At 47.3% G+C, this 142,881-nt stretch overlaps 2 protein-coding genes across 10 annotated transcripts; both read left to right on the top strand.

Moving 5' to 3' along the window:
- Positions 1–5,996: 5,996 nt before the first annotated feature.
- Positions 5,997–28,468, top strand: UTP14A (UTP14A small subunit processome component). Its single transcript, XM_079765991.1, has 15 exons — positions 5,997–6,098; positions 6,963–7,038; positions 8,157–8,227; positions 8,945–9,009; positions 12,676–12,818; positions 13,101–13,256; positions 18,341–18,460; positions 18,559–18,653; positions 19,559–19,682; positions 19,763–19,840; positions 20,379–20,772; positions 23,622–24,016; positions 24,963–25,156; positions 25,280–25,379; positions 28,053–28,468. The coding sequence occupies exons 1-15, from the start codon at positions 6,073–6,075 to the stop codon at positions 28,314–28,316; spliced, it is 2,301 nt and encodes a 766-aa protein (XP_079622117.1). The 5' UTR covers positions 5,997–6,072; the 3' UTR covers positions 28,317–28,468.
- A 42,646-nt stretch (positions 28,469–71,114) lies between these two features.
- BCORL1 (BCL6 corepressor like 1) lies at positions 71,115–138,245 on the top strand. 9 transcript variants are annotated; one of them, XM_079765298.1, is made up of 16 exons: positions 71,841–71,921; positions 72,487–72,565; positions 84,698–84,814; positions 92,375–92,504; positions 97,655–97,745; positions 98,019–101,297; positions 106,328–106,493; positions 107,565–107,645; positions 109,442–109,831; positions 114,139–114,362; positions 119,091–119,312; positions 121,572–121,738; positions 122,954–123,099; positions 130,981–131,058; positions 132,657–132,810; positions 136,106–138,245. In XM_079765298.1, exons 4-16 carry the CDS (start codon positions 92,419–92,421, stop codon positions 136,383–136,385), a joined length of 5,364 nt encoding a protein of 1,787 aa, XP_079621424.1. In that variant the 5' UTR covers positions 71,841–71,921; positions 72,487–72,565; positions 84,698–84,814; positions 92,375–92,418; the 3' UTR covers positions 136,386–138,245. The 9 variants fall into 9 exon arrangements, with proteins under 9 accessions (XP_079621423.1, XP_079621426.1, XP_079621424.1 ...); XM_079765297.1 differs by lacking the exons at positions 71,841–71,921; positions 84,698–84,814 and adding an exon at positions 71,115–71,199; XM_079765300.1 differs by lacking the exons at positions 71,841–71,921; positions 84,698–84,814 and adding an exon at positions 71,115–71,199 and having other exon boundaries at positions 72,487–72,597.
- Positions 138,246–142,881: the final 4,636 nt, after the last annotated feature.

Genomic DNA, 142,881 nt, shown 5'->3' with positions numbered 1-142,881 from the left:
ATATCCATTAATTTTTAGAATGACACAGATGGTAGTAACCAGACTTCCATTTAGGCATGGGAGTGTAGAAGTGTACATTTTAGCAGAGATCAAGAAGTATACCAGGATCATGGGCTAAGCAGATAGTAAGCTCAGGAAATGTAATAGGATCCCTAATATCAAAGGAAGTAAAGCAAAAATGTCCTCTGTCCAATTTGTGCTTTAGGAGAGGCAGTCTCTGGGCATTGTTTGGGTGGAGGTCAGTCACAGGGAGTGAAGTCCTTTCCAATGGTGAGGTCTTAGGTTGGGGTGATATCCTCTGAGACAATGTCATCTCCAGCAGCAAGTTCCTGGGCCATGACAATGTCACCTAGGATGTGGGACTTGGGGTATCCTTTTAATATATATATTTATCCTTTTAATATATATATATATATATATATATATATATATATATATTTAATATAATATAATATATATTTAATATAATATATATATATATAATATATATATATATAATATATATATTATATATATATATAATCATTGATTTTGGCTTTCTGAGAGCTTAAGCAGAGGACGTGCCTTAGTTTTGTGACCTATAGAACTGTGAGCTAGTAAGTGGGTATTGTTTTTATTATATATAAATTTATTGATTTCAGAGAGGAAGGGATACATATATATCAATGATGAGAGAGAATCATTGATCAGCTGCCTCCTGCATGCCCCCCACCGGGGATTGAGCCTACAACCAGGGCATGTGCCCTTGACCAGGGTTGTGGAATCAAACCTGAGACCCTTCGGTCCACAGGCCGACGCTCTATCCACTGAGCCAAACCAGCTAGGGCTCAGGGTATCTTTTTTTAAGGAGATAACTGCTCAAGTTGGTGTGGGTCTTAGCATTTATCATGTTTGGCTGAAACAATGGGTTACTTGGAGGGTTGAGCCTCTGGATTATAAACCAATGAAATAATCCAGACCAGTGGTAGTAAGACCAGTCACCAGAATGGTGTGGAGCTGCACTGGACAAGAGTTTTGGTGGAAATTTAGATTCAAATGGGTCATATATCAGATGAGCAACTGCCTGCCCTATGTAACAATCTATGGTTAATGGGTTCTAAGAAAATATGCACCCTCGATCTGGCCTCCAGCTCCTATGGGGCAAGGTCAAAAATTTATAAAGAAAAGTTAAGGCACAATTGAATACTATGCAGCTATAAAAATGAAGGATCTCTTACCCTTTGAGACAACATGGAGGGACATGGAGAGTATTATGCCAGTCAGAGAAAGCCAAATATGACATGATCTTACTTATATGTGGAATCTAATAAACAAAATAAACTGACAAACAAAATAGAGCCAGAGACATGGAAGCATGCAACAGACTGAGGATTCTCAGGGGGTTGAGGGTGGAATTAGCCAAAGAATTTATATGCATATATGCATAACCCATAGACACAGATAATAGTGTGGCGAAGGCCTGTGGAGGGGGCATGAGTGGGGAGGAGGGGCCAGTGGGGGTAACCAAGTGGGACATCTGTAATACTTTCAACAATAAATCTATATATATAAAAGCCTAAGTGACTGGCCAACTGGCAGACTGGCCAACTGGTAGCTATGACATGCACTGACCACCAGGGGGCAGATGTTCACTGCAGGAGTGAAAACCACAGGCATGGAAACATGGAACAGACTGATGATTCTCAGAGGGGAGGTGGGGAGGACAAGAAGAGATTAACCAAAGATCTTATATGCATACTAGAGGCCCATGCACCGGTAGGATCCCTTGGCCTGGCCTACGCTCTCTTGCAATCCGGGACACCTCGGGGGATGTCAGAGAGCTGGTTTTGGCCCAATCTCCGCAGGCCAGGCTGAGCGACCTCACCGGTGCATAAATCCGTACACTGGGCCTCTAGTTTTAAATAAATAAATAAGAATTCATAAAAATATATTTAGGGGGGAAAAAAGATAAGTAAAGGAGTGGTACAAAATAGAGACTCATTTAGGAGTTTATTTAGACTGAAATTTGAAAAAGAATTGAGGAGACCATTATGTCTCTTAGTTAAATGGACTATTTGGGACCTATTGAGTGTTTTGGGTTTTTTTCCCCCAAGAGCCCAGCATTGTGTATTTTGAGAAGTGAAATGTGCACCTTGATTACTACTAATAATATTTATAACTCCAAAGGTCCTGGCAAGACCTTATATTGTGACTTTAATATATAGAAAACATGTGTGATTTTATATTTTGAGTATCTGTGAGGCAAGAGATTTACATAGTTCTTTAATCTAAAAGAGACCATTTTTAGGCCAGGGATCAAGCCTACAACTGAGGCAAATGCCCTTGACTGGAATTGAATCCAGGACCCTTCAGTCTGCAGGCCAAAGCTCTATCCATTGAGCCAAACCAGCTAAGGCCAAAAGAGGATTTTAAAAAATTTTTATCTTGAAGGTGATGGGGATCTATTTGCATCATTTCAGTAGGGGAAGGACATGGTCAGACTACGTGACTAGATGAAGAGAGAAAAGACTGAAAATATAGTAAAAAAATAATTATAATAGCTAACATTTATTGAGCATTTAATGTGTAACAGGTATTATTCTAAGAGCTTTGTATTTATTCTAGTGCTTTATGTATATTAATTCATTTAGTTCTCACAATTAGCCAATGTATTATCACAGCCATTTTAAAGATGAGGGGGAAAGACACAGAGAGGTTACGTGACTTACTCAAGAATTACTAAGCTAATAAGTAGCATAGATAAGATTCAAACCCAGAGTCCAGTTCAAAACTCATGTTCTTCATCAATATGCTTTAATGCTCCCCTTTTCTATAATAGATTAGGCTGTGGTTGGCAAACTGCGGCTCTCGAGCCATATGCGGCTTTTTGGCCCCTTGAGTGTGGCTCTTCCACAAAATTCCATGGCCTGGACGAGTCTGTTTTGAAGAAGTGGCGTTAGAAGAAGTTTAAGTTTAAAAAATTTGGCTCTCAAAAGAAATTTCAACCGTTGTACTGTTGATATTTGGCTCTGCTGACGAATGAGTTTGCCGACCACTGGATTAGGGCAATAACACAGGCTTGAAATCACAAGGTTCTGATACATGGCAAAAATGATGAGAGGATGGAGAGATTATGTGAAAGCGATTTGGGGAACAAAAACTGACATTGTGAGGGAACAACTATGAAGTATAAGGGAGAGAGGAATCCCAGATGACTGACTTTTGCCTGGCTGGGGGTGGCTCAGTGGTTGAGCATCGACCTATGAACCAGGAGGTCACGGTTTGATTCCCAGTCAGGGCATATGCCCCAGTTTCTGGCTCAATCCCCAGTGTGGGGCGTGTAAGAGGCAGCCTATCAATGGTTCTATCTCCCTCCCATTTCCTCTCTGAAATCAATAAAAATATATATATTAAGATGACTCTGACTTTTGACTTAACAAACTGGGTAGCTTATGGTGCTGGTCATGGAGATGCAAATATACATAACTCTGGCAGGCAAATAGAAATTATTGGACACTTAATATTGATGTGCCTGTGTGACCAAAAAAATGACTGCAAGGAAGCAATCGGAGATACTAATGTGGAGCTCAAGAAAAAGATCTGAACCACAGATGGAGATTTAGAGTTCTCCAGCAAGTGTTAAAGGCTTAGGAAGAGCACATGGAATAAGCAAACAGGGTTGAGAACACAACCTGGGGAACATTATCATTTCGAAAGTAAGAACAGAAAAAGTAGCCAGCAGAGAAGACTAAGGAAGATGGTCATACCAGGAGAGAGTGGAGTCATGAAAGCCCAGAGTGGAGTTTCAACAAAGACAAAATTGTGTTTAATCCCATTAGAAAGTAGACTATGTAGCCATGGAATATGTCTGCTTTGTTCACCAAAGTACCCCCAGTGCCTAGATGCATGAAACATCGTAAATGGTCAAAAACTTTTCCTGAATATGAGTAAAAAAAGAAACCAATAGTATCAAATACCACACAAAGTTCTGGGAAGGCAAAGACTGAGAAGTATCCATGTTATTTAACAACCTCAGGTGTTACTGATCTTGTCCAGAGCAATTTCAGTGGAATGGTGGAGGGAAAGCCAAATGGGAGGAGCTTAAAAGAATCAATGCCGCCGGGCCAGCGTGGCTCAGGGGTTGAGCGATGACCTGTGAACCAGAAGGTCACGGTTCAATTCCCCGTCAGGGCACATGCCCGGGTTTCGGGCTGGGTCCTCAGTGGGCGGGGGGGGGGGGGGGGCATGCAGGAGGCAGCCAATCCATGATTCTCTGTCATCATTGATGTTCTCTCTCTCTCTCTCTCTCTCTCTCTCTCTCTCTCTCTCTCTCTCTCTCCCTTCCTCACTGAAATCAATAAAAATATTTTAAAAACAAACAAACAAAAAAAGAATCAATGCCAAGAATGTTTCAAACATTACTTTGCTACTTTTCTTTCATTTAAAAACCTTTCTTTTTGTGTGTGTTATAGATTATTAGAACTCTGGCTTTAAAAATTCTGTGTGTGATTTTGCAGTACTTTGAGCAGAGGAATAATATCATCTGACTGACATTTTAACAGGATTCTGCTGGGGGGGGGGTACTTGCTGCATTGAGGATAGATTGTGGGATGTGAGAGGCATGGGCAGAAGTTGGCAGATCCACTTGTGAGGTTATTGCAATAATTCAGGCAAATGGATGATGGTATATGGGACCAATATGGTGGTAGTGCGAATGATGAGAACTGTTAAAACTCTGGATGTATTTTGAGGGTGTCAGTGAAGAGGAATCAAATAGGTATTAGAATGATAGGAAAAGGAGTCGATTTTAAAGTATATTTTAAAATAATAGCACAAACACATACACACAGACAACCATATGGTAATAGCCAGAGGCAAAGGGGAGTGAGGGGAGATGGAAGAGAGCAGAAGGGGGATAAATGGGGATGGAAATAAACCCTGCTTCAGGTGATGGGCACATGATGCAGTATGCAGGCAATGTCCTATTGAGTTGTACAGCTGAAACATGCATGGTCCTGCCAAAAAATGTCACCCCAATAAACCCAACAAAAAATAAATAAAATAAATAAAAACAATAGTACAGTTGATATGATGTTGCAAAAATTGTGAAACATAGTAAGTGAAAGGAGTCAGTGACCCCAATGTTTTTAGTCTGAACAAGTGTAAGGGTAAAGCCATATTGTTGTCTGTACTTGTCTATGTTTGAAATATTTTATCGCCCTTGCCGGTTTGGTTCAGTGGATAGAGCATTGGTCTGCAGACCAAAGGATCCCAGGTTCAATTCTGGTCAAGGGCATGTACCCTGGTTGCAGGCTACTCCCTGCAGGGCCATGGTCAGGGCTCCTGCAGGAGGCAACCAATGGATGTGTTTGTCTCACATCGATGTTTCTCTCTCTTTCCCTCTCCCTAAAAATCAATGGAAAAATATCCTTGGGTGAGGATTAACAAAAAACAAACAAAATTTATGGGAGATGAGGGAGTTGCAACCACCCAGAGCCCAATCTTGGATGAAACTTTGTTACATAGGGAAGGGGGGGGGGGACCTAGAGAGCTGCGATGACAAGAGGGCACAGGAGGAGAGGGGATTTTTCTTGAGGAGAAAATTTGCTTTGTTCACTGATAAATCACAAGGGCATAGCACGCTGCTGGCCACCACGCAAGTGCTCAGAAAGCCTGCAGCTGCCCCGAGGCGGCTAGCAGAACGCTGTCCAACACTGACGGGAGCTGGAGCCTGTGCTTTCGGATCCAGCAGGGACAGCGAATTCTCGACCCGTCCCTGGCCAGGCAGCACCCCGCCCTAAGGATAGCCCACTTTGGGCCGCTGGGAAACCAGGGGCTTGAAGGAGGGACACCCATGCTGGGGTGGGCGGGTCCAGCAAAGCTCCGCCCAGTGGCAGGCTTTATCATCCAGGCTCCGGTGTCTCCGCAGGCCCCTCCCGAAGCAGCTCCGGTTCCTTGCAAGCCCGGGGCGGGCCGGAAATGACGCGCTCGTCACACGTGATTGGAGGAAGCAGAAATTGCTTTGCGGCCGGTACGGAAATTGCCTTCCTTTTAGCTTCCGCTCCTGGCCCATGTGAGGGGCAGACGGCTGAGATGAGCGGGATTCGGGCTGCTAAGAGGTGAGGGGTGAAGAAGGGTCGGGAGGCTGGGTTTCATTGGGGGTCGGATTTTGAGACGTGGATGTCGCTTAACAGATTACACTTGTTTCCCTCTCAAAACTTCGCTATTCGTTACTGTTTCCGCGATCCATCCTTTAAAACCCTTTTAATTTAACTTAATTCTCTCCCTAGCTGTATTCTTATCCTTGCAGTCTTGATGCGGTCGCTCCTCTCCGGCTAAGTTAATATGTTGCATTGCTCTCATCACGTGACTCTTTTCTGCCTCTTCTTCCGCGCGTTTCAGTCCTCTGTGCCGGCAGTGCCTGTACTGTAAACTCCCTTGTCTTGTAAACCTTTGCTGATGGGAGCCATCTGCGACGTTTTTCCTGTGATGTTTCATCCCACCCAATAGGGGAACTAAATATAATCAGTTCAGCACAGTTTACCTTGCGAAGACTGATGCAGATTCCATAACTCATTTCTGGGTACCGGTATTCCTTAGTTAAGCGTCTACTTTGCTGAGAAAGCCCCAGGAAAAATGGCTTACTCATCTGCTTTCATCCAGTTCTGTTTCCTCATTCCTGGGAACAAGTGATCAAGATGTCACTTCTGAGTAAGCTGCACCTAGAAAGGTTTCTTCCATATGGAGGATGTTTAGAAGTATTAAATGGTGAAACTGCCTTGCCTCGGGCCAGCAACAGCATCTTCTGACACCTTGCCTAGGGTCTGATATTTTTACAGCCTCCCAAAGGTCAGTGGGAAATGCAGTGCCAATCACTGGAGGGTGTTATATCTTCTTCATGCAGTTCTGTGTGGGTATCACCAACCACTGTTCACCTCTTGTTATTTCAACTGATAATATTTTTCTTTTATCTCCTTTAATAGCCTTCTGGCTCTAAGGGAACAGGAAGAACTAGAAGATTTGCCAAATGACTACCCCTCGAGCACCAGTGAAGATGAGGTGGGCAACAATTGCTAAACTGTCTTCTCCAGTTCCCTTCTGCCTCAAAGTTAGGCAGCACATTCCTGGAAAGGAAATAGATGGTGAAATTGTTTATATTTGTTCAGGTCTTGCAAGTAAATTACAACCACTTGTTTAGTGTTTCATGTAGAAGATACTATATTAAGTGCTATGAGAGTCTGAAGACTGTATAAGATACAGTCACTGTCTTCAAGTTAAGTATAGTTGAGTATATAAAAACAAAACATACAGTACACATTATAGAATTTTCCTATTTCCCAGATTTGGATTTCTGTAGAGAGTTATTTTAAGTGTATGACTGCAATATACATAATTAAGCTGGATTTCCAACAGATGCTATAGGACCGTGGTCAGCAAACTGCGGCTCATGAGCCATATGCGGCTCTTTGGCCCCTTGAGTGTGGCTCTTCCACAAAATACCATGGCCTGGGCGAGTCTATTTTGAAGAAGTGGCATTAGAAGAAGTTTAACCTTTTGCACTCGGATGTCGAGTGTGACGGTTATTGAATGTATCAATAATTTGAAATATAAAAAATCCAAATAAGTTTGTATGAAAAGAAACTCCAGTTTTTTATTCTACTGCCGCGCTTTGTAAAATCTGGGGTATTTAAAAAATTAAATCCCGAGTAGAATAAAGGAATCGAGAAAAAAGCAAGCGAGTGCAAAGGGTTAAGTTTAAAAAATTTGGCTCTCAAAAGAAATTTCAATCGTTGTACTGTTGATATTTGGCTTTGTTGACTAATGAGTTTGCCAACCACTGCTATAGGAATTCCAACTCTTTATTCTCTTGAAAAAGCTACTTAGATTGGTTTTTTAATTTGAGAGTTTCTGAGTCAAATCACATTATGTTACATACAGAAACATTATTCCCATAGTACTTTTCTTCCCCAAACAAGTTAAGACAGAAGTATAACTTTACTATGGTTCTATAATGAGGCAGTTTGGTTTTTAAAGCAGTTCTTTCAGACCTGCACACCAATCCTCATCTGATTCACCATTGACCAGAAGATGGAGAGATTTTACATGGGCTTCAATTTCCACACTGCCTTTTCCCTCCCCTCATCATTCTAATGTTTTTTTTCCTTTTCTGTGTCTAGGGGGATGGTGGTGGAGAGCGAAAGCATCAAAAGCTTCTGGAAGCAATCAGTTCCCTTGATGGAAAGAATAGGTAACATTCCCATCATTTGGACAGGTTGTAATCTGATTCCATGAGATTTATCTGCAACTAATATTCATTAAGTACCTACGATAATGAAGACACAAGTGCCAACATCATTAAGAGCACATACTTTGGAGACAGACTGCATAGGCAAAGTTTGTGTCCTCTCTGCACCTCAATTTCTTCAATTCGAAAATAAGATTAATAATGGTACCTACCTTATAGGGTTGTGACATTTAAATGAGTTAATAAATGTAAAGGTCTTACACTAATGCCCAGCATTTAGTAAACATTATGTAATTGTTAGCTATTATTGTGTTAGACCTCTGTGCATATGAATTCTTATTGAATACCTAGTACACATATTTTTGAAGCATTGAGTAGACATTACTTATCCCCATTAGAGAAGTTAATTGACTTACCCTACAATCACTGCTCATAAGTGACATCCAGGATTCAAATCCAGATATGTTTGTTTTTTGTTTTTAAATCCAGGTATGTTTAAATCCAAGTCTAATACCTTTTCCACTATGCCTACCTTGTATTGCCTTGTGTTTTTGAGGGTCTGAGTCTACATTAAGAGATGGTTAGAGTACCAAATCCAGGTTAGGAACAGATTTCCTGGTTGCTTTGTGACAAAACTCTGGAAGAGAAATACAAAGAAATATTTGTTCCCCCAGCAATATGTATCCATTCTTTCTATATTTTGTTTTGCCTAAATTTCAGGCGGAAATTGGCTGAGAGATCTGAGGCTAGTCTGAAGGTGTCAGAGTTCACGGTCAGTTCTGAAGGTAAGTTAACAAAGGAAGCTATCTGTGCATGGAGCTTGTGGAGTTCCAAAAGTATAATATTCACTTCACCACCCAAGAACTGTTTTTGATGTGATTAATGGGTCATACTTTAAATATTTACCTGTTTGCGGGCACGTCCCCAGTGGGGGGTGTGCAGGAGGCAGCTGATCGATGTTTCTCTCTCATCGATGTTTCTAACTCTCTATCCCTCTCTCTTCCTCTCTGTAAAAAATCAATAAAATATATAAAAAAAAAAATATTTACCTGTAAGTGGGTGAAGAGGGTGGTCAGATGCCCTTGAGTTTCTTCCATTTCTAGAAGAAAGCATAGAAGGCCACAGTCAAGGTCTCCCACTGAGCTTGATGAGCTACTTCAAGGAGAGAGGGACATGAATGAAGACAGCTGCCTCTCATTAGCTTAGTGTCCATGGTTTCATTTTTATTTCAGTTCTCACAGTGCTTTGAGTTTTGACAGGCAGATAATTTCTCCCACTAGAGCTCCAATAAGTCAAGTTACTTACTTGAGAGCCTTCACCTAGTACAATGTTTCTTAACCTTTTTTCTCTTTTTGGCTTCCTCGGAAGCCTTTTTATATACTTTGTTTCTTCACTACCTCCCCCACCCCTCCCAGCCGGGAAATCCAATACTAAGGAATGTAATTTTGTTGGATAGGGTTGAGCTTCAGAGCAACACAAAACTTTGTAATATCCAAGATTCTTTTTCACACACTCCCCCAAGAAACAATTTTTACCCCCTGGGTGGGGGAGTGACCTCACCCCTGTGAGAATTCATGACCTAGTAAATGGCAGAGTTGGGATTTCAACCTGATACCAAGTCTAGATGCCAAATCTTTGTTACCATATTCACAACTTAAGAAGCTTAAATAAGTTATATTCTTTTAGTAACCACTAAACTTATAACTATAACTTATAACTATAACTAACTATAACTTCCCAAAACAACTAACAATGTATTCTCCCAAGCTTGTTCATTCAGCAGATACTTACAGTTTCAGAACAGTTTAGATCAGTGCTTTTCAACTAGTGTGCTGCAAGAATTTTAAAAACATGCAATACCTATGTAGTCAGTGACACTGACCTTTTTCCCCTTAGATTGTCAAATTAAAAAAATGACAGTGACAACAGCCAACAAAATAACCATCCAGTGTGAATGAATCAAAATTATACCTTTTCTTTGTCAGATCAACTATATATCCTATCTAATAAAGAGGGAATATGCAAATTGATCATCACTCTGTCACAAAGATGGATGCACCCACAGCTGAGGCCAAGTTCCCATAAGGAGCCTTAAAGAGCAATCAGCAGGGACCTGAGGCTACACCCTCCCCTGCCCCTGTGGGGCTTGACAGGGGACCTGAGGCCATGCCCCCCACCTGGCAGGGCTTGACGGGGGACCTCAAGGAGCGCTTCCCGTCCTGGTGCTGGGCTAGGGGACCTCAGGCTGCTCCCCCCACCCCAGCACCAGGCCAGGGGACCTCAGGCTGCACCCCCCACCCGGCAGGGCTTGACAGGGGACCTCAGGCCATGCCCCCCACCCGGCGGGGCTTGACGGGGGACCTCAAGGAGCGCTTCCCGTCCTGGTGCTGGGCTAGGGGACCTCAGGCTGCTCCCCCCGCCCCAGCACCAGGCCAGGGGACCTCAGGCTGCACCCCCCACCCGGCAGGGCTTGACAGGGGACCTCAGGCCATGCCCCCCACCCGGCGGGGCTTGACGGGGGACCTCAAGGAGCGCTTCCCGTCCTGGTGCTGGGCTAGGGGACCTCAGGCTGCTCCCCCTGCCCCAGCACCAGGCCAGGGGACCTCAGGCTGCACCCCCCACCCGGCAGGGCTTGACAGGGGACCTCAGGCCATGCCCCCCACCCGGCGGGGCTTGACGGGGGACCTCAAGGAGCGCTTCCCGTCCTGGTGCTGGGCTAGGGGACCTCAGGCTGCTCCCCCCGTCCCAGCACCAGGCCAGGGGACCTCAGGCTGCACCCCCCACCTGGCAGGGCTTGACAGGGGACCTCAGGCCATGCCCCCCACCCGGCGGGGCTTGACGGGGGACCTCAAGGTGCGCTTCCCATCCTGGTGCTGGGCTAGGGGACCTCAGGCTGCTCTCCCGGCCCCAGCGCCAGGCCGGGGGACCTCAGACCGCACCCCCCTGCCTGGCTGGGCTTGACAGGGGACCTCAGGCCGTGCCCCCCACCTGGCGGGGCTTGATGGGAGACCTCAAGGTTCACCCTCAGTGCTGGGTTGGGGGAACTCAGGCCGCGCCCCTGCCCAGCAGGGCTTGACGGGGGACCTGAGGCTGCACCCCCCTCTCGGTGCTGGGCCAGGGGACCTGAGGCTGCGCCCCCTACCTGGCAGGACTTGACAAGGGTGGGACTGGCTGGGTCTGGATCTAGCCCAATGGGGGGGGCCTGGCCGGGTCTGGTGTGGGTGGGCAGGGACTTGACTCTGGGTCCCATGGTGAGCCCCAGACTCTGACAGGAGGAAGGTTTTCATATACATTTTACTAATTTTCTTTCATCTCTGACACTTCTATTATAGAGAAAGGGCAAATAGCAATATTAAATTATTTCCTCTAATTAATCCCCTTTTAATGTGCACGAATTTTGTGCACCGGGTCACATATTTACTAATTAGTTTATGTGTGCCTTGAGATGATAAAGGTTGAAAATCACTGGTTTAGATATTGGGCTATATAAAGAATAATACACTGATCTCATGAGGCTTACATTCTAGTGGGATGTGGAGACAACTGAAAATTAAAACAGGATGATGCAATAAAGAGATATGAATGACAAGAAAAGTCAATCATGCAAACAGGGGAAAGCATTCCAGGCCAGGGGGCAGCTGGTACAAGGGCTGTAAGGAAGAAACAGGCTCAGCATGTTTGAAGAAGTGGAAGTGTGGAACATAGTGGAGGTGGGGGTGACACAATGTTGGAATGACAGACCAAGATCCCATATAGGGACCAGATCCCACAGCCCTGTCCTTTAGATCCATGTAGTTGGCCTTTCATATCCTTGGTTTTCACATCATTGCCTTCAACCAACCATGGATTGCAAATATTTGAATTAAGAAACACCAGAAAATTCCCAAAGGCAAAGCTTGAATTTGCCACACACCGAACACTAGGCTGAACCCTTGTGAATAAAGTGATGTGTAGGCATGCCCTGCTACAGTCTATATGCAAAATATAGGTTACAGCAAATATGACACCATTTGATATAAGGGACTTGAGCATCCTTAGATTTTGGTATCCACAAAGTCTTGTAACCAAACTGCCATGGATACCAAGGGATGACTATAATTCCAAGTATAATGGGAGCCATTGGAGGATTTTCAGCAGGATCATGATCTGCTGTGATTTGCATTTTCAAAATAACACTTTGGATAGCTGTGTGAAGAGTGACAGCAGAAAGACCTAGAGGAAAGCAAATGACTTTTTAAAATAATTTTTTACCCTCCAACACGTGCGAGAATGAAGGAAAGTGATCATGCCACTATACTATACTATAGCTAACGACTGAAGTAAGAGAATTATTCCTGCTTCCCTGCATATTTGCCTGTCTGCCAGCATTTTCTGCCTAGGCATCTGCCTGTGTGATATTGAGATCTGGCCTCACTTAATCAGTCTGACCAGAAAGTTTGGCCTTTCTACAGGATCAGGAGAAAGGCTAGTCCTTTCAGATCTGCTTGAGCCCATTAAAACTTCATCTTCATTGGCTACTGTGAAAAAGCAACTGAATAGAGTCAAATCAAAGAAGACTGTGGAGCTACCCCTTAACAAAGAAGAGGTTGAGCGGGTGAGTTAAAAAGTATCCATTAAGAGGAAGAAATTGAACTAATGAGGAAAAACAGGGTAAGAAGGGAAGGAGGGGGAAAGCCTCACAAATGGGAGGGGAAGTTGTGATTGCCTCACCATGGAAAAGATTAAAACATCCCAGGGAAAGTGCAGTCCTGAGAAGTAAACAAGAGCTTATCTCTAGCATCCTGATCCTTCCTTGGGCTAAGAAACATTTCCTCCAAATTTCCCCTTTGAGTTTGTTGCCTAATTTTGTGGCTCTTGTGTATCTTGCCTGTTTCAGATCCACAGAGAAGTGGCATTCAATAAAACCTCACAGACGCTCTCCAAATGGGATCCTATCGTTCAGAAGAACCGACAAGCAGAACAGCTGGTTTTCCCCCTGATGAAGGAGCAGTCAGCCTTTGCTCCCATTGAGCATGTGCTCAACGGCTGGAAGGTAAGTGCTAGGAAACCGCACCTTGGAAAGTGAAGTTGCGCAATGTGGAGATGGCAGGGTCTGCCATTGATTTGGTTGGGCATGTTAAACTGAAATTCCAGCTTCGGTCATTGTAGTCTATCAGTCAGAAAGGGAGAGAAGGGGGTAGCAAGATCCATTGTCAGCCATGCAATAGCCAATCACAGTGGCTCTATAGTTGCTCTTCATCAGTTTGTAGCATACAATACACATGGTTATTTCCGTGTTTTTGTGTTAAAACATCCAATTGCCATTAGAGAAGAAACATGATGCATTCTTTTTCACATCCCAGTTTTTATAGTAAAAAGCTTTCAAAGCCACATTCTGATCTGGAGGAAATCAGGAACTCAGCAGACCCAAAGTTTGCTTATAAAGGAATATAACCTTAAAATATAACATTGTGCCCAGCCAGCATTGTTCAGTGGTTGAGTGTGGACCTATGAACCAGGAGGTTACGATTCCATTCCCGGTCAGGGCACATGCCCGGGTTGCGGGCTCAATCCTCGGTGTGGGACGAGCAGGAGGCAGCCGATCAATGATTCTCTCTCATCATTGATGTTTCTATCTTTCTTTTTTTTTTTTTTAAATATATTTTATTGATTCTTTACAGAGAGGAAGAGAGAGGGATAGAGAGTTAGAAACATCGATGAGAGAGAAACATCGATCAGCTGCCTCTTGCACACCCCCTACTGGGGATGTGCCCGCAACCAAGGTACATGCCCTTGACCGGAATCGAACCTGGGACCCTTGAGTCCGCAGGCCGACGCTCCACTGAGCCAAACCGGTTTTGGCTGTTTCTATCTTTCTATCCCTCTTCTTTCCTCTCTGAAATCAATAAAAATATATTTAAATTAAAAAAATAAATTGTGACTGTAGGATGGAAGGGAGACTTCAGAAAAAAATTAAGAGATAATATAATTTGCAGGATTCAAAAATATAAGTATAGATGATAGCCCTAACCGGTTTGGCTCAGTGAATAGAGCATTGGCCTGCGGACTGAAGGCTCCCAGGTTCAATTCTGGTCAAGGGCATGTACCTTGGTTGCGGGCACATCCCCAGTAGGGAGTGTGCACAAGGCAGCTGATCGATGTTTCTAACTCTCTTATCACTCTCCCTTCCTCTAGGTAAAAAATCAATAAATATATATATTTTAAAAAGTATAGATGATATATTGTGAAAAGTCTGACCTCATCTGATCATTTTTACCCCATACTCAACCGGATGTAACCACTTCTATAAGTTTTTTGTTACTGCTAACTTAAGAGTTTTACTGATATATTTGTGTTTATCTTATTTTTGTCAAAAAGGAAGTAGTGCGCTACTACACACTTTGCACCTGACTTTTTCAAATGACAGTGTAATCTTGGAGATTGCAGGAAAATGCTGAGTTGAGTATTAAGGATGAGATGGGGGCGAAGATTGCACTAATAATGGTACCTCTACTCTCCAGGAACTCCCTGTGCAAGACAGAGTGGCCCAGAGACTGTCCATTGAATCTGTTGGACCATTCATGCCAAGATTCATTTTTTGAGAAATGACGCCAGTGTGGCACAGAGAAATAAGGAAATGCTTAGGTCGGGGTGCTTTCTAGCTAGCAACTCTCAGTTCTCTTCTTACAACTTAGAATGCAAAGTACCAAGGACTAGTAATATACTAGTATTTCTGAAGATCAAGAATCCAAAAAGTCACCAGGCCAGTGTGGCTCAGTTGGTTGAGCATCATCCCATGCACTGAAAGGTCGCTGTTTTGATTCCAGGTTGTGGGCTTGATACCCAGGCGGGGTGCATGCAGGAGGCAGCTGATGGATTTTCTCTCTCACATCAATATTTTTCTCTCTCTTTCCCTTCCTCTCTCTCTCAAATTAATAAAAACACAATTTTTAAAAAAGAAGCAGCAGCCCAGCCTGAGTGGCTCAGTTAGTTGAGCAATTCAGTTGGTTGAATGTTGTCCTGTACACAGAAAAGTTGCCAGCTTGATTGCCGATCAGGGCACATACCTGGGTTGCAGGTTCGATCCCCAGTTGGGGCACATGTGGAGGGCAACCAGTCAATGTTTCTTTCTCACATTGATGTTTCTCTCTCCCTCCCTCTAAGTATGTCCTTGGGTGAGGATTTAAGAAAAACAATCCAGAAAGTTGATTCAGCTTCCTAAAATTCCATTAGACTCTAGCTAAGAAGAATTAAATGGGATAATGCGTGTGAAAGCATTTGTAAACTGCAAAGTGCTAGAAATGATGTAAGATAACTCTTCTCAGCCCCTCTCTCCTTCCCTCCACTAGAAGCCTCCACTAGCACTTGGCAGAGTTTTCACCTCAAAACCCTTGTTTCTCAATATGCCCTCTAAAGGGGAGGGGAAATCCCATTGCTAGAAAATGCTGCCTGCCCCTACTGGAGATTGGCAATTCACAATATACATTAGCCTTTTAAAGGCTATGAAAAGATAGTAAAGAAACCCCTTTGACTTACTCTAACCCAGAGTGTACAAACTGATGTTATTAAAAACCAAATAAATTAATTTTTAAACTTCTTTAAAAAATGAAGTAAATCTTGTTAACTGATAAGAAAGAACCATACTTTGGGAAGAGCTGGTCTCCACTGCTTCTGTGTTCTGTCTCCTTCTTCCCCTACTGCCCTACTGCAACTTCTTTCTTATTTAGTTAGTTAGTTAGTTAGTTAGTTAATCCTTACCCGAGGATATTTTTCCATTGATGTTTTTTTTTAAAGAGAGAGTGAAAGGGAGGAGGAGAGACAGAGAGAGAGAAACATCAATGAGAGACACATCGATTGGTTGCCTCCCTTGGGCTGACACTCTATCCACTGAGCCAAACTGGTTGGGGCCTAAAACTTCTTTCAAAGGCCATTGATGAGAGACCTCTTAGTCACCACATCCCATGCCTTCTTCAGTCTTCAGACAATTTGACACTATTGACACATTGTTAAAAACGCCTGCCTTGGCTTCTGTGACATTCTCCTGATTTTTATCTATCTGACTTTCTTAGTCCTTTTTATTCTTGCTCTGTAAATTCTGTGACTTTTGACTATCACCTGTATATGCTACAGATCACTCTCAACTCCTTCCTTCTTCTGAGCTTCAGTTCCAGATTCCATATGACTAGCAGGCCTCACCTGGGTCTCTCCTATGCATTTTAAATTGCGCACACAGCAAAGTAAACTTGGCATTTTCTTTCCCCAGACTCCCAAACCTGTACCACCACCTTCATTCTGTAACTCAGTCAACAGCATAACTCCATACCTCAGTCACTTTGGTTGGAAATCTCAGACATCTCATTTCTCCTTCTGTTGACTCCTCCCCAGACCAGGCAGTGAGCTAGTGTGTGAATTCTGTCTCTGTAACAGCTCTCAGATCCCTGGTTCCTCTTCTCATTTTCATTTTCAGCTTTCATTCGCAACTTTATATACAGAGTAGGGCAAAAGTAGGAAAATAATAACAATAATTAATAAATAATAATACAAGAATAAACTCTGTGTTTCGTGTACTCATAATTATAAACCTACTTTTGCTCCACCCTGTATATCCTCTTACACAATCACCAGGATTTGCTTTCTGAAACGTAGAACTAATTGTCACTCTCCTGCTTAAAATCCTTCAGAAGCTCTCCACTTGTAGAATGAGACAAGCACTGAGTATTTTAGCTGCACTGGACAACACATTGTCTGCTTACATACTTCTCCTTTTCATATAGTATCTGTTTTTGCTTATACTCATCTCTCCACTTGGCCCTCTCCTTTACAGAATTGTACTTACACCTCAAACAAAGCCTAATTCAAAAAGTCTCTTCCTTCCTCAAGCCTAACTCACCCCCTGATCAGAATTAATTGTTTCTCTGTGATTACTCCTTTGGACTAACATTTAACCTATTATGTTGTTAGTGATGGATTTGTCTCTTTCCTCTGAAAGGCTGTGAGCTCTATGAGGACAGGAATGAGCTTAATCAATTGTGTATTCTAGCACCCTTTACAAGTACCTACAATATAGCTGCAATCAATAAATGTTTGTAAATTGAATTGAATTGGAGGGAGATTACAACATTGTAATATAAATCACTTTGTAGCCTGTGATTGATCACTACTACATATACTAAAAATGGAAGAATGTGTACCTTTACTATTCAATAGAATAGGTTTATGGTTAAATCAATAGCAGTGTGTAATGTATGATGATGTGTGTTTATGCATTTGTCTAGATATTTGTAAGTTTGAGACTGACCGTAATATATATGAAAACCACATATAAAGTGTGTATGAGGTTTAAAACTGGCTCTGTTGCCTAGGGCTATCTTAGTACCTTGCCAAAATGGACTGTGTCATGATTGGCCTGATTATTTTAGCCATCCTTACATTATCGGTCAAGCAGTAAATGAGGTGTTTGGCTGACATGTGAAGTAACTTGTTCACAGTCCATTCGTTTCATGCATATAGACACTACCTAGCATGCAAAGTTTACTGGAAACTGAGGAACTGGAGCCCAAGTTAGAAGATGACTAGAATTAAATTTGAACTGTCAGGAAGCCAGTTATGTGAAGGTCATATTTTTAAAGGCAGTGTCTTTTTGTGCTCATCTGAGACCTAATCTCCCCTTCCCTCTAGAAATATTTTTAAAAGGAGCCTTATATGAAATCTGAGATTCCTATCTATGCCATATGCGTAACAACACAGGGGCCAATTTGTTTTGCAACTATCAAAACCGATATGTGGTATTGCTCTTCCTCTTTCCTGCCAGCATTTACTTTAAGGGCATCCTGCTTCTATTCTTAAGAGAATGGCATTCTGTTTTAAATATATTAATAATCCAAACACAGAGTGATACTCAGTTATATAGAGACTAGCCTCAGAGTCTCCTTGCTGAAGTTGTCTTAAATCAGAATAAAATAAGGTTTATCTGCACATCTGGGCAGCAAAACTGGAACCCCTTCTCTTGCTGTAATAGCCAATCCTATCCAGTTAGTGATTCCAATTATGGCGTCAAAGTAGATGGTCATAGGACTGGAAAGAGGGAGACAGTGGGAGCATGGCTTAAGACTCAGGATGTTTTGTTATGTCTTTAAGGCAAGAACACCCCTGGAACAGGAGATTTTTAACCTCCTTTGTAAGAACAAGCAGCCAGTAACAGACCCTTTACTGACTCCTGTGGAAAAGGCCTCTCTCAAAGCCATGAGCCTGGAAGAGGTAAGTGTGATAGGCCTTTTATACACCCAGGCAGGGCCTGTTTCTCCCAGCAATTTGTTCACAAGCCCAGGAGTCACTGTAAATCTCATTCATTGTAGGCTAAGATGCGCCGAGCAGAGCTTCAGAGGGCCCGGGCCCTGCAGTCTTACTATGAGGCCAGGGCTCGAAGAGAGAAGAAAATCAAAAGCAAAAAGTAAGGAGCTATACCTGAAACCCATATAATTTTATTAACCAATGTCATCCCAATAAATTCAACAAAAAAGTTAAAAAAAAAAAAAAAAAAGAGCCCAGCCAATGCGTCTCAGTGGTTGAGTGTTGACCTATGAATAGGAGGTCATGGTTCAGTTCCCGGTCAGGGCTCGATCCCCAGTGTGGGGCATGCAGGAGGCAGCCAATTAATGATTCTCTCTCGTCATTTATATGTCTATCTTTCCTCTCCCTTCCTCTCTGAAATCCATAAAAATATATTTTAAAAAATAAAAAATTGGTACAATTACCATTTAAAATAATAATTTAAAAAAGGATATGAAGACCCATGCTAACTAGCCTTGAGTTTCATGAAAGAAAGTGAAGTGGAAAGAACCTTTGACATGGCAGTTGAGATCATATAGAAGAGGTCACAAATAGGAGTGACCTTTCTTTTCCCTAAGACCAACCTCATATAAGTGTTGCCTGCTTCACTGGTGCCCTCTCCACTGGCTTTGGCTTTCTGTCTTGGTTGTTGCTAAAAAAGAGGCCTGCGCAATTACTTTCTCTCCTTTCCAGGCCGTGACAGAGTGATTTCTGTAGAATGAACTCTGAATTCTACAGCTGTTGAGGCCAGCAGGGCTTCCTTCCTATCTTTTTGCCTCTTTAGAACATGTCTTATTCTTCCTTGCACTATAGGTTTGCTCTGCAGAGGTCTGCCCTGTGGGCTGCAGGGACTGAGAAGTCTGCCAGTGCTCTCAGGTCCCCAAGTGGCTCCCTCCAGTCACCTAGCTCTGTGATGTCCATACTGGCCTCTGCACAGGGAAACCTCTTGGTAGCAGGGACACTTTTGTTTGTGGCATCAGTGTTTCCACTGATCTCTTTCCTTGTACCCCTCTCATTACCCTGTAGGTATCACAGAGTTCTGAAGAAAGGGAAGGCCAAGAAAGCCCTAAAAGAGTTTGAGAAGCTGCGGAAGACCAATCCTGCTGCTGCACTGGAAGAACTGGAAAAACTTGAAAAGGCCAGAATGATGGTGAGGCTGCCTCTGGCCCTACCCCTGAACCACCTTTCCCCAGAAAGCAATATGGATCTCACTCTCTCCTTTCTTTCCAGGAGCGAATGAGCCTTAAGCACCAGAACAGTGGAAAATGGGCAAAGTCAAAGGCAATTATGGCCAAATATGACCTGGAGGTAAGAGACCCCCATCAGGATGAGAGAATGGGTGGAATTGGAGGAAAGAAACAGAGTTGGGTAAGATCCATGAGAAGGGATGGAAAACCAGGAATCTAAAAAGGTATCAGAAAAAAAAATAATAAAATAAAAAGGCATCAGAAAAATCTCTAAGGCAAAGAGGAAAATGACCAGGAACGAGGTGGAAAGGGGAAAGAACATTGAAGGCAAGTCCAGTTAAAGAGGAGAGGAACTTTTATATATATATATATATATATATATATATATATATATATATATATATATATATATACACACACACACACACACACACACACACACACCATGTTTCACATATTGGTTCCTTGAGGACAAAGAATTTGACTTCCATTTTATTCCACAGCTAGTAACACAGTGGTATATGTACAGTTTAAACAGTAGGCACCAGTAAGAAATACTTAAGTCAGATTGAGAGGAGGCAGCTTTAAGAAATGGACTAGGAAAGGTGTTATTGCGATCACTAATGACAAGGCACCCGTGCTGTGACTCCTTCCTCCAGGCTCGCCAGGCTATGCAGGATCAGTTGGCCAGGAACAAAGAACTGACACAGAAAGTCCAGGTGGCCTCCGAGAGTGAGGAAGAGGAGGGAGGTGAGGAAGAAGAGGGTGATCTCCTTGTCCCTGATGCGGTGAATGAGGCACACATGACTTCAGATGGACTGAACCCCTGGATGGTCAGGAATCACTCTGGTGACACAAAAGAGGCTGAAATCCAGAAGGACCCTGAACAACTTCCAGAGCCCATGGCCAACGAGGCTTCTGAAAGTGAGGAAGAAGAAAGACCAGTGGCAGAGGAAGAAATTTTGTTGAAAGAATTTGAGGAAAGGCGATCGCTTAGGAAAAAGTCGGGGCTCAACCAGGATGCCAAGCCAGTGGGCAGACAAGAAACAAAAGGTGAGTTGTAGTGGACCGGAAGGAAGAGCTTGGTACAAGTGCTATGGACCAACTGTGAGCGGAAGACTGTGCCCACCCCCACACACTGCAGAATGATGAGGCTCTAGGGATTTTCAAGAAAGTGCTGTGGGTGCTGAAGAGAAAACAGATGATTATCATTACCATTTTTCTTCAAAGGCATTTAATAAGTGGTCATCTGCATGGCTGTATAATGTGTGTTCCAACACGCTTTCTGCTCTTGAGGGCTTGCAGTCTTCAGAAAGGCAGGACTACTACAGCATCCTTGAAGTCAGGGCAGGAGTCAACATTGCTGGTAACCACAAGCCAGAGAGAAGTGCACACGGGGGGGATGGCAAATCTGAAAATCATGCACACCCACAGACACAGGTGATTTTGTTTTTGTTAATCCTCACCCAAGGATATTTTTTTCCATTGATCATTTTTTAGAGAAAGTAGAAGGGACGGGGAGAGACGAGAGAGAGAAACATTGAAGTGAGAGAGACACATCGATTGGTTGCCTCCTTGCACATGCTGGAGTTCGAGCTTGCAACTGAGGTACGTGCCCTTGACCGGAATCAAACCCACAACCCTTCAGTCCGTGGGCCGTCGCTCTATCCACTGAGCCAAACTGGCTAGATTATGAGGCATTGTGAAGCATCTTCAAATTATGGCCGTAGTGTTCTGTTTGTGAAGTAGGAGTGGCATTTTTAGCACTTAAATGTTGTCTGATACATGATACGGGGTAAGACTTTCTGGACAGGAATTAATGACTTCACAAGGTATGTGGTAAATTAGAATTTTTACCCCAGTGCTCAGACTTCATTTGCATATTTTCTACCAGTTATCTTGAAGAGATTTTACATTAACAGTGTTAGGTTAGCACCCTTAGACAGGTCAGAGAGCTTCCATTCTGGGGACAAAGCAGGTCACTAAAGCCTGCTTGGGAAACTACCTACATTCAGAATCACCTGGCTATCTGGACAGAATCACTGGTCTGATTGTATTTCCTATAGGAATAATGCATTTGGGTGACAGCAGGAATCTGTTTTTATTTTTTAAAATATATTTTTATTGATTTCAGAGAGGAAGGGAGAGATAGAGATAGAAACATCAATGATGAGAATCACTGACTGGTTGCCTCCCGCACGCCCTGCACTGGGGATCCAGCCCGCAACCCAGGCATGTGCCCTGACCGGGAATCGAACCATGACCTCCTGGTTCATAGGCTGACGCTCAACCACTGAGCCACGCTAGCTGGGCAGGAATCTGTTTTTCCATGGCCAAAAATGATAAGAGCTGTCACTTAAAGTGTATGATAGGGCCTTTACTTGGGATTTTCAGCTAGAGAGTTCTGGGGGTTAATAGTTACAATCAGTCACTTCCGAAGAGGATTTTGGAGAGCAGTGCTGTAGGCCAAGGTCATGGGGCAGTGTCTCTACAACGACAGGAAAGCAGCCACATCCTCCTGAGCCCCCTCAGAAACTGGCCATCTAGCTAAATGTGTAGAGCAATTGCTTGTGGTATGGAAGGTGGATTTGGATTTCCTTGGATGATAAAAATAGAATATTCCCAACCCTTTGGGGAAATAGTGGGAAGTCGTGGATCCCAAACAAAATGGACAAGGAAACTTGGTCCTTGAAGAATAAACATAGATGTATCCAGAGTCCAGATCTCAAGTAGCTTCTTCCAGTGGCGTCAAGCCAGAGCTAGAGAGCAGGTTGAACTTGGGAATGGAGGCAACTTGAGTCAATTCAGAGGACAGTTAAGAAGTGTGTCACTGCCATGTTTTCCTGGGGGCTCTCAGAGACCAGTGGTATTTACTCATATGTTGCTGGTGACTGGAAAGTGCAAGCTACTTGACTCAGCCACAACAGGTCATGAAATACTGCTTTAAGATAAAACAATGCTGGATAAGGTGTTTACAAATAGGGCATTACAATGTAAGTTATAAATAGTAAATCACACTTTTTAGGAATTACAAATATTACATTACAATGAAGTTGCATTCAGAGGCCACCTGTTCATTAAAAAGGCCCTTTTAAAATATATATATTTTATTGATTTTTTACAGAGAGGAAGGGAGAGGGATAGAGAGCTAGAAACATCGATGAGAGAGAAACATCGATCAGCTGCCTCCTGCACACCTCCTACTGGGGATGTGCCCGCAACCAAGGTACATGCCGTTGACCGGAATCGAACCTGGGACCCTTCAGTCCGCAGGCCGACGCTCTATCCACTGAGCCAAACCGGTTAGGGCTAAAAAGGCCTTTTTAAAATTTGGGACTTGGGCCTTGGTCAGTGTGGCTCAGTTGGTTGAGCATCATCACATGCACTGAAAGGTCGCAGCTTCAGTTCCAGGTCAGGGCACATGCCCAGGTTGCTGGTTTGATCCCAGGTGGGGATTTGTGCGGGAGGCAGCGGATCAATGTTTCTCTCTCACACTGATATTTATTTCTCTCTCCCTCTCCCTTTCTCTCTTAAAAAAATCAATAAAAGCATTTTTTTTAAAGTTAAAATTTGGGATTTGGGGCCATTTCCCCAACCAGGGTTTATTTACAGTATGAGGCAAGTAAGCCACAGTTCTTGTTATAGAGTAAGTCATTGGCAAAGTTGGGAATAGGGCCCAGGACCCAGGATATCTGCTTCCTAACATGCTGCTTTTAACTACTCAACTCCATTACCTACTACTTGATAGGTAATTATTAGTGAGCTCTCCTCTTCATTGGGATGCCTCAGTGCCCAACCCCCAGTGGGTGCTCTACAAATGCTCACTGAGAGTGTTCAGTAAGTGCTCATTGACTAGGCAACATCCAACCTCCTTTTCTGACAGCTTTCATTTCTTCCTCCAGATTCTAGCACCCAGGAGGTGCTATCCGAACTGAGGGCACTGTCTCAGAAACTCAACAAGGACAACCATCAGTGCAGGAAGCAAAACGTGGGTTCAGCTAGGACTGTTTTGTCCATCCAGAGAGAGGGACCTGCTGGGGAAGAAGAGGAGCCCCTGTTGCTGCAAAGGCCGGAGAGAGCACAGACTCTGGAGGAGCTAGAGGAACTGAGCAAAGAAGGATGCTTTCAAAATGAGGAGTTTCCCAGGCCTGCGTTAGAAGGGCAGCAGCTGGAGAGGAATAATCAGCCTAGTGCTCCCAAGAAGAAAACGAAGGAACAAATGATTGACCTACAGAACATCCTAACCACAAAATCTCCTTCCGTGAAGTCTTTGGCTGTCCCCACAATAGAGGAGTTGGTGAGCAGAGCCAGGGTCCAGGGTGTCTTGGGCCATTTTGGGGGATCAGAGCTGGTGAAGAAAGTGCTCTTCTTGCACAAAGAATAGAATCAGTGAAGTTTGTTGTGCTGGGATCACATGTCGGTAGTTGAGAGGCCCAGAATAGTATGGGGCCACGCTGGCTCCGGTGACAATTTGATAGATGCAAATCTGTGAGTGCCACTGAGACTCCAACATCCTAAATTCTGAACCACCAAACCCTTTCTGGAGTTACTCTAAAACTGCCCTCAGAAGAAAGGGAGGCACTCAAAGCTCTGATGAGATCCCAGGCAGGACATTCAAAGGTGAGTCAAGGAGTTCTTGCCAAGGTTTTGTGTTACTCAGTGGGATCTCAAACGGTCCAGGACTCCCTGAATAAGTAATAGAAATTGCTCACGTCAGGAGCCCTGACGTTCCTTTTGAGGGCTATAAGCTGAGGATGCCTGCATACTGGCTAGGCCACTTGGAGCTCCTCCTCCTAACACAGTCCATTCATTCCTCCACCCTGCAGCTTCCTTACTGAAAGTTTAAAATTGTGTCATATGATATTGAGCTGGGGATATTGACCCTAGAGAGAAGAAAATTGGAGCATGATTAGCTACCAATCTGTATTGCAAGACCATCATTGTTCAGCACTTTCCCCCTAGAGGGCGCTAAAATGTCACCACCCAAAATTCAAGCACTCTTGCCCAAACCACTACTCTAATGCAAGCAGTAGCTACAGAACCTCTTAACCACAGTATCTCCCTCCCTGAAGTCTTTGGAAGTCCCCATGACAATAGAGGAGTTAATAAACAGAGCCAGGATCTCAGACCATCGTGGAGGATCAAAGCTGATACAGAAAGTGCCAGAAAGGAGATTTTGTGGTTAGGAGGTTCCTACTTTACCCCAAACTCCCCGCTCTGTTCTCACTCTTGTTTCTTCCCAGGAAGATGAACAGGAGAGAGAGCAAAAGCAAATGATAAAGGAAGCTTTTGCTGGTGATGATGTCATCAGAGATTTCTTGAAAGAGAAGAGAGAAACTGTGGAGGCGAATAAGCCAAAGGACGTGGACCTGACTCTGCCTGGCTGGGGCGAGTGGGGCGGTGTGGGCCTGAAGCCCAGTGCCAAGAAGAGACGCCGGTAAGAACAGGGAAGAAAGCCTGTCAAGAAGGGCACCAGGTTCGCCCACCTCACCGTCAGTGCCCTCCCTGCCCTTTTGATTAAGTCCTAAGGCTCTTAGACATCCTGCTGTTTTCTTTCCAGGTTTCTCATTAAAGCACCTGAAGGTCCTCCAAGAAAAGACAAGAATTTACCAAATGTGATTATCAATGAGAAGCGAAACATCCATGCAGCAGCTCACCAGGTGAGGGATGGAGAGCTCTTTAGCTGCCTCCTCTTTGCTGCCCTCTTGCTTGGGAGGGATATTCTAGTGCTCTGTGGTCTAGAGGGACGTGTGATCTTGACCACGGAATCAAATCTATTTTTGTTTTTACTGACCGGCTCTGAGATGAATAATTCCAGATCGACTCTGCTGTTTTAATTACTGACTGGGAAGAAAGGTTGAGACTTACAGGGATAATCTCTGCAGCGATGGTGAGGCTTTCAGATCTGTGTTTTCAACTAGTAGCCCAGCTAACACTGGTTCAAATGGGTCTCACCAAAGGAAGAATAACTGTTCTTCAGGCTGGTATTTATGTCAAGGTAATGTCCAAAGACTATAAAATTTGAGCTATATCTTAAGAAAAATGAAGACGAACAGGTACTTGTTTAGTATGGTGCAAGAATTTTAAATTGTGTCATATGATAATGAGCTAGGGTTGTTTACCCAAGAGAGAAGCAAATTTGAGCAGTATATTGAAGGCTGTCATGTGGAGTGGAGTCATATAAAGTAGAAGTTAAAGGAAAAGGCAGTGTTCAATTCAAGGAAAAACTTTCTGCTAGTCCAGAGGGAATGTGTTGCTCTGGGGTATGAACATGTGTAGAGAGGACTCAGGAATGAAATTAGACTTAACGACTTTTATGTTCCCTTCAATTCTGAAAGTCTATGACCCTAAGATCTGCCCCTAGCCAGTATAAAATGACTTGTATGTTTCTTTCTGAACAAAAAGAGGGGAGGGACTGTTTAATAGGTACAAAAAGAGGTGAGGAAATAACATTTCAATAACACTTTATTGATTTCATTTTGTAAACCAGTCACTGCAGAAATTGAATTGTAAACACTGTATTCCCAGTTGAGGGTACATAACCAGAAAACGCAATGAACAGGCATGTATAGGATAAGAGCGAGCGAAAGGGGTTGCTTCACCAGGCCAGGATTATAGGTGAAGGGCAGAGTGTGGAACTCAATAAAGATCACTCTTCCCTTCCAGGGGTCTTAGCCATTTGTTTTTTAATGCAGTCACAGCAAATTGACAAATAGTTTTCCAGAATCTCCCTTGTTTGTTTGTTTTTTGTTGTTGTTGTTTTTTGTGGTTTTTTTTTTTACTGGTTTCAGAGAGGAAGGAAGAGGGAGAGATAGAAACATCAATGATGAGAGAGAATCATTAATCAGCTGCCTCCTGCGAGCCCCCCACTGGGGATCGAGCCTGCAACCCAGGCATGTGCCCTTGACCGGAAATGAACCTGGGACCCTTTAGTCCGAAGGCTGATGCTCTATCCACTGAGCCAAACCAGCTAGAGCTTCCTCATCTTTTTAATAAGCTATAGACTGCAAGTCCCAGCATGCAATAGAATAAAATGTGCTTTAAACTAAAGGGGAGACCTTCCAAAACGGAACACTCTGTCCAGGTGTGTTTTTTCCTCTTGCCCTGGGTGACATGTACAGATCTAGCTATCAACCCCAATAAAACTTTACCTTAACCTAAAGGAAATCTGTCCTTCACTACCAAGAGGACCATCTGGCAGTACTCAGCTTCTTTTGAGTGTTCCACTGAATATCTCCAAAGACTACTGATTGTAACTTCCCCATTTTTTTTGCTTACACCTTTTTCCTCCTCTTTGGCAATTGGGGAAGTGTTTAAAGATTATTTAAATGTCTGAAGATGGTGCTGTGGTGAGTGGAGAAGAGTGCTGGGCAAGGCAAGGAGCCTGGGTTCTGCTCTCCCTTGAGGCTCTTTTCTTGGGTAAATCACTTCCTGTCTCTAAGCCAAACTGTGGGTTTGAGGCAGGTGACCTTTGTCATTACCTTGGGCTTTCTAGCTTGGACAGTTTGTGATGCCAATGGAGGATGAAGCTAACTAAGTGTAGTAGCCTAGTAGAGTTTAGGGTTCAGGAGTGAACCTTTGGGTTCCTTAAAACAATCAGTCCTGGCCCTGGCCGATGTGCTCAGTGGTTAGAGTGTCAGGCCTAGCACCAAAGGGTTGCAGGTTCAATTCCCAGTCAAGGGCATATACCTGAGTTTCGGGGCTTGTGTGGGAGGCAACCAATCAATGTGTCTGTCTCACATCAATGCTTCTCTCACCTTCCTCTCTCCTTCCCTCCCTCCCTTCCACTCTCTAAAAATTAATGGAAAAAATATCCTCAGGTGAGGATTAATAAAACGGACAAAAACAAAACATCAGTCCCGTTTATCAAGGACAGGAAAGGAAAGGATGGAGAGGGTAAGAGGGTCATAAAATCTACAGGGATACACAAATGCCCGGGTGTTTCTTGAAGTTGCAAGGCACAAGAATAGGAAAGTTGTGTAGAAGACCCACTTGAGGACAGTAGCCATGGAGGTACTATAGTGTTCCTACAGCTATGGCGGGGGCGGGGGCAGTGTCAGGGTGGATTTTCAATCCCTTAGATTGTTGGATAAGCTTGGGGAGAGGGGGGTCCTAAATCCAAATTAGGCCCCTCTACTCCCCAGTGTCCTCAAGCAGATTAGGACTCCTAAGGCTAGATGGAGGCATTGAGATGCCTTGACCTCTCAGTAGCTTCACCCACTGCCTCCATCATGTAGAACTGTGGCCCATGTGCCAACACTACCTGACCGATTGCCATTATACACCTGCACCCCAGGCCTGCTCATGCCTAGTCACTCTGCCTTCTTTTCCAGGTGCGGGTGCTTCCATATCCATTTACCCACCATCAACAATTTGAGAGGACCATCCAGACCCCTATAGGATCTACATGGAACACCCAGAGAGCCTTCCAAAAGCTGACTACACCCAAGGTTGTCACCAAGCCAGGACATATCATTAAGCCCATAAAAGCAGAGGATGTGGGTTACCGGTCTTCCTCAAGGTCGGACCTCTCTGTCATACAGAGGAATCCAAAACAACTCTCCATACGTCACAAAAAACAGCTGAAGAAAAACTAAAGATTGAGTTGCTGGAGGAGTGACATCTTGGTGCCCAGAACCAGGACCCCACCCAGAGTGCTCCTCCATTGGCTGGGTTTTACTACAAGCTACAGAATCAATTTCAAAATTTGTTAACACACATTTTAGGAATAAAGGCATTTTTTTATCTATTTCACTGGAGTATATTCTGTGTCATCTCCCAGTTGAATCATTTTCAAGTCAGACAAAACGCCTTTGGATGTTCCCCATTGCACTTCTCCAGGTATACTTGTCAGGGGAACTTCATTTTCTCACCAAGGATTATATAGTTAGTGCTAAGTTGGAGTGAAGTAAACCTAAACTATGATCTTAAATATATCACATCAGGCACGATCTACTGTAAATAACCAATTTTTTTACACTCGTAAATAGTGACTAATTATTGTATATTAACCTCTGAACCTATAAATATGTACAATCCAAGCTATTGGATTTGGGGCTGGTCATAGGATGGTGCTGAAGCTGGGTTCAGCTTTAAGCCTAGCCACTGTCATTTTCTTGGCTAGTGAGCCTCCCAGCTTGCACAGGTCTTAGAGAAGCTAGCACTTTTCTCGTTCTTAAGATAATGAGGTTTTACCCCTACTTTACAGATGAGGTACAAGAGTTTTCATAAGTAAAGCTCTATTCCCTTCCTAACTCAGGGCCAACTCCTCCCCCATTGATTTGATTCAAGCATTAGTCTGCTCTATGATAGTTCACCTGGGCTTCTCAGCTCTGAGGAACCTGCCTTTCTTTGGGGACAAGAAATAGATTTATGGACAGGGTCCCTGCAGCCACGATTCCCAACAAGGAATTGGAGAACCCCTCTCCCCTGATTTCAAAGGAGGTAGCACTATTGTACTTCACCTCCTGCCTTGGAGGTTCGTGCCTCCAGCCTTTTTAGACCAAGGCTGGGGGTTATTTTTGTGTATTACAGACCCCTCTGAGAATTTAATTAAATAATGAACCCTCCCCCAGAAAAATGTACATATACACCATCTTGCATACAGTTTGAGGAGCTTTACAGACTTTCAGAATCCCTGGGCCAAAAGCTCTCTGCCATTGAGTTTTCTTTTGCAATTTCTCCCATCAACAAGCTCCTCTTCTTCCAAGCATACCACTCTCCAAATAGGTTCCAAAATGTTTAGATCTCCAATGTAACTAGTCCTGATACCTTTATTTTATAGACAAGATTTCAGAGTAGAGGTCTCCAGTGTTAAACATTAAATTAGTGGCTGAGTAGGCACTAGGACCTTAGACTAACTTTGAAGCCCAAAAGCCACGCCATAAATGTCTGTGGAATTCCCGTGGTAACTGTGGGCCCCTATTACTATTGCTTATCCTCTCAAAAACCAGCCCGGAGCTGGGAATTAAAATAAATACGTTCGTGTTTAGAGCCCAAGGGGCATTTTAAAGTTATCCACTGGGTTGATATTATCAGCGATCTACTTGCTGGGTAGACACCTAAAGTCAGTGGCCAGTGGGGTAAGGGGAGATGGGGAACTCCTGCCTCCGTTTAAAACACCATAAACTTCTCTTTAGAGTACAAAGCTGCCACCTCCGTCCCACCCACCCCCCAAATTGAAGCGTCCAATCAAGTGCCCCCAGTAAATGGCCAATCCCCGTGTACTTTCCCGGGACCCTCCTCAGCTCCCCGTACTCCCCGAAGCCAGGAGTGATGCTAGTGACCCCATCCTTCAAAGGGGAAGGCAGGCGCCAGAACATTTATAAACGACGCCCACTTCCAGCCTTCTAAGCCCCCAAACGGATTCCACTGTTGTTCAGTGGGGCATTTTTTTTTTCTTTTCTTCCTCCGAACCTCCGAAGTGTTCTCTCTTCCCATTGGACAAAGCTGCCCCTTGACGCCACCCTGGCTTTGCTCGTTGATTGGTCCATTCTGGATGTGCCCAAGCCTTTTTCCCAGGGTGTGGCGCCCCCCCCCGCCCCCAACGGGGCTCTGACCCCTGGCTCCTCCCTCCCCCCCCAAGCCCCCCTCTCTGGTCCGAATGGTATTGCCCTGGCTTCGCTCCCCCACGGCCCAAGCCGCTGCCCTTAGGGCCCCCGGACGGGGCGGGGCACGCTGGGGACGGGCAGAGGGCGGTGGTGGCGCCTTCCTGCCGAGCCCAAGGCCGCCCCCGCTACCCTTCTCCAGCCCTCGTAGGTCCCACTTTCTCTGAGGCAGTTTTCGTCCTGCCTTGGTAGCCCCGTGCCGTCTGCACGGCCCCCACCGTGGTCTTTGGGTCATCCCGATCAGCAGCGTTAAATCCCTGCCCTCAGCGCTCCCCACACGCCCATCTGCCTCCGCCCTCAGGTCGTCGCTGCACTCCCTTTCGCAGTGTCTGCTCACCCATACCCTCCCGAGCCTGCTGAAGCCCCGGGCTCCCCTTCCTCGCGGACTGACCATCAGCAGGGTACCCCTCCCTGTGTGTGGCCATTCCTCCCAGCGGCCTCCCCTTCGCGGCCTCCCCTCCTCTCTGTAGCCAACGTGGTGGAGCACTCCTGGCCACCCCTCCACCCCCGTCGTCCCGTACCCCCGCGCTCCCTTCGTGTGTAGTCCCTTCACGTCCCTAAGCCCCTCCCACATCATGCCCCCCCAACACACATACCCTCCCTCCTAGGCGTCCCTCTGTGCCCCTCCCCTACCCCTGCTAGTCTAAGCCCCTCCCACCCACCCCGTCCTTTTGTCTCCTCTTTGGTCTCTAAGTCCCCCGCCCCTCCCTCCCGCCCTCGCTCCCCGCGAGCAAGCTCTTATCACTCCCAGGTCCCGCAGCCCCGCCCCCGGGCCGCGCCCCGAAGGCCCCCTCCCTCCCGCGGCCCCTTCTCCGCCCCCCTGGGCTCCGCCTCCCTCCCCCAACCCCCAGCGCGGCTCGCCCGCCAGCCCTGCGGACCGCCCAGGTTCCCCGCTCGCTCCTCCCGCTGCCGCCCGCTGCCGCTCCCTGACCCGCCCTTCCCGGGCCAGCTTTTCGCGCGCCCGCGCTCCCCCCTCCCGCACACGCGCTCCCTCGGCCCCTATCGCCAGGCCCTCCAGCGGCCCCGCGCAGCGTGCAGCCTGCCTTCGGGACAGCCTCGGCACCCCACGGGCACCGAAGGGGCCAGCGCACAGCCAGGAATGCGAACCCGGCCCGGGTCCCTCCCGCCCAGCCCGGCCCTTGCAAGCGGCCCGGGACGCAGGCGCCCGTCGGAAGTGTTTGGGGGACGGGCCTCCTGCGCCCAGGCCAGGCAGGCGCGCCCTGCGGAGAGAAGCCGTGACCCGACCTCCGGGGATGACTTTACCCTGAGCCTCCTTCGTTGCTCCCGCCCCAAACCGGTGCCAGAAGCGCAAGGCGCGCAGCTGGGATTCACAGCTAGCGGAACAGGGTTGGAGGACTGTCCTGAAAATGCCGCGAGCAACCTTTGCTACGGACCCTGAGGCCCAATGAGGCGAGGGCCGGTGACACGCCCCGGCCACCCACGGAGAAAGGGCGAGCCCACGCCGGGCGCCTGAGCCCCCAGCCTCCTCGCCCTGGTCTCCCCACCAGCGGCGCAGAGCGAAGTTGCCTCTGGTCCTTTGTATGGACCCCTCGCGATCAGAGGGCTGGAATTACACCCTCAATCGAGGGTGGGGCGCGGCTCAAGTGGACAGAAAACCCAGACTTGTCAATAGGCACTTTTTTTTAAAGCTATTAGAGAATGCCCAAGTTCACCATGTTTCCTCCCCTGAACCTCTTCTCCCAAGCCCTCACTCAGTCTTACCTATTTACCCACCAGACTGGAAGCTGTTTGAAGGGGGCCCAGTTTGTTGCTGTGGCTCGCTCAATGGATCCCTTGTGATTGGCAGACAAGTGGATGCATTCGTTAACTGCCCACCTTTGGGATCTGTGTCATTATTGTGTGACTTAAGGTTGTAAACTCGGGAGGGCCACAACTGGGTCAGGATTACTAGCTCGTGCCAGGCACAGCATGATGCCCAAAAGGACCAGCGATCAAATTTAAAAAAAAAAAAACTGATGTAGCTAATTGTGCAGGAGACAGATGCCTACCTCCTCTTGGTTCCCAGAACTGGCAGTTCCGGATCTGGAGGTCCTGAGTGAGGAAGAAACTAAGAAGCTGCCTTAGCTCTTTCCCAATTCGAGGCCAACTTTCTGGGGCCAGATCCAGCTGCACTCACCATCTGAACACACAGAGTGACGTGACTTTCTAGTACTTGGAATGGGTTTGCAGGGAGCCCTAAACTCCCCACTTTAACTCCCAAGAGTTGGCAACTGGAGCTGAGAGCCAGTTTTTGCTCAGTGTGAAACAAACTGTCCCATATAAGGATCAAACCTGTAGCTCTTCAACAATTTACCCCAAGGTTGAGCTGAATCCCATGTATCAGAGGAATGAGGCTGCGAGCAAAGGGGACTCGTCAACAGCAGTTAACTCCAGTGCTCCTTCCTCCCATTCCACTACTCCTCTGTAACCTGGCCACTTTAGAGTCAGTCCAAGCTCCCTGCCTACCTCACACATCAGCCCCCAACCAGACAGGTTCTCTCTGTCCTTCCTGAGCCCTCCACTGTCTTCACCCAAGCCAGCCTGCTCTAAATGGACACGGTCAGTGATCCAAGCAGAAACTGAAACAGTAACAATCGGACAGTGTCAAGAGACTTGGGCAGAGATGCCTCGGAGCGCCCGGCCTCCTCCTCTGCCTTGGCACAGATGTTCTTATTGTCCTGGAAAGAAATACGAAATTCCCTCCCCAGGCATGGAGTGGGGACACTCCAGGACTTAGCCCCCAAGGACAGAGTTGCCGACCCAGCACAGCCTCCCTGCGCCCTAATTATTCAGAATGGGACTGTCACCCTGCCTCTTCCCCATCCTAGCTAAGGCGGGCCCTCTGGACCATTTGTTCTCCTTACCAAGGAGTTTAAGGGTAGTGGTGCTGGAGCTGCATGAGACGGTTACTAAACTGTTCCTCAGTCCTCTTTAGGTACCGTTAGCACATCAAAATACATATGTGGAAAAAGCTCGCAGTTAACACTGGAAGAAAAACAGTAAACACAGTGTCACTTTGCCAGGTTCAACAGTTTTGTTTTGTTTTGTTTAAATGCTAATGGCCTCAAATGGGGAGCAGCATCCATCAGTTAAATAAACAAGCCATTAGACAGAGACTAGAAGTGTCAACACATGACTAATCTACTAATTGGGAGACGGTATCACTAGTGAGGAGCGAGGCAGCAAAGCATGCTGGAGACTGTGGAGCAGACTGATGAAGCACATGGTATGTGGGTGTTGGAGCCAACATGACCTGAATTTGAATCCTGCCTCTCTACCAGTTGTTAGCTGTGTGGCCTTCGGTGAGTTATTACAGTTTTTACTTCCCTGAGCCTCTGTTTTCAATTCTGTAAAATGGGGACAATAACAGTATCTTACAGCACAGGGCTGTTATGGGGAGGAATAGATAATATAAGTTCTTAGTACTGAACCTGCCATATCATGTGTTCGATATCTGTTAACTGATCTTACTAAAGTACCTAGCACATGGTAGACACTCAGAAATGTTAGCAATGAAAATGAAGAAGATGGATGCCAGATATTAGCCATAAAAAGTGAAGATGAACCCAGACACGCCCGCCCCTCCCCCACCCCACCCCCGCCGGAACACAACTGACAAAGGGATGCTTTGGGTTAGTTAATTCCAACTTCTTAAGACATCCCTTTAACCTGAGATTAGGTCCAGCCCTTAAGGATCACTATCCTGTCCCAGGGTTGCTGTACTGTGGGGCCTTCTCTCCTATCACCTGCCTAAGAAACTTGAGTTAAGCTGGCCTTCGCAGGCCAAGACCAACCTGGCAGCAGCCTGGGCATCCTTCCCCAGCCATCCAGATCCATCCTGTAGAGAGTATTCTGGGCTGTTCTTGATTGCATCCTTCCTGTTGTGTGTGGAGACAGGTGGGGATGTTAGAATTGAGAGGGGCCAGAGTGAGGAGGAAGGGGGCACAGAGGGGCACACAGGGTCCCCAGGATAAATAACTGACCTAGACAAAGTTTCCTTGCCCCTTCCCTTCACTTTCCTTTTGAAGCCCACTGCACTTCCTCCCTGTCACCTGCCAAGAAGGATTCTTCCTCTTGATTTGCCAGCCCTGTACTGCACTGACACGCTCCTCTACCCTCCTCCCTTACTGTTTGTTCCAAGAGAGTATTGCTCTTATCTGAAAGGTTGGTTAAGTACTGGTTTAGAGAATTCCCTCTGCATAGGTAAGGAGTTAAGCTAATAGTGGCTTAACGTGCCACCCCCTCTTCAGGTCTTGTAATTGCATAGGAGCCTCTTTAACTTGAAAAAAAAATCCTCAAGGTACCTGGAAAAGAATGAAAACAGATGGCCGGGGATTTCTGGGCCTTCCAGGCTGAGGTGGCATGCGCAGGAGAAATCTTTTACCCTTCGTTGTCCATCATGTTGTTGTGCCTCCTTGTAAGTTCTGCCTTGAGCTCTGGGAGTTGAGCAGACCCACCGGACCCCACCAGGCACTCTCCTCTCCAGTTCTACACCTGGAGTACCACCCCCTCACACACACACACACACACCCCTACCCACCACCCCCCAACCCCCACACACTTATATCCCAGCAACTAGTTTAGTTAGCAAGCTCCATTCTCCTTCATCCACATCTCCCAGCTAAGCCCTGACATAGAAACCCTCCTGGCTCTGCACTTAACTAGCAAAAAGCAGGCTAACCTGATAAATTAAGCCCTCTGCACAACTTTTTATTTAATGCTAAGGGGTTAATGCATGCTCCCTCCTGCCACACCCAATTGGACTGCAGTACTCAAAGCCCACCAGTCACGTTCTGTTCCAGAGCCTGTGCTGTTACAGCTACTCTCCGAGCCTGGACCACTGTAACCAGGTCCCCCACCCCGTTCTCTGCAAATCAAACTCTCTTTCTCAAAGGAGCTGCTCCTGCCTCCAAGAATCTGCCCTCCCCTTCCCCCCACCTCCACCCCTACCCCCACCCCACCCCCACCCCCATGGGTTTACAGCACTTCAAAGTCCCTCTTGGAGGGCCTCCTTGCACATTCGGCCTGGCATAAAAATTAGTTGCAGGCTTGTTTCTCTCCTAAGAAATATACATAACCTTCTTGTGGACAAGAAGTCCTTCTGCTTCTTTTTTATAGTGTGTTTGGGTTCAGATCTACACAAACAAGTAGACCCCATCACTTGAGTTCCACAACTTTGCTACATTTGTTTCAGCTTCATGTTTTTATCTCCCAAACACACAAACCGTGCCTAGCACTGCCTTGAACAGCATTTTCAACAACGGAACTGGGACGTGGGGCGGGGGATGGGGGGTGGGGGTGGGAATGGTGAGCATTCAGGCTTGCAAGACAGGCTTCTGGGGGTGACATAGGCTGGGGGAGTGGGGAACTAGTATCAACAGTTATCCATGCTGAGTAGCTATGATGAGCCAGGTGCTTTTCAATGTATCTCATTTCATCCTCATCACCTTATGGGATAGGTACTGTTATCCTCATTTCACAGAAGTGGGAATGAGACTCATAGAGGTGAAGGGTCCCCCAGATGGGTAATGGCTGAGCAGAGATTTGAATCCAAGCCCTGAGCTCTTCTCACTGTGCTATGCAGCCTGCCTCAAAGGGGACCAAACAGGCTGCCACCTGCTCTGCTTCAGTTGTAAACAGTACAAGACATGTTTTGTGTGTGCCCCTGCAGAATAGGATACACACACACAAGCATGCACACCCACAGGTTCACAGTAAGACTGTAAAATTATTGCACCAATTTTTGTTTGTGGGGTCAGTCTCTTCATCCTATAAGTACCCCTTAGTCTTATAAGCCTGGAATGGAGGGGAGAGGTGGAAGGGGGCTGAGGGCTGAGCCTGTGGGAAGGGGCAGGAGTTGAGGGAATTGGTGAAGGCTCCACCAAGGTCTCCTGGGACCACGTGGTTTTCAAAGGGGAAACAAAGTCTCTTTTCCTCCTACAGCACAGTACATTCTCTTCAGATCTCTACAATGACCTTGCAGCCCGCATCCTCCTCTTCAGCCATGCTACCTCCCTCAACAAACATTGCTCTTTGCAGCCTTTGTTCTGTCACAACACCCCACACCCCACACGGATTCATGTTGTTCCTCTAGCCTGGGGTATCCTCTCCACCACTCTCCATACCTAAATTCTCCAACTCAAGGTTCAAGACTCACTTCCTCCCAGAAGTCTTCCCTGATTCTGACCACCTCTTAACTTTCCCATCTGGTATAATTTTTTAAAATATATTTTTATTGATTTTAGAGAGGGGGGGGAAGAAACATCCGTGAGAGATTGATGCTCTGCTCTCTGGTCTTGTTCTCTAGTTGTTTCTTTCTTTCTTTTTTATTTCAGAGAGGAAGGGAGAGGGAGAAAGAGACAGAAACATAAATGATGAGAGAGAATCATTGATCAGCTGCCTTCTGCACGCCCCCTACCAGGGATTGAGCCCACGACCTGAGCATGTGCCCCTGACTGGAATTGAACCTGGGACCCTTCATTCCACAGGCCAACGCTTTATCCACTGAGCCAAACCAGCGAGGGCTCTCTAGTTGTTTCTTTAAAGCTATTTCCTGGCCTCTTGAGCTCACAGTTTCTGCTACAGAGAAATAAAGTCTTTCTTGAAAAAAAAATTTTTTATTGATTGCTTTTTTAGACAGAGAGAGGAAAGGGGTGGAGAGGGAGAGACATAGTTGGTTGTTCCACTTATTCATGCATTCATTAGTTGCTTCTTTTATGTGCTAAGCGTATGGGTAGACACTCGAACCAATTGAACTACCTGGCTAGAGCAGGGAAGTCTTTCAAGAAAGACATGTGCCAGGCCAGCATGGCTCGGTGGTTGAGCTTCGACCTGACCTATGAGCCAGGAGGTCACGATTCAATTCCCAGTCAGGGCACAAGACCCCCTTGTGGGCTGGATCCCCATTGTGGGGCATGCAGGAGGCAGCCGATCAATGACTCTCTTCATTGATGTTTCTCTCTCTCTCTCCGTCTTCCTTACTCTCTGAAATCAATAAAAATATATTTAATTTTTTTTTAAGAAAGCCATGTGATTAGCTTCCCTTTTCCTCCCATGTTCCTCTTGCTTCCTCCATGTTGTCGCCTGGGTTTCTAGCTTTGCTGCCACTGGCGTCTTTTCTACAAAGATCTGAGATTTAAAAAAAAAAGGAGATTTACATGTTTACCTTGATCTCTTAAACCACAGAAAATTCATCCTGAAGCTACTCTCTGGGCTTTGCTACTCTTTTTGTCCAAGCATTTATAGAAGGGGAAACAATCTAGTGGGCATGTGAATATATACAACCCTACCTCCCACTTCCCTCCCCTTTATCTACCTCAGCCCCTCCCCTTTCCTCCTCACCAGTCTCACAATAAACAACACCCCCCATACATAGTTACAGCTAGAAGGGACAGCCCATTTTCCAGATTTGGGGAACAAACAGGGAGGTGTTGGGCAACAATGTTCCACAGACTCAAGATGAGGCCATCTCATGCCACCAAAGGAATTCTTTCCAGTTGGCAAAATGCTGGGCATTGAGGGGTCACCTTAATCTTTGAGCAGTGACAGTTGGGATAGGTCTCCCCTACTAGGCTAGGGAAGATAGAGAGACAAGACTTGAGCCTCCTGCCCTGGCTGGCTTGGCTCAGTGGATAGAGCGTCAGCCTGCGGACTGAGGGGTCCCGGGTTCGATTCCGGCCAAGGGTACATGCCTGGGTTGCGGGCTCGATCCCCAGTGGGTGGTGTGCAGGAGGCAGCCGGTTAATGATTCTCTCTCATCATTGATGTTTCTATCTCTCTCTCCTTCTCCCTTCCTCTCTGAAATCAATAAAGAAATATATTTTTTTAAAAAAAAGAAACAAAAAGATGTTTAAAAAAAGACCTGAGCCCCCTTCCCACTCCCCACTTCTGAAATTTAAGGGGGGAAGCATGTGCTAGCCCTTAAAATGCTTAAGCCAAATGCCCAGCCTTCCAGTGCCTGTCAGGAAAGGCACCAAAATTGATTGTAACTCTCTTAGTGTTCTGTGTATCTCCCTCTCAGCTGATCCTGAAACTAGAGATGCCTCAAGAATGTTGTACCTGATTCTGTCTTATGCATGCTCACATATCCCCCCCGCCCTCCACACACACACACACCAGGAAGGCTGTTGCTGCCGCATTGCGCAGATGTGGGTAACTGAGGCACTGAGGGAGACAAGACTGGCCCAATTATCTTGAAGGAAGGGAAATGCCTTTCTACCTTTGGGGACCTCCTTATTCCTGGGGCATTGCCAGTCACCTCCGGTGGGGTTCCCAGCACTGGGGAGTTCTGACAGAGCTTCCGGGAATAGAGGTGAAGAGGGAATGGATGGTCCACTGTTTTCTGTCTCCCCAGTTCTTTAAGCAGGCGTCAGGGGTCGAATCTTCTTCTCCCCCCTCCCCCCCGCCCCCTGCGATCTTTTCTGGTGCTCCTACAGCAGCAGCTCTCAAGACTCCCTGCCCCTGTTTCCTAAAGGCCTTTCAAGAACCACCCTATGCCTGGCCACTCTCTCCCCTCAGCTAATTCAGGGACCTAGGATGATGGAGCAAACTGAGAGCCCCAAATGGGCACATGGACTAGTGAGAGAGATGTTCTCAAAAAAGCCAGGCTCAAAAAAATAAAAAAATAAATAAATGTTAGCTATGATTATAAAAAAAAAAAAAGGCAGGCTCTCTCCACTTAGAACATTGGTTCTGAGCATCCTCTATAGGAGCTGTGGACTTGCTCTTCTAGTGAAAAGGTGCCTGCCTGATTGCCTAAAAGAAAGTGCTGCCCTTGACCCTTGAGGGGAGGAGGTTGTACTGATTCACCCATATACTACTCCTTCCCCTTTCTTTTCTCTTTCTCTATATATTTCAGAGAGGAAGGGAGAGAGAGATAGAAACATCAATGATGAGATCTGAATCATTGATCGGCTGCCTCCTGCACGCCCCATATTGGGGATCAAGCCCACAACCCAGGCATGTGCCCTGATGGGGACAATTGAATCATGGCCTCCTGGTTCACAGGTCGATGCTCAACCACTGAGCCACGCCAGCCCATCCTATCCCCCTTTCAACCATACAGATTTGTATGATGGGAGAGGGGGAAAGGAGGGAGAGAAAAGGCTCATTGTGCAACACAGATCAGAATTCAGACTCGCCTGGATTGGGGAGATTGTTCTGTGTGAAGTTGAGGGGTCCATTGCCCCCAGCCTAGATTAAGAGAGGGGAGAGGGGTCAGTCTGTGGCCAGGGTTAGAACTAAGAGTAGAAGTCAGGGCAGTTGTCCCATCTTTGAGGCATCCTATTCGAGAATGTGTAGTCACAGTCCCTGTCAGGAACTGGGTTTAACTGGGATCCTTCATTCTAAAAGGCAGTGAAAGGTTCCTAGAGTTGGCCACAGAGCCTTGACTTCCAGTCCTGGCTCTAGCACTCATTTTCTTAAAATATATTTTAATTGATTTCAAAGAGGAAGGGAGAGGGAGTGAGAGATAGAAACATCAATGATGAGAGAGAATTATCTATCTGCTGCCTCCTGCATTCCCAGCACTGGGGATTGAGCCTGCAACCTGGGCATGTGCTCTGACCAGGAATCTAATCGTGACCTCCTGGTTCATAGGTCGAAGCTCAACCACTGAGCCACGCTGGCTGGGCTCTAGCACTCATTTTCTGTGTGTGTGATGGCATTAAGCAGGTTACTTCCTGTTTCTGATCCTCAGTTTCTTCATCTAAACAATGGGTAATCTGTCTTAATATCTAAGGTTCCATCCAGTTCTGAGAATGTAATACTTTGGGTCTGTGAGAATAAAAAAAAAAAAAAAAAAAAAAAAAAAAAAAGCTCTTCTATTGACCTTGTAGGGTTAAAAATAAGACAATGTAAGGGAAAGAATCTGAAAAAAAGTGCAAAGTATGAAAAAAGTGAATTACTATTTTTTCTCCATTAAAATATTATAAAAGTATCACATTCTCACTGTAGAAATTTCATTTGTAATCCTACCCCATAATTTACCATCATTAACATTCCAGTCTTTTATTTATATTTAGTACATATTTTAAACAAAAATGGAATCATACTGTCTTTAATTGCTTTGTAACCTGCATTTTAAAAATACATCTTTATTGATTTCAGAGAGGAAGGGAGAGGAAGAGAGAGATAGAAACATCAATGATGAGAGAGAATCATTGATTGGTTGCCTCTTGCATACCCCCCCTGGAGATCAAGCCTGCAACCCAGGCATGTGCCCTGACCAGGAATTGAACTGTGACCTCCTGGTTCATAGGTCAATGCTCAACCACTGAGCCACTCCGGCCAGTAACCTACATTTTTAATATGAAACGGGTATTGCATTTTTCTTTTTAAAAAATACATTTTCATTGATTCTAGAGAGAAAGAAAGTGAGAGGGAGAGAGAGAGAAACATCAATCAGTTGCCTTCCTTATGCACACCGACCAGGGACCAGACCAAAACCTGGGCATGTGCCCTGACCGGGACAACGCTCAACCAACTGAACCACACAAGCCAGGGCTGTATATTGCATTTTTCAATGTCATTAAGTATTCTTACTTTGTAAACATGATTTTTGAAGACTCCATAGTATTCCATTTAATGAATGTGCCATAATTTATTTATTCAATCTTGTGTTGGGTAGTTAGATTGTTTATTCTTTTACTGTTATAAATATAATACCTTATAAACATCCTTTGTGCATATATGATTTTAGGAACAACTGGATCAAGAAATATGTGTATTGAAGTTTTATGATGGAAACTTTCAAACATATGCAAAAGTAAAATAGTATAACAAACTCCCATCTCCTAGTTTCAATACTTATTGACTGATGGCCAATCTTGTTTCACCTACACCCTCACCCATTTCTTCCATGGATTCTCTTTGAAGCAAATCCTGTACTTAAGGTGATTTTGGTATGCATATTTTTAATATTTTGACACATGGTACCAAATTGACGTATTTCAGTAGTTTACACTCCCACCAGAATGTTCATACTAGCTTTATTTATAACAGCCCTGTTGTCACAAACTAGAAATAACCCAATGACTATCACCAGGTGCATGAATTAAACATGACATATTTATTACATTGGAAATACCACTCAGCAATGCAAAGGAACAAACTACTAATACATGCAACCACATGGATGAATCTCAAAAATATTATGCTGATTGAGAGAAACCAGACCAAAATACTATATACTGTATAATCCTATGACATACAATTCTAAAAAATACAAATGAAACTGTAGTGACAGAAAGCAGATTGATGGTTACCTCCTGGGGACAGAGGTGGAGGAAGTGATGGACTACTAGTATAAAGGGGCATGAGCAAGGTTTGGGGGATGGTGCATATGTTATGTATCTTGATTGTGGCAGTGCTTTCTTGGGTGAATATATATGTCAAAACTCATTAAATTGCATAATTTAAATGGATGTGGTTAATTGTAACTAAATTATCCTTCAATAAAGCTGAATTTTAAAACGTGCTTCCCTGAACTCTTACTGACAGAGTATTATATGTATAAATAAATAAACAAATATTAAAATAAGATTACATATGTATTTGCTAACTTGATGGGTAAAAATTTGTATATTGATATCTCAATATTTGAATTTGTGCTTCTCTAGTAATATTGAATATTTTTCCTAGTTTATTGGCCACTAGTATTTCTTGTTTTGTGAATTGCCAATTCAGGTCCTTTGTCTAGTTTTCTAATGAAATGTTTGTTTTCTCTTATGGATTTGTATGTCTTCTTTATATATCAGAGATACGAACACTTGGTGATATATTGCAAATACTCCTTGCTAGTAGGCCTTCTAATTTTGCTAGTGGTATTATCATTTTTAAAATATAGAAGTTGATTTTTTTGTCAAAGACAAATACCATATGATTTCTTTTTATGTGGAATCTTTTTAAAAAGCTCATAGATTAAGAGAACAGATTGGGAAGGTAGGGGAGGGTGGGGGTAAGGAGGAGAGATCAACCAAAAGACTTATATGCATGCATATAAGCATAACCAATGGGCAGAGACAGCAAAGGGGTGAGGACACATATATAATACCTTAATCAATAATAAAAAAAGAGAGCAGATTGGGGGTTGCCAATGTTTGGGGAGGTGAGAGAAATGGGTGGAGGTTAAAATGCAGACGTTTGACATTTTTACATAGCCATGTCTATATTTTTTGTGTCCTTTATCATTAACTCATTTACTTTTATGTCTAGAAAGACTTTCCCTACTCTCAAGACCAGAGGAATAGTCATCTATTTTCTTCTAGGTTGCTTATGGCCTTATTGTTTGCCATTCTTCACCACTCTGGAGCCGAGTGGATAAGCAAAAGTTTCCACTCTGGAGTCAGACGGACCTAGGACCAAATTTCAGCTCCATCCCCCCTCCCCCTTACTTACCAGCTGTGTGACCAAAGGCATCTTCAGCTTTCTCCTGTATAAAGTGAGGATAATAATAGTTTCCAACTTACAGGGTTGTTTTCAGGATTAAATGAAACAATATATGTAAAGCAGTTGGCCCAGCACCTAGTACATAGCCAGTAACATCAGTGATTGTAATTGGGACACTTTGGGTTTTGGTTGTTCAGTATCCAAATACCCTGATAATCTGAAGAGAATCCTGAGAGGCATGGAGGCAGATATTCTCTCTCCCTATCCACTGACAACTGGGCATAGGGATGTGGCCCAGGGTCTGCCTGTCCTTTGCTAGCTCTCCCTCTGGACTTTGGAACTTGAGCATTACAGCACTGTAGGGGGACAAGCAATTATTCCTGGAGGTCTCAGAAGCCAGGCGTCCAGAAGTGCAGGGGCAAGTCTCTGAAGGGGATTGTGTGATAAAGGCATCCTGAGTAAGCCGGTCCTGACTGCCTGCTTCCCTTGGTTCCTATCCTTTTCCTGAAGCAGGTTCTTCAAATTTCCAGTCACAGTGAGATCCCCACCATCCTTCCAACAAAGTCCTTTTCTGCTGGTTAGTTAGAATCAGATTCTGTGGTTTGCAACCAAGAACCTGACTGATCAGGCTACTATGATTTAACTCTGGAATTTACTTTGGCAGATGGCATGACGTGCTAACTCTTTTCCCCCAAATAATCAGATATCCCCAGAACATTTGTTAAATAACCCATTCTTTTCCCACTGATTTGAAGTGGGTGGCATTTTCCAGCACTAACTCTTGGGACTGTCCCATTTACTAGAATCTCATACATCTCCTAGAATCCCAGAGAGTTTTTTACTCTCTTCTCCCCAAAGAAAGTGTCATGTTCTAGAACCCCTGGATGCCTGCTTGATACTGACCCCTCTGGGTATCTAAGGATTTCCCTGTCTTGAAGCTTGAAGACTGCATTCAGAAATATGTCTCTGCCTTTAGGTCTCCCCATAGCAAGCCATCTAGTTGACAATTCCAGCCCCAATTTGGAAAATCTCAGAGGGGTTAAAAGAAATGGTCCGAGACAAGTACCCATTCCCACTCCACATCCCTCACTGGCTCCCTGTAATTCTCATTCTCACCTGTGGCAAGGTGAGAATCAAACTGATTGACCTTCTTCCAGACACCGGAGCTTGATCTGACCCTCCCAAGACCTGTCAGTGTCTACAGTGCTCGCCTCCTGGCCTACTTTCTGGGTGACATAAAAAAACAAGTTTGTGCCCAGCCGGCATGGATTAGTGGTTGAGCATGGACCTATGAACCAGGAAGCCATGGTTTGATTCCCGGTCAAGGCACATGCCTGGGTTGCAGGCTCAATCCCCGGTGGGGGGGTGTGCAGGAGGCAGCTGATCATGATTCTCTCTCATCATTGATGTTTCTATCTCTTCTCCCTCTCCATTCCTCTCTGAAATCAATAATACATTTTAAATATGTTTAAAATAAACCGAATGTATAAAGCAGTGGAGGTGCCATCTCTGGCTGGAAGGGTGGAAATGGGATGATATCCAGAGAATCCTTGAAGAACCATTAGCCCAGGCTTAGGGGGGAGGGAGAGGCAAAGATGCCCAGAGGAAGGAAGAGAGGGTCCTCTGAAGCGGGGGTTGTGTTGAGTTACAACACAGTACCACAGATCTGAAAATGTCTTAGTTGCCAATGAGTGTATGGAAGGACAGACACTTGTGGAAATGGCTAAGTAAAAGGACCCATCCTAACCAACGTCTCAGGAAATAACTGGCATTGAATGTGGTGTTGAGGAACAGGTTGTTCCATCATTGTCTTCCCCAAGGACCTGGTATGACAGGGGTGGTCCTGGATAAAGGATAAAGGAAACAAAAAATTAAAAATAAATTGACAAGTTAATAAAAAAAGAATAAAGGAAACAGTAGTCCTAGGAGCTTTTATTCTTTATTTTCCAGCTTTATTGAGATATAATTGACATATAACTTGGGAGCTTTAAAAAGCAACAGAAATCTACACAATGGACTACTATTTGGCCACTAAAATGGTATTTACAAGGACCTTTTAATAACATGAAAAATTCTTGCTATAATTTTAAGTAAAAATTTTAAAAGGCAAGCTATACAACATTATATTGAATTGAATCACAAACTGTATGGGAAAATGTGGGTTTTAAAAAAGACTGGAAGGAAATGCACCAAAATGTTAACAACAGTTGATTTTTTTTTGGAAGGTAGTTATGTAACAGTACTAAGTACATGCAAAATATTAAGGGTCTATTAAATTCCAGATTCTATGCATGGCATTTAAAAAAATGTATTTGTTGATTTGAGAGAAACATCAATGTGTTCCACCTATTTATGCATTTCATTGGTTAATTTTTGTATGTGCCCTGACTGGGGATCAAACCCACAATATTGGCATATAGGGACGACACTCTAACCAACTGAGCTACCTGGCCAGGGCTATGCATGGCATTTCACTTACATAAATTATCACGTGTTTACACAATAACTCTGTAAGACAATTACTCCTACTTTACAGGTTAGAATACTGAAGCTCCCAGAGGCTAACTAAAATCCATACAGCTCAGAAGTGGTATAATTGGAAATTATTGGTTAAAATTTTTGTTTCTGCTTTTATCTATTTTCCAAAATTTTGTTTATTAATCCTCACCTGAGGGAAAGACAGAAACATCGATGTGAGAGAAACATATCGATTGGTTGCCTCCCTCATGAGCCCCACCAGGCATGTGTGCAACCAAGCCATGTGTCCTTGACCAGAATCGAACCCGGGACCCTTTGGTTCGCAGGCCAATGCTCTAACCACTGAGCACCCGGCTGGGACTATTTTCCAAATTTTTTACAATGAACCTGGGCCTTTCTGTCTTTATCCATTATCTCTTTCTTTATATAATTAATCCTTTTTGGATTAGGAACTAAGTGAAGCATTCTCTCCTGCTCCTTAGAGTTTGTGATTGCTTTCTCAGTAGAGCAGGAGCTCCTGGTGTGGAGGCACCCAGTCCCCAGTCGTGAGCAGAGTGGTATACAGTGATGCTGAATAGATGTTTGTGGAATACAGGACTGAATGAAGGAATAAATGAGGAACAGTCATGAAAAAGTTAATTGAAATAATGTTGATGCCCTGAATACACAAGGTGTTGGGGGAAGGGACAGTCTTTTTAAAAATATATATTTTTTAAATTGATTTCAGAGAGGAAGGGAGAGGGAGAGAGAGAGATAGCTACATCGGCTGCCTCTTGTAGGCCCCACACTGGGATCCAGCTCGCAACCTGGGCATGTGGCCTGACCAGAATAGAACTGTGACCTCCTGGTTCATAGGTCAATGCTCAACCTCTGAGCCACACTGGGCTGGGCGAAGTGATAGCCTTTTTTTTAAAAAGCCATTTTTTTCTTTTCTTTTTCTATATTTTTATTTATTTCAGAGAGGAAGGGAGAAGGAGAGAGAGATAGGAATATTAATGATGAGAGAGAATCATTGAGTGGCTGCCTCCTGCACGCTCCCTACTGGGGATAGAGCCAGCAACCCGGGCATGTGCCCTTTGACCGGAATCGAACCCAAGACCCTTCAGTCTGCAGGCTGATGCTTTATCCACTGAGCCAAACCAGCTAGGGAGGGGCAGCCTTTTTACCAGGATGTTGAGAAGGGTGCCTCTAGGATTGTAACTTTCCTATGAGACTTGGGTCCCCTTGTCCTGAGAAACCCAGCCAGCCATACCTCAAGTGATATTCCTGGCCTTAGAGGCCCTTCCATGTAATGGTCCTGCCTTCCCAGGTTTGTAGCTACCATGCCCCTTCCCCTAATGAAATATCCCTGTGCTTGTCAGGCCCCAAGAAGCACAGTGGCTGGAGGAGGGAGGGGCTAAGGTGAGAGAGATGCTGGAATCTCAGAGCACCATGGTAGCCTTTGTAGATAACAGGGCGTTGATTATAATTTGCCAGCTAAAAAGGATAACAGATAAAGGAATTCACGCTTAAAATGCAATAAGTAAGGACCAGCCCATGCGCCTGGCCCACATGGCTCAATGGTTCAGCATGGACCTATGAACCACGAGGTCACCGTTAGATTCCAGGTTGGGGCACACGCCTGGGTTTCAGGCTCAATCCCTAGTGTGTGGTGTGCAGGAGACAGACGATCAGTGATTCTCATCATTGATGTTTCTATCTCTCTCTCCCTCTCCCTTCCTCTCTGAAACCAGGGCGGCCAAGGAACACCTAACCTGCTCACAGGGACCTGGAATCTGGATTTAGAATCCCTTCCCAGTGATGCCAATGGTGAGGCCATGCTTGTGATGAGAGGGAAGGGCAAAGCCAAGAAAAACTTGGTGCCCCTGGTCCACGCTTACTGAGTGGCTGACCACCTCCTATCTCTGTGGGGCAAGGGAAAAGGGTACAGGATACTGACTTTGTTTCCTCCTGCCCCCTGCTTCCCCAAAGCAAAAAATGGGCTAAGGAAGATTTTCATTGACCTGGCAGCACTTTGGAAAATTATAGCAAATTCCCAGTAATCAGCACCAACAAGGGGCCAGCAATAGGGCCTGCCATTAGATAAAGAAAAATAGCAATGTTCACCATCTACTTTGTTTTAAAATGACAGATTTACCTTTATAATTGTGAACCAGTGCAGGTTCCTGCTAGAAGAAGCTGGCCAGGGCTTCAGGCCTTGTGCTCAGAATAATCTCTCCACCTGCACCTGAAACCAGGGACTCCAGAGCTGTCCTTGGGTCTCAAGGCCTTGCTCAAATCCTACTTCCTCCAAGAAGCCTTGTGGTTCCTCAGTCATTACTCCTTCCTCCATGTGCCCTCTAGCACTCATTAGAGCCCTTTTCAAGGTCAGCTCTGTCTGTGTCTGTCTGTGACCTCCTCTTCCTCTAGAGCAGTGGTTCTCAACCTTTCTAATGCCGCAACCCTATAATACAGTTCCTCATGTTGTGGTGACCCCCAACCATAAAATTATTTTCGTTGCTACTTCATAACTGTAATTTTGCTACTGTTATGAATCGTAATGTAAATATCTGTGTTTTCCGATGGTCTTTAGGCTCTACAGCAGCGGTTCTCAACCTATGGGTCGTGACCCACAGGTTGAGAACCGCTAGCAGGGTCGCCTAAGACCATCGGAAAACACAGATATTTACATTACGATTCATAACAGTAGCAAAATTACAGTTATGAAGTAGCAACGAAAATAATTTTATGGTTGGGGGTCACCACAACATGAGGAACTGTATTAAAGGGTCGCGGCATTAGAAAGGTTGAGAACCACTGCTCTAGAGTATAAGTCCCAGAAGGGAGGTCATAGCCTTTCATCTATGCCGTCCATCTCAGCAGCTGCCTGTACCTAAGCACAGTGCCTGGCACAGTGAACACCGCACCTGAGCCTCATTTGTTGTTGCCCGATGGACTGGACTCACCTTGTCAGGGTCCCAACGCCCAGTGGACTTGGGGAGGGGGCAGCTCTAAGGTCTGGGAGATTCCAGATTTCCAGGCAGGGGGTGGGAGGAGCCCCTGCGGATAACGGGGAGTTGCCCTTACTTTGCTAGCTACAGAGGAGTATTTACCAGGATCAATTACAGCTGACTTTGTCGGTCAGGGAGTGGAGGAGCGGCCAGCTGAGCTGCAGGGGCAAAGTGAGCCAGCGGGGAATAAAGGGCTCCTACGTTGGGAGGACAGGGGTCCCCGGGCCCCCGTTCACGTCCTTCCCCCTCTCCCCCCCTCCCTCCCCCCACGCCAATGTGACACCAGAGAGTTGAGGTAGGAGAGCGTCAGGAAATGGGGGGCCGTGCTGCCCTCCTCCCTCTCGCTCTTCCTTTCTCTTGCTGTCCCTGCTGGCCTCCCTACTGGGCTCTTTGTCGGTCTGTCTGTTGGCTTTCTCTCAGCTGGCTGTATGGACGCTCACTCGCGCCTCTCTCTCTCTCTCTCTCTCTCTCTCTCTCTCCTCAGCTCACGTGACCATCTGCTCTCAACGGCTCCGATCACCTCTTCCTGAGGCTGCACCTTCGGTTGGTAACAGGAGACACTCGGGTGTTGGGGGCAGGATGGGTTTCCTTCCTCCGCGTTTTCCTCCTCGCCTTGCCTTCTCCGGCAGCTCTGGCCGCACCTCGGGCTCAGCCTCGGCCCGCCACCCCTCCCGCCTCTCCCAGCCCCTACTGAGCTGATACCTTCCTTCCCCTCCCCCCTGCCACGGCCTCCCTCCTTCCCTGCCGCCTCTTTAGGGAGGGGGCTTCGGCGCGGGGGACAGACAAAAGGACCTGGACGAACTCGGGGGCACCCTGCGAGGCGCCCCACCACGTGGCCCCTCCCTCTGCGGGCGGCGAGCTGCTCCCTCCTCCCCAGCGGGAGGTCTGGGGAGCTCGGGCCCCTAGGCGTCGTTCTTTCCGGGCCCAGATCGCGCCACTTGCTCTGCCTTGGTGCTGAGCCTCCCGGCACCTCGAACACCCGGTGCCAGTGAGGGAGCCGCTCAGAGGGCTGAGGCCGTTCTCTTGTTTTCCAGGCTGGGGACCAGCCAGGCTAAAGGGGGGGAGACTCGGGCCCCGCCGTCGGAAGGCTCCTGGTCCTGTGGGGGTGACAAGGTCTCCAACCTCAGGGAGCCTGGGTCTGATGGGAGAGACTCAGTCACCTTACCCTTTGCAGTACAAACTCAGTTAAAAAAAAAAGGGGGGGGGGGATCCAAAAGTGTGATGAAAGTGCCCTGCCAAAGCACAGCTGGACACTGCATGTTCGTGAACTTCTGACAGAACCAGATTGCTTTCCTGCCCATCTTGCCCAGCACTAAGTGAGCTGCTGCTTCCCAGCCTACCAGCCCCCAAAGCCGAATTTTGAAATTAAAAGTGAACTCTCCTCTCCTTCCATACCAGGGTAAGGTTCTCAACAAGAGCCATTTAAGATAGGAGTTCTCAAGTAAATTGGACAAACCATTTTCAAAAAGGTCACTGTAAATGCACACTTAGCTGGTGGCTATAGCCAGGGGACTAGCCTGGTTCCAGACACATTGGTGTGCATTTTAGAGCCTATGGAGGGACAACTTCCCTGAGCCCCGCAGCTGAGCCCTTAAAACCATTTCAGGCAATAAAGCTAAATTCCCTCAGGTTATATTGCCTGTGGCCAGAGCCACACTTGCTGCACCTTTGGCATACCCCAAGCCAATCCTGATAACAAATTATCCAAATTCTGGGAGTGGAGGGGTGCCAGAAGAAATTCCATCTCCCTGTGATCTTAGGGAGGGACTTGGGCTGAGAAATGTTCCAGGCTTGACAGTACCAGGCAGAACAGTACTTGCTTTCAACAAAATCTAAAAAAGAATGGTCACCACAGCTACAATTTATTGAGCACTTACAAAGTGCCATGCACATAGTGCACATCATATTTAATCCCAATAAGTCTCATGTGGTAGGTAGTATTATTATCCCTTTTTAACAGATAAGGAAACTACGGCTCAGAGAAGGTAACTGAAAGAGGACGCAGAGCTGGCTAGTGGCAGAACTGGGTTTGGAATCCAGGTCTGGCCGTTGCCCAAGTCTAGGTCCTCAACTACTATATTATCCTACCTCTTTCCCACAGGCAGTGATTCTAAAATTCTCCCAGAAGGAAGGGGGACAATCATGGTCTAAGTCATACTCTTGCTGGAAATGAGCTATTTACCAAAATGTGGAAGGGTCAACAGGGGCCCAAAGTCATCCTCCTGGCTTTGTAAAGGCCACACACTCCCAAATAAAAGTCCAGACTGTTAGATACCTAACCTAGAATCCAAAGGACATGTCCTATCTGCCCATCCCCACAGAAGTCATCCCATTTCCGGTTTCTGTTGTTTGTGGGTAGTGTTGAGATTTGCAGGCTGCCTGGCCATGAGTGAGCTTCTTGGAGACAGTGTTACTGGGGTGGGGGTGGGCTTGATAATGGACCCCCACTGCCCTACCCCCAGTCCTCCCTGGAGGGAGGACAAATAGGCGCATTGATTTGAAACTTTCCCAGAGGGCATTAGAGTAATGACTCTGGACTGTGTGATGCCTACACCCCCTTTGACCTCCTGACTGACCCCTGCCCTGGGAGGTTCCAAAGGCCACAAATCTCTGTTGCTTGTGGGCCATGTGGTTTGTGGCTGTTTGTAGTTTTGGAAGGGAGGGGGAAATGACAGGGGTAGGGGACACTTCTTCTCACTGTGCTGGGCTTCCCCAGAGAACTAGTAAGGGGCTGGCAGGGCCCCTTCCAAACCCTGCCAAGACACACTGCAACTACTGATATGGCTCCATCATTTATTTTTGAAAGCAGCGGGGCTCTTGGCTCATTTGCATAAATGTTTGCACTGCCTGCTATATTTTGGTTCCAGAGAAGGGCACCAGGGCACAGACCATACAGATTTGTAACTGGGCAGCTCAAGCCTGCCTCTGACTAGGTGAGTTAACCAGCCAGCCACTGATGGCCCTTCACCTTCTGTGTTCTACTTCTGAAATCCCCTCTGAGTGTAGAGTCCAGCATGAGGATATGTGGCAATAGTAAGATCTTGCCCCCCTAAAGGGGTGCTTCTAAGCCAGGTGTGTAGGTGAATAGGTAGATAAGAGCATTTTGACTTGAAAACATCTGGCAGTCTGGACTCTTGATTTCTACTGTTCAACAAAGAAACATTTATTGAGTGTCATCTATGTGCCCAACACTTAAGTAGGTGGGCACTGAGATAACAAACATCATGATCCTGTCTCCATTATTGAGGCATTCATAGTCTAGCATGGGTGACAGAAACATAATCAAATAACCTTAGTGCAGTGTGGCATCAGAGAGAAGAGGAGAGGATTGCTAAAGCAGCACTCACCTAGTCAGAGTCTGAAGAGACTTGGTGGGAGAACGCAATTGCTAAATCTGAGTCTTAACCATCCCCTCCCCACCCCCATCTCCAAGCTGTTTTAACTTCTATAACTGACTCCCTGTGTGAGCTCAGCAAATGTTTAAGCTCTCTGGGCTGCCTTCGTTTCTTCATCTTCAAAATGGGAGCAATAATCTGGAAAGTGGGCCCCCGTATGTCCTACCTCCCGTCTTGCCTGGTCCTATATCCAACAGCGGCCCCAGAGTGAGAACATAACTTTCAGATTCCTCAGGATCTGAAAGTTACACGCAGGGGCGTGGGCCAAAGGGAGGTGCGGGTACAGATGGGGGGTAACCTTCTATTCTGACAAAACCATCTTTATGTACCTTAGTACCAGCATCGGGGAGAAGAGTGGGGCTGCTGGGGCGGAGGCACCCCCCACCCCCGCCATGCAGTCCATTTTGAAGACGGGGGCACTGGGGGGGGGGGGGGGACGGGCTGTCGTTCCTGACCTCCATCCCTCAATGATTGCGATTGCCTTAGTTTCTCTGTGGAGTTAGCATTAGCCCGCACTTTTAAAAAAATCCTAAATCTGTTCCATCTTTGGGTAGGGGTTCACCAGTTCCGTTACGTACTCCCCACGCAGAGTAAAGGACTTCCTTTTACTTGTCCTACGCGACCCCCTTAGGGCTTCGGGGTGGTACGGGAGCTTGAGCCTGCGACGCTGCCCCTCCAGGATTTCCTGCACTCGGCGCGCCCAAGTCTGATCGAACTTCGGCCTCCACCGAAGGCAACTTGGCTTCCCTTTAAAAAGGCACCAACTCCAGGCCCCCGTCCCGGGGGCCGCCTCCGCCCCTCCCCCTCCGCCCCCACCCCGCGAGGCTCCGCCCCGCGCCCTCGGCGTGGGGGCCTCCCTGCCACCTGCCCGCTGCCCATCCCACATACAAAGCGTGACCGCGGGGCCGCGCGCGCTGACACCGGTCCCGCGCCGCGGCGACCGCCGGCAGCTCGCCCGCCCGGGCCGTCGCGCTTACCCAGCATGCACTTCCAGGCCCCAGCTATCTCGGAGCTGCAGCCCCGGGGTCAGAGCGGCCGGAAGAAACAGGAAGTTTGGGACTGTCCTAGTCGTGGGCCGGGAGTCCCAAACAGCAGGCCCTGCACCCGGCGCTACCTCGCCCTTCCCCGCCCCCAACCGCTGGCAGACTTCCCTGGGGTCCGTTTCGGGGCTGGCCTGAGCTCCAAAAATCCAGATGTGTTTGTGGGTCATTCAGGCACATTCCCAGGGTTCCCTTCGCTGTAGCATCTCCTGGATTTCTGGATGAAAGGGTGGCAGGGGAGGTGTGCTGCCGCCCTGCTGGGGTGGTAGGCCCCTCTTGTGTCCGTGGAGAGGGAGAAAGATGCTAGATTGAGTGGAGGAAGAGAGCTGGAAATTAGCCTCTCACAGACGTCTCTTGCGCAGGTAGGACAGAGGTTGGAACTTGGTGCTGAGGCCAGGGTTACCGTCTCCCCTCCCCTCTGCCAGTTAACTTGGCTCTAATCTGCCCTCCACACTGACTAAGGCTGCCCCATTATCCTCAGTAACAATCTCACTAACCAGCACTGCTGTTAATCAAGGACACGGGACAAGTAGAGAGGATGCCTATTGCCACCCCACTCCTTGGGCAGAAAACCCTGTTGAAAGGGTTCTCTATCTGCACACCCTTTTGTCCAGGCAGGTAGGGCTCGAGTCTCAGTTCCCTTGGCCTCCGTATCTGTCTCTATCGCTACCCCAAGGTGAGCTAAACCAGTGCCACGGGCAACCACAACTGTCCACACTTGAGCCTCCTGCTGGTCTATATCTGAGAGGTTAGGGGTCATGATGGATTCCAGTGGGATGTGTTGATCCTCACATGCCACTTAGCTAATCCTTTCTAGTTGTTCAGACAGACCCCTTGTGTGGACATGCTCATTTTCTTCCATAGCCTTATACTCCCAGTTTACTAAGGATTTCTAAGGTCTCCTGGTGACCTTGACTCAGTTTGCATCTTCCTAGATTTCTGGAGACGAAGGGGGGCAAGCAGAACAAGAATGAATATTTTGGAAGTGGGAAAGTGAAGGTAAAAACTCATTGGCTGTAGAATGATTGTGTGACTGTCACAGACATAGTTTCTGTCTAAGACACCCCCCAGGCAGAATTAATTGGTCTTTCCTCTGTGCTCCCATAGCATAGGATTTATACCTCTATTATCGCATTGTATTGTAATTATTTGTTTCCATGTTTCTCCCCCCCTGCTAGACAGTGAGCTCCTGGAGGGCAGAAACTATGCCTTATTTATCTCTGCAGCTCCCTGCACAGATCCTGGCTTACAAAAGGGCTGTTGGATAAATGAACTAGAAATGGGAGGGATTCAATTAAATGACCTCCAGGATCTCCTTCAGCTCCAATATTCTGTGATGCAATTTAAACATGCACCCTTAGGTGCACTCACATACATGTAAAGACACAAACAGCAAAAAGACAAGCACCATCATGTCATAGTCCCCGTGTCAGTGTAAGACCGCTCCTTGGAAAGTGAACAGATGTTATATGATGCCAAGTAACTGGCCTTTTGAAAGTTAAATCTCCAAACCTAAACATCTGAAGTGTTGACAGCCAACGTCACAACTGGTTTGGCTGATTTCCCTCCCCACTGCCTTGACTTTTAAAGCAGCTACAGCCATACATGTAGGAATAGTGAACATTCCAGCTAAAAGTGCCTTCTGAGATGCTCTGGTACAAGTCTCTCTATTTCACAGATGAGACAGTCCAAAGACAGACAGGAGCAGAAATGTCAGTCCCGCATTCTCACCACTTGGAGCATGCACATGTATGACACATGTTTGTATGCAGACACCTGCCTGGACCTGCACACATGACTGATGACATGCATAACTATGATTGTATCCCTAAAACATGTGCCACCATGACACCAAGGCACCCCCTTCCCCCCAACAGCCCCCTAGCAAATGAGGATGGCCCCATACCCATGTGGGTGCTAATCAGGGAAGGGAGCGCAGGGGTCACCAGGGCCTGGGCAGTCCTTGACAGAATGTGAAGGGAATGGAGAAGCCTACAGGTTTGCAGCTGTCATTTAACGTGCTCGGCTAGCCCAGCTCCCCTCGGCTCGCCTCTGTCTGCAGAGGGCGAGGAGAGGAGACATTCCGGGCTCATTCCAGCGAACAGTGTGTACGCTGCAGGCGTGGTATGCAAGTAAGCAGCGCTCTTCCAGCTGCTGCCTTACACTTGGAGGACTGACAGGCAACCCCCTCCCCCCACACAAAACTCCCTACCCACTGCTGGCCTCTCTTCACATGGGCATGATTAAGGCAACCGGGCTGTTGCAAGCCCTTCTCAAAAGGAGAGAAATGATGGCTTTTCCCCCACGTAGCCTGCCCACTTTTTCCTAGGGGATCTCTTCTCTCAGACCCACCTCTAACTGGAAGAGAGACTGACCCACTTCACATTCCACCCGCGTCTGGTCGCCCCATTATAGAGTGTTCCTTTAGCTCTCCTGGCTGCTTTGCACACTAATCATTGGTGCCTAGTCATTGTTCCCCAGTAGGGTCCTCTCTCCCACCTCCACCCCACTTAGCATGAGCATCCCATCCTTGCCTTTGTAGAGCATTTTATAGCTTCCAAAGCACTTGCCCACATGTGTCTTATTTCACCTTTACCACAATCAGGAGACTGAAGCTCAGAGAAGATAAGCCAGCTGCCCAAAGTCACACAGCTAATACATGGGGATGAGGCAGCCACACCTCCGTCTTTGACTACAAAGTGCAGGCTTTGCCCATGCTACCAACCTAATGCCCAGTTGATGTCCCAGCCCCCAAAGAGAGGAAGCCTTCTTTCTGCTGCATTTGAACCTCCAGGGTACCTGAGGTAGGACTGGCTTTGCACACTTTGAGGTCTGGGTAGTCAGATGATACAACCAGCCAGCAAATCCTGCAAGTTCCAGAAAGGGAGAAGCACCAGACTAATATTGTGGTGTACCACCCAGTCTTTCCAGCAGCCCCCACCCCTCACGTCTTCTCTGCCCTTACTAACTCAGAGAGAGCAGTGCCAAGGCCAGAGGGGAGTGCATCCCTATGGTGGGGACTCCAGTTCTCCTCTCCCCCTCTCCTTTGGGTCTTCGGAGTGTCCATAACTCATGAACAAAGTGAATATTGGAATTAGTAATATACTAGTCAGAGTGTTGTCTAGATCCTTCTTTGCAGCGACGGATGGATTGTGCCAATAGAAAGCCCCGAGACCCCAGCCCTTTCATGCTGACTTGTTAGAACTGAGGGCACCTCCCACCATTTTATTAGTTTCAGCTGATTTCCTTTGAGGGCAGCCCCACTGGGCAGCCCCCACCTCAATCAGACTCCCTCTTGGTACCTGGGTCCAACCCCGACTATCCTCAGGGACTGGGTCAGCCCTAGGGCAAGCTGGGGCAGGAAGTGGTTGCAATTACACACGCCCGCCCACCCTGCACTGGCTGCCACTGCCTGAGTGACAATGCTAACTCGGTTGGCCTGGGATGCCAGGGTGGGGGCTGGAAGAGGGCTCTGCTGGGGGCTCCTGGGCTGGAATGGAGCTCGTTTCCTAAAGGAAAGGAGTTTCTAAGGCTGGGTGAGGCTGGAAGGCTCAATTGACTGCTAATTACATCAAGGGATGAGGGGAAGGGGTCCTGGGTCTCCATCCCTACCCCAGCAAGGCAGCCACTCTGCACCGTCATTTCTTTTTAGAAGCCTGGCCACTAGCTAAAAGCAGCTTTCCCCTACTGTTTGGGTTCCCTGCCTGCAACTGCCAGGACAGTCCGCCCTGACAGCCCCTACCAGGAGAGGACAGGGTTTGACCCTTGGCTGCTGCAAACCAGTAGAGCACAGTGACTTTATAACCTCCATTGCTCCCTAGTTTCTTGGGCATTCCCATGAGGGGGGGCTCTGGACCAGGTAGAGGGTGTGAATGGTGTAGCCACAACCACGGGCTACACAGAGAGGGATGGGGGAGTTTGAGAATGTTTGCGTGGGATGGCTTCAGAACTCTCTGGGGCAGGCTTTCACTGAAAGCACCTTCAGCTCAGAACATTGGGGCTACATCGGAAGAATGGAGGTAGAACGGAGCTCAGTGAAGAGACTGGAGAAATGAAGAAGATATGGGGGGAGGGGATGAGTCACGGAGTTAACAAAAAAAGTTCGAGAAAAAAAGTCCGAGGACCCAGTGGTTACAACGAAGCTTCTCTTTGCCCTTCACCAGCATCTTCTCCTGCAAGCCCCAGGGTTTTGGTTTTGTTTGCATCCTACAAAGCCTGCACTTAGCTTCAGAGCCCCATTTTATATCCTACTATAAAAGCTTCACATCACCCTCCATTCCTTGTCCATTGATACCGCTCTCCTTCTCCCAGGCCAGGCCTGCCCAATTGGCTGAGGTGGGCTGGGGCTAACTTCGGAGCTGCCCAAAGAGGAGGGTCTCCCCCTCCCCATCCCACCCATCTAGACAGGAATCAAATACTTTTTGGCCCAGCTTGGGTGGGGGCGGGGGAGCTACTGATCAGCATCCATTTTCCCTGCGGTCCTAGGATCCCAAGAAACTGGGAAACTATTGTGGGAAACTTAGGGCTCCACAGACAAGGGAGCGTAACAAGGGAAAGAGGAAAGAAAAAAAAGTGCAAAAAGACAAACCCCCATGCTGTCTGTTACTAGAGGGCTGGAGGGATTCCTTTATATATATATATATATATATATATATATATATATATATATATATATATATATATATATATATTATTGATTTTTTACAGAGAGGAAGAGAGAGGGATAGAGAGTTAGAAACATCGATGAGAGAGAAACATCGATCAGCTGCCTCCTGCACACCCCCTACTGGGGATGTGCCCGCAACCAAGGTGCATGTCTTTGACTGGAATGGAACCTGGGACCCTTGAGTCCGCAGGCCAACACTCTATGCACTGAGCCAAACCGGTTAGGGCAGGAGGGATTCCTTTTTAAAAAAATATACGTGTTACTGATTTCAGAGAGGAAGGGAGAGGGAGAGAGAGATAGAAACATCAATGATGAGAAAGAATCATTGATCGTCTGGCTCCTGCACATCTCCCACTCGGATAAAACTTTCAACCCGGCAGCCTGCAACCTTCTGGTCATAGGTCGAAGCTCAACCACTGAGTCACACAGGCTGGACTGGAGTGATTCTTAACCCTGCTTTAGTTTTGCTTCATTCAATGATAGAGATCACAATCAGAAAATTGTCTTTGCATATGAAAAATGATGACAGGACACAGGATCAAATAAAGGAAAAGGGATGGAAGTGTTTTGTAAACTATTAAATTCTATACAGGTGTGAGGGATTACTCTTATTGCTATGCATTACAAATTTTCATTTTGCTCCCATAGATCTGGTTTACTCCATATTCTCCTTAATAGAGGACCATGACACAGCCAGGTTAGCTCTGGGGTATTTGAGGCCGAGTGAAGCATCGTGTGTGTGTGTGTGTGTGTGTGTGTGTGTGTGTGTGTGTGTAAGAGAGAGAGAGAGAGAGAGAGAGTAATTAGAAAGAGTGATTGGTTAGAACCCCTTCTCTCAGCAAGGAGAGACTTGAAGGAGAGAAAACCTAACAAATCACATGGTCAGAGACATCTAGGAGACAAGTCTTGTTCTCTCTGTACCCTCACTACCCAGAACAAGCTGGGGGTGGGGGGAGCTCGATCTCCTGATGTCTGCCGAAATGAGGGAGGGGCACTCCAACACTTCTGTCTCCACTGCTGCCACCACAGTGCAGATGAGTCTCAGCTCCTTACAGCTGCAGGAGTCACATTCTACCAGCCCAGTCCCCCAAGTGCTGGTATGTCCCTGCAAGTCTGTGGTAGCAAGTCACTATACCCTTGATGTCTCTACCATAGCAAGAGGCCTGGTGCTCAGAGGCCCAGCACACAGCCAAGGCCACTCACACCACACAAGTCACTGCTGTTTGATTCTTCACAAGGCCCTCCAGGCTCTAGTAAAGCCTCAGGACCTGTCTGAACATCAATCAACAAACAAATGGGGTCACGGATAGGGAAGCACTTGGTGACCTGCAAAGCCCCATACAAATGTAAGGGATTATTGCATTGTATTGCAAAAAGAGATTCAGATTCTTTGAGGGTTGTGGTTATTTGGATTTTGGCAAACAGGAGTTGACTGTGTTATAAAATGAGTATGTGTGGAGAGTGTCTGCACATGTGTGTGTTCAGTGATAAGATCCATAGATAGAAACCTACCTGGCCAAATGGCACAGACAAAGACTCATTTAGACTACGCAAAGCCAATATTGGTAAGTTAACAAGAAGTCCCTGGCCCTTTTTCAATATGCTTTTATATAGGTGCTCTCATCAGAGTCTCCCCACAACACTATGCCACTGTTAAGTCCCTCAGACTTGAGTTCAGTGGAATAAAGCACACAGTGAGCTTGGAGGAATCTACTTTTGAGACTTTCAGGCTCTGAGAACTTTTCCTGGGAGAAAATTTCAGGCACAGAAAAACATGGTCTGTGCAGGTCCTGGCAGGGCACTCCAGACCCATGCCAACTTCCCTCCATTCTCTTTCCCCACAGAGCAGTTCCACAATGCCTCCATAATGATCCCTAGAACAAGAAGGCTCCCTTTCAGTTAGTCATTCAATCGACAAACATGTTTCGAATGCTTTCCCATTGGTGTTGGCGCCAGGCCTTCAGCTAGGCCCTGGGGCTATAAAAACGAAGACTCCCTTCATCGCTCACCATTCATCTCTCACCTCTCAAGCAACATGTTTTGTGGCATCTCTTCTCCTTCAAGGCTCTTCTTGATGCTCATTTCATTCTGCTGAGCGAAGCCAGTGCCAGTGCTTTTGGATCCAGCCTGGTTGTTTGGTCTCTGACTAGGCAGCAAGGGACCCCTTTGGAGAGGGCAGTGCTCACTATCAAATGGGGCTTTTGGAGTGCAAGGAGAAACCAAGATGGCGGCATAGGTAAACACCTGAACTTGCTGCATCGAACAACAACTTCAAAACTACAACTAAAAGACAAAATGGACATCATCCAGAACCACAGGAAGGCTGACTGAGTGGGAATTCTACAACTAGAAGGAAAGAGAAAAGCACACTGAGACTCAGAGGAGCTGTGGAAGTAAAGTGTAGAGGTACGGAGGCGCACGCGCAGAGAGGGCTGACAACTGAGTACACGGCTGGCTTTTTCAATCTGGAGGGAGACACAAGTTCCCGACTGCGCTGAACTCCAGTTACGGGTGAGACTCTGGGGACCCAGACTCATACGGGGAGAAACTGGACTGTCTGGCAGCGGGCGGAACTCGAGGGCGGCTTTCTCTCAGAGGTGCTTGCAGCGATTACCAAGGGACACTGAGACCCAGGGGCCTCTTAGTGCAAGGCTGATGGGAAGCCATTGCTGTTTGCTCTGCCCTGAGACTCCACCCCATCCAAGCTGTGTGCAGAGGCTTTTGCATAAGAATGGCCTGGTCCTTTGAAATCTAAACTTACCTAACAAACTGCAGCTGAGTCAGAGAGATCCAGAACATCCAAAAGAAGGCCCAAGGCCCCACAGCAGCTTGCATTGCTTTACAGATGGGCCTCATCTGGGCACCTCCAAAACCCAAACAAAGAAGAGGAATCTGCAGATCTCTCCTTAGCTCCTGCTGGGTGACCTCAAGCAGAGGCTAAATTAGCACCTCCTTGGAGATCCAAGAGCCAGTGTACCCAGGGGTCAGAGTAGGACCATCCAGATTACAACTCCTCAGATCCATAAGGGACACACTCAGGGGGCAGACTCAGTGAGCACCAAAGCCCCACTGAAGCAAGTCTTGCCTCATAAGGGTGTCTCCAGCACAGAAGTTCTCCCATCGTAGACATAGCTGATCCTCACAGCCAATTAGCCTGGAGGTCAATTCCTCCCAGTGATACCAACAGCAATCAAGGCTTAACTATAGCAAGACTGTGCACACAGCCCACAAAGGGGTGCACCAAGAGTGTCCACTTCAGGTAACTAGGGAGGCTGAGCCACTGGGCCCTATAGGACACCTAGCACACAAAGCCACTCTATCAACTCAGGGAAGCAGCCAAAATGTGGAGACAAAGAAACAGATCACAAATGAAAGAAATGGAGGAAAGCAAACAACTGGATATAGAGTTCAAAACCATGGTTATAAGGTTTTTCAAGAATTTTCTAGAAAAGGCTGATCAATTTAGTGAGACCCTCAAGGATATGAAAAAGGGCCAACTAGAAATTAAGCATACACTGGCTGAAATAAAAAATAATATACAGAGATTCAACAGCAGACTAGAGGATTGCAAGAATCAAGTCAAAGATTTGAAATACAAAGAAGCAAAAAACACCCAACAGGAAAAGCAAAAAGAATCCAAAAATATGAAGATAGTGTAAGGAGCCTCTGGGACAACTTCAAGCGTACCAACATCCGAATTATGGGGGTGCCAGAAGCAGAGAGAGAGCAAGATACTGAAAACCTATTTGAAGAAATAATGACAGAAAACTTCCCCCACCTGGTGAAAGAAATAGACTTACAAGTCCAGGAAGCTCAGAGAACCCCGAACAAAAGGAATCCAAAGAGGACCACACCAAGACTCATCATAATTAAAATGCCAAGAGCAAAAGACAAAGAGAGAATATTAAAAGCAGCAAGAGAAAAACAGTTAGTTACCTACAAGGGAGTACCCATACGATTGTCAGCTGATTTCTCAACAGAAACTATGCAGGCCAGAAGGGAGTGGCAAGAAATATTCAAAGTGATGAACAGCAAGAACCTACAACCAATATTACTCTACCCAGCAAAGCCATCATTCAGAATTGAAGGTCAGATAAAGAGCTTCACAGATAAGAAAAAGCTAAAGGAGTTCATCACCGCCAAACCAGTATTATATGAAATGCTGAAAGGTATTCTTTAAGAAGAGGAAGAACAAGAAAAGGGTAAAGATAAAAATTATGAACAACAAATACATATCTATCAACAAGTGAATCTAAAAATCAAGTGAATAAAAAATCTGATGAACAGAATAAACTGGTGAATATAATAGAATCATGGGCATAGAAAGGGAGTGGACTGACAATTCTCGGGGAGAAAGGGGTGTGGGGGTGCGGGAAGAGACTGGACAAAAATTGTACACCTATGGATGAGAACAGTGGGGGGAGGGTAAGGGCAGAGAGTGGGGTGGGAACCAGGTGGAGGGGAGCTATAGCAGGGAAAAAAGAGGAATAATTGTAATAATCTGAATAATAAAGATTTATTTAAAAAATGGGGCTTTTGGACATGTGGATCAGGTATCACAAACCTCCAGAGGAGGTGCAAGCAAGCCTGATTTTTTGTGTGTCCACACCCTTGAAAAGTCAGGAGAAAAATCATGTGGTCAGGGTTGTGTTGGAACAGCACTCTCATCTCAGGTTCTATCAGAGCAGACACTTTGGGTTTGGAAGGCCAGTTTAAGGGCTGTCTTATTGGTGGTCCCCAGTACATGACTATGTGCATTCTTTTTTGAAAATATATTTTGATTGATTTCAGAGAGGAAAGGAGAGGGAGAGAGAGATAGAAACATCAATGATGAGAGAAACTCATTGATCGGCTGCCTCCTACATGCCCCCTACTGAGGATAGAGCTCACAACCCAGGCATGTGCCCTTGTCCGGAATTGAACCCAGGATCATTCAGTCTGCAGGCTGATGCTCTATCTACTGAGCCAAACCAGCTAGGGCAGGTATGTGCATTCTTGATGGAGAAACTCTAGTTAGTTAATTAGAACATTCAGGTAGAATGACTTTCTGGATTTTGGAATTTTCTAATTTATGGAAGGTTCACCTCCAACTCCTTTCTTGTTTGGCTGCTTGGTATGGAAAATCTAACACGCATGAACCCACTTTCTAGATGACCAATAGAGTCTATGGAACAACTTGATAGAAGCTGTGTATGTTGGCTGGGTGTCTTGCAAGGATTTGCAATCAATGGATCCCAAACTGGGGTCCTTGAGCCCATAAAAGCCTGGAGACAGTCTATGAATTACATCTGTTATTTCATAAAGTCTAGTGAAATGTGCCTGCATGACGCTGCTGAGGTTAACTATAATATCAAATGTTTTTGGCTTTGGCTGGAATTAAATGACCTCCATGTGGCTGTCTGAGGCTGATCGGAAGCGCTGGTGTAGTTTTATATGTATCTGATACATTTTTAAAATTTTATTTATTTCCCTGGCTGGTGTTTCTCAGTGGTTTGAGTGTTGGCTCTTGCACCAAAGAGTCAATGGGTTTGATTACTGATCAAGGGCACGGACCTGGGTTGCAGGTTCAATCCCTGGCCCTGGTTCCCTGGTTGGGGCATGTGTGGGAGGTAACCAATAGATGTGTCTCTCTCACATCGATGTTTCTCTCTCTCTCTCTCTCTCTCTCTCTCTCTCTCTCTCTCTCTCTCTCTCAATGGGGAAAAATATCCTCAGGTGAGGATTAACAAAAAAACCCTATATATATAAAAGCCTAAGGGACCAGACAACTAGCAGGTAGCTATGTCGTGCACTAACCATCAGGGGGCAGACGTTCAACACAAGAGCTGCCCCCTGGTGGTCAGTGTGCTCCCAGGGCAGGAGCGCTGCTCAGCTGACAGATGAGTGCCAGATGCTGGGCTCATGGCTGGCGAGCGCAGCTGAGGCAGTGAGAGCCTCTCCGGTGGACACTCCCCCTGCACGCCTGAGCGGGGCAGCAGCAGGCACAGCGTGGCTGGGATGTGCGGGAGTGGCGCCCAGCCCGGGTTCAGGCTCCTTCCAGCCGCCTGCTGCTTTGCACACTACTTCATGCTATGCGGGATCAGCGTGGACAGTGGGCTAGAGCCCGACAAGCTGACGGGTAAGGCCAGGCTGGCATGGAGGTCCACTGATCCCTGCAGGCCAGGTGGAGGGACCCCACCGATGCACGAATCTGTGCACTGGGCCTCTAGTAATAAAGATAAATTAAAATGTTATTTATTGATTTTAGAGGGAAGGAGGAAGGAAGGGAGGGATATATTGACTTGTTTCACTTATTTATGCATTTATTTATTTATTGGTTGCTTCTTGTATGTGCCCTGACTGGGGATTAAACCTGCAACCTTGGCATATCAGGATGATACTCTAACCAACTCAACTACCTGGCCAGGGCCCATATTTGATATATTTTTAAATAGCAAATTATTACTTGTAAATATATCCTCTTTAAGGAAGATAAGTATTTTGAACACAGAGAGTTAAGAGCGTGGATTCTAGAATCAGACTGCTTGGATTCAGATACCGACTTGAAAACTTCCCTGCCAGGAATGGATAAACAAAATGTGGTACATCTATAGGATGGACTATTATTTTTTAAAATATATTTTTATTTATTTCAGAGAGAAAGGGAGAGGTAGAGAGAGATAGAAACATCAATGATGAGAATCACCAATTGGCTGCCTCCTGCACACCCTCCACGGGGATCGAGCCCACACCCAGGCATGTGCCCTTGACCGTAATTGAACCTAGAACCCCTCAGTTCACAGGCCGATGCTTCATCCTCTGAGCCAAACCAGCTAGAGCTGGAATATTATTCAGCCATAAAAAGGAATGAAGCACTGATACATGCTACAATGCATGTATCAATGGACTTTGACAATATCATGCTAAGTGAAAGAAGCCAGAAACAAAAGGCCTCATATCATATCATATCATATCACATTGTATTGCATCATATCAATATTATATTAAATGAAGTATTTGGAATAAGTAAATCCATAGAAACAGAAAGCAGATAGGTGGTTACCAGAGTCTGGGGGAGGCAGGGGAAAGCGAAGCAACTGCTTAACAGTTATGGAGTTTCATTTTGGGATAATGAAAATGTTTTGGAACTAAGTAGGGGTGGTGACTGCACAATGTTGTGAATGTACTAAATTTCACTGAATTATTCAAAATAGTTAATTTTATGTTATGGAAATTTGACCTCAATTTAAAAAAAAACACACACTTACTAGCTGGGCAACTTTGCATAATTCACTGAACCTCTCTGTACCTCAATGTCTTTATCTGTAAAATGGGAACATACTAACATTTACCTTATGGGGTTGTTATGAGGTTTAAATGGATTACTATTTGTAAAATCCTTAGGACAGTGTCTGGCATATACTAAGTGACATATAATTGTGTGTTAAATGGGGTTCATGCCCGGCTGGTGTGGCTTAGTGGTTGAGCATCGATCTAGGTCAATGGTTTGATTCCTAGTCAGGGTATGTGCCCGGGTTGCAGGCTTGCTCCCCAGTGTGGGGTGTGCAGGCGATCAGTGATTCTCTCTCATCATTGATGTTTCTATCTCTTTCCTCCTCTCCCTTACTCTCTGAAATCAATAAAAAATTTTTTTAAATAAATGAGGTCCATGAGGGGAAATAAACATTAAAACCCTTGGTAGTGAACAGTTTGGGGATCTCTGATGAAGATGAAAAAGTGCTCAGTATCTTTCAAGGTGGAGTCCCCTCTCGTTGCCAATTCCTGGCAGAGATTGCTAGACATTCAGAGTACGAGGTACCACCCCAGACCTATTCAATAAGACCCTGGGTGGGAGTGTGCCTTGGCATCTGACTTTTAACAAGCTTCCCCCAATTATTCTTAAGTATATTGAGGTTTGAAAAATTTTGGTGTGAGAGTGTGTGTACTGAAGGCAGAACACTGGCTTCCTGGATTTTTTTTTTAAAATCTACATCTTAGTTTTCACCTTGTTTTTTAATCATCTTGTAACTTTCTTCCTGAAATGGACAGTTCTTCCTCTGGAGCCCCTTACAGTTTAACGAGCAAGAACAGACACACAAGGATGCATATAAACGCACATGCCTGAAATAAGAATGGTATCTTCACTGAGTTATCTATAGCAGCAAAACTATGTGCTTACTCTATTCTGTTCATGTCGGAAGTGCTGTTGGGCTGCGTGGAGGACACAGTAAAACATGACCCTTGCCTCTAGATACAGATTCTAAGAGACAAGATGGCTATTGAAAAGGCTAGTTGATTTGAGAAGTGTGGTGTGCCAGGGGAGTGGAGGGTTGGGAGACAGCAAGTTGGGCAGGACTTGAGGGGCCCCAGGTTCCCGCTGAATGCCTAGTGTCAATCAGTCCCAAAGTATTCATGCAGTTCAGGCTGCTCAAAAGCATTCAGGCAGTGTTGTGGATGCCCCCTTCTATGAGGCTGCCCTCAGATGGGGAAGTAGAGTTAAGGCACAGAGCACAGAAAAGCACTAAGTGCTAAGTTGTGCAGTACTTACCCACAGGGCCAAGAATTCAGGGGCAAAAGCATTCAGTGAAATCTCCGTGGAGGTAAGGCTTGAAGGACTTGGCCAGGTGGAGGAGAGCTAAAGTGTAGGCACATGGATAGGAGCGAGAATGGTATGCGTGGGTTCAGCAGGGCACCTCAGTCCTGTGCCAACATCTCTAAGCCTACACACAATCATCACCACAGCCATAGGAACACAGCAGCTCCAAGGACTGGAGTCAGGTGAGCACCCCCTTGCCAAAAATATCTCTCTGTTTCTTGATATTATGGCTGTGACTTTTATTTCCAGACTTGAATTAAGCAGGTGCTCCCAAGTTCTGAACTCTTTAAAAAGTCCTCACGTTAAAACAAACTGCTATGGGGCATCTACTGGGTGTCAGGCACTGTTTGAAGAGCTTAACATATAAGAACTCATTTGATCCTTTATTTTGAATTTTATTTCTTTTAAAATTATTTTTATTTTTAATAATAATTGACATACATGATTATATTAGTTTCAGGTGTACACCCCAGTGATTAGACATTACATAACTTCCTAAGTGATCATCCTGATAAATCTCGCACCCATCTGGCACCATTCATAGTTATTAGAATATTGTTGACTATATTCCCTATGCTGTGCTTTACATCCCCATGATTATCCATTTGATCCTTGTAACATTTTCAGGAGGTGTTTATTAGTCGCCATTTTATAAATGAGGAAACTGAGGCTTGCAGAGAAGTTAAGTGTCCAAGGTGATACCTCTAGGAAGTGGTGGAGCCAGGATTCAAACCACCATGTGTGTGTAAATTCAGAGACTGTGTTTAACCACTAAATGGGAGGTAAAAGGCAAAAAGAGACCAAGACTTAAACTGAGTCTTTAAATGGCAAGAAGGGAAGCCACGTGTCAGTCTCAGTTTCCCCACTATAAAATAAGGGGGTTGGATTAGATCATCCATGCATTCATTCACGTAACAAACATGTGCAGAGGGCCAGGGTGGGGGGGGCGCTGGGGGAGAGGAAGGAGGCTGTGAGAGACAGATGAGAAAGATTGGGTCCCTTCAATACAAGGAAGTTAAAATCTAGTTGGAGAGACAGATAGGCAGAGTGTAGAAGTGCTAAATAAAGGACCAAGTTCAGTACTGTGGGGGTACCCTGTGGGGAGGAAGTGGGGATCAGGGAAGATGGCATGAAAGAACTGGCTGGAGTAATGATTGAGTGGGATTTCAACAAGCTGAGAAGGACATAGAAAAAGCTGAGGGAGCAGTCAAGAAAGCCCCTGCTGGCCAGAGGGCTGGTTGGGTGAGAACAGAGGACTTGTGAGGGACACGGGAGGAAAGGAGATTGCAACTCGATCAGGGAGGGCCCTGAAAACTAGGTGAAAGCTTATGGACTTGATTTTGTCAGTGAGTAGTCAACGCCAGCTTTTGTTGTTGTTTGTTTGTTAATCCTCACCCGGGGATATTTTTCAATTGATTTTTAGGGAGAGTGGAAGAGAGAGAAAGACAGAGAGAAACATCATGTGAGAGAAACTCATTGGTTGCTTCCTACACGCGCCCCGAGGAGAAGCCTGCAACCTAGGTATGTGCCTTTGACTGGAATAAAACCTGGGACCCTTTAGTCCACAGGCCGATTGATGCTCTATCCACTGAGTCAAACCAGCTAGGGCCACTGCCAGTTTTTCAGGAGGGCTTGAAAAGTTTTTCTTATAGTCCTCTCTACCTCTAATACTATCTGCTTGATTCAGAATCTTGTTAAGTGTCTAGGAGTTTTAGGAAAGGTGGGGTTAACCTGGAGAGCCTCTGGGGTGATTTTAGCCCCCTTACTCAATCCCCCCTCCCCTTGGCTATAAAATCTAGAAAGGTTGTTGGTTGTTTACAGAGTTAAGTTTAACCAGACATACTGTCTCCCCATCTAGACCTGGGGCTCTGAGAGGGCAGAGACCAGGCCTTCCACAGCATGTAGTGGGCTGCTGGAATGCCTCTCCAGCAGCCACCTGCTGCACTAGGGTTTGTGCATTTGAAATGTACAAAAAGTGAGTAGAGGCAACAAATTCTTCCCTTCATCTTCTCTCAGGGCATAAAGTGAAACATTAGAGAACACTTAGTGTCTCTAACTCATTGTCAGCTTTGATGACCTAGTACCAGCTTCACCCCTTCCCTGAATTGGCAAGGCTCTTTCTCTACCCCTCTCTCCCCTGATCCCCTTTCAACTGGGGTGACTTAGAATGAACCCTTTGGCAGTCCTGAGATCCAAACCTGACTTCATCTTCAGCTGATTGGGGTGCAGGAGATGAAGGGACAGCTAGAAGCTTCAAATTTGCTACATTTTGACACTAAAGATTTAAGTCACTGGAATATTGTTGCTGTCCTGGTCATAGGGCTGGGCTGTTTTACCAGATAGACAGAGAATTGAGGCAATTATCCAATAAATTTAATCAGAGGTTGGTTTGGGGCCTAAATTACACTGGGACCCTCCAAATGCCATTTTACCTGGTAAGCTTTGGGAGAGCAGGGCCCAGGCAGGTGTCACCCTTAGGTATCTGTGCTGCACCTAGGGAATCTACACTAATGACAATAAATTCTTCATGAGTCCAGTAGTTTAGAGTGTACAAAATTATTTCCCATCCATTATCTCATTTAACGCTCAATGGTGTCCCTGTGAGGAAGGTAGGACAGGTGCAGTGATTTCCATATTTTAGAGTGTGTGTGTGGGGGGGGGGGAGGGGGGACCCAAACACAGTACCTAGCATCAGGCTGGTGCTACTCTAATATTAGGGCTTGGCTGAGGTCCCACTGCTAGTTATTCATAAGATAGGACTAGAATCTGGTTCTTAGAACTCCCCAAACAATCCTCTTTCCATTACACCAAGCTACCTCTCCAAGAGTCCAGGCCCAGGCCAGTAGCTGTTACTGATGGGAGAAACAATTAGGAAAAACTGCCTGCAAAGGAATATTTTGGCAGTAAATGGAGGTGCCATAGCCCATTGAAAAGAACTCTGGAGGATTCCTGTGGTTGAGTCCTAGCTCAAGAGATCACTAGCCATGTGACCTTGAGCAAACCACTCACAGACATTCATTGACTCAGTTTCCTCAATTACAAAATTGAGAGTTGTAGTGAGAAACAAATGAAACAATACAAGTGAAAGGGCTTTGTAAACACTCTGATGGTGTACACAGGTAATGATTACGCTGTGGTTCTAGCCTCAAGTAAAATAATCATTAATATCTACATTCTCTACAAGCTTTCCCCACCCTGCTCCTTGGTTTCCCATCGTCTCCTGTAGGGCAGGAAGGGTGGCCCCCAACAGGAAAGGGCTCAGAGAAGCTAGAGCCTCAGTCAGGAAACAACCATCTTGCCCCAACCTTCATTTCACCAGATAAATGATGCAGCCAAATGGTAAGACAGACGAGTGGGAACAAAGGGTTCCAGGATCCATTTCAGCCTCAAAACAAGGAGCAAAGTAGCCCTTAGGCCCTAAGGGCCTTAAGCAGAAATTTAGTAATTACCAGGTTAATTAAAATCAGTGGAGACAACCTACCCAAATCAAAGCAGAACTGGTGGGGCCTGCATTATCAGGCTCAATAGAGGTGATTTCCAGCCCCTACCCACACACAATAATGCATTTTTGAGTTCATATGTTGATTATCTTAAACAAATCATTTCCAAAACTTCACTTTTCCTTAGTGCTTATTAAGGCCAAAAACTTTTTAAGGGGTGTGTGGCAAGGTGAGAGTGGTCAAGTAAAACAGATGTTCCAAGCTAAATAAAATGACAAGCATTATGTCCCCATTGCTGGCAAAAGATTTGAGGTTGGTGAGGACAGCAAGTGGGCCTCAGACAACAGCCTCAGACTGCAGCAAAGCCACTGCAGCCTTAGTGGCTTGCCATCCTCTGCACAACTCACACACATCCTTTACTAGTAAACCAGGTGAGGGAGACATACCAGGCAAGTCTCAACTGCCATCTCTAAAGTCCTTCCAAAGGAGAGAAGATACCCCATAGCTTAGAGGTGGAACCTTTGGGCCTATGACAAAGGAGGGGGGCAGGGAGGAGGAGGAGGAAGACATTAATCCAGCAGGGCTTCCTTCTAGTTCAAATGACCTTCTGGCTTCCTTCGTATAGATAAATATATAATAAATTATATCAATATATGTGCACATAAAGATTTTTTTTTTTCAAATTCCTGCTATTCATTTCACATTCCGTTTACAAAGCCCTGAGCCCTCCTGGAACTGCGGGGCACCTCCCCTAATACCCTGTAGGCTGAGGCGCTGCCTTTGAAGTCCCCAAGCCTGGCTCAGGGTTGGAGCTGCTAAGAAACACCCTAAGAGTGAAAGGAAGTTTGCCGGCAGCTTCAGCTCCTTAGCAAGCTGCTCTCCTCGGAGCTATCAGAGTTCCAATGTGGACCACAGGCTTCTCAGCCCTTCAGTCCTGGGAATGGCCTGGGATGTAAACATGTAGGAGGATTTATTCCTCTGGCCAGACTGGGAGTCGTTAGGGTAAAGGGTAAGGGTCAAGGGGCTGGGTTTGATGACTGAGGAGCCTGGGGAGAGTGGGCAGAAGCCCAGTCCTCTTGGAGCCAGGTTTTCAACCCCAAGTCCTGCAGGCATCCCCCTTTACAGACCTTTCCTCCTCCTCCTCCTTCCTCCCTGGGGCCTCTCACTCCCGCCCCCGCTCCCGAGATGCCTCCACGCCCAGGCCGGGGGCTGCCTTTGGAGGGCGACCCAGGGGGTTTGCAGCCCCGGAGGTTGCCACGAAGGGTGGGCCGCCCGGGAGACGCGAGGCGAGGCAGCAAGCCCCGGCATTTTCCCTTCCCCAGCACCTGTCCCACTTCGGCGCTGGGGCTGGGGCTGCTCCCGCGAGCTGCCTCGGTGCCCAAGCGCTGGAGCCGTGCACCGAGGTCGCCGGGGTTAGGGAAGTGGGGGGCCGGGAGAGGGGCGGGGCGTCCGGCGAGGGCGCCCCCCCACGCTTGCAAGACCCTACGCTCCCCCCGCTCCCCCCCCCACTGAATCTAAAGGGAGAGAGAATCGCACAGAAAGCACGAGCAAAAACGCTCGATCTCCGACCCCAAGCGGCGTTGCTCGCCCCCCCCCCCCTTCCTGGAGCCGGGGGCTGGCAGGGGAAGGTGGCTCTGTTCTTCCCCCGTGGCCAGTGCGGGGTCTGCGGCTGCCCGGCGAGGTTCCGGCTTCCCCCGGGCTGGCAGGGGGAGCCCCGAGAACTGCAGGCCCGCCCCCCCTTCCTCCTCCTCCTCCTTCCCCTCCTCCCCCACGTGTCCTCCCTGAGCCCAGCGGCCTGATCCCAGCACCCTCGCCCCACCTCCCTCCTCCTCCCGCGTCGCCCGCTTCCCCGGCGGCGTGGAGAAGAGCAAAGTTGCGACAGCGGTCGGGGGCTCTGTCCAGGTAAAGGGGGTGCAGTGGGGGGTGGGGGGACGGTGCGGCCCTGCGGCGGGGGCGGAGGGAAGATAAAGAAACTTGCTTTCCGCGGCCCCCACCCTGCGCGGGTTCGGATCTTGCGTGGACCGAGCCCTCGTGGCGAGACGCGGCAACGCCGCCCGGACCGAGGCCAGCACCGGGACCTGGACCCGGACCGCCCGCCTGGGCCAGATCGGCGGTCGCAGGCAGCGGGCCAGGCCAGCACCCAGGCAAGGGCGGGGTGGGTGACCGTACACCGGACCGAACGGGGGACTCCGGTGGCCTGGGCGCGGGCCGAATCCGGACCGGGCCGAGTTGGGTGGCGAAGTAGGACGTGGATTCGGGGGCGGGGCGCCGCGGGAGGGGGAAACCAGGCCCGGCCGGACCGGCCTGGGCGTGGGGGTGGGGGGCGAGTTCGGGGCACTTGCTGGGCTCGGGACCGAGCCGTAGGGCGGGGCGGCGCTAGGGGCTGGGCTGGACCGTGGGGAGAGGGCGAGGGGAGGGGGAGCCGGGGGTGGAGTAGGGGCGTGGAGTTGTGAGCGGGGTCTGGCCTCTGCCGGGGGCGAAGGTAGATCCGCGGGGCCGCCAGCGGAGGGAGGGAGGCCCGCGGCAGCGCAGCGGCGGGGAAGGCCAGCTTCCGCGGAGTTTGTGCCTGGGCTTCTCGGGCTCCCGCCTCCTCATGCGCACAAATGGGGCTAGGGGACCGACTGGTAAGCAACTGCGAGTGTTAGACGGTGTTCAGCGGCAATTCAGGGAAAATCGAGAAAAAGACACCGTCTGCAATTATGCCAAACCTCCCACCCACTTCTTAGCATCTGGATTCTGCTCTCAGGGGGCCGCGTACCCTCCCCGACCCAACCCTCTGATTCTCCAGCATTCCCACTGCCTCCCCCCTCCCTCCCTTGGCCATCTGACCCTCTTAGGGGTATGTGTTTGGGGTGAACGGCGGCGGAGGGGGGGGGGGGAGTGCACTTTCCCTCCCGCCAAGGCAGCCTAGTTCGTATCTTATTCCTACATGTAGCGTCGCTTCGAGTCGCGTGGACATTAAGGTTTAGATAATCTACTACCCACTATCCCCTCACCAAGTGATTTGATGGCTTTTAAGGAAAGGGATGAACCCCTGGATTTCCATGCCCTGGGTGAGGTTTGAGGATTGCGGTCCACCCCCAGCTTATTTCCACTACCAACCCTTTTCCTTATGAGCTATTCTCATGGGAATTCGAACTTGGGTGGGGGAAAACGGGAGTATTAATGTGCTTCTCTATCTCTACACAGGGTCGGTGTGCCAAGGACGTCTAGTCTCAGAGGGAAAGTAGACACCAGTCCAACTCGGGTCGCCCCCACTACTACCTCGGTGAGGGGGGCAACGATAAAAAGGGGATACTGGTGGGTAGGGGCCCATCATAAGGGAACTGGCTGGGTAGTTGCTCCTAGAGGGACTCCGTTTCTTGGCGGGGAGGGAGACAGGAGCCTAGGTTTCAGGGAAGGGATTCTGGGGAGGGAGATGGGGGTGACGACGAAGGGGGGGGGCAGTGGCGGGAAGAAGGGGGGGGGTCACGCCCTGCCAGCAAGGGGAGCCTCCCTAAGACCCTTGGGAGAAGAGGACTCAATGCGTCTGCTCTGTGATGCCCAGCAGGGAAGATCTGGGGTCTCTGGATTTGCACACTAGATCAGGCACCAGTGGCCTGAGAAAGTCAGGTCGGGCATTAGGTAGAGAGCGTTGGAAGAAAGAGAGAGAACCCTTAGGCCTTGGTGCACTGATCTTTTCTTTTCCTCAACCTCTCCCTTCGAGGGGCGTCGAGGGTGGGGGCGTGGGGCTCATGCAGCCCCTCAGATAGAGCTCCTCCGCCTTTCCCGGGAGTCTAGCTCTTTGCCCGGCTTCTTTCAGCCACCGCCGCCTCCCTCTCCGGAATCGGCTCGGTCCTCGCAGTGATCCCCTCCTCCTCCCCTCCCCTCCCAGTGTCACCGGGGCTCTTGGCTCTGCCCCCTTCGCGGCTGCCTGCTCCCAGCTTTCGTCCCTCCCTCTCTTGCTTACTCCCTCCCTTCTCCTCCTCCTCCCGATTCCACCCCCCCGACAGGCGGCATTCTGGGAGTTGTAGTCCCGTGGAGCCTGGGCTGGCGCCGCCCGCGGACCCCACCGGACTCCACTTCCCGTCGAGCCCTGCGACCGGCACCCACTCCACCGGGCTTCGCTCGCACACACAAGACACACACACACCGCTCTCCCCCTCACTCTTTCGCTCGCCGCGGTTGCTGCCAGTGTGTGGCTCTGTCTCTCCTCCGCTTTGCTGAGCCCTCCCTTCTTCCTCTCAGTTCCTAGAGTCCGACCGCCGCCGCCGCCGCGGAGAGAGACGAGAAGGAGGTCGGTGGCGATAAGGGGCGGAGGGGGGCATCAGATCCGGGCAGTTAGGAGGCGGGTGGCGGTACTGAAGGGGTAAGAGAGAGCCCGGGTGGCGGCCTGAGCCTCCCCGCGGAGCCGACCGGAGAACAGGTGCGTCTTTTTTTTCTCTCCCCCAACCCCTCCACCCCTTTTGGCTCCCCGGCTTTCTCGTATCCCCCACCCCCTGCTTCTTTCCATCTTAAGCCTTTTCTCAACCCTGTCCCTTCTTCGCCCCGCGGCCGCTCAGCTGCCCCCCGGGGGCGCCGTCCTCTTCGTGTCCCCGGACGTAGTGCTCCCTGGAGCTTGCTCTGGTCTCGCCCCTCCCTTCGGGACTGCTCCTCTCCACTTCGTACCCCATTCCTGCCCTACCCTACCCCCACCTCACCCCTCTCCCTCAGCCAGGTGAGACTTGTTCGCTAGGATTTGAAAGAGTCTTCTTACCGGCTGGGCGGGGGTCTCCATGGAAACGGGGGGTCTGGTTGATCCTAGGGGGGAAACCATTGGTATTACCCCACTCTTCAGAAAAGGAGGTGGAGGCTATCGTTTTGTTAACTACCTGGCCCCAACCCCCAGATCCAGGAATTCGAGGATCGGAAGGGAGGATGGCTAGCAGGGCAGGGCGAGAAAGGTTTTGTGTTTGTGTGTGTGTGTGTGTGTGTGTTTTGGGGGGTTACTGTCCGTGATGAAGTCTTTAAGAGACCGGGAGAAAATATCCTCCAACCTCAGAGGGGAGGTGCGACGGGTGCTCTTCAGGGCTGCGTTCTCCCCGGTGTTAGGGTGCAGGAATCGTAGGGTAAGGGGTACCCTTAGGTGGCGGTGGGGCCTGGGTTCGGGAGTGGGAGTGCTGTGATGGGGGCAGGGGCAATTATCCGAGTCCCTGGAAAAAAAGGCGGGGGATGACTTCGGAGCGCCCTGGCTCCGCTGCCCTCGCTCTACGGGCGGGGGCCGCCAGGCCGGGCACGGCGGGGAGGGGTCTTACATTGAAGGGGGGATGAGATGGGGGCAATTCCCATTAGCCCCGGCAAGCCAGGGGGGAAATCCGGCGTGGAAGCTCTCCACCCGCTTCGCGCCAGGCCTGGAGGCAAGTGGTTTGAGAGCAGAGCCGAGGGCTGGAAGGAGGGAGGCTCCAGTTACGGGGCCGGGTTTCGGGATCAGGGGCAATCCCCCAGCCCTTGGAAAAGGAAGGCGAGGGATGGCCGCGAACCCCAGGGTTCCCCCACCCTGGTCCTTAGGGGCGTGAGGAATGGACAGCAGGCCCAGCAGAGCTGGATTCGAACGGATCGCGGCTGGGGCGTGGGGGGGGGGCTTAGCGGTGGGCTTCGGGGGGAGCAGTCCGGCGGCGGGGCGGGCGGGGCGTGGGGCTCCGGCGGGCGGCGGGGCGGGGCCGGGGCGGTGCTGCCGCCGCCGCCACTGCTGCTCCTCCTGCTGGGGCCGCCGCAGCCGCTGCCGCCGTCGCCGCCGCTGCCGCCGCTGCTCCTGGGCGGGGAACGGAGGCCAAAGGGAGTCCCGTGCCGGGGCAGAGGGCGCAGGCGGTGCACGGTGGGGAGGGGGCAGTCCTGGGGGCGGGAGCAGGCAGAGGGGTGGAGCCCCGACGGGGGGCGGTACGAACCGGGACGAAGACGATGAAGAGCCCCGGGGGCCGGTGCGTGGAGAACGAGGTGCTGGGAGAAGGAAGGGGGGGTTGGTCCCGCGACGGGCCTCGTGGGCTTGACTCCTCGAGGTTCTTCTTCGGGACAGAGCCCTGCAGGGGTGCCCATTAGCCCGGGAAGGGATCGAGAGGTGAACTGGACGGTGGAGGGGGCCTTCCTCGCCAGGGTCCCGCCGAGAGGAAGGCTGGGCCAGAGGGACGTCCGGAGCAAGGCTGGGAGGAGCTGGCCGTACCTTGGCTGGGGATTTCGAGTTATGGAGGTGCGGGAGATTGCTGTAGGGAAAGATGTGGTTGAGGGGAAAGGCGGGAGGGAAGCACACTGCAAACCTGTGAAGCCAATAGCACAGGCCAGTGGGGGTGCCCTTCTATTCCGCCCACACTTCTCCCCTCCCCCAGTGGAAGCACTATGTTTTTTGTTTTATTGTTTTGAAATTTTAAACGTTGAGTGTAGGAGCTGTCGATGTGGTGATACTTATTCATTCTTGGTGTCTGCCAGAGTAGTCGGTAGGTAAGGAAGGGCGTCTTTTGGCTCGGATGCATCTAGCTCAGGGTTTAGGACCTTTTTAGGCGAGTAAGGGAAGGGGGTCCCGGAACTTGTGCGACAGCTGAATACTCTCAAGACAGTTTGGAGGTCATCCCTGTGGCACAGAGGTGGTATACTATTGCAAAATTCTTTGCTGAGACTTCTGGGGATGCAGTTGTAGGTTAGCGTTACCCTGGAAGCCCCATGGTTCATTGGGCTTAGAAGACTTTCTCAAAGTCACATTGTTGGAATGTTTTTTGGGGGGAAATGAAGGGGAATGTATTCATTTGGGGTTGGGAGGGGATTAGGTTGATAATAAAATTCCAAGGTTGAAGGGACTTTAAAGGTCATCTAGTTCTCTGTTTGCCTGTCCTATCCTTGAATGTTAGGATAGGGGGAGGTTTATTTTGGGGGGAGATGGTAGGCAGCACAATGGAGCAGAGTTTAGTTTAGTACCAGAGTACTCAAATTGGATGGTGATTTCACCATGTGGTACCAAAGAGGACAGTATATAGGAAAGAAATTTGGAAGATTCCACTGGGGAGTAAATGGGGTAACCCAATCTTGAGAATCACTCAGAGGCTCCAATAAGAGTAACAGATTGGGGGAGGAACCTGTAAAATTTTGATTAAGAAGCAAAGTTAGTAGGAAAGACAGGGAGCTAGGAGGAGCAGAGAGCTTGGTGACTCATTCAGAGAATCTGAAGGTTGATAGAGTTTAGGAGGGACATAGCTCTCTTGACTAAGCCATGGGGATATTGATAGGCAGACGCATCTTTTGATGTGACACCTGAGGCAGCTTCCCTTGGGGTAGATGTTGGGGGTGGGAGGCACAGGCTATGAGGCACAACTCAAATGAACTTTTAAGAGGGCTGACCCTGTTACCAGCTTTGCAGAAAAGGTAAGTATGTTTCTTTCCATTTTGGCTCTGAGAAGTCACTGATAGAGGAAGAGGAGGGGACTCAGATGCTTGGGTTAAAGGAGGACTAGTTCTTTAGAATAGGTCAACAAAGAAAACATAGCAAATTGTTGGGATAGGGCAGAGGAAAGCTAAGTCCGTGGGAGACTCTTCTATTGGAGTCTGGATTGGGCATAGTGGAGGGGAGTTCCAGAAGAAATGGTGGCGGTACCAAGGGTACTCCTAGATCTGATGTTGTGATTTACCAGGTGAGTGGAGGGAGGATGCCTTTTTTTTTCTCGGTGTATAGACTTTCTTGGGAAGCAAAGGAGGTTCCTCCCAGGACCTCTTTGCTTTAATCATGCTGCAGTTCACTACATAGGAAAAAAAATTCGTAAAGGTGGCAGAGGATCTCATACACAAATCTGGATAATGGATTTTAGAGAGGTACTTCTTTCAGGGGAACAGAATTATGGGTGAAAAGGACTTGAACACTATAAAGAAGGGAGGTAAAAACAGCGTCTGGAAGAGGGTTGGTTGGGCAGTGAAGGGGGAAGAAAGGTGATCATCACTGGTCCCATGTTAGGGCCAACTAAGGGAAAAGTGAAACCTTGAAATCTCCAGGATAATGTTTTCCAAAGTAAAGTTGGAAGAAACTTTAAGGCTATTTTACACTTCCATGCTAGAATCACTAAGGTTGAGGCAAGGGAGAAGAGTGATCTTGGGTAAAAATAGGGTTGAGGAAAAACCGACATGTACTAGTAGGAAGAAATATAAAAGTATTTACCCATAAGGAAATAGAGAATCTACAGATAGTATATGGCTAAAAATGCAGAATGTGAAAGAAAGAAGACGTGTACTCAGGTGTTATCTGGAGCTGGTGTCGGAGAAGGTAAAAACTTGCCTTTGGTAGCCGCTACTTTGGGAGGGAGAGCCCAGAAAGCAGAGGTTAGCTGAGATCCATGGCTTACAAGTTTTAGCATTAATTAGAAAATCTATACTAAATAAGGATACTGAATGGGGGGAGGAATTCATGGTCCTAAGTAGAATGGCCTTGAAAGAAGGAGAAAGTGGGAATACACCAGTTTTCCCAGTCTGCAAGTGGGAGGAATTCTAGATATAAGGAGGTGAATGATGGAAATTCCAGAGTGAAATAGGATAAAGAACAGTGAACTGAGAGCCTTGGGCCAGAATTGGAGGGTAGGGTGGGGCATGGAGGAGAGGTGCTAATCAGGAGTTGAACATCTGGAGTGGTTCATTGATTCTAGGCTGAGTTAAGTTTGAGATGGAATAGAAGGGTCACAGGGGATAGGGAGTTGTTTTCCAACATCAACAGCATATGGAATTGAGAGAGGAGGAGTTCATGGTTGAGTTGGGTGGGAAAGTGAACCCTAGAGTGGAACAGAGAAAGCTGGGGAAAGTGGACATTATTGATAGGATAAAATAGATGGGAGAAGCCACTGAATGATTACGAAGGGAGTAAGGAAGGCTCTAGACCTTTGAGTTTTTAAAAAGAAAGGAAATTTCACTTTGCTAGAGTTCTAGTTAGGTATGACTTTATGCTTGCCAGAACGTTTGGCTTTAAGGCCAAAGAGGGAGGTAATAAGAGGTAATCTACCTTTCTGCCACTAGGATGCTGGTACAGTGTTTTACATAGTCTGACATGCAAACTAGGCTTTGTTAATGCCAGTTTTTGAATGCTCATCCTTAAAATAATGTAGAAACTGTTCTCTTTCCAAATCTACCCTTTCTTACTGTTCATAACTTAAAAGCAGTTTTTTTATGATGAAAACTTTCTTATGTGAACTGAAGTTGAATTCTGGTCAAGAATAAGATTTAACTGTTTCTATTCCCATAATTCATAAATTCATATGTGCTGTTCTGTTTCCCTGTTTGTTTTTTAAGCAGAAACCACCCTTTCCCCATAAAACATTTAAAAATAAATAATTGTTTAAAAGGTGGCAGCAGGCTTCATTTCAAGGTCATATTTTCCCTGATCAATGAATGGTGATGAAATTGAAAAGAGATGATTTATTATTTGTAAAACGTGGTAATTTTCAGATTTATTTGTGAGGCAGTACACATCTTCATTTGGATTTTAAGAAGACCTTAATTAAGCTAACTGTCTGTGAAGAATTGAGAGTACTGATGAAGAATTGAGAGTACTGATGGGGCAGGCAAAGCTTTGTGTTGCAGACTTCTTTATCTACTGTCTGCTAAGAAACAAAATTTGGTTACCTCATTGCTAAGGTATGCCTAGAAATCTTAGTGTTAGTGCCATTTAAGGGTACAGTTAAGTTTTGTTATAATGCTGGTGTCCAGGGATAGGAGAACAAGCAGTTTTTTTATTTTTCCAAGTTCTTTAGAGAAATGCACTGTACGTTACCCTAATCCCTGAGAGGAGTCATTTCACTCTTTACCTGGATCCAAGAGGTATTTTATAGTGATGAGGTTTTACTTGGTTTAATTTGGTCGTACCATACGCAGGTTAGAATTTTACGGTGGTTCTTAAACTTCAGCATGCGTCAGAATTACCTGGGGCTTTGGAGACATACAGCCTCAAGTTAGAGTCCTTTCTCTTCTACTTCCTAGCTGGGTGGCAGGAAGCAAGTCACTTAACTTTCTTGAGCCTTGATTTGCTTATCTATAAAATGGAGATGATAATCCCAATCTCGTAGGGCTATGAGGATTACATGAGATGATATGTATATAGTACCAGGTCCATAGCAGGTGCTCAATAAATGGCATCTATTATTATGTTATAATCTAGTTTTTCTTATTCAATTGTGTCCTATGACAATACCTTTTATAGTACACTATGGTAAACTTGGTGGCAGCATGAAAGCTGTCAATAACGCCCAAGCACACTCCCTTTATATCTTGATTCTCCTTGCTCTTTCTCCACATTCCTGCTGTATTAGTACATATTTAGCATTTACAACGTGGTAGGAAGAAATAGCTTGGCTCATCACTGCATTATTGCATCCATCTTTGAGGTGGAAGTGGCAGCTTCTTAAACAGCTGTGCTATAACACTGTTCGACATTTCAGGGCAGGAACTGAAGAGTGTATATCCAGTTGAAACTTCACGGGACATTTTGGGCCATGCTAAAAACATGACCCAAGACTAGTCTACTGGGGTGACATTTTAAAAAACCATTGCTTTCTGAAAAGGACTGCTGTGTTTCATTATGACTGGTTGGGCTTTCCAGCTGTCTTTGACATCTGGAAGTTCTACAAAAGCTGGTATATAGAGCCTGGGCTTGGTATGGCTCTATGAAAAGGATATTCATCAGCAATTTGATGGGAGAGAATAACATCTCAAATAGCTCAGGTATCACCAAACCAAACTTCTAAGCAGGTGGTGGGCTGTAAAATAGCATCCCTCTCTGCTGCCAGAGTGGACTTTGATGCCAACAATCAGTTCTGCCAGTATAAAGGGAAAGTGATAGCAGCTCAGTTTAAAACAGATGCGTTAACAAATTACAATTGACCCTTGGACAACGCAGGGGTTAGGGTTGCCCGACCCTGCAGAGTTGAAAATTTGCGTATAATTTTTTTTTTTAATCCTCACCCGAGAATATTTTTCCATTGATTTTTGGGAAGAGTGGAAGAGAGAGGGAAAGACAGAGAGAAACATCAATGTGAGAGAAACACATCGATTGGTTGCCTCCTGCATGTTACCCAACCAGGGCCCGGCCCAGGGATGAACCTGCAACCAAGGTACGTGCCCTTGACCAGAATCGAGCCCGGGACCCTTTGGTCCGAAGGCTGACGCTCTATCCACTGAGCCAACCCGGCTGGGGCACCCCAATGCTTTTTATATAGGCTTCTTGGTTGCCGTATGACGTAGAGAGGATTTCTGTTTTTTTCAGTGGTTTAGCAAGTATTTATTGAGTACCTATTGTGTGCCTTGTATGTTGCTAGACATTATGGGGAGGGTGATTAAAATAAGTATAAAATATTGTGCCCTGGCTGGTGTTGCTAAATGGTTAGAGCATCGTCTCATATCCTGAAAGGTTGTGGGTTCTATTCCCAGTCAGGGTACATATGTAGGTTGTGCGTTTGATCCCAGGTCGGGAATGTATGGAAAGCAGCCAGTCAGTGTTCTCTCTCACATCGATGTCTCTCTCTCTCTCCCCCTCTCTCTAAAAATCAATAAGTATGTCCTCAGATGAGGATTTAAAAAAAGTATAAAATGTTCTTTCTTGCCTTAAGGAACCTATAGACCTATAGACTGGTAGCAGGTTGAGCCAGTATTGACAGTTTGAAATTATGTGAGTTAATAGTATGTATGTGTGTGTGTATATGTGTGTGTGTGTGCGTGCGTGCGCATGCGTGCGTGCACACATGTGCATACCTTTGAATGAGTAATATATAAAAAATGAGTTGAGCCCATAGTCTGGGGTGAGAGAACAGAAAAAGAAGCCTGATAATGACCTCTCCAAATATTTGTGTAAGAGGTCCAGGAAACTTTTTAAAAAGGCCATAGTTTGGTGAGGAGGAATCCTCTTTTGATAGAAAATTCCATATCATGAGTACAGTATGTTGAAATGGAGATAGCTGAGGGCCACTGTCATAGTCCAGGGCAGGGAAGATACAGAAGCATCACAAAAGGGACTCAAGTCTCAAATTATAATGACTCAACTTTGGAGTGTGAAAGACACACAAAATATTCACATGGTCCTACTGAAGCCCAAGACTGAGGGTATCCAACTCTTATTTTTGATTTAGTAGAAATGAGAAGTGCTCAAAAGAGGACTAGTTACTTAGGGTGACATTTTGAGGTGGCTTTGTATTTTTGAAAAGGACTGATTAATTTTGTAGTGATTGCTTAGGTTTTCTTGATATCTGTGACATCTAAAAGTTATACAAAATCTTATAGTTAGATCCTAGGTGTAGTATAAAGATTTGATGAGGTGTTTTCCTTAAATGGAGTAAAACAATTTCCTTGCAGCAGGAAGTGGGAGTGAGTACTATTTGAATAATAGGAAAAAAAGTATCATGTCAGTGGGTAGAAGAGCTAAACTGACTTGGTAGCATGAAAATATAAATGAGAGATTAAGCTCTAGCCGGTTTGGCTCAGTGGATAGAGTGTCAGCCCTCTGACTGAAGGGTCTGGGGTTTGATTCTGATCAAGGGCATGTACCTCTGTTGCAAGCTCAATCCCTGGCCCAGTCAGGGTACTCGTGGGAGGCAACCAATTGATGTGTCTCTCTCACATTGAAGTTTCTCTCCGTCTCTCCTCCTTCCTTTCACTCTCTCTGAAAATCAATGGAAAAATATCCTCAGGTGAGGATTAACCAATAAATAATTAAATAAAAGACATTAAAACTTTAGTTTTTGCCTATTTCATTGTTGGAGTAGATTGCGTTTTTAAAAAATACATTTAAAATATTTTTATTGATTTCAGAGAGAAAGGGAGAGGGAGAGAGAAAGAGAAACATCAATGATGAGATATAATTATTAATTGGCTGCCTCCTGCATGCCCCCGACTGGGGATAAGCCCGCAACCTGGGCATGTGCACTTGAGCGGAATCGAACCTGCAACCCTTCAGTCTGCAGGCCAACGCTCTATCCACTGAGCTAAAGCAGCTAGGGCTGGAGTAGATTACCTTTGGTCCTTTCAAGTGCTTTCATTATTGTCAGTTTTAGTTTGGTACTAGTTTATTGCCATTTTGCATATAACATAGTAAATGGACATAGTGAGGTATGTGAAGGGTGGCTGAGAAGTGGGGGTTGAAGATGCCCTCCAAATCCCGTCCCCCCCCCCCACAGTTTAGGCTGTGGGAACTGGAGTATATCACTCTTCATGGGTGTTGTTGCTGTGTGAATAGAAGATTCCAAATGGATTTTGCCAATTTTAAACATCAAATTGAACGGATGGGGATTCTACCCTAGTGAGGAGATTGAAAAAGGTGTGGTTTGGGTTGAAAAAGGTTTGAGAGCTTGTTTGGAGGTTCTAGCAGGGAAGCGCAGCTACTCGTATACCCTTGACCAAAGACCGGTCCTCTCCTCTGGGGGGAAGGTCGTCCTCTTCGACCAAGTGTGCAGCTTCGGGAGGGACGCACATGGATCGGTGAGGGAGGAGGGGGGATACCCGCCTAGCCAGCCAGATCAGCCGAATCAACCCTGGCGATCAATGGGGTGACAGATGTCGCAGTCAGATCGCCCTCACATCCTGAAAAAGGTTTGGATGGTAATGCTGATCAAAGAAGAGCTCCAGCTGAAACCGGTTTGGCTCAGTGGATAGAGCGTAGGCCTGCGGACTCAAGGGTCCCAGGTTCGATTCCGGTCAAGGGCATGTACCTTGGTTGCGGGCACATCCCCAGTAGGGGGTGTGCAAGAGGCAGCTGATCGATGTTTCTCTCTCATCAATGTTTCTAACTCTCTATCCCTCTCTCTTCCTCTCTGTAAAAAATCAATAAAATATATTTAAAAAAAGGAAAAAAAAAGAATGCCTTAAAAAAAAAAAGAATAAGAGCTCCAGGGAGATTGCAAGCACTGACCACTCCATTGAGATGAATGTCTGGCCTCCCAAGGTGACTATTGGAAGTAACTACATTCATTTGAATGAGTAAGTTCTCATGTGTTGAACAGATAGTCAACATTCCTTTGTATCCAGTCTCATAAATGTTTATAGACAAGGTTTTTTAAGATTAATTTTTATTTTTTACATATATTTTTATTGATTTCAGAGAAGGGAGAGGGAGAGAGAGATAGGAAGAAACATCAGTGATGGGAGAGAATCATCGATTGGCTGCCCCTGGCATGCCCCATACTGGGGATCTAGTCCGCAATCAGCATGTGCCCTGACTGGGAATCAAACCTTGACCTCCTGGTTCATAGATTCATGCTCAACCATTGAGCCATGATGGCTGGGCTATTTTTATTTTTACAAATTTTATTTTTTATTTATTGATTTGAGAGAGTGAGAGAGAGAGCAAGCACAAATAGATTTGTTGTTCCACTTGTCATGCATTCACACATGTGCCCCAACCCGGGATTGAACCCTCAACCCTGGTGTGGTGGGATAATGCTCCAACCATTGAGTAACCCGGCCAGGTAATAGGCAAGATTTTTTAAGATGGAGGTACCCATGTGGTCTATGAAGGTTCCCATGCTATAGCTCTGTACGGGCAACTACTTAGCCTTCTCGTTAAATTACAGGAATTAATGTATCTGAGAACAGGATGCAATGTCCCTTATAAGACCAATCCCTTGGGATAGAGCCAGTAGATAGCAAAAACAAACAAACAAACAAAAACAGGGGAACTAGAAAGTGCTAAAACAGATTGTCAGGCAGAAGGTTGGGATGAACAGTGCAAAGGGCCCCTTCCTCCTTTAAATTGTGCAGCAGATTATTTACAGTTGAGTGTGTGTGTGTGTGTGTGTGTGTGTGTGTGTGTGTGTGTTGTGTGTATTTGTGTGTGGTGGTGTGGGGTAGTAGAGGGAAGCAAAGTAAAGTGATTGTGTAGGAAAGTATGGTAGGAAAATATGAGGGGATATAGTTACTGTGGGGAATGCTGAGGAGAATATTAGAATACTACCCTCATATGGGAAATTAGTAAATTAGAACAGTTTACATTGGAGAATGTCTTCATTAGGGGATGAGGTTTATAATTAAGTAGGGAAAACAGCAATGTTAGTTTCCTATTGAATACACATGCAAGAAGGCAGAGTGACAAGAAAGGTAAAATCTGCGGTAGAGGTCCCATATCTTTTTAAAAAATGTTTTAAAATTTATTTTTAGAGATAGGAAGGGAGAGGGATAGAGAGATAAAAACATCAATGAGAGAAAAACATCATTGATTGGCTGCCCCGCCCCCCCCTCACTGGAGCCCAAAACCTGGGCATGTGCCCTGACTGGGAATCAGACAGGCAACCTCTTGGTTCCTGGGTCTATGCTCAACCACTGAGCCACATGGGCCGGGCAGAGCTTCCATATCTAAAGCCAGGTAAAGTTATCCTTGTTTGGGTATGTGTACACTTTCCTATTGAAAACAATAATTTGGACATGTTTTGACCTCTCTCTAAAGGCACTGTGGTGATTGGGTAGAAGTCATGGCCGTTTCACTTTAGCCCAAGGATCTCAATGCCAATAGTCTCTTGGATCTCCTTGGAGATGTCTTAGATGCTGCTTTCCCCAAAGTGAGGTAATGGGTGGACTCTCCTTTGCTTCTGTGAAGTTTGAATATGAATGCCTCTGTCTAATGGGTGCTTCACCCAGATCTCTGGATTTCTATCCCAGCAATAGGTCCCAAAGTTGGTTTTCTTTACTTATTAGTCATCACTGACCCAACCCTCCTTCTTAAATTGTCGACTGGCCACGCCTGGCCTCTTGAGGACAGATTCAGGGCCAGGCTTCAAGATGAATATTTTCCGGCTCTTATTTTTTAAAATCATAATTGCTTCCAGGTCACCAGGCAGTGTGAATCAAAGAAACCTGGGGGAATATTTTCATATTTAGTTTAACTGAGATCTCCTTAATCTTTAGTTTCTAATTTACTGTCTTTTTCAAAAAAATATATTTTATTGATTTCAGAGAGGAATGGAGAGGAAGAGAGAGATGACAGAAACATCAATGATGAGAGAGAATCATTGATCGGCTGCCTCCTGCATGCCCAACACTGGGGATTGAGCCCACAACCTGGGTATGTGCCCTGATGGGGAATCGAACCATGACCTCCTGGTTCATAGGTCGATGCTCAACCACTGAGCTACACAAGCTGGACTCTAATTTACTATCTTGATGGTAGAATCCAACATGAATAAATGGACAGGTTTCACATTATGTTGTTCATGATTCTGGTGAATTTGTCCGCTGGATGAATACTCTGGTCATTTTCAAGGTTAACTTTTTATTTTATTTTATTTTTTTAAATATATTTTATTGATTTTTTTACAGAGAGGAAGAGAGAGGGATAGAGAGTCAGAAACATCGATGAGAGAGAAACATCGATCAGCTGCCCCTTGCACACCCTCCACTGGGGATGTGCCCGCAACCAAGGTACATGCCCTTGACCGGAATCGAACCCGGGACCCTTGAGTCAGCAGGCCGATGCTCTATCCACTGAGCCAAACCGGTTTCGGCCAAGGTTAACTTTTTAATTAAAAAATAATCCTCACCTGAGGATATACTTATTGATTTTAGAGAGAGGGAGAAGGAAGGAAGAAGGGAGGGGAGGGAGGGAGAGAAAGAGAGACATCGCTGTGAGACAAAACATCAATTGGTTGCCTTCCCTACGATCCAACCTGCAAACTTTTAGTATTTCAGACAATACTCCAACCAACTGAGCCACACTGGCCAGGGCTCAAGGTTAACTTTTTAAACAGTTTCTACCTTGGTAAAAAGCATTTGTCAGATATAGATGCTCTATTACCTCATTTTGTGTTCTTCTCTTCCTCATATGCATGACGACCATGCTTTGCTTGTAGTTGTGAAATCTGCTTGTTTGGGTATCTTCATTTCAAAACAAAACCAAAAAAGTCTATCCAATTGTAAAATCTTCTTTGATATTTTAGTGCTGTCCATCCCCTATGACCAACTCCCCTTAACCCTGAAATGGGCTCTAATTTGATGTTCTCTCCCTTTTGATAACATATTCTCTCGAAACTTTTCTAAAATGTCTGTCTTCAGTGCTTCCCCACAGTGTTTCAGTTTGGCCCATGATGGTGAAATATTTTAGGTTCCCCTATTTCATTTTCCCCCCTTTTGGTTGTTATATCCTACGGGCTTCTCTTTTATGCCTTTCACACTTGCCCTTGTCTTCTAGTTTTTTGGTTTTTTTTCTTCCTTTTGGATTTTTTTTCCCCAGAAAGATTTTTGCTTTATTATGGTTTCTTTTCTACCTGCTCGTTCTCAACTTCACTGCTATTTTCACCATTTAAAAGTTATTGTTCTCCTATTACTCCATTTTCTTTTTGTTTTTTCCTGTTTCATAGTTTGGTGGTTATGTCTGGCTACCTACTTGCTGCTGCCTGCTTGTTGGATTCATTCTCTTGGATCTTGTTCGTACCTTCTACTTATGTGTACATGTGCCTTCTAAATAGAAAAGTTTTATTTGTGTGTTTTTTTCCAACCACACTCAACCCTTTGGGTTGCTGGAGCAAGTGCTCTCCTTTATTCTCACCATGAGTTGAATGTGTCCTTTGAGTTTTCCTCCACAAAGTGGGGCTAAGTCACTGTGGTCCCACTGCCTTCTAAGTTGTGACCAGCATTTGATTCTAGGGCCATGCAGCTGTTCATTTCTTAACAATTATATGGTTGTGACATCTGGGAAAATCCTTTGAAGTATTTCATATCCTTATGCCTGTGCTTCCTGGGTCACATGGTGTTACCAGGTTTCTTCCAAGTTCCTTTTAAGAATTTCGCCTTTTGCCTTTGATGTGATGGTTCCCATCAGAGAGAGAGAGAGAGAGAGAGAGAGAGAGAGAGAGAGAGAGCAAGTGAGAGATTGGAACACACACCACACATGAGTGTAGGTGCTATGAGCAAAAGCAAGTGGTATACGAGTGTGTACACCAGCGGAACCTATCAAGTATGGTGTATCTGTAAGGTTTTTCCTTTACTCTCCTCTCTTAAGAAGTAGTGTACAATTGAGCGGTTAGTGATTTGATTGGACATGCTAGTAAAACAAAACCCTAGGCCTACTGGATTAAAAACTCCAGGGCTGGGACCTACAATTCTTATGTTTTGAACAAGCACCTCAGTGATCCTGACTTGGGAAACATTGATGTCTGTAGCCATCTTGACTCCTCCCATCCTGTGTGGGCATTGGCACCATCAGTGCCTCTTTAAAAGTTCCCTTTGCTTATTCTCCAGCTCAGGAGGATCCATTCTTTCCTGCCTATGCTTTCTATCCCTCCATGTCCCTCTCCTGCAAAGGCTACTGTTAATTAGCAACAGTGGGCTTCATATAGGAAGAGGTGCTGCTCTGACAAAAGCACAATTCAAGAGTGGGAGACCAAGATTTAAACAGACGTTTCATCTTTGGGAGCTTGTGAAAATGGGGTGTCCAGTATCTTTTTATTTATTTTTTGTTAATCCTTACCCAAGGATATTTTTTCCATGATTAAAAAAATGTTTTTGTTGATTTTTAGAGAGAGAGGAAGGGAGAGGGATAGAGAGATAGAAACATCGATGAGAGAGGAACATCATGGATTGGCTGCCTCCTCGCATACCCCCCCACTGGGTATCGAGCCTGCAACCAGGGCAGGTGCCCTGACCAGGAATCGAACTGGTGACCTCCTGGTTCCTAGGTTGACACTCAACCACTGAGCTATACCAGCTGGGCTCCATGATTTTTTGGAGAGAGTGGAAGGGAGGGGAAGAGACAGAGAGAGAGAGAGAAGCATTGATGTGAGAGAGACACATTGGTTGGTTGCCTCCCACAAGCACCCCAGGGACTCTGGAATGATCCTGCAACCAAAGTATGTGCCCTAGACCAGAATCAAACTGAGGACCCTTTAGTCCATGGGCCGTCTCTCCAACCACTGAGCCAAACTGGCTAGGGCCAGTATCAGTTTTGATCTCTAGGTAGTCATAAAATGAGTGTTGTGTGGTAATTATTTTGGTTTTTACTTGGTTTTCTTTCTGTGGTTGTTATTTTGTTTTTGGGGACAGGAGTCTAAAAACTCCTTTATCTAGCTGATGATATTTTTTATGTTGTTCTGTTTCCAAATGCCAGGATTTCTCCCTCTGATTTCTGTCCCAGGCCCTACATGACTTTTTTCTGTTGCCACTAAAACTCGTGTTGAAATTTATCTTATGGCAAGAATGACCCCTTCTATGACTGGAGTGTTCCAATGCTTCATAGTGAGAAAAGGGGGAAAAAGTACCTGGTGTATCAGCCAATAGGCTGAGCTGTTGTTTCTTAAACTAGGATATTCCAGGACATTCTAAGAAACAGTCAAAACTTGATTGACCAGGATGTTCAGGGAATGGAATCCTGGTGAACTGATGTGAAGCAGTCAATCTATTTGTCATACTCCTTGTTGAAATCTTTCTAAAATTATGTGTTAACCCATATAACTGTCTTAGTAATATTAAAGATAATTTTCAGAAAAGGCAAAATCATGAGTCTCGTACAGATAGAAAAATGAACACGTGTTAAAGATTTTATTTTACTCATTAATCAACAAGGGAATCAGACAGATGTTATAGATGGTTGAATGTAAAAGTCCGGAAAGCACAAATTTTTACAGAGCAAAGGAATTAAGTTGCAAATGGAGGCAAAACTGGTTTTTCCACAGTAGGGAGGGAAGTCAATCCAAACTCTATGGGACAAGACAGAGTTTGCATATCCATCAGTTACCTGCAATTTGCAGAGGTACAAAATAGCTTAAAGACAATGAACCAGGATAGGATCTGGCAGCTCCGAAAGGGTGTGTGCTATAGACAATTCATAGGGTTTTCATTGAAGTACAACAGTTTTTTTCTGTAGTAAGATGCATGGTGGATACTTTTTTGGGGGTTGATTTTGCTTCTTGTAATTTTTCAGGGTTATCACCTCAATTCTCATCCAGGATTCAGTTCCATGTAACATGCATTTACTAATTACTTACTATATGTAAGACATTGCAGAGATACTAGAGACAAAAAAGACGGGCAGTATTTCTTTACCTTAAGTAGCTGATTGCCTGGTGGGGGAGACAGACATGCCACTCCCCCAACTAACCACACTGTGGAGGAGAATAAGAATCAGGGCTGCAGTAGAGATAGGAATGAAATCCTTTGGAACCGGAGAGGGAGGAGTTAACTGACCAGGGGCTAGGGCTGGGGAGATGACATGATGACATTTAAGCTAGTCTTGAGGGTGACAGGGAGGAAGAGGGTGTACAGGAGAGACCATTTCAGGGTGAGGAAACAGCAAAGTCCTGAAACTGCATGGCCTGTTCAGGGAAGGGTTAGGATGACAAGGACAGCAGGGGAATGGCAGGATGTGGCCGAGAAGACAGAGATTTGAGGCTAAGTCATGGAGGGTCCTGAATGCTGTGCTAAGAAACACAGGCTTGATTCTGAAGACAGAGGAAAGCTATTGAAAGCTTTTGAGAAGGGAGGGGATGATGGGATCGAACTGGTGCCTTAGAAGATGAATTGATTGTAGAATCAAGAGATTGAAGACAGAGGGACCAGTTTAGAGGCTATTGTAATATTCTGGGTGAAAGATGATGAGGACCTGCATCTGGGTAGTGGCCAGAGGGGTAGGAGAGGATGGAGATGGCATGATTTAGGCTTGGCTCCTGATTGGATGTGGGCAATAAGAGAGAGAAGGAGTTGGAGATGAGGAAGGTGCTGAAATTTCCAGGCTAGGAGATAGTGGTGCTATTGACTAAGAGAGGAAACACGCTGGGCATGGGGGTGGGGTGGGGAGCAGATTTATGGGAACAGATAATGAGTTCAGTTTGAGACACATTGAGTTTGAGGGGCTCCGTCGACATCCAATTAACAGCAAGTTGTTGGCAGCTGGAAATTCTGGTCTGGGTCTAAGAAGAGAGGTCAGGGCTACAGATACAGGTCTGGTTGAGTTGCAACTGTGGGAGCTCATGAGCTGAGAGACAAGAAGGGGCGGGGCTGACACACACATACACACTGAGGGAGAGAGGTGGGGGTAGTGGAGAGCCAGCGGGAGCCAGACAGACTAGAGGAGGATAAGAGAGGAAGACTGAAGGCTGAGGTGTGAGGAAGGAGAGTGGGGGTGAAGGAAGGAGGAAGGGGAGTGGGAGGAGAGAGTGGAGCCTGAGGGAAGAAGAGGAAAGTGAGATAAAGGAGGGAAAGGACTAGAGGCTTAGAGAGGCAGGAAAGGAGAGAAAGTTGGAGGAAGAAGGGACTGTGCCAGAGAGACATAGGAAATAGGGAGAAGAGAAGCGGGGAAGGGGGAGAGAGACTGTTGGGAGAATATGAGGGGGAAAGAAAGGTGATGAGGAAGAATAGAGGGAAATAGAGAGATTTAGGGGGAAGGGAAGGGAAAGAGATGCGTGGGGGTAGGAAGAGAAAGAGGGAAGGAAGGGGAAGAGATGGGAAAGGGTGTTAGAGGTGAGGAGAGAATGAGCATGATAAGGGCCAGATTTCTGGGGTGGGTAGAGATAGAGAAGGGCCCTACAGAAGGCAGCAGGCACAGAGTCAGAACAGCTAGGAGAGGGCCAACTATAGGGAAAGGGGTGAAGGCATCAGTAGCCTATGCTGCAGAGAAAGGGAGTTAGGTGAGGACCAAGAAGAGAACAAAAGTGTGCAGCTCTGCTCACCCCTCACTGCCTCTTTCCCTTCGCTCACTCCCTGTGTGCCAGACTGGCCTCCTGGCTCTTCCTTGATTTTAGCAGGCAGCCTTAAGCCTTAGGACCTCTGCATAGGTTGTTCCCTTTTCCATGGAATGCTCTTCCGCCAGATAGCCACATGGGTCCCTTTGCTTCCTTTAAGATGTTGAAATGTCTTCTTCTCAGCAAGACCTACCCTGATCACCCACTTTCAAGTTGTAGCCCATTCTGCCTCCCACCTCGGACCTTCGCCATGCCCCTTGGCCTGTGTTATGCCTCCTTCTAACACCACAATAAATATAGAATCATTTAATGTGTTTATTGTCTGTCTCATCCCACTAGAATATAAACTCCATGGAGGCAGGGGTTTTGGTTAATTGTTGAATCCCCAGTACCTAGGACAATGCTGGCACATAGTAGGAGCTCAATAAGTATTTGTTGAATGAATAGTATAATTGTGTTGAATATGAGCAATCTCTGAAAATTGTTTAAAGAATGAATTAAACAAATCCCTAATATGACTATGAGTTGCTTCTTTGGAAAGTGGAGAATAGCATAAAATTCTGGTCACTGTAGGGTTCTGTTCAATTGAACCTTGATGAATAAGGCTTTTGGCTAATAAGTCAAGAGTTTAAGGATCTCAAGATAAGTTTATTGGGTAAATGTCTCTTTTTTGATGCCTCATTTTCTCTAGAAGGTGAATTAGCTGTGCAGTGGTTGTTAACCAGTGAGAGAGAGCTGGACATTGGCTGGTGAAGGGGGTGGTATGTCATGGGGGTGACAGACTGAAGGAACAAGGATAGAAATGTGTGGTTCTTGATGGAACATTGTTGTTTGCTTCTTTGCTTATTTGTGGTCACAGTACAAGGAGTATTGCATCTGATTGGAGGAAGCTTTAAAGCAGGTTAGATATATGCATCACATCTGTATAACTCCCAACTTGAAATCAGAATAGAGTATTTTTGAAGGGCTTATAATGAAAGTGTGTGCTTCCTCTGGAGAGCTTAAATTGGCTACGTCACTCAAATACTTCAGTACCCATGGATTAGAATTGACGAGAAAAAGATCCCCAGTAGTCTTTCACTGTTCACATATGGGAACGACCCTCTAATTGTAGTTGGTTAGGCTAAATGTGTGTAGAAAAATATACTGTCATTTTATTTGTCTGAAATAGATTGAATTTCCTTGAACACTCAAGCATATCTGTCTTTATGATAATTTAAAAATCACTCTAGGTGATTAACAGCATCCTCATCTCCATCCTGAAACCTATGGATTCCTGAAAAGCTGGTGCTCCCTCATCTCCATTTGGACCTTAATTTCCCATGGTAGGCTGGCTTATGAGAGAGAATGCTTTAACATCTGGGTGCTATAATTACCTTTATTTAAGTGTTTCCTTGTTAAAGGTGGTTAAGCAGGTGGTTACAAGTTTTGATTTTTGGGGGATTCTTTTTCCTCAGGGGAAGTGGCCACAGCAGGTCCTATCTGGTGGTGAGTGGCTGTCATGATCTCTACAGCACCGCTCTACAGCGGCGTACACAACTGGACCAGTTCTGACCGGATTCGCATGTGCGGTATCAACGAGGAGAGGTGAGGAGGCTGGGAAGGTGGCTGTTGCCGGCTTCCAGTGAGGGGTGCCTACTCACCAGGGGGTTAGCCGCAGCAGGGCCTGGGGAGGGACCCTGGGGATGTGGCTGGTAGTCATTTCTAATTTTCCTGAGATAGGACGGGGCTGGGATGTGTGAGTGGCCTGCTGACTTGCCATCCCTGTTCAGATGAAGGTGAGGAGGCCAATAGATGACTTCACCAACTAGTATTTGTCTATACATTAAAAGCTGTCATGCCCTAGCTGGTTTGGCTAAGTGGATAGAGAGTCAGCCTGCGGACTGAAGGGTCCCGGGTTCAATTCTGGTCAAGGATACATGCCTGGGTTGCGGGCTCTATCCCCAGTAGGGGGCATGCAGGAGGCAGCCGATCAATGATTCTCTCATCATTGATGTTTCTCTCTCTCTCCCTCTCTCTTCCTCTCTGAAATCAATAAAAAAAAATGTTGTTTTTTTTTAAAAAGAACTGTCAGATGGTGGAATAAGGGGAAGCTCAGTCAATTGCAATTTTTATTTGCTGCATCCACGTTTGGTGCTCAGAATATGTATACGACATTTTTGGCCCTTGATATAAGCCTGGAAGAAAGGCAGTTCTATCACTGAGCTTTATACTGGGTATTGTTAGTGGGTGTTCTGCTAACCAGTGCTTTCCTGCCTCACGAGATTAATGATGATTCATAGTAAGATCCTTATCTTCATAAGGGAGATCAAACTGCTTAATGTAGTTTTTATATGAAATTGAGAGTTGGTGGTGCCTGCTCGATCTAGAGGTGTGTTCAGTTTTCTGTACACCAGAATAGTTCATTGACTAACCTATGTCATTTTCTGATCATGTCCTGTATGAAGAACACCCAATGTGGCCTTTAGATTTTATATTTGACTTTAATAACTCTTGGCCAGAGCTGTGTGTGATGGTTACAATGCCTCTCCCATTTTTAGAGAAGGCATGGCTTGCTGGTGTTTAGCCGTTGTTTCAATCTATCGCCTGTTTACATTTGATCAATCGCCTAAAACATAGAACGATATGGCTTTTCCTAAAATTCAAGATCTGGCATTTTCCTTGGATAAATCTTAGAAGTGTGTGGATGGGTATGTGTATATATGAGGGGAGTGTTGGCAATTTTGAAGGGAAAAGAAATGGACATCTTTGTGTGGATCTTCTTTCTTTTTCTGTTGTTAACTGGAGAAGTGTGTACTTGTTTGAGGTTCTGGTTAGGAGACTAGACCTTTTTTATTTTTTTAAAAAGCCATCAGCACCTGACAGCTTAAAGTTCTTTATACTGGGGAGCAAATTACAGATGGACTTAAAAGGAATTTAATTTTAGAATATGAAAGTCAAGACCAAGGAAAATAAGACAAAATTCTTCGCAGAGGTGCATGAGAAAGGTATTTTCCTTTGCATATGAGGTATTGCCTTAGATAATTATTATGAGATGGTCTGGGGAAGGCAGGGTAGTGCTGTTGATTTGTGTAAGTATTCTTTGGCAACTAGTTGTAAGTGTTTGAGACTTTGATACAGAGATCTGGACTAGAGCCTTCAAAAATATCAATGTATAAGTTACTTTCCTTCACTGTCCATTCTAAATGCCTTCTGAGAAAGGAGCAGGAATTGGGCCTCAAACCTGATTTTCCCTCTTTATGGACCTTTCTTGGGATGTTAAATTACCAGATATGCCTAGTAGTTAAGAAGACGTTTTAAGCGTTGTCACTTCTGATCTCATCGACCCTTTATTGTCACCTTCCCACTGCAGTCTAGGTCATGCTACAGCTGATTTCCAAAATGTGATCTCACCTTATTTTAAAGCCATTTCTTCAGCCCTTTACAACTTGTGGAACTTAAGACATTTTGGGTATAACGCTGTACCTGTGGCTTAACTCTTTTTATTTTAATATATATTTTTTATTGATTTTAGAGAGAAAGGGAGGGGGGAGAGAGAGAGAGAGAGAGAGAGAGAGAGAGAGAGAGAGAGAGAGAAACATCAATAATGAGAGAGAATGATTGATTGGCTGCCTCCTGCACGCTCCACACTGGAGATCGAGCCTGCAACCCCAGCATGTGCACTGACTGGGAATCAAACTGTGACCTCCTGGTTCATAGGTCGACACTCAACCACTGAACCACGTCGGCCGGACTGTGACTTAACTTTTAAAGTTATGTTTGGAAAGCCTGTCCAGCTTCATCAGATATAGTGATGGCTGCAGGGACAGTGGGCAGGGGCTTTCTCCTGGCCCCCGGTGGCTGACAGTAGTAAAACCTCCAGTTAAAGCTCTCTGTTTGCTTGCTTGCTTCCTTTTTGCACCCATTCATTCCTGCATTCAACAAACATTTATTAAACCCATTGAGAACAAACCAGTCATCATGAGACGTAAGTGGTGAGTGCTATAGAGAGACCAGATACAGGTCCTGTGGGAGTCTATGTGCAAGATTGATAAACGTCCTCGGGGAATAAAGGAAGGGAAGGTTTCCCAGTGGCAGTAACATTGGAGTTGGGGTTTAAGGGATGAGTAGGAGTTTGAGGTGAGGGTTGTTGGCCTTTCCCATGTGGTGTGTTTGGGGAAGACCCTGTGTGGAATGAAGGTGGTCTTGGGATGTGGTGGGACTGAAGCAGGGAAAGTCTGCAGGAGCTGGGAGAGTAGGAGCCTGGTGTGTGTCATGTAGTCAGGGAACTATAAAAGGCCTGGTCTGACGGGTGCTAGCCCTTAATAATTAGGAAAACGGCCTGGAAAGGCTGTGGCCAGTTCTGGTTTAAGTTCAACAAAGCCTTGAGCGTAACAGCCCAGGGTCATCTCTGCTGGGAAGAAATCGCGGGATTGATTTTCAGTCCTGATTGAAGCCTGCTTTGACCCCTGCTCCCTCCTCCTGGCCACCTGAACCCTCCTAACCTTGCCTCGTTGACCCACCTCTCCGGTTTTCCCTCTCCCCTGCAAGCTATTCCTGTCCCAGGTTCTCTCAATGGAGCAATTTAATGTTTGCTTAGTTTTGCACACCCCTCTTCTCAGAGGATTTGAAATGTGGCCTCACGACATTTTCCCAGAGCCTCGGGGGTTGGCACTCAGGCATGGGATGGCTGGAGTAGCCAGGACTGCTGCTCCTGCTGCCACTGCTGCCTCAACCTCCAGTGTCTCTGGGCTGGCAGCTGGCTCTGCACTCTCTGGTGGAGGGCAGGGTTTCTGCTTTCAAGATGATTTTATGTCAGGTGGGAGCTAAGCAAGGGGGAGAGGGGTGTCAAGTACATAGCCAGCTCCCCTTTGCATGGTCAGGAGGGGAAATAATGTAAATAAATAGCATTTTTCCTCTGCAGTCCTTCATGTGGAGTTGGTGAACAGGGGGCACTGGCGCTTAGTTTTCCTTGTCACACACACACCCAAACCATCCTTGGCAAATCTGGTCAGGACATGCTTCTCCTCCCATTCCAAGGCTGGAGGATAAGTCTTGCTTTTCTGGTCTCAGGAGTTGATGTCAAAGTATGTTTTCCCTTTTCCTCAGGCCCCCTTTTGCCTCATCCATCAGACCCCTGACTGCATTTGTATCCCTTGCTTCTCCTTACTATCATTTCTGTTTGTCGCCAACAGTCATTGCCAGCAATGGAACCCTCTCACTTCTACCAGCTTAGCTGCCTTTTAAAGGGAACAGTCCACCCCTGCCCCCCCCATTGCCACTTCTGGGGCCCTGAAAAGATGGGGAGAGGCCTGTAGTGAACCCCTTTCCTTGCCTTTTTGCTTCTTGCCCCAGGTATAAGTTTGGAGTCCGTCAATGGTGCCCTGTTCTAGTGAAAGGGAGGAAGTTAGCACAGCCCTCCCCATTCTCATGGGCTTGACTGCAGTGCCCAGTCTGCCCTTTGGCTAGGATGGTGGTGAGGCGGGCACTAGCTACTTTGGGAGCTCAGAGTGAGGGCTCCGAAGAAGGAATCCAAAAAATCTAGGCAATCTACCTCTCCAGAGGCGCACAGAGTGTTCCAGTCTTTTGCTCCATAGGAACCACAGTGGGCATTTCTGCTAGAGCTTTATTCTTGCACCCAAACCTCCCACTCAGCCCCTCGAACCATAGCTGCTGCCCCGCCGTGTCTTCCCTAGGGCAGTCAGTAGTACACTCTTTCTGTGGTCAAACCACCAAACTTCCAATGGGTGTTGTCTCTCTTTAACTTCACCCTCCCAGTCTGAACTTCCTTTCTTTCTTTTTTTTTTTTTTGGTCAGGATGTACCATTTTCTAAGATTCTTATCCAAAATGTAGAGAAGATTTTTGAGCAGGTGGGATGGTACAGTTAAGTTTTCCTCCTTTGGGACCCGGATCTCTGGCCTTGAGCCCTTCTCCCTATGATCTACCAATTTGAATTTGCAGTCGGTGGCTTTAAAGGCCTTGCTTTGGGATGGGAGAGAATGTGGTGGTGCTGGGAGATCAAGGAGAGAGTGGAGAGTTGGCAGGGGAGAAAGGCAAGAGGAAGGGGCTGGCTGGAGTTCCATGCTACTCTACAAGGTGGGAAGAGGTACCCTGGAGGGAAAGAAGTTGTACCCTTGAAATGCCTTCAGCACCCAGTGACCTGGTGGCCTCCAATCAGTATCATTACATGTACTAATAAGCATGGATCCGCTCTAGGCAACCCCATCGGGTGACTGGGTGATGAGTCATATTTAGAACATGAAACAGTGGAGGTGGTTATTTGTTTTAGGAAAGGATTACCCTTATGGTACCTGCAGCCTGTTTCCTTTATAGACTTAAAATAAGATTGCATTTAAGAGAAAAGCCCAGTTTGCATGCCTTTTGATATCTTCTGTGACTCACCTCTCCCCTTTTTGGCAATGCCCAGCAACTCACTTTGATGGGTAAGCTCTGGAGACAAGGAAAGGTGCTGGGGTGTCTTTTACACTCTTGATGAGAGCCCTAGAAAACAGGATACACGACCCAAAGAGGGGAATCTATAGACATCAGACCGGGCTCCTTTGCAAGAATTTGCAAAGCTGGGTGTGGAGGCTCTGGTTTATAACCTGGACCCTCCAGTTCCTTGTGATTTTTCGCAAGGGAAGCAAGGCAGGAAGGTTTATGGGAACCCAGACAGGCAGGGGGCATTCTGGAGAAGATGGCCGGAGCCCAAAGCCTAGGCCTCATGTTCCTTCTCTGGTTGTGTCTCCCATGCTAGAAGAGCACCTATTTCTGATGAGGAGTCCACGACAGGTGACTGCCAGCACTTTGGATCTCAGGAGTTTTGTGTCAGCAGCAGTTTTTCCAAGGTAAGGGGCCATGTGGAGCCACATGCCACCCACCAGAGGGTGGAGCTAAACTGCCCAGGCAATGTGCCCAGCCTGTCGTCCTCAGAAGAGGGACAGGGTATTTCCCAGGAGTTGCTGTATGTGAGACAGAAATTGGCCAGCTGCTCTTTGCTTCTACCGAGACCCTGTTGTTCAAGTTGCAAAGAGGACCAGCCATCGCCTTGCCCAGGCCTTGAGATACTTGAGCCCTCCACAGAGAACTACTAAGATGGGCACGTTGCTCTGTCGTTGCAGGTGGAGCTCACAGCAGTTGGAAGTGGCAGCAATGCCCGGGGGGCAGATGCAGATGGCAGTGCAACAGAAAAACTTGGGCACAAGTCAGAAGACAAGCCCAACAGCCCCCAGCCAAAAATGGACTATGCTGAGAATGTGGCAGAGGCCCAGAGCCTTTTGGTTCCCCTGAGCGGCCCGGAAGACGGGCTCAAGCTTCCCCCTACTGACAGCGCCCAGGCCGGGGGCGGCAGCAGCAGGCCCGACTGCTCCTGGATTCCCCTCAGCACGCAAATGAGCAAACAGGTGGACTGCTCGCCTGCTGGGGTAAAGGCTTTGGACTCTCGGCATGGTGTTGGGGAGAAAAATACTTTCATTTTGGCAACTCTGGGAACTGGAGTGCCCGTGGAGGGAACCCTGCCTCTGGTTACCACTAATTTCAGTCCGCTGCCAGCACCCATCTGCCCCCCTGCTCCCAGTTCTGCCTCCGTCCCCCAATCTGTTCCTGATCCATTCCAGGTTCCTCTCTCTGTCCCCGCCCCAGTGCCCCATTCAGGGCTAGTTCCTGTCCAGGTTGCCACTTCAGTTGCAGCTCCTTCCCCTCCCTTAGCACCAGTCCCAGCCCTGGCTCAGGCGCCACCATCAGTGCCCACACTCATCTCTGATTCGAACACCCTCTCAGTTTCAGCCTCAGTCTTGGTGCCTGTGCCGGCTTCTGCTCCGCCTTCAGGCCCTGTTTCCCTGCCGGCTCCAGCCCCTTCCCCCATGTCAGTCTCAGTTTCAGCTCCTTCCTTGACCTTGATCCAGGCTCCTGTGCCCCCTTCTGCTCCGACCCTGGTTCTCGCGCCAGTCCCTACTCCAGTTCTGGCTCCCATGCCGGCATCCACACCTCCAGCAGCTCCCGGCCCTCCATCAGTGCCCATGGCCACTCCAACCCCATCCTCTGGCCCGCCTTCCACCCCCACCCTCATCCCTGCCTTTGCTCCTACACCGGTGCCTGCACCCACCCCAGCCCCAATCTTTACTCCAGCTCCTACGCCCATGCCGGCTGCCACACCAACTGCCATTCCCACGTCTGCACCCATCCCGGCCTCCTTTAGTTTGAGTCGAGTGTGTTTTCCTGCAGCTCAGGCACCAGCTATGCAAAAAGTCCCTCTGTCTTTTCAGCCAGGGACAGTACTGACACCGAGCCAGCCACTGGTATATATCCCACCTCCGAGCTGTGGGCAGCCACTCAGTGTGGCTACACTGCCAACCACTCTGGGGGTCTCCTCCACTCTTACACTCCCTGTCCTGCCATCCTACCTACAGGACAGGTGTATCCCTGGCGTGCTGGCCTCCCCAGAGCTACGGTCTTACCCATATGCATTTTCTGTAGCCCGGCCTCTGACTTCAGATTCCAAGGTGGTCTCTCTGGAGGTGAACAGGCTTCCGTGTGCTTCCCCATCCAGCAGCACCAGCACCCAGCCTGCGCCTGATGGGGTCCCCGGGCCTTTGGCAGATACTTCCCTCTCCACTGCTTCTGCCAAGGTGCTTCCAACGCCACAGCCTTTGCTGCCAGCCCCCAGTGTGAGCTCAGCCCCACCGCACCCTGCCAAGATGACAGGTGGCACTGAGCAGCAAACAGAAGGGACTGCCGTTACCTTCTCTCCCCTCAAGTCACCTCCACAGCTGGAGCGAGAGATGGCCTCTCCATCTGAGTGCAGCGAGATGCCCCTCGACCTCTCCTCTAAGTCCAACCGCCAGAAGCTTCCATTGCCGAACCAACGCAAGACACCCCCCATGCCCGTGTTGACCCCTGTGCACACCAGCAGCAAGGCCCTCCTCTCCACGGTCCTCTCTAGGTCTCAGCGTACAACCCAGACTGCCGGCAGCAATGTCACCTCATGCCTGGGCTCCACTGCCTCGCCCTTCGTCATCTTTCCTGAGATAGTGAGGAACGGGGACCCGAGCACCTGGGTGAAGAACTCAACCGCGCTGATCAGCACCATTCCTGGCACCTATGTGGGAGTGGCCAACCCAGTGCCTGCTTCCCTGCTGCTGAACAAAGAGCCCAACCTGGGCCTCAACCGAGACCCCCGCCATCTCCCCAAGCAGGAGCCCATCTCCATCATTGATCAAGGCGAGCCTAAGAGCACTGGTTCCTCCTGTGGCAAGAAGGGAAGCCAGGCTGGGACTGAGGGACAGCCAAGCACAGTCAAACGTTACACCCCGGCCCGTATTGCCCCAGGGCTGCCAGGCTGCCAAAGCAAGGAGCTCTCTCTATGGAAGCCCACGGGGCCAGCAAATATCTACCCGCGGTGTTCAGTCAATGGGAAGCCCACCAGCACCCAGGTCCTGCCTGTTGGCTGGCCACCATACCACCAAACATCTCTGCTTTCCATTGGCATTTCCAGTGCCGGGCAGCTGACCCCCAGTCAGGGGGTTCCCATCAGGCCCACCAGCGTTGTTTCTGAGTTCTCTGGTGTGTCATCTGTTGGCCCCAGTGAAGCTGTGCACGGACTTCCTGAGGGGCAGCCACGGCCTGGTGGTCCCTTTGCTCCAGAACAGGACACTGGCACAAAGAACAAAACTTGCCGGATTGCTGCCAAGCCTTATGAAGAACAAGTCAACCCTGTCCTTCTGACTCTCAGCCCTCAGACAGGGACGCTAGCGCTGTCTGTTCAGCCTAGCAGTGGGGACATAAGAGTGAGTCAGGGGCCAGAGGAATCAGAGAGCCACCTCTGCTCTGATGGCACTCCTAAGACAGAAGGCCCCCAGGGGACTTGTGGCCTGAAGCTGGCAGGAGACACAAAACCTAAGAACCAAGTGCTGGCCACCTACATGTCTCATGAGCTGGTCCTGGCCACCCCCCAGAACCTGCGCAAGATGCCTGAGCTGCCTTTGCTACCTCATGACAGCCGCCCCAAGGAACTCATCTTGGACGTGGTCCCAAGTGGCAAGAGGGGCTCCAGCACAGAGCTTTCACAGCTTGGAAGCCAGGTGGACCTGGGGCGGGTGAAAATGGAGAAGGTGGACGGTGATGTGGTCTTCAATTTAGCCACCTGCTTCCGGTCTGATGGCCTCCCAGCAGCTCCCCAGAGGAGTCAAGTCGAAGTTCGGAGTAAGGCCGCACAGACTCGAGTGAAACAGGAAAGTGTAGGGGTCTTTGCTTGCAAGAACAAGTGGCAGGCAGACTCAGTGGTGACTGATGGGGTGACCGAATCTCTGCCGTCTAAGAAAATAAAATGTGGCAAGGAGAAGGATGGTGAGGAGCAGCTGCCACAGGCAAAGGTCATAGCCCGGAGTTCTCATGGACCCAAGGTGAGTATTGGACTGAGGTTGAGGGTTGAAGGCAAGGCTGAGACACCAGTGGCCTGCTTTGTCCTGCAGGTGTCAACCTTGTTTAACTGTGACAGGATTCTTGAGTAGCTCTGTGACCTGAACTGATTGGAAGGCTTGTATAGAGTGAATAATCTGCTGTTCCCTTTCTAAGTCACATTCTCCATATATGGTGTTGTAGCATGGGGAGGGGCTATATTTTGTAGGATGTGGGAAATGATTTGGTCCCTGAGGTGAGGGAAGCCATTGTCTCTGATGAGGTTGGAAAGCGGAAGAAGGTATTGGCGAGGGAAATCAATAACAGGCCCTTCCCAACAAAACCATTCTTCCTTTTCCTTTTCCAAGATGACCTCTGGCCTTGAGAACTTGGGGCCGAGGGAGGGAAGGGGGCTTTGACAAGGTTGTTGTCTGAACCACTTGGGAGCCTGCTCAGGATTTGCTTGGAGTTTAGTGGGGCTAGAGCCAATTTGGCTTCTGGGCTCATCTACCAGTTTTCTACCCCCTCTTCTACCCCCTCCCAATGCTTAGGGTGGCAGCATTGGGGCTCTGCCCATTGGAAATTTGGTGTGCAAGGCAGGTGGGCATCTGGGCCTGGATTCTTTTTTTTAATGTATTTTTATTGATTTTAGAGAAGAAGGGAGAGGGAGAGAGAGATAGAAACATCAATGATGAGAGAGAATCATTGATCAGCTGCTTCCTGCATGCCCCACACTGGGGATCGAGCCCCCACAACCTGAGCATGTTCCCTGACCAGGAGTCGAACCATAACCTTCTGGTTCATAGGTCCACGCTCAACCACTGAGCCAGGCCGGCCAGGCTGGGCCTGGATTCTTAATAGGTTTAGGATGGTTGCAGGGTTCTAGGCAAAAAGGTTGGCCAAGAGGATTCGACTTAAATCCAATGGTGCTCTAGAGGTGATCCAAAGGCCATTGGTGAGCCAAGGAGATTCTTGAAGCAGTTGAGGATAGGGCTCATTCAGAATATGTAGCAATTTGAGGTTATGTTAACAAGCGTTCAAATTGGATGTTGATATACATAGATGAATAGATTTGCAGCCAAAGCACCATGAATTTGTTTGTGGCAGGAGCTTTTATTGTTTTTTGGACTATAGAGTGCTTTGAGAAGTGATGAGAGCTATAGAACCTGTCCCAGAAACATGACTTCAGAATTTTGACAATAATTTCAAGGGGTTCATGGACCCACCCCCTTCCCAAAGCCCACCTATGGACTGCAGGTTAAGAACCCTGGGTATAGAATTCAGTTGAGTTTTGCTCAGTGACCTTACAACCACCTCTGTATGGCAGAGACATTCCAAGTAGGAACATAGGACATGACATAGTAGAGCATATATAGTAGAGCATTTGCTCAGGTAATTGTGATCTGCCCTTGGGGGTAATAATAATAATAATAATCCTCTATAATAAAAGTGTAGTATGCAAATTGTCCCCTTGACTGGGAGTTGTCGGGAGTTTGACCAGGGGGCAGGGCCGACCAGGGGAAGGGAGAGAGGCCATGGCCAGCAGCCACTAGGGACCCTACCAGTGTACGAATTTTGTGCACTGGGCCTTTAGTAATAATAATAATAATAATAATAATAATAATCCATGTCATTATTAGTTATTACCATTTCTTGAACTCCTACTATATACTATGAGCTTCCTATATATGTTATCTAACTTAATCTTTAAAATAACACAATGAGGTAAACACTACACTCATTTTACAGATAAGAAAATAAAGGAAACAGACTGAGTGGGTAAGTTACCCAGCTACTAAATGGCAGAGCTGGAATTCAAACTCAGTTCTCATTGGCTCCGAAGTTCACATTCACTTCAGCTATACCATAGTATCATTCACCCTCATGCACAGCTGTTTCACTGACCACTTAGCAAGTGTTTGAGGAGCTCCTACATGCCAGTCCCTCCCAAGCAGTGGGGTATGTTGTCAGGAGGGAGGTGTAGCATTTTGGTGAGTGTACTCTCTGGAGCCAGGCACAGTGCCTGAGTTTGAATCTTGGCCCTACTTAGCTGAGTGATGTCAGTCAAGTTACTTACTCTCTCTGGCTCTCAGTTTTCTCATCTATACAATGAGACAATGATTTTGCCTACTCTAAAAAAAATAATAGTGCCTACTCATAGGGCTGTGTAAAGATGAAAGGAGATGATGATGTGAAATGTCCAGAATAGGCAGGTCAGTAGAGACAAAAAGTAGATCAGTGGTTGCCTCAGGTTAGTGGGGATGGGGATTTGGGGAGTGATGGCTTCATGAGTATCAGGTTTCCATTTGGGGTGATAAAAAGTTCTGGAACTTGATAGTAATGATGGTAAAACAACTCTGTGACTGTTAAAAACAATTGAATTGTATGGTGTATCTCAACAAATTATATGTCAACAAAGCTGGTAAAAAAAAAAGATTAAATGAGGTGATAAACATAAATGCTGAGAACAATGCCTGGCACATAGTAATTGCTTAGTAAGTGATAGCGGCCACTGTTATTATTGTTAGTATTGCTAACAAAATAGATGTGCTGTCTGCTCTCATGGAGCTTATATCTTGCAGATGACTCAATGACAGGCTAGGCACTGCCTATTCCTATCTTGGATGGACAGTTCACTGGGCCCACTGACAGATGCAGAGGCAAGAGAGTAAAGTTACAGGATTAGGGGCCTTGAGGCAGTGCTTAGCAATGGCCTATAATGACTTAATAAACGCCCATTTTTCAGGAGAGCAAATAACTTTGAACTTTCTTTTCTTATATTCCATTTTCCTTAGAAAAAAACCATTGATAAGCAAACTATGATCAGGAGTTAATTTAAAAACAGCCCCTTTCAGGGCATGGCCAAGAATCAGAAGAGTCACCTGTCTCCAACTCCACCTGCCCCAGGGCCTTGCAGAATCCTGAAGAGCCTTTTGAATCATCAGAGAAGAATGAGTTCTGCTTCATCTGGCTCTGAGTGTATTTAATTATCTTCTCATCCCTTGTAAAACTTCTTGGGAAAACCTTTCAAAACCCTGCTCACTGGAATGTTCATCTTACACGGTGGCCCCACCCTCCCAACTTTTTGCCTAAGTTGGAGTACGCAATATATTTTTACTCTTAGTGCTGCCCCTGCAGAAGATACAGACAGACATCCCTTCTATATGTTGTACTTGTTTTTGTCTTTTTTAGTAAGTAAAAGTTAATGATCTGTACTTGAAAGAGCCAGCTGAAAAACGATATTCAGAAATAAGTAGGACATGTTCAGATTTACATGCATGGAACTTTCCCCCCCCCCCCGACTTAAAATAGGTTTTCTCTGGCCATACCCCAAGGTCAGATTTTAAGCAGCAGTCCCCATCTCCTTTCTTCCTCAATTATTTTCTTCTCCTAACAAGTTATATTGTAGGAACTGGCAGCAAGCAAAGGGAGGAACTGAACTTGAATATTTAGCTGAATAAGAAGCAGGCAGTGTTCATGGGTTAGTAGGAGTCCCTGGAATTTGATGGGGAATGGCAACTTCCCTGTCCCTGGAGAATTGAGATCCCCATTCCCATGGAAAATGTTCCATCAATAAGATAACTGCCATCCCCTTAGCTGGAGCTAGACAGTGATAACCTTCTAGATGGTGGCGTATAGGTCTGCTTAGGGGGAAAGAACGTTCTTCCTATGCCTTACTTTGTTAAGACATTTTGCTTATTCTGCATTCCCTGGATACTAGATACTAAAAATCCCTACCCTGTCCTATTTCTTATTTGGTGGAAGGAAGAGACCTTGGAGCTTGTGAGAATATGTGACTATTAGGCTGAGAGTGTCTTTAACAGTGCCTGTCTGATGCATTGAACAGGAGGTGTGAGTTGGGTTGAGCAAAACAGTCGAGGGCACAAGTAGGGAAATAGAAGAATGAGAGCTGATGCAAAGAGGCCCAGTGTGGGAGCCAGGAGCACTGATCCCAGCTGCCACTTTGTCACTGCAAGCGCAAATATGCTAACTTGCCAGGTTTGCCTGGTAAGTGGCAGCCCCTGAGTGAGCATATGCTGTGGGTTATGTATTGCACTGGACAAATCATATAACTTATTGTCTTGGAACCTCAGTTAACTTGTCTTTTTTAAAAATATATATATTTTATTGATTTTTTACAGAGGAAGGGAGAGGGATAGAGAGCTAGAAACATCGATGAGAGAGAAACATCGACCAGCTGCCTCCTGCACACCCCCTATCGGGGATGTGCCCGCAACCAATGTACATGCCCTTGACCGGAATCGAACCTGGGACCTTTCAGTCCGCAGGCCGACGCTCTATCCACTGAGCCAAACCGGTTTCGGCTAACTTGTCTTTTTAATGGGGATGATTTTAGCTTCCCTCTCAGGGTTGTTGGGAAGATCAAATCAAATAATAAAGAGGAGAGTATTTTGAAAAGTTGAAAGTGCTACAGAGTATAAAGTGGCTTTATTGATAATGCCTGGGCCTTTTCCATGCCTTTCATAAATGTGGGGAGATTTGGATTGCTCCTGTGTCAGGCTTTTCTACTTGTTTCAGTTGAATTTGTTCTCTGGTATTAATTTGCACGTGAAAATAGATAATTTTTCTTGAGTTGGCCCGTATAGTGAATTATTTTCAGTTGTTGGTGTCAATACCATTCACAGTGAACTTAGATGAACAATATAGTCACCGAGCTTGCAGAAGAGGCATTTTTGTTTTCTGCCAGTCTCTCTGCTGCTGTTTGGATATACAGAGTATGGGGCCTGATTTTGCACCTTTTAAAATGACTTTGGGTGTTTATTTAGCATGTGAATGCAGACTCTGTAGACATGTTTAAAATGCTGGGGTGTAGATGTTTATGAGGATTAGCTAGGGCACAGGTTAAAGTTCAGAAAAACCTCTGCATCCAGCTGGGGAAGGCAGCCAGTGGTCCCTTTCCCTGGCCCCCACCTGGTGTCCATGTGTCAGAATCGGGGCACAGGGCTCAATATTAGGAGAGCTTTCTTAAGAAGGGAAACTGACCTCAGACCTGACCCTCTCTACCTCTCCACAGTGCCGGAAGCCACCTAGTGACTCCCAGGAAGTCACCAAGAAAAGCCCCAAGGGGGCTTCAGATTCAGGAAAAGAGCACAATGGAGTCAGGGTAAAGCACAAGCACCGGAAGCCAACCAAGCCGGAGTCCCAGTCTCCAGGAAAACGAGCAGATGGCCAAGAGGAAGGTAGGCCCCTGGGTCCTGGCCCTCTGGGCTGGGCTGGGCTGCAGAGGGATCCCTCTGCAGGCCGGAAGGAGGGGCTCTGAGACTGACCAAAAAGTGAGACTTCCTCACTCTGCAAGGAGGATATAATTGACACCTCTGAAATCAAAGGGAAGAGAGAAGGGAGAAGCAGCTTATTTGCCTCACCCTGGTTGCTAGAATAGAATAAGACATAGTCTGAAGGCCGAAAGAGGTGGTTTTCAGACAGGCAAAAGTCAGTTCTGCAACAGAGGAGACAATACATTACCTGGCAATAGGTCCAGGCTCAGAGAAGAAACGGGCTTAATGAGGATTGATACTAAACAGCAGAATGGGGGTTCATTACACTATTTTCTTTACCTTGGATGTACTTGAAAACTCCCATTACAAACAGCTAAAAATGAACAGCTAGCCAGCTAGAAGGGTTTAGAGAAATTCTAAACCCCTATTATTTAGGGACGCACAATATGTTTGGGGTGGGGAGGTGCTCTGCCACTAATAGTTACTTGGCGCCCTCATCAGAGAGAGAAGCCCAAGTATTTCTGCCCCCAGTAGCCTGTGTTCATAGCCTTGCCCGTCTGACATGACCTGCCTCTTTTCTAGTCTGTTCTTATATAGCAGTTTCCCTCTGTCCTCCGCTTCCTGCTCCCCTCTTCCTGCCTCGCTCAGTCCTCTAAGATTCATTGAGGTTGCCCTTCTCTGGGACTTGCTCCAGCTCTGTGAGAACTTTGTGGAGGTGCAGCAGCCGCAGAGTCGTACAGGCAGCCTGGCCTTCCCCTTTCTGGCATGCTGGCGAATCTATTCGATGCACTGCCTTTTTTTGGTGTCAGCAAAAATGACCCAACTCCCAGGTTTTCAAAACCACCAGGAAATGCTCCTTTTCGAAAAGAGATACGTAGATTGATAGCAGCCTAACGGGAGCTGATAACTGAAACCAGGGAAAACATACACCCTCCCTTGACTTTCCCACCTGAGCCGCTCAGGGGGGGCTTCCCAGTCCTTAGACTCTGACTGTGATATTTCTGCCTTCTGCCCCGAAACCACACATCACTTCAGGTTCCTTGGAGAAGAAAGCAAAGAGCAGTTTCCGTGACTTCATCCCTGTGGTTCTGAGCACCCGGACGCGCAGTCAGTCTGGTGAGTGAGTGCGAGGCTGTGGTCCATCTTGGCACTGCCAAGAGAGATAGAAATCTAGCCAAGTGATGTTGACATTGGCCCAGTTGGAGATTTGGGAATTTGACTCACTGTGCTAAGATGCCCAGCTCCTGGTGGAGACAAGAGAGCCCAGGGTGGGGATGGGTGGGGGGATTGCCCAAGTTGTGAGGAATATTTACTTAGATTTTCAGAACAGGGATTTGATATCTCTTGTTGGCAGCCCATGGTAAAAAGAGGAAAGGCCTGTGCCACTTAGGCAAACTGGCTCTACCGCAAGCTTTGGCATCTCATGATTATTGGGGCCAATCTTGGACACAGACATTTAGCCCTAACCCTAACTCTGGTTCACCCAGATTTTTATGCAAAGTGGATAGATTGGGGAAGCAGGGCACAGTGTAAGCTCAGTTATCTGACATTTTATTAACTGACACTTCAGCACATGGCGAGCACAGTGGTAATTGGGACTCATAATGACAGCCTGGAAGCCTCACAAAATCCTTAAGTGTCCTCTGAATCATCGAAGAGGGCTTACATTGTTACCAGCCCCATTTTCACATTAAACACATTCTACCGCATTTGATTCTTTAGAAATTGGTGATCCTGTGTGATCTCTATGGTGATTCTGTATTATCCAGAATATTAGATTAACCAGAACACTTTGTTCCCTGCTTGGTCTGTATAATGGCAAGTTTGCTAGATATTTGCTGTCTTTAAGTGGTGTTACTACTTGAAGCTTTGGTCAAGGGCTGCTCTGTTTGTCTCAAACCATTTCTTTCTTCTGCTGACCTCACTTGGCTTTGGAGATGGTTAATAGCCAGGCCTTGGGAGAAAGAGGGTGGTGTCTCAGATCTGCTTCTGAGGGAGATGTCAGATCCCCTATAGTGCTAAACTGGGCCAATTTAGGATTGTACTTTGGTTGTTAGCAGAATTGAAGGAAGGAGTGGGGAGGAAAATGGCCTCTTGGCTAGGTGGCAGAAGAGGGTAGGGAAGAAACCATCATCCTGGGGTGGTGGGGAGAGAAGGGGGAAATGCTTTGCCAGAGGTGTAGAACAGCTGCAGCGGGGTAGGGGGAGGTACCAGGGAGAAAGCTCCACCCCTGGACTCTTGCCACTCAATAGGAGGTGGGGTCAACATAAGGGAAGAGGGACTGGCTGAGGAGCATTTGGGCGGGTCTAACCCAGGCCAGTGCCACAGGAAAGGAACTCCTTCTTGCTTCGCTTTTCCTGAGACCCTACTTTGTGAAGACCCAGATCTGCTTCTTTAGGGTGGCTCTGTCAGCGAGATTGGTGGTCACATAGTAAGCAGGGGCGGGGGACCCCATGCCAGTCTGCCCTCCCTCACTCTCTTCTAAATCCTAATTTCCCAAGGGGCAAGGACCTGTGGCCCTCTCCTGCTCCTCACAAAATGCTTGGCACCTTGTAAGCACTAAGTAAGAGTTTGTGGAATGAAATAAAGTGGCAACATGGATGAGGAAGGGTGTGTAGTTTGGATACTCAATAGTTGTGTGATATATTAGACTCTGTAAAGTGCATATGAGCAAATGATCTCCTTTGAGCCTCAAAACAGTCCTGTAAGATCATTAAGGCAGAGGACAGTAGCCCCGTTCCATAGATGGGAAAACAGAAGTGAAGGAACCTTCCTACAGCATACAGCTAATAACTGCCAGAGCCTGAACTTGAACCCAGACCTTCAGATTTCTAATGCAGGGCACTTGCTTCAACACCATACTTTGTCCTTTGAAGAGGTACCTGACCACCTTCTGTATGTCCTGTCTACAGGAAGCATCTGTAGCTCCTTTGCTGGAATGGCAGACAGTGACATGGGAAGCCAGGAAGTCTTCCCCACAGAGGAGGAAGTGGAGGTGACCCCCATCCCAGCTAAGCGTCGGAAGGTGAGAAAGACCCAACGGGACACCCAGTATCGTAGCCACCATGCCCAGGATAAGACTCTGCTGAGCCAGGGCCGCAGGCACCTGTGGCGAGCCCGAGAAATGCCCTGGAGGACAGAGGCTGCCCGGCAAATGTGGGACACCAATGAGGAGGAGGAGGAAGATGAGGAGGAGGGTCTGGTGAAGAGGAAGAAACGGAGACGGCAGAAGAACCGAAAATATCAGACTGGGGAGTACCTGACCGAGCAAGAAGAAGAGCAGCGGCGGAAAGGGAGAGCTGGTAAGGCTGGCCAGGGGGTGCTGCCCCAGTGAGCTGCTGTCACCCAAGCTACAATGACTTTAGTTTCGGGGTACCCTCTGGCATCTTGGGTGTTCCACCTCTGTCTTCTCTACACCTGCCAAAGGCCTCTGCACCCATAGAAACCTGGTGCTATGAGCCTCAGCTGCCAGAGGGGTAATTTAAAAAAATATATATCTATAATAATAAAAAGGTAATATGCTAATTAGACTGGATATCATTCTGGACAGGGCTGCGAGGGAAGCCTGGGTCCCAGGTGCCAGAGGGAAGCTGGTGCCGGCACCAGGGGAAGGAAGGCCTACTCTTGCACGAATTTCGTGCATCAGGCCTCTAGTATATATATATATTTATTGATTTCAGAGAGGAAGGGAGAGGGAAAGAGAGAGAGAAACATCAATAATGAGAGAGAGCCATCAATCAGCTGCCTCCTGAATGCTGCCCACTGGGGATCAAACCTGCAACCAGGCATGCGCCCTGACCAGGAATTGAACTGTGACCTCTTGGTTCATAGGTTGATGCTCAGCCACTGAGCCATGCTGGCCGGGTGAGAGGGTCATTTTTAAAAAAATACATTTTTTATTGATTCTAGGGGGGAAGGGAGAGAGAGAGAGAGAGAGAGATAGAACATCGATTGGCTGCTTTCTGCATGCCCCCTACTGGGGATCAAGCCTGCAACCTGGGCATGTGTCCTGAGTTGAACCATTATTTCCTGGTTCATAGGTCGATGGTCAACCACTGAGCCACACTGCTGGACCAGAGTGGGTCATTTAACACTAGTCATAGGTTTTGGCTTGGGGTTGAAATTGAATGAGTTTGGACTAATTTACAGGTGAGCTGAGGATACATAGGCCCAAGCCCTTCAATTTGTTATAAAAGTTTGAATCTATGGTCAAGGCCACAGTGACATCCTGGCATGGTACAACTCAATACCAGGGAATTCTCTGGTTGGCTTGAGGGAGTTGGGTCTTTTGGGAGGCTGGGCTCTCTCACCTAGAATCTTGGGTTCAAGGAGGAGGAGGGCATTAATTGACTTTTCTGGGATGTCTCCAGCTCCTAAACTAAAATAAAGTAAAATCGTTTTCTCAACCCAACAAAAGAACTTCAAGTAGAAGTAGGCATAACTTTGCTTTCTCCCTTAAAGCCACAAAGGAAGGCTATTAAGAGGCAGAGTGAAGCCCTAGCCATTTTTCTCAGTGGTTAGAACATCGGTCCATGGACTGAAAGGTTGTGGGTTTGATTCCGGTCAAGGGCACGTACCTTGGTTGCAGGTTCAATCCCCAGCCCCCGGCCAGGTGCATGCAGGAGGCAACAAATAAATGTGTCTCTTTCACATTGATGTTTCTCTCTGTCTCTCCCCCTCCCTTCCACTCTCTTTAAAAATCAATGGGAAAAATATCCTTGGGTGAGGATTAATAAAACAAAACAAAAAAAGGCAGGGTAAAGCTTTGAGGTGACCGAGGTGGCATTATTTGTTGGACCCGAGTTGGACCCAAGGAGAAAAGCAGGCTTTCTTTGGCCACATCAGATGCTATAATATGTAATCATGAAGGCACAGCCTGTCACCTACCTAATATCAGTATGTTTCACTAAGTACTGTTCAGGAGCATTCCTATAATGGATTTCTAGATGAGCAAAACACGCATCTCTGGGCTCCAAAATAATGCCTCTATCTCGCACTCACTCTCTTTCTCTGACCTCTGCCCTTGAAGCAACAATTGATTGTCTCCTCTTATGTGTTCATCCTGAGCTGCTGGCAAATATCTGCAGTTTCCTGATTAGCAAAAACTGAATAATTGCATACTGAGCCGGTAGTAGATACTAGGCTTATTATAATGCAAAGAAGGCTAAACTTCATTTCCAGCTCTGTTTCAATAGAGACATATATGATACAGATCCCTACACTTATGAGAGTAATTGAGCTAGTTTTCATCAACTATGTGAGACAGCAGGGATAGTTTTTCCTTTTTTCTGTCAGAGCCTTAATGGATTGGTCAGGAATGAGTTGTCAAGCTGTTGGCCTCAGCCACTTGTGTTCGAAGGAAGAGGAGCTTTTGTAGCACCAGTCTTCTCTAATGAGGGCTAGCTTCCTAGAAACTTGGAAACTTCTTATTGAATTTATGGGCTTTTGAAACCAGAAGAACCTCCAAGGTTGCCTGGTCCAGTTTTCCGTCCAATACAGAGATCTTCACAGCACTCTTGGCAGGTAGCCTTTCCTTAAACACCTCCAGGAGTATGGAGAACCCTGCTTAGCAAGGCCTCCTATTTGACTTGGGGGCAGCTCCAGTTGTTGGAAAGTAGTTCATTCTCCCTCCATGTGTGTGTCTAAGGGTTTTCAGTTGAGGTTGTTGTCTTTGGCATATGGTCTAGTCACCTTCCTCCAGATCTGGTAGTGACCTTCATGAAGGAATTGCTGGGCAAACATCTCTCTTCTCAAAAAGCTCTGATCTCTCCTATTACTACTACCCATCTTTCAGGTGGACATCAGAGAGTCAGGCAGAGTCCAAACTAGACAGGTTACCTTACTCCCGTCTGAGCTTCATGACCTTTCCTTTGGTTCTGGGCTTGTGTTATTCCCTTCTTGACCTGCAGAAGAGAGAGGAAGAGCTACTCCCACTCCCATACTCACTACCTCCCCTCTCCGTTCCTTTCTGTGCTACCAGGAAGCCCTTGCTCCACCACCATTGTATAAACTCCAGAGCCTGCCCTGGTCTGGGTAACAGGGTAGAGGCTGCTGCCTTTTCTGTGGCATTGAATGCTGTAATATGGCTTCCCCATGTTTCCTGAGGTCCTCACAAGGCACGGTCTGTTCCTTCCTCTTTTGTCTCAGCTCAAACTTGTTGTGTTAAAATCCCTGGTTTAGAATATTTTGACCGGAAGTGCCATTACCACCCATCTAGTACAGCAGTTCTTGGATGGGTGTGGGGACCCACTAGTGAGTTGGGACTAGTTGGGAGAAAGTGGTAGTGTGACTGCTGGCCTTCTAAGAGCTTTGCATAACCTACAGTCAATTCCTCATACTGTAATGATAGTTCCCACATCTGGATCTGCCCTTGGTGATGCCACATGTGAGAGCACATGGCCAGGTCCAGGGAGGCGAGTTGAGAACTCTTGGATCTTGGCAACCCCCCCTCATTTTACAAACTGGAGAAACCAAGGTTGCAGCTATACATTTGACAGACATACTGATCTTGTGCCATGTGCTAGGTAGGCATGATGGTCAGGCCTGTGGGGAGATAAAGAACACATGGACATGGCCCCATGTAAAGAGCTTACACTTAAATAATGCATTAACGATGCCTTATTCTTTCTAACACTTTATAAAGGGGTTTTGCATTTGTTACCTCATTTAATTCTTGTATTAGTCCTACGATGTGGATTATATTCTCCTCATTTTACAGGCATAGAAATGAGGCTTGGGGAGATTATAACTTGTCTCCAGCCAGTCACACAGCTAGTGGCGTGGCCAAGCCATGTAACACTAATATTAGCTAAGAGATAAGGGTAAACCCCATCTATCCCTTCTACATGTGAGGTTTAGGACTGACCTGGGCGGTGAGGCTCTTGGTAATGGGGTTCCCAGTGCCAATCAGGGATCCCTGCTCTGGAGCTGGAACGAGTTGTAAGAAATTAGGAAGTGCTTTGTTCAGTGATCTGTGGGTAGAATTAGAAATGATACCCAGTCTGTTCCAGTAACTTGATTTCCAACCAGGGGGGCAGCAGGTTTCTGTGATTGTCCACTGGCTGAGTCCCAATGGCACTTTCTGGTTTTAGGGAGTTTCTGTGGCTTTGATCTTTCTGTTCTCACACGAGTGACCAACAGGGCAATCAGGTGGATAGAGTTGAGGCTATGAAGGAAGTCTCCCACCATTTACTCCCCACTCTAATATGCTTCATACTTCACTTCAGCAGAGCTTCTAAATTTGTTTTCCTATTGGAATGGAGAAAAAGGCAAAGGGGATAGGGAGAAAGCTGAAAAGGAAGTTCTGATTTGCTTTGGGCTTTGGGGAAATATTTAAAAATGACCATCATTTTGGGGACAGCCAGATGGGTCGCCCCCTTGGCAGGGCTGAGAGTTGTCACCTGCTTATAGAGGAGGGACTTTGACGTTGAAATACAGTGTCCATTTGAGAAGCATTTAGTGGAATTGTCAGCACCAATACAAGTAGATAATTACACAAGTTATTTCTGAGATTCTAATATCCAAATTCCTCTGATTCATGTTGGAGGAAGGCTTGGTTTTCTGTGTTCTATTTCCCTGACATTCATTCTTTCCTGTTTCGTGCCTTCAGATTTAAAGGCCCGTAAGCAGAAGACTTCCTCCCAAAGTTCGGAGCACCACCTCAGAAACAGGAACCTTCTCTTGCCCAACAAAGCCCAAGGGATCTCGGATTCACCAAATGGTTTTCTCCCAAATAACCTGGAGGAGCCAACCTGCCTTGAAAATTCAGAAAAGCCATCAGGAAAACGAAAGTGCAAGACAAAGCATATGGTAAACGTCTCAGAAGAGGCAAAGGTGCGTTGCTAGCTACGGGGAGTTGTGGAAGAGGGGAGTGGGCTAGGGTTGCAGGCTTTCCAGAAGCTCCTCTGTCAACAGTTCTCTGAGTGAGACAGAGAGTGAGTGAATGAGTGAATGGGAGGATCACATTAACCCATATTTATTAAAGTATTTTAAATTAGTTCTTGAAGCGTTCAGGGGAGGATTTGAAGTTAGAGCTAACTATAAGCATTTGCCAAGTATAGGGTTTGGTTCATGATGGCTTTTCCTCCACAAGCCTTGGATCGCTTTTGAGTTAAGAATAAGGCAGCCTGAATAGCTTGTTAACATCCAATCAAGAAGCTTTTGTCTGCGCTTAACTCACTGGAAATCAATCAGGGAGATTTCTGAGTCAATCAAGGTAGCAAATGGGAGCAAGGTAGTTAATGTCTAGACAAAGGTTGCTAAAGGGTGGGGCCAAAGGAATTCCACTTGGGTCCCTTTATAGCCACCCATCTCCACACTCACTATCCAGTCATAAAGGAACAGGTAAGTGGGCACTCACCATTCAGTAGCCAGGCAAACATTCTAGAAACCCTGTTCAAAATTGACATCTCTTTTGGGTCTGATGTTAACAACATGGGTGTTAGGTTCCACATTAAACAATTTGAAAAAAATCACACAGTTCTCATCCTGGGTGAGCTATACATTTGAGAGAAGTGAAAGTTTGGGTTCAGATGTGTACTCTTACTATGTACTCATCATTGCCAACAACAAAAATGCGCTCATATTAGGCTTTTTATGGTGGTTGTGCTTCTTCTTGTTCTTTCCAGCTCCCAAGCAGGGATCCCTGCGGGGCACTGGCAAAAGGTGGGAGACTAGGTGCTCATTTCCCCTCTCCTTTCCCCTCTTCTTTCCCCCTTTTTAAAAAATATATTTTATTGATTTTTCACAGAGAGGAAAGGAGAGAGATAGAGAGTTAGAAACATCGATGAGAGAGAAACATCGATCAGCTGCCTCCTGCACACTCCCCACTGGGTATGTGCCCGCAACCAAGGTACATGCCCTTGACAGGAATCGAACCTGGGACCCTTGAGTCTACAGGCCGACCCTCTATCCACTGAGCCAAACCGGTTAGGGCTTTTTCCCCTTCTTTCCCATTCTGGAATCTGGTTCCAGCTCAGATGAGGTACTCAAACATATTTCCTTATCTTTAAAAATAGAGATGAGCCTTAGCTGATTTGGCTAAGTGGATAGAGCATTGGCCTTCGGACTGAAGAGTCCCGGGTTCGATTCCGGTCAAAGGCACATGCCCAGGTTGCGGGCTCGATCCCCAGTAGGGGGCGTGCAGGAGGCAGCCTATCAATGATTCTCTCATCACTGATGTTTCTCTCTCCCTCTCCATTCCTCTCTGAAATCAATAAAAATATATTTAAGAAAAATAGATGATACTCCTTCCATCTCACAAGGGTATTTAGGGGAACAAAGGAGGAAGTATGTCTGTTAAAGGCTTTCATCATGCTAAAGTGCTTTCCGAGTTGGTGTACATCCCTGAGCTTTAGCCTAGACAAGAATGAGGGGGACAGCCCTTGCCAGTTTGGCTCAGTGGGTAGAGTGTCAGTCTGTGGACTGAAGGGTCCCGGGCTCGATTCAGGTCAAGGGCACCTACCTTGGTTGCACATGTGGAAGGCAACCAATCGATGTGTCTCTCTCACATGTTTCTATGTCTCTCCCCCTTCCTTCTACTCTCTCTAAAAATGAATGGAAAAATATCCTTGGGTGAGGATTAACAAAAACCAAACAAACAAAAAAACAAAAAAAGAATGAGGGGTCAGAGGTACGGAGTAGCAAGGGAGCAGTGATCATTCCCTGCAATCCCCAGAGGGGTCAGGGGTGCGAGTTGGGGGTGGGGGGCAGGAAAGTCAGGTGTGTGCTGAGTGCTCCATTCACATAATGGCTTTCAATTCTCACAGAGACTCTTGGAGGTAGGTGCTGCTGTCTTCTTTATAATTAGGAAATTGAGGCTCTTGGAAGTTAAGGGACTGTGCAAGGTTACTTTGGGGTCCTAAGTGACAGTTGGATCTTGAGGCAGGCCAGGCTGCCCCCTGGAGCCCCACCCCTACCCCCACCCACCCTGCTCTTTACATAATGCCTCCACCCTGTGAATGGATGGCTGTTCCCTCTATCCAGGCATCACTGGGGGAGGGGATGGCCAGGGAGGGAAACACTGCAACCCTGAGCAGTTCTGACAAAAGGTGAGAGTCACCCTCCCTTCTCCCAGCTCTTCCAACATTGAGATGGCCTTGTCCCACACAAAGGTGACCAGCTGCCTGGCATACTGGAGCACACGCTGTCTGGTTATTCTGCTTGGTGGTGTGTCCACTGAAATGTTCCTCCCAGAGAGGTTTTGTCCCTTCACAAGGCCTCCCTTTCTCCCTCCCACCTTTCTTTCTCTCCCAGTCACCACCACCTACTCCAGTTGCCCCCATGGCATGGGGCTTTGTAGTGGGAAACAAGGTGGGGGGGTGGCGGGGGACACGCCTACAACACTGAAGCTGGGGCATTGGCCATAGGCGGCTTCTCACAGGGGATCCGAGCCAGGATGGAAGGGGGAGGGGGAGGTGACTCGCATTTACTCTTGTTCCTCCCCCTCTAAGGCAGCCTTCTTTGTCTCTGGCAACTCTGGCCCCTAGAAGGAGAGTTACCCTTTGGTTCCTATCTTCGCTTAGCAAAAACCTGGGCCCTTTACCCAGCATCCTCCAGTACTGCCATTATACACCACTGTCCTCCTGGCAGTAGAGCAGCATTCTACACTCAGAACTAGTGCCTTCCTGCTAGTGATTGTATCTCTCTGCCCCTTTGGGAAGAGGATGGATAGTGGCTCATGTTGTTTTGGGATTTACCAGAGGAAAAAAATGCCCTGGCCCTCCTTTCCTGGCTTCATGTCTTTCTAGGCAACTTTTCTGGCTGCCCAGGGCTTGGTAGGTGGCTCAAGTCAACAAATATTTGTTGCAACTATGTGCCCAACCCTGAGTTAAATGCTATAAGGAACAAAAGAGAAGATGACAGTATAAACCCTGCTTTCAAGGAGCTTAAAACTTAGCAGGGAAGGCCAGACTTGCCTAAGACATGAGGAAAGGAAATTAAAACAGTCAAATATCAGGCACCAGGTTATGTGATTCAGACTAGGTCTTCTGGGTATGCAGAGGAAGTGGCCAGTGGAGACCAGAGTGTTGTAGAATGTTTTAGAAAACAGGATTTAAGTGAGACCTTGATGCTCTGAGAGATTTGGATAAACAGGGATGTATTATTTACTGTGGTATAACAGATTACTCTAAAACTTAGCAGCTTCACGTGATGATAGACATACATTATCTCACACAGTTTCTGGGGATAAGGCATTCAGAAGCAAACTAGCTGGGTTTGTGGGGTCTCATGAGTTTATAGTCAAAGTATCAGCCATGGCTACATTCATCTGAAGGCTTGACTGGGGCTGGGGTTTCCAGGGTGGCTCCCTCACATGGCTGGCCAGTTGATATTGGTTCTTGGCAGGAGGTGTCCTGTCCTTGCCCATGGGTTTCTCCAAAGGGCTGCTGGAGTGTCCTTATGATATGGCACTGGCTTCCCCCCAGAACGAGTGTTCCAAAAGAGAGCAAGGCAGAAGCTACATTGTCTTTTAGGACCAAGCCTTGGAGGTCACATATCATCATCTGAGCAATCTCCTATTGGTTACACAAGGTTAGTCCTATCCAGTGTGGGAGGAGGCTATGCAAGAACATGAATATTAGGAAGTGGGGATCATCAGGGGCCATCTTGGAGCCTGATGAGGGCACAGTCTGGCCTCTGCCTCCCAATGATTCATGTCCCTCCCATGTGCCAGACACACCCACCTGGCATGGGCCTTTCCCAAGGCCCCTCAAAGTCTCCACTAAATATGGCATCAGCTTAAATTTAAAATCTCATCATCTAACTTAGGTCCAGGTTCAGATGAGGCTTCTTGGGTCTGGTTCATTGAATGCAGCTCCTGGAGCACAGTTCTTCTCAATACGAAGACCCCCTGAACTAAGGAGATAAGTTACTTGTCTCCATAGATGCAATACATCATGGTGGGACAGGCATGGGAACTTAACTCTAGACATTCCAGTTCAAATGGGAGGAAAAAGGAGACACATGGGAGTCATTCATGAAGAAAGGACTCATGTTTTGTGAGCACCCACCTTGTGCATTGTTCTGGAGCCTCTCTCGTTCATGATTTCAAAGACCCTTCAGGGGAGAGAGTAGGGGTCAGAGAGTTTGGGCTTTGCAGCTAGTAGATGACAGAGGCAGAATTCAAACCCAGATCTGCCTGAATCCCAAGCCTGAGACCTTCCAGCGCTCCAGGTGGGCATGAGTGTGACCTGGGGACGAGTGTGGTGGAAGATGGGGAAAGCCTGGTGAAGGTTAGATGTGGGGGAAGGTTTTTGCAACAAGAGAGAAGGCTTTCACAGCTGTACCTCTTTAGTTAGTTGTCTCCGCTCATTTTACTCTGAGTTTGCTTCTGCTTATAGAGATGATGTATAAAACCTCTATGAATGGAGATTGAGACAGGTTACAGAAGGCATGCAGAGTACTTGAGAGAAGCTGAGATATCCTCTCAATCTCTGATGTCCAATCCCTTCGTCCTTCCTTGGTTTGTGTGGTTGAGGATTTGAGCCCCTTAGCATCTGTTCTCTGGGTAGAAGTGAATGGGAACCTGTGCTGACCCAGGATTGCATCGCTGCTTTCCAGGGCAAAGGACGTTGGAACCAGCAGAAGACACGATTTCCCAAGTCTCCCACCTCAGTGAAAGCCACGGAACTGTGCACACCCTCTAAGTGCCGAAGTGCCAGCCTAGAGGAGGCCTCAGAGCCCCCAGCAGCCCTGCAGATTCCCCCAGAGGCACGTCGGCTCATAGTGAACAAAAATGCGGGTGAGACCCTCCTGCAACGGGCGGCACGTCTTGGCTATAAGGTAAGGAGCATCCTGCACAGGATACAATTGCCCTAGCATCTGGAGAAACCCTCCTATTGGCTCTTCTGTGGCCTGGGCAGGGCTTTGTTTGGGGCTTGAACCTGGCTGGCCTCCTTGTTGTGAACGCAAGCTTATTTGAATGGCAATTTAGAATGAACATAATTGAAATGGTAACACAAAATGGTGTGCAATACATTTCTAGGCCAGAAACGGTTTTGAGGGGGTTATGTTTTTTTTTTTTTAATCACCTTGTGCAGTGGCTCCCGCACTCAGAGAGGAAGAGGAGTGATCATAGAGTAGGCCCTGCTTTTTTTAGGTTTCTGATGCCTATAACCATCTCTTTTAAAATATCTTTTTATTGATTTCAGAGAGGAAGGGAGAAGGAGAGAAAAATAGAAACATCAATCATGAGAGAGAATCATTGATCGGCTGCCTCCTGCATGCCCCCTACTGGGGACTGAGCCCAAAACCCAGGCATAAACCCTGACTGGGAATCGAACCATGACCTTCTGGTTCATAGGTTGATGTTCAGTCACTGAGCTACACAGGCTGGACTATAACCAACTCATTTAATGACAATTGCACTCCCAGAGTCTCACTGGCAAGCTACCATCTTTCCTGAGCACCTAGTGTACGGGCCTGGAGAACTGCCAAGGGAGATCTAAAGAAAAAACGATGAGCAACCCCTGCCCTCAAGATTAGTTTTCTTTAACCTGGGGCCAAACCGCAAATAGGAAACTGCAGGAAAACTAACCAGGACAGGGCCAGAGCAGTAGGGCAGCCTGTCACAGGAGGGAGAAAGGGGTAGTCTGAGGCCCGGGAGAGAGGTGAACATCTGCAGTGGTTCTTCTTGCTCCCTGGGACACAAGCAGGAGGCAGCACCCCTGAGGCAGCATCCCCAATGCAGGCACACGTGCTCATGTGCATGCTTGCTTACTCACTCTACCGGCCATCCTGTGAGCTAGCTGTCAATCAGTATGGTTGAGCAGGCCATTTTCACCAGGGCCTGGGAGGGTTAATAATGGACCCCTAGTAGCTGCTGTGGCCTCTTTCCTCAGAAGAAGGCTTGCCTCTCCCCTTCCCCTCAGCTTATTCACCAGCTTCATCCCAGGCTAGTTAAGGTGCTTCTGGGCCTGGAGTTCTGCTTCTGGTCCTGTCATCTCAGCCCAGGGAAGCTAATAATTACTACATGGACGAATGACCACACTGGATTGTACTCAGAACAGTCTTTTTTTGTTGTTAATCTTCACTGGAGGATATTTTCCCCATTGATTTTTAGAGAGAGTGGAAGGGAGGGGAGAGACACAGAGAGAAAAACATCAATGTGAGAGAGACACATTGGTTGGTTGTCCCCCGACTGGTGCTGGGGATCAAGCCTGCAACTGAGGTACGTGCTCTTGACCGGAATCGAACCTGGGACCCTTCAGTCTGCGGGCTGACACTCTATCCACTGAGCCAAACTAGCTAGGGCAAGGAACAGTCTTGATTAGGAGAGGGCTGGGATAAGCATCCAGGAATAGTACTTAAAATGATGAAAACCAGCACCCACGGATAGTACTTAAACCAATTATTTCTTCCTTATTCTCAAATTACCAGCAAAGGCTGTGCTTACCACCACATGTCTCATTGCCCTTTCAAAGCACCAGACTAGGGAACTAGTACTCAGGGAGTCGAGGCCTGAGGGTTTGGGCTCTGGGTGGGTGGGTGAGCCTCTCTGAGGCTCTCACCACAACAACCTACACCCAGATGAGTGTTATTGGTCATGAGAATTGCTTCCCCATTGCTGAGGAAACAATCCAGAGCTGAGGCCTTGGTGATGGCTGCTCAGGGCTGACTTTATTTTTTTTCTTTTCTTTTTCTGTTAACCCTCACTCGAGGATATTTTTCTATTGATTTTTATAGAGAGTGGAAGGGAGGGGGAGAGACAGAAACATCGATGTGAGAGAGACACATATATTGGTTGCCTCCCATGCGTACCCTGACCAGGGCCGGGGATCGAGCCTGCAACAGAGGTACGTGCCCTTGATCAGAATCAAATCCAGGACCCTTCAGTCCCTGGGCTGACACTCTATCCACTGAGCCAATCTGGCTAGGGCGAGGCTAACTTTCTTGACAAAAGATTTTGAGACTCGCCTGTTGGTCCCCAGAATAAAGGGCAGACTGAGACTCTCCCAGACATTTAGAGAGCTTCGAATTTAACTGGGGTCGTTTCAAGAATTGGGCCACGTTTTGCTCATGGAACTATCCTTGTCCCCACAGGATGTTGTTCTCTACTGTCTCCAGAAAGACAGTGAGGATGTGAATCACCGCGACAACGCCGGCTACACAGCCCTGCATGAGGCCTGCTCCCGGGGCTGGACTGATATTCTGAACATCCTGCTGGAACATGGTGCCAATGTGAACTGCAGTGCACAGGATGGCACCAGGCACGCTCCCCCCCGCCCCCACCATTCCCACCCTCCCCCAGCTCAGCTCCAGTCTAGACCTTTGCAGCACACCAGGCTGCCAGGCTGCGAGTTGCGCAGAGGCCTTGTCAGGAGGGATTTCAGGAAGAGATCTGCAGACTGTAGGAGAGACTGGGTTAGGGCAGGGATGGATGTGTTCCCAGCTGGCCAGTCCACAACATTTACCAAGGGGAGACTGAGATTGTCTAGGGATCACCCCGTCAGATGCAGCTTTGCCAGGAAGGCTGCTCAGGCTTTCCGCAAACCATCCTGGTGGTGCGCCTGTCTCGGGCAGAGTCTCAGGCTTCAGGCACCAGGGTAACATACAGATTTGATTCTTTTTTTTTTTTTTAATGGCTACACTTATATTTATTTATTTATTTTTCCTCACCTGAGAATATTTTTCCATTGATTTTTAGAAAGAGTGGAAGGGAGGGGGAGATACAGAGAGAGAGACACACATCGATGTGAGAGAGACACATCGATTGGTTGCCTCCCACATGAACCCCCACCAGGGCCAGGGATTGAGCCTGCAACCCAGGTACATGCCCTTGACCAGAATGGAGCCAGAGACCCTTTAGTCTGCAGGCTGACACTCTGTCCACTGAGCTAAACCAGTTAGGGCCTGATCTGATTCTTGATTGATCTCTCTACCCTTTCTAAAAAAGACACCTTATAGAAATTGCACCCATTCTCTTCTGCTCTATCAGAGGGCTTACTTCCTGGCAAAATTGAAACTTGAGTCACATACCAAGTGGGGGGACTTCAGTCAAAGGACGCTGGCTCTACTTGGCCACCACCTGGTGTGTGGAGCTGTTCTGCTCATCCCTGTTCATGGGCATTCATCGGGTCCTTCTCTTCATAACCCTAAGCATCTGCTTTAAGTTTATCCTCAGTCAGGGACCATTCTCTCCAACCCCAGAAGTACCAATGGAGCTTTGTTGTGCCATAGAGACAGTCTCAAGATATGGGGGGAACAGAAGAGAGAGAAATGGGAGGGAGGAGGAGCACAGGGAGAGAAGGAGGTGGGGAGATGTTGTAGGGGGTGTAGGCCAGAGATAGTTCCTCTGCTCTAAGTCTTACCCACATTGTACTGGGGTCATCTCATTTTACTTCTCCCTGACAAGGCAGCCTGAGGTCTAGACATCCAGGTTCCCACTTGGGCCCTATTGTCCTCACCCTGTATCACCTCCACAGGCCAGTTCATGACGCAGTAGTCAACGACAACCTGGAGACCATCTGGCTGTTGCTGTCCTATGGGGCCGACCCCACACTGGCTACCTACTCGGGGCAGACAGCCATGAAGCTGGCCAGCAGCGATACCATGAAGCGCTTTCTCAGCGGTAAGCACAGCCCAAACTTGAAGCCAGCATCCTTGAGGCTGGCTTCTGAGTCTTGAATTCCTGAGGAGATAGTCTTCATCTCCCTCCATCTCAAACAGCTCCCATGAGGGACGTTAGCCCTTTTCACAGGCTTTCTTTCAAGCATCTCAGAAATCTCTATATACTTTAAAAAGCCCAAAGGCCCACTTCCTCTTGTCCTTGTGCTGTGAATGTCCACATTGACTGCATCCTCTTCAGGACCCTGATAGCCTATGGGGACCCATTTTCTAGCGAGGCATGTAGGGCAGGCCTTCCTATGGGACAGCAGCCCCACTAACAGATTTAATTGGAAAAATGTATTGACCTCTGCTTTGAATGGGATACCAGTTGCAAAGAAGTGACACAGTGTTTCGTTTCTGGTTTTGCATTTTCTCCTGTTGGTGATCAGAGTAGAACTCTACCTTGGGACCCCTCCTGACACTTTATTTCTCACAGCCCTTGCCTGTGGTAACTGTGTTGTTCCCTCTGCGTCCCCCCCCCCATTCCTTTCTTGTCTTCCCTCACCTAACCCCGGTGGAAAAGTGTCTGGTGTTCAGGCCTATGGCAAGGGCCACAAGCCAACATGCGTTCGTTTTCTCATGAGCAGATGGCAGCTGTTTGTCTGCAGTTAGATAGCTATTGTGAGTTGGGCAGCGGGAGGAAGATAAGGAGGGAAGTCTAGCTCGGGCATGCTCAGTGGGAATCTCCTCAGACTTGACCTTTGAAGGAAGAAACCCTGCCTCCTCAATGACATCACAGCTTGGCCCTCCCTCTAGCAGTTACTTCCTCAGACTGCCTGAGTGACAGACTGACAGAGCTGTATCACTCACCCTCCTTGGAGGTGTTGATGTTTGTGGTAGAACCCCTCTGGGATTGGAAGCCCACAGGACCAAGGGTTTGCCCAAGGTCACTGCCTGGTTAGTCTCCCCACCTCTCCCTGCCCCCGTACCACACAAGCCCCAGAGAGACAGTTCTGATCTCCCAACCAGGGGCTCATTTGTTTATTGAACAAAGGTTAACTAGGTAGCTGATGGTGGAGGAAGAAACAAAGGAACCAGAACTGAAGATCTTCATGGAAGGAAGACTAGATGGGAAGTGCCACCTAGATGCTAATGAAAGCTAGAGGGGAACGATGGAATGCCACTGAGGGAGGCCTTGGCTTCTGCTCAGCCAGCCTCCATTCTGTCCCCAGTCAAGTCAACTAAACCCTGCAGTTGCTGATCACCTTGTACAGGCCTCAGGCCTCACAGCCGAACCCAGCCTCTCCCTGGCTCAGGGAAGGACTGTCTTTTCCTTTCCCCCAGCTCTGGCATCCCAGGCCCCTGTCATCAAGGGGCAGAGCCACTTTGTGATGCCCATTCAGTCATTTGTCCTGGGCCAATGATGACTCCTATTCCCTTAGCTGAACCATTCCCAGAGTGCAGGGCTCGGGGCAAGCATTCTGTGGCCTCCTCCCACATACCGTACCCTACATGTACTCTCTTATATGCACACATGTGGAGGTGTCTACACACCACTCAATTCCCAGGAAAAGCTGGCACAGGTGACCAGAGCATCTCAACTTGATAAATGCACTGAGCGAAGCTCTGTCTCTAATCAACAGCTCTAATCCAGGGCCTCTGCGGTCTAGAGACTGCCCTCCTAAGGGTCTTGGGGCCTTCTGGGTCCACATAAAGCTATCTCTGACCACCTGAGTTAGCAGATGAACTCTTTTTTGTTTATTTATTTTTTTAAAATATATTTTATTGATTTTTTACAGAGAGGAAGGGAGAGAGATAGAGAGTCAGAAACATCGATGAGAGAGAAACACCGATCAGCTGCCTCCTGCACACCCCCCACTGGGATCGTGCCCACAACCAAGGTACATGCCCTTGACCGGAATCGAACCCGGGACCCCCCAGTCCGCAGGCCGATGCTCTATCCACTGAGCCAAACCGGTTTCGGCCGAACTCTTTTTAAAAAATATATATGTGTATTTATTGATTTCAGAGAGGAAGGGAGAGGGAGAGAGAGAAACATCAATGATGAGAGAGAATCATGATCAGCTGCCTCCTGCATGCCCCCCACTGGGGATTGAGCCTGCAACCTGGGCATGTACCCTGACCGGGAATCAAACTGTTACCTCCTGGTTCATAGGTCAACGCTCAACCACTGAACCCATACTGGCAGGGCGGCAGACGAACTCTTTACTTCTCCAACCCATCTCCAAAATCCCAAAGGAATTTGAATGTTGAAATCATTTTAAGTGGTTAAGAAATTAGAAATAAATACGTTTTTCTCCTCTTCTTCTCATTTCTATGAGAAATAGGTAGCCTTTTGATGCCTCCTTAAACTAACTCGAATGCCAGTCCCTGCTACAGAAGCAAGAGAAGACTTAGTTCCTGCACTTACTAGCTTGTCCAGGCCGAGCACCTTTATTCAAATCTTGACATTGTTTCTCAACATTATGGGATGGAGCTGTAGCTTCATAATGGGGTCCAGGAGCTGAAGGGAATGTTAAAACTGAGCCACATCTTTTCCATGCAAATATCAAGTGGTGTTAAAGGGAGATGTCTGTCTGGCTGTTGGAGAAAGTGTGAGCAAGCCCATAGGCCAGGACCTTAGCCCGACACCCCAGGAAGGCAGGCACTGAGAGTCAATGGGCTTCCAGGAGCGGAGGCCTTGGGTCCAAAGGCTGTTTGTGGGGGATGCGAGGACAATATCCAGGGCCTTTTTTAAAAATCCAGGTACAGTTCATCTAACAACTGTTTGGCACTTAATATATTCACAATGTTGGGCAACCATCATTAGGCGCTTTTTTTGGTTCCTTAAACTGAGTATTTCTCTTTTTGTGTCCTGGGATCCCTCTTTCCCAGAGCTCAAGAAGCCACTGGGTAGAGTGGCACAGTGGCTCTAGGAAGCACCATGAGGCTGGAGGTTGGAGAGGCAGTTCCCTCCATTCCCCCACCTCCCAGTCCCTACACCTGGATGCATTTGGGTGGACTTCTGGATTTTTCTTTTACCCTTCCTGTCTGGCTGAAGTATTTTAAAAGCTTTTTGCTTTTCTCTCCAAGCATTTGCCTGATCAGACTCTCCATAGGTTGTCTTCTTCCTCCCCTGGTGGGGATCCCACTGGGCAGAAAATGAAGGAGAATCCCAATAGGGTGCAAAGGGCTCGAAGCTGGAAAGGTGAGCAAGAGCATCAGGGTTTTGCGCCTTATGTAGAGCCCTCACTTTGTGCAAGGCCCTTGTTCAGGAGGAGTCTGGGAATCAAATCCTCTTTTAAATACGCAAAGGAATATTACTATTTACAGGTATCTGTAGTGAATCCTTTCGTAAAGCAGGTTGGTATTCATCTGGGTTATAAATGTGGATTTCCTGTATTGGGTTGGCTTAAAGTGAGGCCCATTTCTCCTGAGCTCATGAAGGATGTAGTGGCACTCCTCCATGCGTTTATTCATCCATGCATTTAGTGATCACCTGTTAGATTTCAGGTACAGTGCTGGGTCCTGGAGGCCAGAGAGTGAGCCCTTTCTCTTACAGCCTGGGGCTTTGAGCACCAAGCCATCCAACCCCCTTCCAAAGGCCTTTGGAAGACCTCCTCCTCGGATCAAATGACAGGCAGGCACGTGACTGATTTGCCTTTGACCCTTTGAAGGGAAGAATAATATCCAAGCTAGCCAAGGGAAAACAGGTTCATTTTCCCTCCTTTGTTGGAAAGAATGTGGGAGGTGGGGGCATTGTTGCCGTTTGGTTTGGGGCATTGGAGGAAGTATCGGGACTGCTTTTCCTTCCACTGATGGAAGGGTTAGCAATTTACCACTTGAGGTCACTGAATCACAGGTTTTTGTTTTTCCTGCCAAAGACCTCTGCTGTATGACCTCATGTTGAAGATGGCTTGTTTTTTGTTTTTCTCCCCTTTCATGTCCCTCAGCTGGCAACTTGGTTGGAGGAGATGGGGAGGGGTCTGTTGGGACCTTGGGAAATAGAGAATCTCTGATTGCCATGGTGACCACTCACACTGAGTACTTAAAACAATTTTTTTTAATCGAGGCAAAATTCACATAAAATTAACCTTTAAAAGTAAACAATTCAGTGACATTTAGTGCATTCACAATGTTGTAGAGCCACTACCTCTATCTCATTCCAAGACATTTTCATCACCCCTAAAATGAAACCCCGTGCCCCATTGACCAGTTGCTTTCATTTCCCTCTCTCCCCAGCCCCTAGCAACCACCCATCTACTTTCTGTCTCTATGGATTTGCTCATTCTGGACATTTCATATAAACAGAGTTATATTGTAGTATGGGGCCTTTTGTGTCTGACTTCTTTCATGGAGTAGCATGTTTTGAAGGCCCATATATGTGGTAGCATGTTTCAGTACTTCATTTCTTTTAAGGTTGAATAATATCCCATTGTATGGATAATACCACATTTTCTTTACCCATGCATCAGTTGACTCACATTTGGGTTGTGTCCACCTTTTGGCCATTGTGACTAGAGCTGCTGTAAATGTGCATGGTACAAGCATTTGTTTGCATACCAGTTTTCCGCTTCTTTGTTATATACCTAGGAACAGGATTGCTGGACTGAGGGTATTTTTAAAAAAAGATGTTTTTATTTATCTTTTAGAGAGAGAGGACGGGTGAAGGAGAGAGAGATAGAAATATCAACATCAATCAGCTTCCTCCTGCTTGCTCCCCACTGGGGATGGAGCCCATAATGCTGGCATGTGCCTTGACCAGGAATCGAACCATGATCTTCTGGTTCATAGGTCGACGCTCAACCACTGAGCCATGCCAGCCGGGCTGGACTGAGGGTATTTTTTCAGGAAAGAATAAGAGTAAATGACTGAAAGTTATGGGAGGGGGCAAGGAAAAGGAAAGTCAGTCTTCATCCTGATTGTATGTGAAGACCTGTGAGGAAATGTGACTCAAAGCTGCACCATTGAGCAAGCCTGATTTCTTCCTGTGTTCCACTCATGGGCCTGTTCGGACTTTTGCATCTTTGCTCATGCCAGTTAACTTTGGCCATCTCAAAAAGGGAAATTCATCTGCAAATGACAAAGATATGCTGTTAGTGAGGAGAATTAGAGGAATGTGCCAGGGGGCTCTGAAGGCAGTTTCCAGAGAGGAGTCCTAGGAATGTGGTGACCTAGGGCTGCTCTGATGGAGTCCTCATGTGACCTCTTGGTGGGGACGGCAGTCATTTGAATGCATAGGTTTCGGTATGCTGGTTAAGCAAGCACATTACTTTATAGTCTGTAGTCTTGCCTTGTGGTAATTTCTCCCTCCCTTTCTTTGTTTTTGTTTTTGGTTGTTTTTTGGTTTTTTTTTGGTTAATCCTCACCCGAGGATATTTTTCTATTGATTTTTAGAGAGAGTGAAAGGGAGGGGGAGAGACACAGAGAAATATCAATGTGAGAGAGACACATGGATTGGTTTCCTCCTGCACGCACCCTGGCCAGGGTTGGGGATTGAGCCTGCAACTGAGGTACATGTCCTTGACTGGAATTGAACCTGGGATCCTTCGGTCCACTGGTTGACGCTCTATCCACTGAGCAAAACTGGCTAGGGCTACCTTCCTCTCTTTCTCATATATTATGTTCTTACTATGTTCTAGGCACCGGGCTTAGGTACCAAGGAGACAGTGATGAACAAGACAGATGTGGTCCCTGTCTTTATGATCTCATCCCTGGATCTCCTAGCACACCTAACACAGGGCTAGGCACAGAATAGACACCTGCCTAACTGACCATTGCTTTAGGAAGAAATCACTGTCAACTCTCAAGTGACAGGGTACAGAAGAGCACATAAGCTGGCAGCTTTGACCTCAGAGTTGTTTCTTAGAATGAACAAAAGATCTAATATACTTGACTAAAGGTTTTCCATTCTGGCTGCTCAGCCATTACTTTGAAAGCTTCTCTCTGGCTGCCTTTTCCTACTGGAAGAAACCCTTCATCTCCTAGAACACTACTAAAAAAGGACTCCTTTCACCAGGTCACAACAGCTAAGAGGTATTTTTGCTGATAGGATATGTGAAGATAAAGGTATGTTGGAGTGGGTAGGACCTTCTATCAGGGGAAAATAGCTCTGCTCCTTTAAGAGTGGCTGCCTGCTCATTTCCTCCTGGGATTTCATTTTCAAGGGGCACCCTTACCTCATCTGTGCCCTGTGGACTCTCCCGTCCTGTTGCCCATGTGTCCCTTAAGGGCTGGTGACAACCATACACAGCTAAATCAGCTTGCCAATTGCACGAGGTGGCGTATTGGTAACCGCAGGGCCATGTGCCCACAGATGACACAATTGAATTTGTCATTAAAGACCTGCTGCTTGTCCACGTGGGGCTGAAAATTGAAACAGTTCCACTAGATGAAGCGTAGCTAGGAAACAAGGAGGCTAAGTGGTGACCTGATGTCTGTCCTCAGATCAAGTAAGCAAAAGGTGGTTTACAATTTTTTTGTGGTAAAGTACTTACAACACAATTCATTATCCTAATAATTTTAAAGTGTACAATTGAGTGGTATTAAGTGTAGTCACAGTGTTGTACAAACATCACCACTATCGAGTGTCAGAACTTTCTCATCACCCCTAAAGGAAACCCTGTACCCATTAGGCAGTCACTTCCTGTTTCCTCCCAACCACCAATCTGCTTCTGTCTCTCTAAATGTGCCTGTTCTGGATATTTCATATACATGGAACCATAAAATATATGGCTTTTTGTGTCTGGCTTATTTCACTTAGTATGGTGTTTTCAAATTTCATCCAAATTGGAGCATGTATTAGCACTTCATTCCTTCCTGTGGCTGAATAATATTCCATTGTATGGATATACCACATTTGCTTATACCTTTATCAGCTGAATGACATTTGGGTTGTTTCCACTTTGGAGCTATTGTAAATAGAGCTGCTGTGAGCATTTGGGTGTTAATTTTTGTTTGAACACCCATGTGAAAGGTTTTTGTGAGGATAAACTTGGCCATCTACTAGATTTTGTTGTTGTTAATCCTCACCCGAGGATAGTTTTCCATGTATTTTTAGAGAGTGGAAGGGAGGAAGAGAGACACACAGAGAGAAACATCGATGTCAGAGAGACACATCGATTGGTTGCCTCCCACATGGGTCCCTGACCAGGGCTGGGGATCTAGCCTGCAACCGAGGTACATGCCCTTTACCCCTTGACCAGAATGGAACCCGAAACCCTTCAGTCCACAGGCCGACAAACTGGCTAGGGCTCCTAGATGGTTTTCAAAGATGAAACAGGAATTGTGCTTCCTTATCTTAGTTTGAATTGGGGAGATCATGATTTGGATAAATAAACATTGTGACCAGCAGGGAATTAAAGTCCTGGGATAGGTCTAGGATTCTGCTTGCAGAGTAATTGCCCTGCACCATTTAAAGCAGGGATCCCAGACCTAAATGCCTTCAGGCTGATCCTGTAAGAGAGCAGAGCAGGCTGGGTGGGGACTGTTGAATTGGACAACAGCACATGTCACCTCTCCCTCCAGCCAACTGTTGACATACAGGAATGTGGATTCAGTGTTGCCAGATCTTTTAATATTTTTTTTCAAGAGAAGTTGGAAATTTGGATTTTTTTTAAGTGAAAGCTCTCAGTTTTAAAATGATGGACATTAATTATTATTATTATTTTTGTTTGTTTAAAACACTGGGCCAACCCCCAGGTGGTCAGTGGGCTAGATTTGGCTCCTGGCTGCTGGCTTGCAACCTGTGATTGACAGCCAGAAGCAGATCACTCTCTCCTCACTCCTAACCCCTCTTGTGGTCCTCCCCTTCTTCTATGTGCCTAGGCCCATGTGTACGTACTTTGCTTCAGATTCTTTATTCAGCCTACCCTCCTTGTCTCACTGCCTTCTCTTTTATCAGATCACCTTTCGGATCTTCAGGGCCGTGCAGAGGGTGATCCTGGTGTATCCTGGGATTTTTACAGCAGTTCCGTATTGGGTAAGCTTTCGGTGGGATTCTTCCCCCACCCCCATCCCTATCTATGGCTCAGAGATGCAGGATTTGCTTTGTATTTCACTAATTCTTCTTAAAGGCCCGAGTGACCCTGTGGAAATCGCCTTTCTTCCCCTGTTACTGTTAGTAGCTTATAGACCTTTTCAGCCCGAACTCTAGTGCTTGCCTCCCCCAGACTTAGAACTCATTGGCCTAAACTAGGAGATGCTGCTTATTTGGAAAAAGCTATCATTAGCCCTCTACCACCCCCACCCTGGGAATTTATCTTTCTCTTCCCTTGTTTTGTCCTAACCCAGCCAGAAGCACCACCCCTATGCACATTGTCACCTTTTGTGGTATTGCTCGCACTCAAGAGAGACCCAGCCCCTCGTCTGGCAGCTGCCACTCCCTCCCTTCCCTGGCCCCACAATGTGTACAGTTTCTGAGATAGCTGCCATCTCCCGAGCCCTTCACCTTCTGGCCCAAGCTTTCCTCTCTGAGAAGAGCAGCCAGTCTTTATCTGTGTCAATCATCTATCATTCACCGTCAGGCCAGGGGCTGCAGACTGAGGGAGGCACCAACCTCTAAGCTTCAGGGAATCTGGAGCAGGAGAAGGTGGGGGCAGAGTGAAATACACCATACCCAAACTCATGTCTGGGTAAGGGAGCTGGCCAAGCCCCCTCTGGGCTTTTGGGGATTCCAGCAGGCAGTTGGGGTGGTTTTGGAAAACATTGGGGGAAGTGAAGAACAGGTGTTTTTACCTTGCCTTTGATCGTGATGGTATCTTCAGACTTTCATCTCCAGCAGTGGAGCAGCTCATCCTTCACATCACCTTGCTTTTTTCCAACTGAAAGGTGGAGTAGTATAATGAATCTCTGGCCTCAAAAGATTACTATCTTCCAGGGCTCAAACTTTCATGTGCCGTGGGATTATCGAACCTTGGCCCTAGCCAGGGGTCTGTATGCTTGTTGTTTATCTTCTAATCACCCACCTTCATACCCCTTTGTCTTTTTGTTGTTGTTGTTAATGCTCACCCAAGGATATTTTTCAATTGATTTTTTAGAGAGAATAGAAGGGCGAGGGAGAGACACAGAGAGAGAAACACTGATGTGAGAAACACATTGACTGTTTGCCTCCCGTACACATCCTGACCCGGACTAGGCCAGGGATAGAGCCTGCAACCAAGGTACATGCCCTTGACCGGAATCAACCCAGAACCTTCAGTCCTCAGGCTCCAACCACAGAGCCAAATCGGCTAGGGCTGTCTTTTGTGGGTGTTTTTTTTTAATCATCACCCGAGGATATGTTTCCATTGATTTTTAGAGAGAGACGAAGGGAGAGGGAGAGAGAGAAACACTGATGTGAGAGAGAAACATCCATCAGTTGCTTCCTGTTTGTGCCCCAGCTAGGGATCAAACCCATCTTAATCCGGGCATGTGCCCTGACCAGGAATCGAACCCGAGACCTTTCTGTGCATGGGATGAAGCTCCAACCAACCCAGCCACATCAACCAGGGCCATACCCCTTTGTGTTGTTGGAACATTTCTGTTCTTCGGTTTTGTGCATCTAGCTAAATCCTAATTCCCTGTGTGCTGTCCTTACAGATGAAAAAGAAGGGTTTGCCTGTGACCTCCTACATAATCCCCCTGGGAGTTCTGATCAGGAAGGAGATGATGGCGAAAAGGATGATTTTATGTTTGAGCTCTCAGACAAGCCTCTTCTCCCTTGCTACAACCTCCAAGTGTCAGTGTCCCACGGGTAAGTGTCTGAGAGACCAATGGGGACTGAGTGCAAGGATCCTGGCAACCCCTGGTCTGCCTTCCTTGGAGGGTGGAATTCTCCAGAAGGAAGCCGAGACCTAGAGACAAATGTTGCAACATGAGAAACATAATATATGACTAAGACCATCCTCACTTTCCGGCCCAGATTGGTTATGTTCACAACCGAGGCTGGGCTGTAAGCTCTATATATGCTGAGTCTATTTATTTCCCAAACCCCAAATCTAGATTCACTCTCTGAAGGAGTTTTGTGCTATTCCCTGGGTGAAAGAGATGATTTAAGAGATATTTGGATTGATGAACTATTAGAATCTCTGGGACATTTTTGTGGTTTCTAGGGACAGCCACACAGAATATTTGAAATCGAGAGTCTAGGAAAGGACAGGACATATGGTTGCCGTAGGTATGGGGCCACTGGGGTCCTTAAGTAATCCCCAGGCTGCTTTCTCACATCCTTAATGCTGGGGAGAGGATGGCATCAGTGCCGTCATCTCAGATTAACATGTATTTTATAACAGGGATCAGCCGTTGTCGGAGACTAGGATTTACCTGACACTTAACATTAGACTGAACCCAATTTAATCTCTATTTGATGATTCAGAAGGCTGTTGGACAGCCTGCAGGGCCACGGTTCTTGTCAGGTTCACCGTATAGCAGCATGTGGCAGTGCTGGTTAGGATGATGAAGGAAGAATTGTCCTTTTTTTCTTAGCTTTCACCAAGTATTTCTCTCTGGTCTCTTCTTCACACATTTCAAACATCTTTGCAAACACTTTCAAGGACACTTTTCCTTTGATATCTATTGTTAAAATATCAGATCCTTTTTTAAAAGTGAAAACCCACGATAGAGGGAGGAGTGGACAGTGGGTCAGGAATCCTTCAAGTGAGCCCCTCCATTGAGGACTCCAACCATTCCACCACAGTTTCTTTGCATCCCTTCCCCCATGGCCAGATAAGAATAAAAATAGCCTATATGATGACACTGGTAGGGATCAAGTTTCAGGGGCTTTTGGTCCTTATTCTTCTGGGCATAAGCTGATCCCTGAGGGTGGGGCTGGGCCTCTGGGATATAGTATTGCACAGTTAATTAATTCCTCCAAAGTATTCAGCACCTCCTTCTCTGAAACAGGATCTTGGGCCCAGGCAGTAAAAGGACCAGGGCAGTGTGCTCTAGGTGTGGACAGAACGCAAGCAACCTGGGCGGCACGCCACTCGGCAAGCAGGGTGGCAGGGAGGTTTTTGTTCAAGAGCTTGGTGTGGGTAACGCTGGTTTTCCTGATGTTCCATCTTCCAGCACCTCTTCTGAATCTGCCCTTCCCCACAGCTGCAGCACAATGTGAAATTTTGTTTTTCAAGAAGTAGGGGGTTGTGGAACAGTGACTTGCTGAGGCCCTGTGGGGTTCAGAAGTGCCTTCTGCATCATCAAAACAAACCTGAATTCTGATCACTAGTGTCAATGTTCTAGGGGGTTTGCCATTCTTTTTTTTTTAAATATATTTTTATTGGTTCCAGAGAGGAAGGGAGAAGGAGAGATAGAAACATCAATGGTGAGAGAGAATCATTGATCAGCTGCCTCCTGCGTATCCACAACCCAGGCATGTGCCCTGATTGGGAATCAAACCGTGACTTCCTGGTTCATAGGTCAATGCTCAACCATTGAGCCACACTAGCTGGGCAGGGTTTGCCATTCCTTAATGATCCAAGTGTGTGGTATTTATAGTCCCTTTCTCTTAACTCAGAGTGCCCCATTCCCTGATTGTGTAAGATGACAGTTTTCACTCATTTGGAAGAAATGTTGCATTTTAGGGATAAAAATTGTGGGTCTTGGTAGAAGTTTTAGGCACTGTGTAGAACCTTCAATTCCATAAACATGTCTTAAGCAGTTGCACCTTTCCAAAATGGGCTCCATTATAAATAGTATAATAGGGGTGTGAACCAAGTGCCAGAGACTGTGGAGGGTGGGACGAGCAAGCAGCTACATTGGTGGAAGGCTTAAAAGGTAATATGGCGTCTGAACTGGGCCAGAGAGGAGAGGAGGAGGGACGGTGTGGCATTTGCAAAGGCACTGAGACACACAAGTTCCAGAAGTTCAGAAAGCAGGGCAAGTCCTTCCCCAAATGGCTGGCACTTGGGTGAGGGATACTCTCTCTGTGTGTGTGTGTGTGTGTGTGTGTGTGTGTGTGTGTGCGTGTGTGTTGGGTGGTGATTGGCCTGAAGAGGTTGAATAGGGTCATGATGCTTGGAAGGTCTTGCATAATGTCACACCAAAGAATTTGAAGGGATTTTGTGTTTTGTTTGTTTGTTTGTTTGTTTGTTTTTGCTGAATGTACTGGGGGTCCATTGAAAGCTGTTTAGGGAACGAGTGAACAGGTCAGATTTTTTTTTTTTTTTAGAAAACTAATAGTAACAGAGGGTCCAGTGAGGGTTGGGGAACAGAAAAGTGACTCTTGGCAGCAAGGAAACCAGCTAGGAGGCTGATGTAATATATAATATAGTCCAGGCCAAAAGTGGCGAAAGCTGGACATGGGACAGTGGAATGACAAGAAGGGAAAGCCCTGGACGCAGGGACCACTGACATAGGGATGCAGCGTTTCTTCCTGGTTTAGTCCACGCAAGCGGCTGGCCTATGACTGGTCTCTCCAGCACCCCTCTCAGCTGTCTCCAGGCTGCCACCCAGTCGGGTGTGCTCAGCGAAGGCAGACTGGCTGTAATGTGAGCTCCGGCCCTGCAGAAACAACGGTGCGCTGGAGAAAAAACTTGTCTAATGCATTCCAGAGCCAAAGAGAAATGCCTTTTGGATTACCCACAGTTTCGGCCTTTCTCCATGGCCCCCCTCTGTTGGGGAAGATCTTGGAGAACAAGGAGGCAGGGGAAGCCAGAGTGCAAACAGGGAAGAGAAACCAGTGGGGCTGCAAGGGTCCGTGGCGAGGAGAACTGGTCCCCGCAGATGGTCAATTCTGGGACATGGTGCTGGTGAAAGCCTAGGGGTGCCTACTAAGAGTTTTAGGTTCTGGAAGGCCCTTTCCCTCCTGCTCCCACTTTTTGGAAGAGGTCAGTCATGGGTTGAGTGCTCGCCATTTAGCTGAAAAGCTGGGCCTGTCAGTGGAGCGGATAGGAGAAAATGTTTGCCTCAGCTACACCCAAGGAGCCTCTGGTTTAGTGGTGAGGGGGGTGGGTAGCCAGATGGGCAGCCTTCCTGAGCCTTCCAGAGTGTTCCCTGCACGCCCACCACTTCCCCTCCACCCCCTTCCTAACTCCCATCCTTGCCTTTTGCAGGCCCTGCAACTGGTTTCTCTTTACTGACGTCCTGAAGAGGCTGAAGCTTTCCTCCAGGATCTTCCAGGCCCGGTTCCCGCACTTTGAAATTATCACCTTGCCCAAGGCTGAGTTCTACAGGCAGGTGGCCTCCAGTCAGCTGCTGACCCCTGCCGAGAGGCCCGGAGCCATGGACGAGTGCCCCCCAGGCTCCTCTGAGACTGTGGAGCTGGTGCGGTATGAGCCCGAGATACTTCGGCTCCTGGGGTCCGAGGTGGAGTTCCACCCCTGGAACAGTTGATGGGGAAAGCAGCTCCTCCCTTTTCTTCTTTCTCCTCCCAAGTTCACCCTTCCCCACCGCCCATGTTTTCCCCCACCCAGCACCAGACTGCAGAATGAGGCAATAATCCGGACCAACAAGAAGCCGCCTTATCAACGCCAGCATTAGTGACTGGATTTTTTTTGAGGAGGGCGTTACAATTAGTTCTCATCTCCCCGTCATCGTTCTTGTCGTGTGGTTGATGATGGGGGTGGAAAGTTAAACTCCACGTCTGAGGACAAGAGGTCCCCGGGGTGGTGGGAAGTGGCACCAGGGTCCCTTGGACTGGCCTCCTTGTATATGACTAAGACCAAACCTGGGCCCTGGGTGGCCTTGGTCTGTCTGGAGGAGAAAGGAGAAAAGCCTAAATCTCTGAGCGCCCCTTCCATTCCCCTGTGTTCTTCTGTCTTCCATAGTATTTATTTTATTAGTATTTAATTTGTTTTTCATTGGTTTCTGATAAGTCTGTATCACTGTGATAATTTGAGATAACTTGTATTGAGGGACTTTCTTCACCTCCTTTTTTTGTTTTTCTGTTGATAAGCTCTGGAGCTGCTCCCCCCTTCCTCCCTCTGACAAAGTTACTCCCAGGGTCCCCCCCACACCACTACTGGGGAGGGGGTGGAGAGGGGTGCGAGCCATCCGCTTGTGACTAATGAAGGTGGCTGGTGCTGGCCCAGGGCTGGGGGTTTGGGGGTAAATCCTGAGGCTTTGGTGCTCCCCTACCCCCAGTTTTTTTTCTGTTTCATCGCCCCCTACCCTTTGCAGCAAGCAGCCCTGCTACCTTGACATTGGTGTTTACTGGGGAAGAGACAGCATCGTGGGAATGGGGAGGGGTTGATGAGAGTTGAGAGGGTCTGAATGATGAGGTCACCTCCTCGTGCTTTCTTCACTGCTCCCCTCAGAGTGCACAATATGGGTGTGTTCCTGCAGCTATGCCCCCTGCACCCCCAGCCGCCCACCCCTGTGTGCTCTTACCCTCTGTGGATACTGAGCCTCTCTGCTCCCAACCCTTTCCCCCCATCTCTCTCCATCACCAGACTCGCAGGACCCCCTCCTCTCTCTTTTTCCTCCTCCCTCTGCCCCCTATTCTACTTTGGAATCTGCAGAGGGCTCTGGGGTTGACTGCCAGATGTGAAGTCAGGCCTCAGCTGTTTCCTAGGTGAGGGCAGAAGACTGGTTCCGGGCAGGACCCGGGGCTGAGTGTGCGGCCTCCAGCACTGGGCGTGTTCAGGGAGAGAGGGGTGAGCTTGGGCTGCTTCCCTGTCCCCACCCCCACCCCCCGTGTGGAACTGTCTTTCCCACTCTTGTTCTTATTTTTCTACCAATTGCTATTTTTCCGAACAATCCTTGTAGAGAGTATGTGCCATCCAAAGGCAGGAGGGCCTAGCTGCGGCCAGCTCTGGTTGGAGATGGTACAGTTTTATTGTACAGGTGCTAAAACAACAACAACAAAAGAAGAAAATGGAAAAAAAAAAAGACAAAAAAAAAAGACCAAAAAAAAAAAAAAAAAAAGCCAGTTTGAGGATGGGGACAATCTGTTCTCTGGAGACTCCTGACCCATTCAGGAGCATTGGTGGTTATTTTCTTTGTATTGTGTTTGTTCTTTGTTCCCAGGGGGAGGGTCTCAGCCCCCTTCTGTAGGACTGCTCCCCACTCCCATCAAACTGCCCAGTTGGTTTTGAAGTTGTTCTCCCTTTTAAAACAAAACAACAACAAAAAATATATCTATATATATATAAAGTTGAGGGGTTTTGGGTTTTAATTTTTTTGTTTTGTTGGGGTTCATGGTATTTTGTGGTTTATTTTGTTTGCCTTTACTTTTTTGCATTTGGGTGTATATTCTGGCTGACCTTTATGTTTCATTTTAAGCAACTGGCTGTGGAGTCAAAAACACTTGCATACTGAAAAACCCGTGTCAGGGCTTCTGTCTCCTGTCTCTCTTTACTCTCTGTATTGGCTTCTCCGTGTTTGAAGAAGATGGGCATCGTGGGGAGGACAGAGGGGAAATCCCTGATCCTGCTTTGCAGTTTTGGGTCCTTCAAGGTTCAACTAAGGAGGGCAGGTTGGAGTGGCTGTGAGGAATGGTCCTCTCTCACTCAAGGAAATCACCTGCCTCCTGCCTCTCTTTCCGGCCCTGGACCACCCACATTGGCGTCTGACTGCAGAGTCTTAACCACAGCCCTCACTGTTGTGCCAGTGTCCTGGCTGCCCACCCACATAGTACAGACCTTCCGAGGTTCTGGTTGCCTAAGATCCAGCTGTTATGGAGGCAAGATGCTCCACTTGCCTGGATGCCCTGGGTTTTAGGACTTTTCTCCCCACTTCTGAAAAATAGTGGTGGAAGCCAAGGAGCACAGCTTGGACTTCTGCCTTAGGTGATACGGAACCGTGGGAAACTTTAAACTGGGTAGTGACAGTGGTTTGTTTTTGTTTTAATAAATTGGTAAAAATGTGTTGAAGGTGGGGCAGATAGAGAGAGGAATAGGTAACTGCTTGAGATTCCCCCCAAGAAAAAGATGAAGGAAGAGTGGTGGGGGTTCTACAAGGATTTCCTTTTAAGATAGGAAGGAGATGCTGTGGCAAAGTCAGAATGACCCAAAGGAATAGTTGTTTGGGGAGTTATGGACAGCTACAGGCATTTGGGTTTGGTTATGTGGGTGCTCACACCCCTTTGGTCCCTTGGAGAAAGGAGGCAGAGTTAAAAGTGGAACCAGTTTATTTCTTTTCTCAATTTTGGGTTCCTTTCTCCAGACCTTTCCTGAGTCCTCTCTCTGCCCTTCAGCCCAGGTTAGGAAGATCAGAGCAGGAGGTATGGACGATGATATGAAATCTGCATCCCTGGTGGAAATTGGGGCAAAGACGGTGGCCTCTTATGAAATGACCTCCTAATCCTTTCAGTGTGGTCTAGGGCTGTGGTCGGCAAACTGCGGCTCGCGAGCCACATGCGGCTCTTTGGCCCCTTGAGTGTGGCTCTTCCACAAAATACCATGGCCTGGGCGAGTCTATTTTGAAGAAGTGGCATTAGAAGTTTAAAAAATTTGCCTCTCAAAAGAAATTTCAATCGTTGTACTGTTGATATTTGGCTCTGTTGACTAATGAGTTTGCCGACCACTGGTCTAGGGGGAAAGGCCAGCTCCACCACTTACCACCTAGGTTGGTTAACCTTGGGTGAGAACCTAATGTTTCCGAGCCTTAGTTGCTCCATCTGCCAAATGGGGGCTCAATTTACCGACTAGGGAAGAGAGTCATACTGAGTAAACATGGCTTTTCAGCTCGAAGTTAGTTCCTCCCACAGGACTCAGGTCATGAACCTACAGTTAATGACGTTCTTACCAGACTGTTCCTCTTTGGGGTGAGGGGTTGAAATGGAGGTCCTATTCAAGGGTCCGTATTCTGGGAGAAAAGGACGATCCGCTATGTCTGTATCCCTATTTGGGTGGCTGGATGGGGTGGGGACGGATTGGGTAGTAAACCCCTGCCCCATCCTTATTCTAATCTCCAACGGGGGAAGCTCGTTAGGTATTTCTATTGTGTTCTACCCTAACATGTACCCGCGCATGGTGTGTGTGTGTGTGTGTGTGTGTGTGTGTGTGTGTGAGGGAGGGAGGATAGGGTCTGCCTTCTTAGCCGTGGAGGGGGGAGGTTGCGGGGGGTGGGGGGCGTGCAGTGCTCTGGCTTTCTGCACGCCGCGACGGGCCGGGCCTCCACGTGTTCCCCTAGACCACGGATTTCCACGGGGGGCGGGGGGGGGGGGCGCTGGCTAGCCTGCAGCGTTGGGCCGCTGGGCGCAGATACATCCCCGGGCTCATGCAGCGGGCAGTCGGGGCCCTCCGCTGCCAAACCGATGTAGCGGGCTCCCTACCCTGATCGCTGTCCGATTTTAAGGTAGAAAGCGGCGCCGCGTGAAAGTGTAGTTAAAGGCAGGCTATGGAGGGGAGGTGAGCCAGGCCAGGTGCCCTGCGGCTGGGTCGAAGGCCTCGGAAACACTCGCACCCCGGCCCGGAGAGCGTGGCAGCTGGGCTGCTGGGCCCGCCTGTGCTCACCTGCTCATCAGGGAGGCTGGGGGGAGGGGGCGCCAGGGGCAGGGCCATGGCACGGCCAGCCAATGGGAGGAAGGCATTCCACCGATCAAGCGCTGCATTTCCCTTGGGAAGTGGAGGGAGGGGACGGGAGCCGGGGAAAGTTCGAAGCAACAGATCCACGGAAGGCCTTGGCGGGGGGTCAGAGTCACACGGGGATAGTTGGGGGCGCAGGGTCAAGACATAGAGACCAAAAGATGCCAGCCCTGACCGTCTCTGCCGGGAGCCGCAGGCCCCGCTCCTTCAGCCTCTCCTTCCCTGGGTTCCTAGGGGCCACCAGCCCACTGTGCGCGGCTGGACAGCGCCCTCTGCTGGACTTTGGCCCCCACGTCCAGCGTGCCAGGGACGAGGCTCTGGGAGGCTGCAACTGCCTGGGCCTCCCAGCCCTGGGAGCTGCCTGGAGAGGAATAAGCTCACTCGCCTCAAATCCAGCAATTTTGGAGCTGGAGGCAGTGGCATATTTAAAAATATGTGATGGGGTCAGAAAGACCTATGTTCGTGAGAATAACTTCTTGTCCTGCCCCTCCCACTGGACTTGACTTTTCTGTCACTCAGTCCCACTCCGGAATGAGGAAATGAGCATGAGGCTGTCCCAGGAAGGGGCAGCAGCTAAGGGCAGGAGTTCAGAGTTGCCCACAACACTGGTGACAGCAAGGCACAGCTGGAAGCAGCCTTGGGCTCCTTGTGGCCACAGACCCAGGCAAAGAAAGCAGATGCCTACAGTGTTATATGAGAAGTAAAAAAGCTGTGGTAGCCCCCAAGTATGGGTTGTCCTCCCTCCCCTCTTGCCTGCCACAGCATAAGGCTGCAATCCCCATGGTTATATACAGGACTCATTCATTCTTTCAATAAACATTTATTGAGCACCTACTGTGTGCCAGGCACTGTGCTAGGCGCTGGGGATACATCAGTGACTAACACACAGTCCCTGTCCTTGAGGAGCTCACAGTCTATTGGAGGGGAAACAAACATATAACTAAGGACCTACATGTGCTAAGTGCTACAGTAAGAGGTATATACAAAGTGCTATGGGAGCCCAAAGTGGGGAGTAATACATCAGCTGCTGGGGGCGAGGAGCGAGTCTCTGGACTCCATTAAACTATCACATAGGCAGGGATGTTGTTGCCACACAACCCTGGTTAAAAGAAACGGGTCTTCTGGTTCTCCTCTAGCCCTCTCCCATAACTATATCAGCACAGGTTAGTTTATCATATTAGCTAATTTAACACTTTGAGTTAGGAAAGAAACTGACAGGGAAGTTTCTTTAGGGGTAGAGGACATTCAAAGTAGTAACAACTCTTGGGTGTAGAGGCTGGGGGTGGGGAGGCCATGAGGGCACTGAGCCAGGGAGTGCGGGCCCTGGGCAGTGGAGCACCTGGGGTGAGTGCCTGTGCAAAGGGGAGGTCAGCATTAGCTACCTCAAAGTTTGGTCCCCATCACTCACCAGCTCAATCAGTAACCGTTTGCTGATGCTCACTAAATGCTTCTTATGTAGTGTGCCCTGCTCTGTGGGTGCTACAGCCCCCCTCCCCTCAGAAAGTAACACACTAATTGGGGTGACGAAATAAGTCCAGGTCATTGAAGATTGAAGTAACAGTTTGTGATTATAACAAAGGAGATGTCACAGGCTGTTTGTGATCAGTTGCCAAAAAAAGTGGCAATTGCTACAAGTTTCCAAAAAAGAACTGTGGGAAGGCAGCTTCCAGGAACTGAGTTTCGAAGGATGGATAGTATTCCGTTGGTACTAGCGGGATGGGAGGAGCATTCTGGTTAAGTAGAACCAGGTAAAGCAAGAACACAGAAGTGGGAAACTTTAACTTGTCCAAAGGCCAGCGAGTGTATCAGTTTGGCTGGAGCAATACATTGGGGTGGGGGAAGCAATGTGAAAAATGGGAAGTCAGATGGGACCCGATGGTTAAGGACCTTGCTGGAAGGTCAAGGACTTGGGACCTTGTCTGAAGACAGGGCTGATGCTACGCTCAAAATACTTTTGGAGCTACTGCCCTGAGTCTTAAAGTGCCCCCCTCACCCCTCCTCCAGGACCCCCGGACTGCCTCATGAGTCAGCAAATAAAAAGGTTAATGCCCAGCTGCCCAGAATGGATAAGAGGTTATCCTGAGTCTCACCCTGTAGGCAATGAGGAGCCCCTGAAAGCTTTCTAGCAGATCAGAATTGGTGCCCTGGCAGATTGGAGGGGACAATGCAGGTCACAGTGGAGCTCTGGATGTGTCTGGGGAGGGAGGGGATTAAGCTCTGGGTAGTCTGAGGCTCTGGGAATGTGGAAGAAAGGTCCGATTTGAGAGACGTGTTAAATGGCACTGGACTTCAGGAGATGGGGGAAGGGACAGGGTCAAGTGAAGGCAGCCTTCAGATGGCTCTGAAATGTCAAATATAGA

This window comes from Cnephaeus nilssonii (assembly GCF_951640355.1).
Source record: "Cnephaeus nilssonii genome assembly, chromosome: X".
In the NCBI taxonomy this organism is placed as follows: domain Eukaryota; kingdom Metazoa; phylum Chordata; class Mammalia; order Chiroptera; family Vespertilionidae; genus Cnephaeus; species Cnephaeus nilssonii.
Note: the sequence above shows the minus strand (reverse complement) of the source record. Positions and strands in the feature narration are given on the sequence as shown.

Excerpts from the sequence above, each read along its gene's own strand:
- UTP14A (XM_079765991.1), top strand. The coding sequence starts at position 6,073 with ATGAGCGGGATTCGGGCTGCTAAGAG. Across the intron at positions 13,257-18,340 it reads ATGTGCTCAACGGCTGGAAG|GCAAGAACACCCCTGGAACA; the intron begins GTAAGTGCTAGG and ends TATGTCTTTAAG. Across the intron at positions 19,841-20,378 it reads TGGCCAAATATGACCTGGAG|GCTCGCCAGGCTATGCAGGA; the intron begins GTAAGAGACCCC and ends TCCTTCCTCCAG.
- BCORL1 (XM_079765297.1), top strand. The coding sequence starts at position 92,419 with ATGATCTCTACAGCACCGCTCTACAGCGGCGTACACAACTGGACCAGT. Across the intron at positions 97,746-98,018 it reads TCAGCAGCAGTTTTTCCAAG|GTGGAGCTCACAGCAGTTGG; the intron begins GTAAGGGGCCAT and ends CTGTCGTTGCAG. Across the intron at positions 121,739-122,953 it reads AGTGCACAGGATGGCACCAG|GCCAGTTCATGACGCAGTAG; the intron begins GCACGCTCCCCC and ends TCACCTCCACAG.